Source organism: Lichenostomus cassidix, chromosome 21, assembly GCF_008360975.1.
Source record: "Lichenostomus cassidix isolate B80296 chromosome 21, HeHo_3.0, whole genome shotgun sequence".
Taxonomy (NCBI): Eukaryota; Metazoa; Chordata; class Aves; order Passeriformes; family Meliphagidae; genus Lichenostomus; species Lichenostomus cassidix.
Window position 1 is genome coordinate 6,313,719 of NC_139501.1, and position 121,896 is coordinate 6,435,614.

At 53.5% G+C, this 121,896-nt stretch overlaps 1 protein-coding gene across 6 annotated transcripts; it reads left to right on the forward strand.

Moving 5' to 3' along the window:
* Nucleotides 1-13,775: 13,775 nt before the first annotated feature.
* On the forward strand, nucleotides 13,776-121,300 carry PAX7 (paired box 7). Of its 6 annotated transcripts, none has more exons than XM_085079821.1 (11): nucleotides 13,776-13,889; nucleotides 14,085-14,289; nucleotides 16,377-16,612; nucleotides 17,186-17,315; nucleotides 18,131-18,259; nucleotides 60,725-60,924; nucleotides 78,645-78,810; nucleotides 79,787-79,980; nucleotides 106,428-106,493; nucleotides 113,428-113,674; nucleotides 118,145-121,300. In XM_085079821.1, the coding sequence occupies exons 2-11, from the start codon at nucleotides 14,205-14,207 to the stop codon at nucleotides 118,258-118,260; spliced, it is 1,569 nt and encodes a 522-aa protein (XP_084935947.1). In that variant the 5' UTR covers nucleotides 13,776-13,889; nucleotides 14,085-14,204; the 3' UTR covers nucleotides 118,261-121,300. The 6 variants fall into 6 exon arrangements, with proteins under 6 accessions (XP_084935947.1, XP_084935948.1, XP_084935949.1 ...); XM_085079822.1 differs by having other exon boundaries at nucleotides 17,189-17,315; XM_085079823.1 differs by lacking the exon at nucleotides 106,428-106,493 and having other exon boundaries at nucleotides 18,125-18,259.
* Nucleotides 121,301-121,896: the final 596 nt, after the last annotated feature.

The following is a 121,896-nucleotide window of genomic DNA, read 5'->3' on the forward strand; positions in this document are numbered from 1 at the left end:
AAAGGGTGGAACAGGATGGGATTTAAAGTCTTTCCAGCCCAAATAATTCCAGGATTCTGGTGAGGAATATCCCGGATGCATTTCTCTCCCGGCTGGAAATCCATTCCCAGCTCTCCAGGAGGACACAGAGCCTTTCCCAGCTTCCCGGGGGGATCAGAGCTCCGGATGGGAATCCCTGCCGGCAATTCCCGGTTTTCCATCCCGCTGAGCCGTGCCGGGTGGGAGCAGCGGGGAGGGAGGAGGGAGGATCCGGCTGGGCTGATAAATTCCTTGGAGATGTTTTTCCAGCCGGGAGCTCCCAGATCCCAGCTCCGGAGGGGTTTGGCTTCCCGGAGCTTCGATGATTCCAGGGCTTTGTGTGTGGCAGAGATTTGGGATCGCCTGGGATGAGGGAATGGGATTGTCCGGGGTGGAGGAGTGGGATTGTCCTGATGTTCTCCAAACCCAAATCCAGCCCCACATCCCAGGGATTTGGGATCACATGGAATGAAGGCATGAGATTGTCCTGATGTTCTCCAAACCCAAATCCAGCCCTACATGCCAGGGATTTGGGATCATTGGAGTGAAAGCATGGAATTGTCCGGGATGGAGGAATGGGATTGTCCTGATGTTCTCCAACCCCAAATCCAGCCCCATATCCTGGTGAAGGCGGAGATTTGGATCACCTGGAATGAAAGGATTGTTCCAGTGTCCTCCAAAGCCACATCCAGCCCCACATCCCAAAAATTCCGGATCGCCTGGGATGAAGGAACGGGATCGTCCTGGTGTTCTCCAAACTCAGATCCAGCCCCACATCCCAAAAATTTGGGATCACCTGGAATGAGGGAATGGGATTGTCCAGGATGAAGGAATGGGATTGTCCCAATGTTCTCTAAAGCCACATCCAGCCGCACATCCCAGTGCAGGCAGGGATTTGGGATCACCTGGAATGGCAGGATTGGATTGTCCTGGTGTCCTCCAAGGCCACATCCAGCCCCACATCCCGGAGCAGATTCCCATGGATTCCAGGATCACTGACTTCTGTCCCCAAGGCCTCCATCCCTCCATGGGTCCATCCATCCATCCATCCATCCATCCATCCATCCATCCCTCCCCGTTATTCCCGGTGGAACGCAGGGATAAACGGGAAAATCAGGAATCGCTTCTCGACCCTTCCCGAGCTCATCCACGCGGGGGCAGCAGCGATCTGCGGATGGAGCGGCGGGAGTGTCCAGCTGTGTCCAGCTGTGTCCAGCCGTGTCCACTCTGTGTCCACTCTGTGTCCAGCTGTGTCCAGCTGTGTCCACTCTGTGTCCACTCTGTGTCCAGCTGTGTCCAGCTGTGTCCGTCTGTGTCCACTCTGTGTCCACTCTGTGTCCGAGCTGTGTCCGTCTGTGTCCGTCTGTGTCCAGCTATGTCCACTCTGTGTCCGAGCTGAGTCCAGCTGTGTCCACTCTGTGTCCGAGCTGAGTCCAGCTGTGTCCACTCTGTGTCCAGCTGTGTCCAGCTGTGTCCAGCTGCGTCCACTCTGTGTCCACTCTGTGTCCGAGCTGAGTCCAGCTGTGTCCACTCTGTGTCCACTCTGTGTCCAGCTGTGTCCACTCTGTGTCCAGCTGTGTCAGGCTCAGGACACGCTGACCCCACAGGAGGTCCCAGCAGGAATTCCCAGGATTTCCTCCCTCAGGTGACACCAGGGGACAGGGAATGGAGATCTCGGAATGCTCTGGGTGGGAAAGAACCTTCCATTCCATCCCATTCCATGTCCAGGGATAACTTCCCTGAGCCCAGGCTGCTCCAAGCTCCATCCAGCCTGGCCTGGGACATTCCAGGGATCCATGGATGGCCACAGCTCCCCTGGGAATTCCATCCCAGGGCCTCTCCTCCTTCCCAGGGAGGAATTTCATCCCAAAATTCTGTCCCAGGTTTCCCCTTTTCCCATCTGACCCATTCCCCCTTGTCCTGTCACTCCAATTCCCGATGAACATTCCCTCTCCAGCTTCCCTGGAATCCCTGCAGAGCCTGGAATGTTCTCCAAGGTCTCCACACAACCTTTTCCTCTCAGGGCTGAACATTCCCAGCTTTCCTTGGGCTGAACATTCCCAGCTGTCCTCAGGCTGAACATTCCCAGCTTTTCCAGCCTGGCTCCATAGGGAAGAATGTTCCAATTCCCCCAGAATCTCCTTGGCCTCCTCTGGAGTTCCTCCAGGATAATTCCAGGTGGGAATTGAGGAGAGCAGAGCAGAGGAGGAGGAAATCCTCCCTTCCCTGCTGCCCACATTCCTTGGGATGCAGCCTGGGATGTGGGGTGGGATTTGGGGAATGCTGGGGATGGAGAGGATGGGAAGGATGGTGGGAAAATCCCATCATCTCCTCTCCCGTCATCTCTTCCCATCATCTTTTCCCACCCTTCTTGGCTGAAATTCCAGTTTTGGCTCAGCCGAGGTTCACACAACCATGGGCTCCCAAAATTGTCCAGGTAACACCTCCAAAACAATTCCAAACTCCCCCAAAAAGGACCATTTTGGAGACAAAAAGATTTTGGAAAGAGAAGGAAAACAATTTTAAAAAGCAGGAATTTTTCTGTTCCAAGAAGATAAATCCATTTGGAGCCTCATTGCTTTGGTTTTCCTGGTGATGAATCCCTTGGGAAAGTTCAGTGTGAGTTTTGCAAGAGAGGATTCCTGGCCCTGCTTCATCCCTGTTCCCATTCCTGTCCTTATTCCTATTCCCATTCCATTTCTCATTCCCATCCCATTCCCATTTCTCATTCATTTCCCATTCCCATCCCATTCCCGTTCCAATTCCAATTCCCATTCCCATTCCCATTCCCATTCCCATTCCCATTCCCATTTCCCATCCCCATTCCCATTTCCCATCCCATTCCCATTTCCCATTTCCCATTTCCCATTTCCCATTTCCCATTTCCCATTTCCCATTCCCATTTCCCATTCCCATTTCCATTCCCATTCCCATTCCCATTTCCCATCCCCATTCCCATTTCCCATCCCATTCCCATTTCCCATTTCCCATTTCCCATTTCCCATTTCCCATTCCCATCCCATCCCATCCCCATTCCCATTCCCATTCCCATCCCCATTCCCAGCCTGGAGGAGCAGCTGGAATCCCCAAGATGCTCCAGATTAGAGCAAAAACCATTCCGAGATCCCAATTCTCTCCAGGTTTGTGCTGTGGAGCTCTGATCCTGACCCTGACCCTGACCTGACCCTGACCCTAATCCTGAACCTAATCCTAATCCTGACCCTGACCCTGCTCCTGACCCTGCTCCTGCTCCTGCTCCTGACCCTAATCCTGACCCTGACCCTGACCCTGACCCTGACCCTGATCCTGACCCTAATCCTGACCCTGACCCTGACCTGACCCTGACCCCGATCCTGACCCTGCTCCTGCTCCTGACCCTGACTCTGTTCCTGACCCTGACCTGACCCTGACCCTGACCCTGACCCTATCCTGCTCCTGACCCTGCTCCTGACCCTGATCCTGCTCCTGACCCTGCTCCTGACCCTGACCCTGACCTGACCCTGACCCTGACCCTGCCCCTGCTCCTGCTCCTGACCCTGCTCCTGACCCTGATCCTGCTCCTGACCCTGACCCTGACCCTGTTCCTGACCCTGCTCCTGCTCCAGGGAATCCCACATTCCCATTTCCCACATTCCCATTTCCCACATTCCCATTTCCCCCATTCCCATTTCCCACATTCCCATTTCCCACATTCCCATTTCCCACATTCCCATTTCCCAGGATGAACATTCCCGTTGGATTCACTCCTGCCAGGACAGACTTCTCTTCCAAGGAAATATTGGGAGCAAACCCCTGGAATTCCCTCTTTTCCCTATTTTCTCCCCTCTTTTTTTCAGGAAGAATCCCAAATAATCTGTAATCCCTTTAATGGAGTTCTCGTGGAAACTCTGCCTTGAATTCCCAGAAATTTCCCAAGGAAAAAACCAAATCCCAGCAGAAAAAACTCCCAACTTTTCAGTTTTAAAGGAAAAATCCTCTCCAGGTGAGATCCCAGTTGGGCTGGGATGAGATCCACAAAAACCATAATTCCCTAAATTCCCTTTTTACTCCTTGTCTACAATCCCAGGATGTGTTGTTTCTAATGGAAAATCCCTTTGTTTTGCCATTTTATTCTGTATAACCCAAAGGTTTGGGGGGCAAATTCAAATATTAATAGAATATTAATACATGTTGAATGTAAAACTATTAAAATATTGTTAAAATATTAATAAATATTCAAATAATTTATATTTTAGTCTCAATCCTATCATTAAAGGGGTTTCCAATTATTTTATTTTTACTTTTTTTATTGTTTTATCCATTTATTTGTGGGATTGAGAGTTGGCCAGTATTTTTTAATCAACATTTGGGTGAGTTCATTATTGATAATGCCTGATTTTTATCAATATTTGGGTGAGTTGATTCTTGATAATTCCTGATTTTAATCAATATTCTAATTACTTGAGTTGATCTTGAGTTTCCCCAGAATTTGGGTCCAAAAGGAGCTAATTTTGGGGTTCTGGGGCTTGCAGGTTTTATTTTATTGATATTCCCAGATTTTGATCAATACTTGGTTGGGTTTATTCTGGATATCCCCAGATTTTGATCAATATTTGGGATCACTGAGTTGTTCCCTCTGGATTTCCCTACCGAGGAGCTGATTTTGGGATCCCACGAGGTCCCAATGACCCCAAAAATCCTAAAAAAACTGGGAAAAAAACCCTTTCTGAGCTTTTTTCATCCCACCCAGGCCCTGCCGGGCTGCAAATCCCTCTTTTCCCTGAGGAAATCCATTTTCCAGCAGAAAATCAGGGATTGGGATTATCCCGGAATTCCCTCGTGATTCCCAGGATTCCTGGCGGAGCAGAACTGTGGAAATTTGGGGAAGTTTTCCCTTCAATTTCTCCTGGTTTTATTCCCTAAATTTCTCCATCCTCTTCCCGCCGGAATTCCAGCTGCTTTCCCAGATTTCCAGCTGGATTTTTCCAGGATTTCCTGGATCACCTGCTGCCGAGCCATGATATCCATCATTCCCCCATTAATTCCCTAAATCAGGGTGGAATATTCCAGCCGGGAATGCTTTTCCCGCTTTCCATCCCATTCCCCGAGCAGGGAAAGGTTTTCCCTGTTTTCCAGCCTTTCCAGGCCAGGGAATTCCGAGGGAGAAGAGAAGGAATCCACGAGATTCCCAATTTTTTACATTTTTTCTCTGCCTTAACTCGGAGAAAAAAAAATAAAAAATGGAATTAGCTGGAATCCCAGAGCCGTGATCTGGGAATTAATGGGAATGTGGAGCTCCGCCTGAATCCCAAGGAGGGAATGAATCCTTGGAATTCAAATTGAGGGAAAAATGACGAGGGAAAGGAAAGAATCCTTGAAATTCAAATATGGGAAAATGAAGAGGAAAATGATTTTCCACCCGGGAGACAGAGGTGGATAATTGGGAGCTGCTGCTCCCTCTGGGAATCGGGAATTGTGCAGCTAATCCACCCCGACAAATGGGGATTCACTCCCGGCAAAAGCCAATCCCAACCCTTTTCTCTCTTCCCGGGATGTCTCCGGCTCGGGATGGGGATGGCAGCGCCGAGTTCCCTTTTCCTGCTTTTCCCAGGGTTTTTCCAGCTCCAAAGGGTTGGTCCGGCGGGGATTGGGCTCCTGGAAAACCCCGGCGGCTCTGGGATGTGGGATGGAGCGGCGGGAAGGGGGAGAGAGGAGTTTGTGGGGTCAGGAGTGTCCTGGAGAGGGAATGGTGCGGGAGTGGGGATTGGGGTGGGAATGATGTAGGAACAGGGATTGGGAATGATGTGAGAACAGGGATTGGGAATGATGTGAGAACAGGGATTGGGAATGATGTGAGAACAGGGATTGGGAATGATGTGAGAACAGGGATTGGGAATGATGTAGGAACAGGGATTGGGAATGATGTAGGAACAGGGATTGGGAATGATGTAGGAACGGGGATTGGGAATGATGTGAGAACAGGAACTGGGATGAGAATTCAGCCTAGAGTAGGAATGTGGGATCAGGGATTGGGATGGGAATCTCTCCTGGAGTGGGAATGATGTGGAAACAGGGATTGGGATGGGAATTCCTCCTGGAGAGGGAATGATGTGGGAGCAGGAATTGGGATGGGAATTCCTCCTGGAGCGGGAATACGGGAAGTGGGATTGGGGTGGGAATTCAGCCTAGAGTAGGGATGTGGGAATAGGGATTGGGAATTCCTTCCGGTGCAGGAATGATATGAGAACGGGGATTGGGATGGGAATTCCACCTGGAGTGGGAATGACATGGGAACAGGGATTGGGATGGGAATTCCTCCTGGAGCAGGAATATGGGAAGTGGGATTGGGATGGGAATTCAGCCTAGAGTAGGAATGTGGGAATAGGGATTGGGATGAGAATCCCTTCTGGAGTGGGAATGATGTGGGAACAGGAATTGGGATGGGAATTCAGCCTGGAGTAGGAATGTGGGATCAGGGATTGGGATGGGAATTCCTCCTGGAGCAGGAATATGGGAAGTGGGATTGGGATGGGAATTCAGCCTGGAGTGGGACTGGATTGGGATTGGGATGGGAATTCCTCCTGGAGCGGGAATGATGCGGGAGCAGGGATGGGGCTGAGATTCCCGCCTGGAACGCTCGGGGGGCGCTGCTCGCTGCTCGCTGCTCGCTGCAGATCTCCAGCAGAAAAACCTCGCCAAATCCCAATCCCAACTTTCCCCCATTCCCGGTGCTCTCCCAGCTCTGTCCCTCATCGCCTCCCCCAAAATCCCGATTATTTTGGATCCCTCATTCCCGGGGGACACAAATCGGGACAATCCCTCTCCCAGCTCCCATTCCAGGAGTCATTCCAGAGGCAAATCCGGGCGGGATGAGCCTGGAAAAGCCCAGGAATGCCGGTGAGCTCCGGGAAATCCCCACTGGAGAGATCCCTGCCTTGGAATAACGAGGATTTGGGAATTCTGCTTGGGAAAAGCGAGCGGGGGAATAACGGGAATTCTGCGGGAATATCCCAGAGGGAACGAGGCCGCCGCAGCCTCGCGGTTGGGATTTGCTCCATGGAAATTCCCTGCTCGTCCCAGAGATGTCGGGCTTGGATCAGGGAATGCTCGGATCAGGGAATGCTCGGATCAGGGAATGCTCTGATCAGGGAATGCTCGGATCAGGGAATGTTTGGATCAGGGAATGTTTGGATCAGGGAATGAATGGATCAGGGAATGTTTGGATCAGGGAATGCTCGGATCGGGGAATGTTTGGATCAGGGAATATTTGGATCAGGGAATGAATGGATCAGGGAATGATTCGATCAGGGAATGTTTGGATCAGGGAATGCTCGGATCAGGGAATGTTTCCAGCCCAGGGCAGCTCCGCCTTCTGCTCCCCGTGCTGGAGTTTTATCCTGGGATTTGAAGTTTGGGGGAAAACCCCAAAAATAAATCCAGGGATCCCTGCTGGATGCGGGAATGACCCGGGTGGAGAGCTCAGCTCTTGGGAAGGTGTAGGATGAGGGGGGAAAAAAGGGAATTTTTCCCTTATAAAAAGTGCTGGAAGTGGGAATTGTTCTCTCCCCGCTTTTGGGGAAATTCCATTCCAGGGAAGTTTTTTCCTCCTTCAGCCCAGGAGTTCAGGAGATCCCTGGGGAATGGCAGAACCTTGGGAATTCCCTGAGGGAAAGGGAGGAAGGAAGGGAATTCGGGACCAACAGGGAGCCTTGGGAGCTGCGAATCCTTCAAATCCCCTTCCCGATCCCATCCCGGCTTCTCCCATCCCACCTGCGGGTTTGGGGATGAATCCCGGGAATTCGGGAATTTGGAGAAGCTGCTTTGGCCGAGGAGCTGGGGACACTGGGGACATCCTGGGGACACTGGGGACATCCTGGGGACACTGGGGACCTCCTGGGGACACTCGGGACCTCCTGGGAAACCTTAGGATCTCCTGGGAACATTCCTGGATATCCAGGATCTTCTGGGGACATCCGGGATCATCTCCTGGGGACACTCGAGACTTCCTGGGGACACTCGGGACCTCCTGGGAAACCTTAGGATCTCCTGGGGACATTCCTGGATCTTCAGGATCTCCTGGGGACACTCGGGATCTCCTGGATCTTCAGGGTTTCCTGGAGACCCTCGAGATGTCCTGGAGACCCTCGGGATCTCCTGAGGAACCTTGGGATCTCCTGGGGATATTCGGGGTCTCCTGGAGATCCTCGGGATCATTTCCTGGATCTTCAGGATTTCCTGGAGACTCTCGGGATCATTTCCTGGGAACCATCGGGCTCTCCTGGGGACATTCAGGACCTCCTGAGGACTTGGGATCTCCTGGAAATATTCCTGGATCTCCTAGATTTCCAAGACTTCCTGGAGAACCTCCGCATCTCCTGGAGACATTCGGGATCTCCTGAGGACACTTGGGATCTCCTTGGGACATTCCTGGATCTTCTGGGAACTTTCCTGGATTTCCTGGATCTCCAGGATTTCCTGGAGACTCTCCGGATCTCCTGGAGACATTCGGGATCTCCTGGGGATATTCGGGATCGTCTCCTGGGGACACTCGGGATGATCTCCTGGAACTTCAGAACCTCCTGGGGACACTTGGGATCTCCTGGAAATATTCCTGCGTCTCCTGGGAACATTCCTGGATTTCCTGGATCTCCTGGATTTCCAGGACTTTCTGGAGACTCTCCGGATCTCCTGGGGACATTCAGGATCTCCTGGGAATATTCGGGATCATCTCCTGGATCTTCCGGATTTCCTGGGAACCCTCGGGATCTCCTGGAGACATTCGGGATCTCCTGGGAACATTCCTGGATTTCCCGGATCTCCTGGATTTCAAGGATTTCCTGGAGACTCTCTGGGTCTCCTGGATATTCAGAATTTTCTGGAGACTCTCAGGATCTCCTGGATCTCCAGGATCTCCTGGGCACACTTGGGATCTCCTGGGAACATTCCTGGATTTCCTGGATTTCCAGGATTTCCTGGAGCCCCTCGGGATCTCCTGGATATTCAGAAATTTCTGGAGAGTCTCAGGATCTCCAGGATCTCCCGGGAACACTCAGGATCAGCAGGACACTCCGGGAATTTTGGGAAAGATCAGGCAGCAGAAACTCCTCCCCCAAACCAGATCTCCCTCATTTTTTGGGGAATTCAAGCCAATAATCCCAAAGGAATTTTCGGGATCGCGTCGAGCGCTGGATTCCCTGGCATTCCCTGCTTTCCCATCCCTATTTTAATCCATTTTCCCAAGGTTCCTCCTGGATTTCCTGGGCAAACAAACCCTCCAGGCTCCTCACCTTCCTCCTCCTCTCCCGATTTCCCCGCCGGTCACTGGGAAAAACGCGGAAATGCCGCAGAAATGGTTTTTTTCCCAATCCCGGGTTTTCAAGGTGGATTTATCGCCCTTTAAAGGGAGATTTATTGGATAATCGCTTAGCAAAATAATGCTGATTACTGCGGGATCTGCCCTGGAAAACCTTCCCACCTCCCTAATCTGCTTGTAATTGCAGAAAGAACCAACTTTTCATTCAATTCTTCATCCCCCGGCGCTTTTCGGGTTGGTTTTTCCTCTTTTCCCTCTTTTTTTTTTTGCATCCTCGAGGTGAAAATCGGGATCAGGTTTTCCCTGGTGAGGCTCTGATGGATTTGCGGAGATTTCTTGTCCTGCGGTGGAAATCCAGGAATGGGATGAGATCCCTAAAAAATAGAAAAATAATGCAAATTATAAAGGATTTTTTGGAGGAAAATCCTAATTAATGAAATTGGTGATCAAGGCTGGCGCTCCGCTGATTATCCAGGAGGGTTGGGTCAACCCCAGAGCGACTTTTCCATGGGAAAAACGGGATGTGGATCCCAAAATCCGGTGGAGTTCGGAAGGACGTGGCGGGGATGATCCTAAAAAAAAAAATTAAATAAAAAATCCGAAGAAAAAAGAAATTTTTAAAAAATATCAGGGAGAAAATAAAGGGAGACATTTTTAAAAATCCAAATAAAAATGAAGTAAAAAATCAGAATAAAAATGAAATTTTTAAAAATCCGACTAAAAATAAAATTGAAAAACTCCCAAATAAAACTGAAATTCGAAAATCCCAGCCGAGCCAAGCGCTCCGGAGCTGATGGATTCCCGCGGGAGGAGTGGAAGGAGCAGGAGAATCCCGCAGGATCCATGGCGATGCAGGAAAGCGGGAAGCGGCAGGAATTCCCGGCTGGCTGCTCGCGGCGCTCCCGAGGGATGTCGCGTTGGTTAATCCATCGCTCCCCGCCGAGACTCAGATCGCTCTGGGGGGGAAAAAATGGGAAAAATTAGAAAAAAAAATTCAGAAAATCGGGATTTAAACGCGAAATTCCAACCGCGCTTGGCGCAGGTGAATCCCACCGGAGAATTCCCGGGAATTGTTGGGATGAGGAGTGGAAATCGCTGTTCTGAGGGGAAAATTCCCAATTCCCTGTCAGCTCGTCACGGCCAAATCCCGGGGGTGAGGAATCCCGGAGAGCTAATAAAAATAAAGAAATTCATTTAAAAATAAAGAATAAATAAAATAAATAAATAATAAAAATTAAGAAGAAATAAATAATAAATTAAAATAAATAAATAATAATGATAATAATGATAATAATTATAATAATTATAATAATTATAATAATTATAATAATTATAATAATGATGATGCTGACAGTGACAATAATAATGATAATAGTAATAATAATAATAATAATAATAATAATAATAATAATAATAGGAATAATAAATGGAGCTTTTCGCGCCGCCACTGCCCGCAGCCAGCAGCAAGTGCTGCAGGAGAAAGTGAATTTTTCCCCTTTTTTTTTTGGCCTGAAATTGCCAAATCTCTCCCCAATTCCAGGCGAGCGGGGAGGGGGAAAGAGGGAAAACAAACTGCGATTGATGTGAAGATTTCCCTGCCGGCCAGGAAACCCAAGAGCGGCGGGAAGGAGAGCTGGGAGAGCAGAAATATTTAATTTTCAACTTTATTCCCAGGCTCTTCCCCCCCAGCCGGGGCAATAATTGAATTAGAGCGGCAGGAATGCGCCTGAGAGGTTCTCGCTCCGCTCAGCTCATCCAGGGAGTTTTTCCTGGAAAACTTGGGGAATTGGAGGTTTTTTGGGGGAAGGAGAGAAGTTTTCCCTCCGTTTGCCCCAAAGTGGGGCTGAGCTGAGCTCGGAGCTCGGGAGCGACTTGACACCTTGGGAAGGATTTAAATCGCTTTTTTTCCTTCCTTTCCATATTGTCCAGAGGGATTTTGGGTTGGTTTTTTTAGGTGTGTCTTTTTTTTGGTTTTTTTTTTAATTGTTGTTGTTGTTGCGTGTTGTTTGCTTGTTTGTTTTTTAGGTTTTCTGTTTGTTTTTAGGTTTTTTGTTTGTTTGTTTTTGGGGTTTTTTTGGGTTTTGTTGATTTTGTTAGTTTGTTTATTTGGGGTTTTTTTTTGTGGTTGTCCTTTTGGGTTTTTTTTTTTTTTGTTTCTTTCTTTCGCTTTTGGGTTTTTTGGGAGTTTTTTTCAGTGGGATTGGGGTGGATTTAGGGCACGGCAAGAGATCATCCCGAGCGGGTTTCTCTCTCTGCTTTGGGGCGAGGAACACTCCGAGGCTGCAGATACCAGCAGAACCCCAAACCGGGAATTGTCCATCCCAGCGGACGCGAGGGAAGCCCAGGAGCCATTTCGGGTCCCCATTTGGGGCCGGCAGCCCCCGCGCGCTCCCCGCCCCCTCGGGGGGGTTTTGGGGAGTTTGTGGGGCCAAAGCGCCTTTCGGAGCGGCGAACAAAAGGGAATCGCGGCGCTGGCGTCACGTCCCGCTGCGCGCCCTGCCTGTCCCAAAGCTGCCGCTTTTGGGGGAAAAAGGGCAATTCCTCATCCCCCCAGCGCCGCGGGGTGACCCCGGAGAGGAGCCCCGAGAGGAGCCCCGAGAGGAGCCCCGAGAGGAGCCCCGCGGCGGAATTAGGGTGATGGAATTAATGAGGGAGGGGGAGAGTCCCAGAGTGACCCCCGGGGGAGGAATTGTCACCCCGGGAGGGATGGGGAAGGGGAAAAGGGGAAAAAAGGGTAAAAGGGGAAAAGGGGAAAAGGGGAAAAGGGGAAAAGGGAAAAGGGGAAAAGGGGAAAAGGGGGAAAAAGGAAAGGGAAAGGGAAAGGAAAGGAAGGGAAAGAAAAAGGAAGGAAAAAAGGAAAGGAAGGGAAAAGAAGGAAAGGAAGGAAAGGAAGGAAAAGGGAAAAGGGAAAAAGGAAAAGGGAAAAGGAGGAAAGGGAAAAAGGGAAAAGGGAAAAGGGGAAAGGGGAAAGGGAAGGAAAGGGAAAAGGGAAAAGGGGAAAAAGGGGAAAAGGGAAAAAGGAAGGGAAAGGAAGGAAAGGAAGGGAAAGGGAAAAGGGAAGGGAAGGAAAGGAAGGAAAGGGAAAGGAAAGGGGAAAAGGGAAAGGAAAAGAAAAAAGGGAAAGGGGAAAAGGGGAAAATGGGGAAAAGGGGAAAAGGGAAAAAGGGGAAAAAAGGGGAAAAGGGGAAAAAAGGGGAAAAGGGGAAAAGGGGAAAAGGGGAAAAGGGAAAAGGGGGAAAAGCTGCTCTGTGGGGAGCGCAGGGCTTGGGTGGGAGCGTCAGGAGAGTAATTAACTCATTTATTTATTAATTCATGCATTTATTTGTTTGGTTTATCGCCTTGATGTCTTATTTTATTTGGTTTTTTTTTAATTCCTCACAATAGTTATTTTTCTTTTTTTTTTTCATTTTCCATTTGGATTTCTTTTAACTTTGATCCATTTTTTCCATTTTTATTCCTTTTTAATTTTTTCATTCATTTTTATAACTTTTTTTTTTCTTCTCTTTAAATTCTCATTTATCGCCGATTTTCATCATATTTTTCCTCTTGATTCTTTCTTTCCTCTTGGTTCACCCGCGGAACCCGCGTGGATGCTCAGCTTACGGGGTAGAAAAAAAAACAACCAAAAAACCTCAAAAATCCCCAAAAAATTTCCCAAAATTATAATAAAAAAAACAACCACCAAGGAAAAACTCCACAAACTCCCAATTCCTAAACTTTCCCCCTCTCTGGCTGTCCAGGAGGAGCGAGCCAAGGCTGGGGATGAATCCCGACATTCCCAAAAAGCGCTGTGGGAAGGCAGCCCGTGCGATCCCAGAGAAGCCAGGAGCCTATCAGAGCTTTCCCAACTTCCCTCTGGAACAACTTCCAGCCCCTTCCCCACCTTCACCTCCTCCTCCTCCTCCTCCTCCTCCTCCTGCTGCTGCTCCAGCCTCGCCATCCCTCCAGAGCCACAGCCGCGCCGGGAGCAGCAAAATCCGGGAGAGGAAAATCGGGAGAAGGAAAAAAGGAGAGAAATCCGGGAGGAGAGAAATCCGGGAGGAGGAAAAACCGGGAGAGGAAAAACGGGAGGAGGAGGAAAACCGGGAAGGAAAAAGCAGGAGGAAAGAAAACCGGGAGGAAGAAAACCCGGGAGAAGAGGAAAAACTAGGAGGAGGAGAGAAAAATCGGGAGAGGAAAAGCGGGAGGAGGAAAAAAGGGAGGAGAGAAAAGCGGGAGGAGAGAAAAACCGGGAGGAGTGAAAAACCGGGAGAAGAGGAAAACTAGGAGGAGAGGAAAACCGGGAGGAGAAAAAATCAGGAGGAGAGAAAACCGGGAGGAGTGAAAAACCGGGAGGAGGAGGAGGAGGAGGAGGAGGAGGCAAAGCCGGGAGGAGGAAGAGGCGCCCCGAGCAGGACAAACCGGGGGGCTCCCCCTCTCCCTCTCTCCCCCTCTCCCCCTCTCTCCCTCTCCCCGCTCCCCCGCCCGCCCTAAGCCCAGCCCAGCTCGCAGCAACTTTGGCCGAGGCTGCCTTTGCCGGGTGACATTCCAGCGGAGCTGCCGCTCGGGACACAGCCCCAAACTTTGCCGGGAGCCTCTGGTGGGTGATCCTCCCCTCTCGCCGCCCTTTGCAATCCCAGCCTCGCCGCATCTCGATTATTATTTTTTTTTGGTTATTTTTTAAAACCATTCTCCTCGCTGTTATTATTATTATTATTATTATCATCACCATCATCATCATCATCATTTCTTTCGGTCCGCGGAGCCAACATTTCTCCCCTTGCTTTTCCCGCAGCCGCGGCTCTCGCGGACCGGCAGCCCCGCCGCTCTCCCCGGCTGTCCCCCGGCTGTCCCCCGGCTGTCCCGGGGTGTCACCCCCGCCCCGCTTCGCTCTCGGCCGCCGCGACCCGCGACCATGGCAGCGCTGCCCGGCACGGTGCCGCGCATGATGCGCCCGGCGCCGGGCCAGAACTACCCGCGCACCGGCTTCCCGCTGGAAGGTAGGTCTGGGGCTGGAAAAGGCTCTCCGTGCCTCTGGAGTCACCGGGAAGGGGAAAAGAGCTTCTCCATCCCTCTGGAGTCACCGGGAAGGGGAAAAGAGCTTCTCCATCCCTCTGAAATCGCCCGGGAAGGGAAAGGAGCTTCTCCATCCCTCTGGAATCACCGGGAAGGGAAAGGAGCTTCTCCATCCCTCTGGAGTCACCCGGGAAGGGGAAAAGCGCGGCTGAGCTGCGCTCTTTGGGGATCCAACTTCTCACCCCTTTCCCAACCCCTTCCAACTGCGAATTCCGCGCTCTTTCCCCCTATTTCAGTCATCCCGCAGGAGTTTTGGGGTGGCTTTTCCCTCTTTGGGGTTTTTTGGGGTTTTTTTTTTGGAAGGGTTGGGTTTTGAACGTCGCGACAATTTCACCTCCGCGCCGAAAGCAAGCGAACGGATCGGGGTTGGAACTTTTCGGGAGGGGAAAACAGGAATAAAAACCTTGAGCCGGTGGCCTCCTGGAGCAGCCGGGATGTCCTTGGCCGGGGCTGGCGGCAGGGGAAGAGCGGAGCTGTCACCTCGCCGAGTGTCACCCGCGCTTCTCCCCCTCCGATCCTCCCTCCGCCGTGCCTTTGGCGCCAGGGGGGCGATTATTTCCAGGCGGGGGAAAAAAAAATTTAAAAAAAAAAAAGAAAAAAAGGCAAATTTCGAGCGGGACCCCTCTGGCCGCATTTATTAAAGCGGGGAAAATTGGAAAATTTCATCCCGCCCGTGCTCAAGTGGCGAAAGGCAAAGCTGCGGCAAACCACGCAGGCTGCAAAACACACAGGGCGCGGGGATTTGCTGAAGTGCTTCTCTGTAGCAAATGAAGTAAAACAGACGGCGAGGGAAAGGATCAAAGGATTACAACAATATTTGCACAACATGACTGGGAATAATGAAAGGAGAGAGCGGCCGGCGCTTTTAGCGGCTCTTGAATGTAAAATTGGCCACTCGAGTGTTATCTGGCGATAATGATACATCCAGGGAGCGCCGGCCAAAGTGACTCGGAATTAGCGGTGCATGATTCTCGCTAAATCGCCAGGCGATGGCTGGAATCGACTTGCCTTTGTGGAGAGAGTGGGGAGAAAAAAAAAATTAAAAAATAATAAAAAAGTAAATTCGTGTCCCCCCTCCCCGTTTCTCTCTCGCCTCCTCCAGCCTGCCGCAAATTACCCAGCTGAGTTCTGCCCCCTCCCTGCCTCCCTCCCTCCTTTTTTGCTGCAATTTCCAGCCTGTGAAATCGTATTAATCTGGAGATCTGCGGCCGAGCTGTTCGATACAGCGGGGAGGGGGCGAGGGAGCCTCAGCTACCCCCGCGCCGCCCCGACCTCACTAAAGAACCCCAAAATTACCCCAAAATAACCCCGAGGGTGTTTGGGAGGTGATTTCCCAAAGTTTGTTAGAGAGCGAAGCTCCGCGAATCGAGAGGAGAAGCGGAGGGAGATGTTTTGGGGGAGAAACGGGAAGTTTTGGGAGGTTTTGCTGAGCGGTTTGGGATCTCCTGGCGTTTCAAACGCCCGGGTGGGATTTAAACAAAGGTGCGAAATCCCGAAAATGGACAAATTTAGCGGGATGGACGCGCTGGGATGTTTCGGGATGGGCGAGCGGCTGGGGGGTTTTATCAGATTGGATCAAATTTTTATTTTCCTCACTTTCCGTGGGGAAAAGTCTCCCGCGTGGTGTCGGGATTAATACCCGGGATAAACACCCGGGATAAATAAATACCGGGTTAAACACCCGAGATAAACACCCGGGATAAAAACCACGCGGAATAAATAAATACCGGGATAAACACCCGGGATAAACACCCGGGATAAATACCGGGATAAATAAATACCGGGATAAATAAATACCAGGATAAACACCCGGGATGAACACCCGGGATAAACAAACACCGGGATGAGCACCAAACCCACATCTCTCCCCTCCTTTCACACCTCCAGCTCCCGGCAGAGCAGCGCGATCCGGGGCGAATCTCCCTCCGCATTCTCCCCACTCTTTTAACTTTCCCCCCATTTTATTTTCCCCCATTTTTGGGCTCATCTCTCTCTCCCTCTCTCCCCGCAGTGTCCACCCCGCTGGGCCAGGGCCGGGTGAACCAGCTCGGAGGGGTTTTCATCAACGGCCGCCCGCTGCCCAACCACATCCGCCACAAGATCGTGGAGATGGCTCACCACGGCATTCGGCCCTGCGTCATCTCCCGCCAGCTGCGGGTCTCGCACGGCTGCGTTTCCAAAATCCTGTGTCGCTACCAGGAGACAGGATCCATCCGGCCCGGGGCCATCGGCGGCAGCAAGCCCAGGGTGAGTGCGCTGCGAGATTCCCCCCGAAATCCCGCTTTTTCCGCGAGTTTTCCTCACAATTTTGGGGGTTTTAAAATTTTTTTTCGAGAAAATGGAAGGGGTTTTGGTAAAGCTGCGGTTTTGGGGCTCCGGCGGGGAGAAAGCGTGGCCGGGTTGGAGGTTGGGAGGGAATTAAATGGATTTTTTTGTTGTTGATTCCACGTGCAACAAGTGGCGCGAGTTGGAGAGATTCCGTCGGGCTCGGGGCGTGGGGAGCAGGGCAGTCAGGATGGTTTGGGGAATTTGGAAATCCCATAAAAAATTGTCCCCCGCGCCCCAGTCCTGCCTCCTTCCCCCAAAACTCCGCTTTTAGGACGGAGGGCCAACATTTGGGATAGCAGCACCTTCTCCCAGCTTCACTTCCCTCCCCAAATCCCAATTTTCCACCCCAAACCCAACAGCCGGGCCGGGTTTGAGCCGGATTTCTCCGCACTTCTTTTGAATTAAAAGCGCTTTTTTCTTTCCCTCCCCCCTCCTCTCCTCTCCTCTCTCCGCACCCGCGGGGCCAAACCGGCCACCCCTTGGTCCCAAAAGCAGGTCGCGACTCCCGACGTGGAGAAGAAAATCGAGGAGTACAAGCGGGAGAACCCCGGCATGTTCAGCTGGGAGATCCGCGACCGGCTGCTCAAGGACGGCCACTGTGACCGCAGCACGGTGCCCTCAGGTGAGAAGGCAGCCTGGCCGCGCGGAATTCCCGCGGGAATGGCTTTTCCGGAGGTTCCGAAACTCCCTGCCCGCCTTGGCTTGGGTGGAGGGGGAGAAATCACCCCGAGGGGAATAATCACCCCGAAAATCAGCCCAGGCTAGAGGGGGTTGGAGAGCAGGGTGATGGAAGGTGAACCCAAAGAAATCCCCTTTTCCCCAACTTTTCCCAGCTCCCTGGAAAGGCTGAGGCTCCCCGGAGGTTCCCAATTTAGGGATTTAGCCAAAATCACCCCAAAATCCCGAGGGAAAGGGGAGCTCGGCTGGTCCCGCTGGCATTTCCCCGGTGGGGCTGCACGGCGAAAATCCCGATTTTCCACGGGCAGCGAGGCTGGATCCCAAACTTTGGCCTGCAGGGATGTGTTTGGGGTCAGGGAGGCTCTGCAGGGCTCGGCTGTGGGGTTCCTGTGGGGTTTGGGGCGGCTGAGCCTTCCCTGTAGGGCCGGAAGAGCCTCAGTCTCCGGGAGCTGGGGGGAAAGTTGGGAATTGGGGAAAAAGTTGGGAATTAGGGGAAAAGCTGGAAACTGGGGGAAATTTCCCTGCCACAGAGCAGGTGGTGACCTCCGGCAATGCGCCATCCCGGGATTTTGGGGATGGTGAGCAGCGGGATGGGAATTTGGGAATTCTTGGGGAATTCAGGAATTCGGGGGCGCACGGAGAGCCCGGCAGGTGCATTCCCACGGGAAAAGCAGCGCCGAGGCCTCCCGGCGGCGGCAATTCCCACTTTTCCCAGGCAGCTTATACTCGCCTTTCTGCCTTTGACTGTGCGAGGTTTAGTGAGTTCGATTAGCCGCGTGCTCCGCATCAAATTCGGGAAGAAAGAGGAAGAGGAGGACTGCGACAAGAAGGAGGAGGACGGCGACAAGAAGGCCAAGCACAGCATCGATGGCATCCTGGGCGACAAAGGTACGGCGCGCCGCCAGCCCGGGCCGGGGGACAGCGGGGGACAGCGGGGGACAGCGGGGCCACGAATTATTTGGGAATTTGGTTGAGCCGCTGTTGGAATTTTGGGGGGTTCGTGGCGCCGCCGGTGTGGCGTGAGCGAGGTTTCTTCACCCCAATCCCCAGGTGGGAATTCCCAGTGGTTCCCATATTTCCCCCAGTTTGGGATGATGGTGAGGTTTGTGGGAATTTTGGGGTTCCGCCGTGCTCCCATCAGCCTCTGCCGGGAGGAGGAATTTGGGGAAATCGGGAAGCTCCGTGATTCGCTTTCCCCCCAAAAAAACCCCCAAAAACCAGGGAAAAGGTGGAATTTTGAGAGATCCTGCGGAGCGTTGGTTCTTTCCCAAAACTTCCCCGCCGGGAGGGGCAGGCGGCGCTCCCAGGAGGAGGAAGAGTTGTCGGCGCTTTGCTAGGGATCAATTATCCATAAAAAAAAAAAAATCCGGGAGATGGCTGGAGGGGGGAAAAGGCACCTCGGAGGCCTAAATGGATTTGTTAAACAGATTTCTCTAAGTGGTCCCCTGGAACTGGGGCTGACAGGTGACCGATGGCGCCGATCAATATCAATTAGGGACGCCAGCCGGGGGGGAAAAGCGGCTGCACCCCCGGAAAATCCCGGGAAAATCCTCCTGGAAATGCTGCTGGGAAGATCCCAACTGGCTGCTGGCGAGGCTGAGTTGTCACCTCCCAAATTCTGGGGAAAATCCGGTTTTTTTCCCAGCTGGGAATGTGAGGTTTGGGGTGAGGTGGGAGGTTGGGAATTGGGGAAGCTCTGTGATTTCCCTTCCCAAAAAAACCCCCAAAAATAAAAGAGGGAAGGTTGAATCCTTCCTGGAATTTCAAGGGAGATTTGCCAGGGCAGGAGGCTGGAAAAAGGGGAATTGGGAGCAGCTCGGTTTGGCACGGGATGAGCTCCTCGTGGCTGAGCTCGGCGCCTTTTCGGGGGCAAAACGGCGATTTTGGGGCACCTCGGGAATTTGGGATTTGCCGGTTTTCTCCCAAACCGAGGCCGGGCTGGGCCTGGCGGGGTTGGGCCGCAGCTGGAATTTTGGGGGATTTGCGGTGTTGAGGTGAAAGGGATTTTCCCTCTGGAGCAAATCCCCAATCGCGGGTGGGAATCTCTTCCCAAGTTTCCCAAGTTTCCCCCAGTTTGGGATAATTCGGGTATTGGTGAAGTGGTGGAGATTTTGGGGTTCCCCAGTGCCCTCCTCAGCCTCTCCTGGAAATTCAGGTGCACAAAAGGATTTGGGGGTTTTTTTAGGGTTTGTTGGTTTTTTAGGTTTTTTTTTAAGGATCCGATCCTTTTTTTTTTCTTTCTTTCCCTTTTTTTTCCCCTCTTTTCCCAACCTTGAAGATGAACTTCACTTACAAAGACCTTCGAGTCTATTGAAGCTTTATAAGGAAAAGATTTCTGCCCACAAAAGCAAACAGCGGAGAAAAAAAAAAAAAGAGAGAAAGAAAAAAAAAAGAAAGAAAAAAGAAAAAAAAAAGAGAAAGAAAGGGGGAGAAAAAGGGGGAAAAACCCGAGGCTGCCTTAAAAAATGGAGTAAAGGGTGGGGGAGGGAGGGCGCGTCCATTCTCATTCAAAATTCCGCGAGGAGGAGAAAAACTTTTGGACAAAGGGCCGAGCACGGGAAGAAAGGGAGATAAATTATTCAAAACTCCCTGCTGTTAGATAGTTTTGTAATATTATCGGAGCGGCTGCTGCAGAAAGGCCGAGCCGTTGGACGCTGCAAAATGTTGCTGTGATTCGGAGAGCGAGCGATGCTCATTTGCAAATCGGGGCCATTGTGTCCCCGCCGAGCTCCCCCCGCTCCATTTCGGGGTGTTTTTCATTTTATTAAAGGGGGAAAAAGGAGATTTGGGGGTTTTTAAAGTTGCGTTTGGAGCCAGCCTCGCCGCTCGGGAAAATATCTTTATTTTTTCCAAGCGCTGAGTTGGGTTTGGGTTTGTTTTTCTTCCCCTCCGAGCGCGTTTTCCCCATCGCCACCCCTAAAAGAACACACACACAAAAAAAAAATTAAAAAAAAAAAAAAAGAATGAAGGAGCTGAGGGCTTTTTATCCCTGATTAGCACGCGGAATTGCGTGTCAAGAGGCAAAACAAAACGCTCCCTTCTCCCTTCATGGGTGAGGCGGCGGACAAATCAAACACGAGCCCCCGTTCCTGGATGAAAGGGGGCTAATTTGGGCAAATTCCCGCGGCCGGAGCCTGTGGAGCGCCGCGCTCCCTCCTTGCGCCGCGATCCGCTGCCTCTCCCCTCTCAGAAATCCCCATTTATCGCCATCCCCGTGTTCGAAATTGTTTTTATTGCCGCCCCCGCCATGGCGAGAGCGGAGAAATCCCACCGCAAAAAAATAACCAACAAACCCTGGAGGAATGGGGGATTTGGGGTTCGGGCCCTGCGCACCTCCCGAGCGCTCCGCTCCCAAAAGCAGCGCCCGAAATTCCGAATTTCCCGCCGCCCGGGCGGGTTTTTAACGCCTGGGAAAGTTCTAATGGCCCAATTAAGATAATTGATGAGCCAGCCTGTCAAACACTCCCGGGCGGCGGCAGCGCGCTGCAAAACTCCGCAATTCCTACCGGCAAAAAAAAACCCAAAACCCGCAATTTTCGCTGGGAAAACAAGGCGATTTCACATCCCGCAGCTCACATCCCTTCTAGCCGCCGTGCCCTCCGCTCTGCTTTTATTCCCAGCGCTAAAACAAAGCGGATTTGAGGCTGGGGAGGCGATTTTGAACCAACCTCCGAGTCCCAACTCCACTTTCTCCCTCCGAGGGAGAGAGACGAGGGGGAGAAAAAAACCTCAAACTTTGTTTTGGCTTTTTTTTTTTTTTTCCTTTTTTTTTTTTTCCTTTTTTTTTCCTTCCCCCGCTGCTGCCAAACGCTTCGTGGCGGGTTCTCCTCGCGGGGAGCCGGGGGAAGACAGCCCTAAATGCTCTCTCTTTTTAAGTGGGAAAGAAAGCTTCCACCCTGCGCCTGTTTCTTTCTATCGTCTGCTTGGCATTTAATAATGTTAAGACTTATTAGAGCTGGTAATGAAAACTGTGGCTGTTGAATAGGGAGCTGTGTTGGAGAAGGGTGTAATAGCTCCAAGGCATGCTAAGAAATGTATTTATCCCCAATCAGTACTCACTCTCTGAGTTCCCAGCACAAACGTTAAGTTGAAGGGTTTTAAGGCAGATTAAATTGAGCCTTTATTTCTTTGCACTTTCATCTTTAAACGGCTCACTCCAGCTAGCCCTGGGCGGATATTCATGAGGCTTCACTTTGGGGTTTTTTTTTTTCTTTTTTTAATATATATTTATTTTTTATATATATCTCCTTGTTAAGAGCGAGTTGTTGTTATTATTTATTACGATGATCAGGGTTTGTTGTTATTTATTATTGCGTTGTTATTCATTAGGCCCGGGGCTGGTGTTGTTTATCGGGGTGGGGATGCTCCGCTCGCTCCCTCGCTGGGGGGGCAATTTGGGTTCCCCCAAATTTCGGGGGGCGCCGCTGGGGGGGTCGATGGGGAGGGGGAGGGGAAGCCTCGTCACGGGGGGGTTGGGGGGAGAGGAATTAATTGCGACCGCGCAATTAACGGGGAGAGGTCTGGGGGTCACCCTGGGGACAAAACGGGGACAGGCTGCCCTGCCCCCCCTTCCCAGGGACCCCCCGGGTTTGGGATTTGGGGTGGAAAAGCGGTTTTGGGGGGATTTTCCATCCTCCTCACTCCGCTTGGTGCCCCCCCAGTTTGTGTCCCCAAATTTGAGCCCCAGGCCGGATTTGGGGCAGGGAGAGCAGGGCGGGAGAGAGGAGGGATCCCCCAAAAGTGGGAACAGCGCGGGAGGGGGACAATGCCACCTGGGGGGGACAGGAGCACAGTGCCATCTCCCGCCGGGATTTCGGGGGGCTGGGGGATTTGGGGGAGGAATTCCCCAATTCCACAAACCCCAGCCGGGAGAACGGGGATCCCCCAATCCCCCAAACTCCCCAATCCCACAGACCCCGGCAGGCAGAACGGGGATCCCCCAAGGCCCCAAACTCCCAAATTCCACAAACCCCTGCAGAACGGGGATCCCCCAAGGCCCCAAATTCCCCAATCCCGCAAACCCCTGCAGAACGGGGATCCCCCAGCCCCCCGAACTCCCCAATCCCGCAAACCCCTGCAGAACGGGGATCCCCCAACGCCCCAAATTCCCCAATCCCGCAAACCCCTGCAGAACGGGGATCCCCAGCCCCCCGAACCCGCCCGCCGCTTTGTTCCCCGGCCGGCAGCGCGCAGAGAGAGATCTGATTTATCAGCAAACAATCGGCGGCGGCTGAAAACCAACAAGCGCCTCCTCTGTAAATGTGTGTTTAGAAGCGCGGGGGGGCGAGAGCAGACACTTCATCAAATCAAGGGATTACCAAAGGTTGGCAATCTAATCAAACAGAGCCCAGGCGGGATTTGTGAGTGTTGCGAGCGGGATCAGCTCGAATAATGGGGGGCAGGAAAGAGATAGGGAGGTGTCAAGCAATTCATTGGCTTTAGGCTGAGTTATTCCGTGCATATTTCAGGCCGAGAGGAGAGGGGAGGAAAAAAGGGGGGAAAAAGGGAAAAAAAAAAAGCGAGGAGGGAGAGGGAGGAGGGGGGCTGGGCGCGGAGCGCACACGGAGCTTACATGTCACCAAAAAAGCTGAGACAAATGAGGTACAACAATAAACACAGATAACAATTACAAAGGCAAACAGTGGCTTTCGGGAACGCGGCGCTGCAGAACCTGCGCTACATAAACAAAGTCGGCGAATGTTCGCAAGATAAACTCCCGCCGAAATCGAGTGTGACGGCGAGGAGAGAAGAGAGGAGGAGAGATAAGGCTGGAGAGGGGAATAAACGAGAATAATCGAACACGAGGCGTTGGGGGAAAAAACAAACTTGAAGACAAGGATGCGGCGGGAGAGGTGCAGCTGGAGCGGCAGGGAGGAAAGGCTGGCAGGGAGATGTTTGTGATCCAGCGGGGGTTGGTTTTTGGGGTTTTTTCCCCGATTTCCTGACATCTCTTCCCCTCCCCACTCCCTCTTTCGGGGGAGAAGGAAAGGGGAGAGGGAGGTGGGAATGGGAAGGGAATCTCGGGCTCAAGGGCTCGGGTTGGCCTGGGAGGGCAGAGGAAATGCAGTGGAGAGGTTTGAACGCGGAATTTGGAGGTGATTGCGCTCGCCGAGCGGGGAGGAAGCGGCTTTGGGGCGAGATGGAGCCGCGATAGGGCGGCGCAGGAAGGAAGAGGGCAGGTCTCGTCCTAATCCCAAATTTGGGCCCTAATTGGGCCGCGAGGGAAGGGCAGAGATTGAATTAAGGCAGGAAAGGCTGAGGGGGAAATGCGTGACCCAGGTGAGCTGGGAACAAACAGATCCCCAAAAAATCTGCTTTGAACCCCAAATCACTGGGGATTGCTGGAAACAAACAGATCGGCCCCAAAACACTGCTTTTAACCCTAAATCATCTGGAACTGCTGGAAACAGATCGTCCCCCCAAAAAACATCGCTTTGAACCCCAAATCATTGGGAGCTGGTGGGAAAAACCGGATCTCCAAAACAAACCTCGCTTTTAATCCCAAATTGTTGGGGATTGCTGGAAACAATCAAATCCTCACCAAAAAACCCCTTGAACCCCAAATCATTGAGGGATGCTGGAAACAAACAAATCCCCTCCAAAAAACCAAAATAATCCAATTTGAACCCCAAATCACTGGGGATGCTGGAAACAAACAGATCCCCCAAAAACCTGCTTTTAACCCCTGAATCACTGGTGGATACCAGAAACAAGCAGCTCCTCCCAAAACAAGCCAAACCTCGCTTTCAACCCCAAACCATTGAGGGATGCTGGGAACAAACAAATCCCCTCCCAAAATCCCCTATTTGCACTCGGAACCATCGGGGACTGCTGGAAACAAACAGACCCCCCAAAAACCCTGCTTTGAACCCCAAACCATCGGGGACAGCTGGAAACAAACAGTTTTCCCCCCAAAAACCACCCGAAATCCTCTCCAGGCCGCTCCGGGTCTCGTTCTCCCGCGGAGCAGGAATTCCAAGCGGGAATTGCGCGCCGGAGAGAGGGGAGAGGGGAGAGGGACGTGTCTGCAGCGTGGTTAAAGGAATTAGATATTTACCAGTTCGAAATAAGCCTGGTTCTAAAAAAAAAAAAAAATAGGGAAAAAAAAAACCGGGGGGAGAGAGAGAGAGAGGGAGAGACAGAGAGGAGATGAGACGGGAGAACACTTCAAACGAATTCATCATCTGGAGTGGCGAAGGGGAGATTTAGAGACAGTATTGGGAAGTTATTTAGATATTAATAACATATTTTCCTGAGGCGTCAGGAGTGCCTCCATACGCACTTTTTTCCCGCAGCTATTTGGCTGGGTGAAATATGGGAGACCCAAATGTTGGGGAGAGATAACGCAATCAGCCGAGCCCCGGTCCTGTGACTGCATCGCGGCGTTAAACCCGGATTAACCTCCCCTTCCTCGCCCTCCCTCCCTCCCTCCCCCCTCCGCCCGTTCGCCCCCCAAATTCCCCACCCCCACCCCGCCAAGGAGCTTCTCCAAATTTTTTTTTTTTTTATTATTATTTTTTATTTTTTTTTAAAATTTTCTTTCCCGGGGAATTTCCACGGCGGGGTTTTAAAGCACATCTGTAACAGCGGCCTTAAAGCGGCGAGGGACTCGATTCGAGCATTAGAGGTGGCGGCTGGGGGGGCTGGAAAAGGGATCTTTGGGAAAATTACGTTTTGCCACAAAAGAAAGAAGCGAATCAGAGCCCCTCTGCAGACCTGGGCTTTGCGGATATTCTGTATTTACCGAGACTCTTCTGAAAAAGAAGGCAGGGAGGAAAAAAAAAAAAAAAAAAAGCCCATTTCAATCACTTTTCTCTCCTGTTCGCCACGGGGTTTTATTCGCCTTTTTATTATATTTTTTTATTATTTTCTTTTCTTTTTTTAAATAATTTAATCGGAACTTCACTCCGGTTTGGGCTGGGGGGTTTTGGGGAGGGTGAGGAGGTGCTGAGAAGGTCTCAGGCCAGGAAGGGGAGATCCGAGCGAGGTGGGAGCTGCTGAGGGGGCAGTGGAGGAGCCAAACCCCCCAAATTTGGGCTCTGAGGGTCTCCCCGCCCCCTCCTGCCCTCCATCGCGGCCCAAAGAAGGAATGATGGGGTTGGGACGCGCAGGTGCAGCTCCGGGAGGAGCAGAGCTCGGCTCGCTGTACCCCGATCCCAAAAATCCCTCCTCCTCCCCATCCCGGCCCATCCCGAGGCGGGGGAAGGCCCCGGGCTGGCACCCGGCGGGATCGCGCCACAAAAGCGCCTCGGTGTCACTAATGCCGCCTTATAAAGACATTTGTCACCCGCAGCTGGGGACGGCAGGGGAAGGAAGGGCCGGGAGGGATCGGAGCGGGGCGGGAGAGACACGGCGGGAGGTGCGGGGATGGGGGGCAGGAGGATGAGGATGATGAGGATGGAGATGGTTTGGAGCTCCTTGGAGTGGCTCGGAGGGGTTTGGAGCTCCTCGGAGGGGTTTGGAGCTCCTCAGGGGGGATTTGGAGCTTTATGAGCTCTTTGGAGGGGTTTGGAGCTCCTCGGAGGGGTTTGGAGCTCCTCGGAGGGGTTTGGACTTCCTCGGAGGGTTTTGGAGCTCCTCAAGGCTGTTTGGGGCTTTTGGAGCTCCTCGGAGGGGTTTGGAGCTTTTGGACCTTCTCGGGGGTGTTTGGAGCTCCTTGGAGGTGTTTGGAGTTCCTCGGGGGGGTTCGGAGCTTTTGGAGCTCCTTGGAGAGGTTTGGAGCTTTTGGAGCTCCTTGAAGGGGTTTGGAGCTCCTCGGGGAGGGCTGGAACTCCTCGGGGGAGTTTGGAGCTTTTTGGAGGAGTTTGGAGCTCCTTGGAGGGGTTTGGAGCTTTTGGAGCTCCTCGGGGGGTTTTCAGCTCGCCAGGGAGGGCTGGAGCTCCCCGGGGGCTCTGCATCCCCTCGGAGGGTCGGGAGGGGGAGAGGGAAGAGCGAAGTGAAGAAAAAACAAACAGAAAACCGCAAGGGGAAGAACAAGTAGGTGCGGACAAGGGGAGGCAGCTCGAGGAAATGGAGCAGCGCGCAGCCTTTGATCCCGGGATGCTTCTCCTTATCGCAGCATTGCCGGGCCGCGGCCTCGGAGCTAGGGCAGCCAATTAGCCAGAGAGGGCTGCTAATGAGCGGGGATCAGTAATGAGCGGGGATCGGTAATGAGCAGGGATCAGTAATGAGCGGGGATCACTAATGAGCAGGGATCGGTAATGAGCGGGGATCAGTAATGAGCAGGGATCGGTAATGAGCGGGGATCGGTAATGAGTGTGGCTGCTGATGAGCAGAGATCGATGATGAGCAGGGATCGATAATGAGTGGGGATCACTAATGAGCAGGGATCGGTGATGAGTGGGGCTGCTAATGAGCGGGGATCGGTAATGAGAGGGGATCGGGGACCAGTGATGAGCAGGGATCGATAATGAATGGGGATCGATAATGAGTGGGGATCGTTAATGAGCGTGAATTAGTGATGAGTGGGGATCAGTAGTAAGTAGGGATCACTAATGAGTGGGGATCGGTAATGCGTGGGGATCGGTAATGAACGGGGATCGATGATGAGCAGGGATCAATAATGAGTGGGGATCACTAATGAGCAGGGATCGGTAATGAATAGGGATCGGTAATGAGTGGGGATCAGTAATGAACAGAAATCGGTAATGAACGGGGATCGATAATGAGTAGGGATCCCTAATGAGCAGGGATCGGTAATGAATGGGGATCGATAATGAGTGGGGATCAGTAGTAAGTGGGGATTGGTGATGAGTGGGGCTGCTAATGACCAGGGATCGATAATGAGTGGGGATCACTAATGAGCAGGGATCACTAATGAGCAGAGATCACTAATGAGCAGGGATCGGTAATGAGCAGGGATCGGTAATGAGCGGGGATCGGTAATGAGCAGGGATCGGTAATGAGCAGGGATCGGTAATGAGCGGGGATCGGTAATGAGCAGGGATCAGTAATGAGTGGGGCTGTTAATGACCGGGATCAGAGCAGCACATTCCCAGCTTGGATGGCTCTGGATCCTGGGATAATCCCGGGATAATCGTGGGATGGATCCTGGGATGAGTTCCCAGATGGATCCTGGGATGATCCTGGGATGATCCTGGGATGGATCTCAGGGTGGATACTGGGACAGATCCTGGGATGGATCTGGGGGTGGATCTCAGGATGGATTTTGGGATTATCCTGGGATGAATCCTGGGATGAGTTCCCGGATGGATCCTGAGACGATTCCCGAGATGGATCCTGGGATGGATCCCAAGATAGATCCTGAGATGGGCCAGGGGGAGGCAAGCAGGACCTGCATGCATCCCTTGGGAATATCCACATCCCTGGATCTGTGTGACAGGACGGGCAGGGCTGGGGAAGGGTTGCTCATTCACAGAACTCAGGATATTTTGGTTCATCCATCAGGAATATCCACATCCCTGGATCTCCGTGTCTCCGCTTGGGAAGAGGTCACTCGTTCAGAAAATCTGGGATATTTTAGCATATCCCTCAGAAATATCCCTATCCCTGGGCCGGGGAAGGGATCACTCATTCCCGGAATCCAGGATATTTTGGCTCTCTGGGTTCGTGGGGAATCCGGGAGGTTTTGGGAGCACGGCTTGAACAAATGGAAAATTTGGGAATGAGCTCCCGAAACTGAGCAGCCAAGGCTTCCTGGGGAAAGGGGAAAGGAGGAGAAGGGTTTGGCTCATCCCGAAATATCCAACCCAGGGGTGATCCCTTGGACTCAGGTGTCCTCTGCCCCACAGGGAGGTGTCCCCAGAGAGGTGTCCCCAGAGAGGTGTCCCCACAGAGGTGTCCCCTGCCCCATGGAGGACACAGGGGGTGTCTCCTGCCCCACAGAGAGCTGTCCTGCTGTCCCACAGAAAGATAATTCCTTTGCCCCCCCAAAGGATCCCCTCTGACCCCAAGGATGCTCCTTGGCCCTCAATTATTCTCTCCAGCCTCAAAGGACACTTCCTGACCCCAAAAGACACTCCCTGACCCCAAAGGACACTCCCCGGGCCTAAAAGATTTTCCCTTCTCCCAAAAGGACACTCCCTGACCCCAAAGGACACTCCCTGGCTCCAAAGGACACTCGCTGGCCCTAAAGAACTCTCCCTGATCCCGAAGGATCCCGGTTGCCCCAGGGATGTTCTGTAGGGTCTCGGAGCTATTTTCCCCCTTCCCGCCGCCCCACCCCGCCCGGGGAACAAACCCCTCTGGGCTTTTCCCTTCCCTTGGGGGTTTTGCCGTGGCTAAAACCGGAACGCAGCCCTGCCTGGCCCTGGGGATGCTGGGGATCGGGATTGGGATCGGGATTGGGAAAACCCCCCAGCCGCGACCCCCCAGCGCCCCTTTGTCCCCAAAAGCGATCTAAGCGACCCCGTGGGGACATCTCCCGGAACTGGGGCAGTGCTGGATCCCAAACCCCAGGGGAATGAGGGAAAAACCCGATTTTCCCCAATCTCCGAGGGAATGGGGTCAGCCGGCCCTGCCCGCTGCCTTTCCCAGCTCCCGATCCCGTCAGTTCCTTAATTTATTTCTAATTCCCGCCTCGATTGGCGTTTTTATCCGGAATTACGGGCAAGGAGGAGGAGGGGGGAAAGTTGACTCGCCGACTTTTTTTTGGAGCCAAAACTCCTTTCAGAGAAAACCCGAGCGGGTGAGAAAACTCCTCAAACCACCCGGGAAAACTTCCCGCAAAAACCGGGATTGATTTTTATTTTTCCTGGGGAAAAATAAAAAAAAAAATCCTCCCTCGCGTTTTGCTTCAGCCGAGAGCCGCCGGGGTTATTTGGAATGTCTCAGTGCCTCGGGAAGGGCAGGCTGGGGGACAGAGGGACACCGCGGTGACACTCAGGGGACATCCAGGGGACAGCGGCGATTGGAATTCGCCGCGATTGGGGGCAGATGGGGGAAAAGAAAGCGGCGCTGCCATCGGTGGGGCCGCGCTGGGTGACCCCACAGCTCTGCAGGGCAGGGCGGGCGGCGGGGCTGCTGGAAAGGGATATTTACTGCGATATTCCAAAGGATATTTTATTTCAAGGAATATATTTCTATTGATTTCCGCGCCTCTCCCCCTGTTTATCTCGCGCTCGGCGCCAGGCCGCTGTTTTCCAGAGGGATCCGTGATTTTTTTTTTGCCCGTTGAATTATTTTTAAACTCCATCCCCGCTCCTGAGGAAGATGCCGTTTGATGCTAAATAGCAGCAAATTGAGCTATTTGAAGCTTTTTTTTCCTCCCCGTTCTCCTTCCTTCCCTGAGAATGCGAATATTTGGGTTGGACCTTGTTGCTCCGTCGGTTTTTTATTTATTTTTTTTCCCGGAGTTTTTCCCCTTAATCTCCTTCCAGCCACAAACCTCCCTCGGCGCGCTCGCCGCGGGGAAACGGCGATTTCCACTGCCGAAAGTTCGGGAAAAAGGAGAGGGAAAGTTTGCGGGGTCTGACAAACGGCTTGTTTGTTGTTTATTTGGGTTTTTTTTAAATCAACAAACAGAATCCGGAGGAGTTTCCATCCCAAATTCACCCCAGGGGGGTTGAAAAGAGGGAAGGGACGGCGCGGCCTGGGATGGGGAGGAGGGGAGGGAGTGAGTGAGAGATGAGGGATTTTGGGAGGAAATTATTTTAAAAAATATTTTAAAAAAGATACAAAATGATATAAAACCAGTGGCAGGATGGCCGCGATTCCCAAGGGGAGAAACTGGCAGGTTCCTGGAGCAGAGAGGGAGAATTCCCCAATTTCTGGGGAGCTCTGCCAGGGAATCCAACAATTCCCGGGGGATCCAGCAGTCCCTGCTCCGAGCTGCGCTCAGCGCTCAGCGCCACGAGTCAAGTGATCCCCGCCGAGCAAAACCCATCCTGCCTCCCCGAACCAGCAGGGAACCCCAAATATTAGGATTTTTCCCCCTGCCGGGCCGGGAAGGCAAAAAGCGAAGCCGAAGCCCCTCTCTGCTCTCTCCTCCGGCGGCTGCCGGCGCTGCGCGGCTTTGCTCGGCGCTTTTCAACTTTCCCCGGCCGAATTTGATCTTTTTAACTCTTTTTTGCCTTCCCCCTCCTCTCTCTCCCCCCTTCCTTTTTTTTTTTTTTTTTTCCGCGGGTATTTTCTCCTTTTTTTTTCCCCTCTGTTTTCTCCCCTTAACCTCTTCCCTTTTTTTTCCCCCTTTTTTTTTTCCCTTTTTTTTTTTTTTGCGCGCCCGCCTTTCATTTGAAGCGAGCCCCTTTACAGCTTGCTACACTTTCTAAGTGCCTCAATGGCCACTTTAGAAATACAAACAACTTTTAGAGATAAAATAACCAAACCAGAATGGGACTTTCAATGGGGGAATAGTTGTTGTCCTTTACCATGGAGTGTGCAGCCGCCTCTGCCTAATCCAGCTTTCATTTTCACCGACAAATGCCAAGAATCTATATCTGTCTCCCAACCCCTCGGGAGCTTGATTACACGACAAAAGGCTGCCATTATCCGCCGCAGAAAACAGGGAGGGGACACGGGGGGCTCGGGCCTCTGAGGATGAGGGCATCTCCAAACTATTGACTTAGTGGATGAAGTCAAGAGCAAACACGCTGAGATCTGAGCGGGGGGAAGGCGCTGCGGGCGCGGGGGGGATGCTCGGGAAAGCGGCGGAGGGGAAAAAAAAATAAAAAAAAAAAAAGCGGAGGAAAGTGGCTGAAAGTACCGCGGGAGAGCTTGGGGAGGGATGGATCCAGCTGGGGAGGTTTTTATTCCTCGTCACCCCCAGGTGGGGGAAGATCCCGCTCGCTCTCCCACCCCCAGTTCCTATTTTTTCCCCTTATCGTGCGATTTAATTTTTTTTAAGATCTCCGCCGTCCCCTTAATGGGGAATTTGGTGCTCTTCTCCCGTCGGGAAAGGGGAAAAATGGGGGAAAAGGAGGGAAAAGGAGGGAAAAGGAGGGAAAAGCCCCAGATGGGAGCGCGGGGATGGTGAGGGAGTTCTCCCCGCGCCGTCCTGTGACCCCAAAAGCTCCTCGCCCCGCAGCTGGGCGATCCGGGGGAGATCTCTGCCTCCCGAGGGGATCAGGCCGGGCTCTGGTTTTGTCCCCAAAGCGGGAAGGAACGAGCCGGTCAAGGTCTCTGCCGCGGATCCGCGCTGGCTGCCGCCGCAGGAATTTGGGATTTGAGGGGTGAGGAGTTGCTAAACCCCCTGGAGGAGAAGCCACCCTAAAAATGGCTGTTTTCGGGCCGAACCGGCGCGCTGAGCTCCTCTCGGCCCCTAGCCATCCCAGCGCCGCTGTCACCTCTCGGTCACCTGCGGAGAAATGGCTCCGGAGGAATCCCAGCGCCCTTCAGTAGTGTTTCATCACCAGCGCAGAGCCGCTCTCGGGGCAGAAGCTGCGGTTCGGCTGCTCGCGGCCCCAAACTGCTCCCTAAATCCTGCAGGGGTTTATCGGAAGGTGCGGAGCCGGGCCGGGCCGGGCCCGAGAGCAGCAGAGCTCAGACAAAGGGAGAGGTGGGGACAACCTGGAGGATGCGATTTAAAACTACAAAGGAGCCTAAATTCGGCTTTTTAAGCGAAATCCGTCCTGGCGGGGAGGAGGCTGAGTTTGCAGAGCGGATTTTCCTCCTTGTTATAAACGCAGCCGGAGAGCTGAGATCCTATTTTATTCATTTTTAAAATATTAATTGCCTTTCTTGATGTGAGGGAAAGGGTGGCGAACCTGCTGTTGGCCGGGCTGGGATGGGGATGAGGATTTTGGGCAAAGCCATCCCGGCTCGGCGGTCCTGCGGACAGCTCGGTGCCTGGCAGGGAAAGAGCAGCTGCTGCGAGACAGAAGAAGTGGGAAAAGAAAAGGGGAAAAAAAAAATCCTTGTAATCTTGGGACGTGTTTAATCTGCGTCTCCCCGAATCCCAAAAGGCAGCGGGCCCCGTCTCTCTGATTTATTTTTACGCTCGCCTCGTTTGCATCCCAAAGAAGTAAACTGCTATTTTTAACCGCCGGTTTAAAGCTTAATTAAAAGCCCCTAAACTGATTGTTTTGAAAATTGATTTAGAGGAATGGCCCCAGGGCTGAGACGCTATCGCAGCCAAGGCGCGCAGCTCGCCGCGGCTTTAACCCCGGCGCGGCCGGAGCCGCGGGCTGCGGGGGACACTGGGGGCCGCCGGGCTCCCCACGCCCTCCGCCATCAAAAGTCCTTTGTTCGCGCGGCTCCCGGCTCGCCCGGGTGCATCTCCGGCGGTTTCCTGGGGTGACGGGGTTTAATTGAATTAAGGGCAGCTCGGGGATGCGCTGACACCGCGCCGGGAGGGAGCTGGAGAGCCCCGCGCTGCTTCCAGAGCGGCTCTGGGGTGTTCTGGGGTGTCCGAACCCCTTCCCGCCTCGCTGCTCCCAGCCCCCCGAGCGGGATTCTCCTTCCAGAGGGGCTTTACCTGCTGGGAAGGGTGGGAAGGGAAGTGGCGTTTCGGGTCCGTAATTAGATGTAAACAAGAATAGAGACGGCGCTCGGCGCTCAGACAACCCGATTGTGAGCGGATTAACACCTCGGTAAACCAACACAGCCCCCGAGAGCTCCCAGAGGCCGCGGGCCAGGCAGGACCAGCGGGACTGAGGGGCTCCCCCCGGCCAGGAACCCCAAAAACGGCCCCACCCCAACTGGAGACTGGGGCAGTCCGGGGTTGGAGGTTCTGGGCGAAGCTTTGGGTCGCTGTGGGGTTTCTGCCGGTCGGGGGTGATTGCAGGCTGGGCACCCGTCACTCCTGGAGCCCAGGATGGTTTCCCTGCACCCCTGGCCGCGTTAATTAGGGCGATAATTGAGTTAACGAGGATCTCGCGCCGCCCGAGCGGGGCAGAGCTCTCCCACCTCCCCACGTGCCGCTGCGATGCTTCCTCTGGCACGAGGTTCCTCCAGCCCTCCAATTTCTCCATCCCCTCTTAATAACAGCTTAAAAATAATGAAATCCTCCCGAGCCGGCTCGAGCCAAACCCTCCCGGGCGAGGCTCCCCACGTTCGCCCCCAGCCGGGCTTTTGTGGCCTCTCCTTCCCCTCCCAGCTCGCCCCCGCTCGGCTCTTCCCTCCACGCTCGGAGCGGATGGAGGAGTTTAACCTCCGGCAAGAATCACAAAACCCCGCAGGTCCGGCTCGGAGGGACGCGGCGCTACCTGCGAGCCCGATTTGCCCGGCTTTGGGCTTTGGGCTGCCTCGGGAGCCGAAGGGCTCTGAGTCCAGCCGAGTTCAATCGCCCGGCCGGGTTTTGTTCCCTCCCGCTCTCCCCGGGCTCGGTGGCAGCGCCAATCTCGGCGCGCTCCGGGGCGCGGGCATTTCTTCCTCCCGATGGCAAATAAGCGCAAGATTAGCACCAGCAGCTGTTTGGAATTGGAACAATGGGAGAGACCTAGGAAGTGGCGAAATTGAAAAAGGAGAGCCCCCCCTCCCCTAATCGCCCGGCTCAAAGTTCACCGAGTCAGACTGCCTGACTCGCCGTGACCTCCGCCGCGCCTTCTCGGGGCTGTTTGCGCTCGGGGGGAGCCGAAAACACCGGCAGAGGGGGGAAGGGGGGCGGGGGGCGCAGCGGGCACTTTAATGAAATTTCCTGCAGAAAGGCGAGGGCTGGACCATCCCCTTCGGCCCGCGGGGTCAGCCCGGCTCTGGGGTTCCGTGGGCTCGGAGGGTTTTCCCTTTCCCTCCTGTCCGGGGGTTCGGCGATCCCCCAAAGCGGGACGGATTTGGGGGCGATCCCCGATTTGGGGCTGTGCCTGCGAGCGGCAGGGCCGGCGGGAGGGTTTTCAATGGGATCCCCTAATGGATTTGACTCGGAAATCTCGACTTGACCAGTTTTTTCCTCTTTAAAACAAACTCATTAAACTTGTCAACACTCATTAGGGCCTTCAAGCGCTGAGCTCGGCCGCTGGGGGCTGCCCGGGGAGGCAGAGCCGGGGAGGGGGCGAGCGGAGCTCCGCGGGGAGGGAGAAGGAGCTGCCAGGAAAATCAGAGCCTTAAAAGAGAAATCAAGGGAGGAGAGAGGGAAATGGGGGAAACTCCGAGCCCCCCTGGCCCGGGCTGCGCCACAAAGGAGGCGCCGGGAGAGGGGAGGGAGCTGGGCTGGGCTGGGGAGTCGGGGTTTGGGATGTTCCCGGGATTTGAAACGTTCCCGGGATTTGGGATATTCCGCGGGGATTTGGGGTTTGGGATGTTCCCGGGGTTTGGGATGTTCCAGGGGAATCGGGGTTTGGGATATTCCCGGGGATTTGGAATCCGGGGATCGCAGCAACCCGCCGGGGAAGGGAGACTAGAGGGGGAAAAGGTTCGAGGCAACTCTCGGCCCTAAATCCCCTGGAAATGAGCGCGCTGGCCGAAATTCCTTCCCAATCCCCCATCCCGCAATATCTGCAGAGCTGTGAAATCACTCGGAGATCGTCTCAATTCCGCCGGCAGCACCGGAATTGCTGTGGGGTGGGTTTGGGGGCAATTCAGTGTCGCGCATTTCCCCCTCCGTGTTCAGCAGAGGGTTTGCTTGGGGTGGATTCCGATTCTCTTTTTTGGTGATGTTTTGGGGTGGATTCTGATTTTTTTGGGGTGCTGTTTGAGGTGCGATCGGATTATCTTTTTGGTGGTGTTTGGGGTGGATTCCGATTATTTTTGTGATGGTGTGGGGTTTTTTGCTGGTTTTTTTTAAGGGTTTATCCCGACGCTTTTCAAGCCTCGCTTCTCCTTTAAGGGGCAAAACCCTCGCCACCCCCACCCCTGTCAAAAACCAAAAAAAAAACAAAGAAAAAAAAACCCCGAGCCCTTCTGTTCTTCCCCTCCCTGAGAATGAGAACATCAGCTATTCAAGCGTATTGATGAACTCCCCCAAAAAGTTTATTAAGAGGAGCCAAAACAAAGGGACTAAAGGCCGCGGGCAACTGGAGGGACAGTTTATAAACTGAGCTGCCATTGTCCCCCCGAGGCAGATGCATGAATACCTCTGAATGGGGCCCTTCGGAGTGACAAGATCAAGCCAGACAACAGCATGTTAAAAGGAAGGAGCGCTGCTTCTCCCTCCCCGACCCCAAAGATCTGCTCCCCCTACTCCTCCCGCATTCATGGACATCTGCAGGGGGAGGAATAAATAGCTCCTTATAGGATCGGCGCCCGGGGGGGTTGCTCGGGTCCCCCCCGGTGTCGGCGCTCTGCGCCATATGCTGCTGCTGCTGCTGCTGCTGCTCGGCCCTTCTGGGCAGCGCCGGGCCTCGGGGAGCCCCAGGAACCCCAAACTTCCCTCTTCTCTCGCCCCTTTGCCTTCCCCCTGTCCCTCTGCCTTCCCCTTCTCTTCTTTCCCTTCCCCTTCTCCCTTTCCCTTCTCTCTCTCCTTTGCCTTCCACCTTTTGCCTTTGCTTTCCCCTTCTCTCCTTTCCCATCCCTTTCTCTCCCATCCCCTTCTCTCCTTTCCCATCCCTTTCTCTCCCTTTTCCTTCCCCTTCTCTCATTTTCCTTCCCTCAGGCTCCAATTGCTTCCCCCCGACCATTTTCCTTCCCCTTTTCCTTCCCCCTCTCTCTTTTCCTTCCCCCTTTTCCATTTTCCTCTCTCTCTCTCCCTTTCTTTCCATTCTGTCTCTCCCATTTCCTTCCTCCTTTCCCTTTTCCCTCCCTCAGGCTCCAATTGCTTTCCCTGCATCCCTTTTCCTTCCGCCTTCCCCCTCTTCCTTCCCCTCTCTGCCTTTTCCTTTCCTCTCTCCCTTTTCCTTCTCCCATCTCCCCTTTCCTTCCGCTTTTCCTTCCCTTCTCTCCCTCTCTTTTCCTCCTCTCCTTTTCCTTCCTCCTTTTCCCTTTTCCTCCTTCTCTACCTTTTCCTTTTCCCCTTCCCCCTCTCCCTTTTCCTTCCCCCTTTTCCTTCTCCTTCTCTCCCTTTTCCTTCTCCCCTTTTTCCTTTTTCCTTCACCCTTTTCCCTTCTCCTCCTTCTCTCCCTTTTCCTTCCCCGTTTTCCCTTTTCCTCCTCCCAGCCGCCGTTCAAATCACGATTTATGGCCCTGCCTGTCCTGGAGATCCCTCGTGGTCAATTAGGTTCGCACAGAGCAATTTCCCTTAATAGGCTTTGACGGATTTATTTTATTTTAGGATTTATTTTATTTTAGGATTTATTTTATTTTAGGATTTATTTTATTTCACTTTTCCCTCTCCTTTCCCTGGATCTTGGCCTGGCGCTGCCAGCATGAGGGAATGGGGATAAAGGCCCTGAGCATCCCACGGGATGGAAAACCTGGCCATGAGTGCCTGGAAAAATCCCCAAATCCCTTCCCAAACTTTGGCCATCCAGACCCTTCCCGGATGGAGGGAACAGGGCTGAGCAAATTTGGGTGGAACTGAGCAGCTTTGGCTTCTCCCAGAAAATCCCCAGGAGCTGTTGGAGCACCTGAGACAAAATTTAAATTACATTAACTTAATGCAGACAAAAGGAGTGTTCAAGGTGTGCTTGCGGTGGATGGAGGTTCAGCTTTGGGGTTTTGGGGGTTTTGTTGCCTGGAGAGTGAAAAAACCAAGGGAAGAGTGACTTTGTCCCTTGAAACAACTTCCAGGGCTGCGGATCCCAAAAAACCCCAGGCAGGGTGGGAATTGTGAACCTGAGGGCAGAGAATTCCCAGCGCCATTCCCAGACCTCAGTCCCTGTGTTCATCCCATTATCCCATCCCATCCCATCCCATCCCATCCCATCCCATCCCATCCCATCCCATTATCCCATCCCATCCCATCCCATTATCCCATCCCAGGGGTCCCTGCAGGCACTCGGGAGGGAATTTTTGGGATTTTCCCGGTGAATCCCGAGCCAGAGAGCTCCGAGCGCTGCGCCGGGGGGATCAAGAAATGCCCAAAATCATCAAATTCCCCTTTTCCAGCCTCACCCCAAAACGGCAGCGGCGAGGAGGAAAACACCCGGAAAAGGGAAAAAAATCCCAACCGAAGGGAAAAATTCCCAATGGAAGGGAAATGTTGGGAATTAGGGGAATTGCTGGCTGGAAGCTCGTGGGGAATGCGGGAGGAGGTTTGGGGCTCTGCCGGTCCGATCCCTGTGCCGAGGTGGGCTTTGGGAGGAATTCCCACCTCCGCTGGGTTTGGAATGTCTTCCCAAAGGTTGGATTGTCCCTGGATAGCTCCGGGATAAACCCGAGCGCGTTCCCAACCCCTCGTTAGGAGAGGAATGTGACAATCTGGTGCTGGAATTAATTAATGATTCATTAACCACCCTTCAAGGGAACGCATCCCGGATTTTGTTTGGGATCCCGCTGGCTGGACAGACCGGAGTGTCCCAGGGATTGGCGGGACAGGGGATCTTTCCCAACCCCCCCAGCGCGGGAATATTTGGATTATTCCCTTTTGGGGCTCCCAGAAGGTGCCTCTGCCCCCCAGATTTGGGGTCATTCCCACTCCCAGAGCGAAAAAAAACCCAAAAAGGGGAAAACACCAACGGCACCCCCCCCAGCGCCGGAATATTTGGATTATTCCCTTTTGGGGTCTCCAAGAGATGCCTCTGCTCCCCAGATTTGGGGTCATTCCCACTCCCAGAGCGAAAAAAACCCCAAAAAGGGGAAAACACCACCCCATGAAGCCGAGGAAGGTTGTCCAGGCCGATCCCACAATCCCGGAATCCCAGGGAGCTGCTCCAGGGATTATCACCTGTTGCTGCTCCCAGCCCAGCAGGTGTTGTCAGCTATTCCTGATCGCCTGATTTATCCAGGGATGTGCCTGGAATTTCGAGCTCCGGGGAAGAAAATTGGGGATTAAATAACCTGGGGAATGGGAAAAAATCAGGATTATTGCATTTTTTTTTATCAATATCTGGAGTTAACAGATGAAATTCCTTGTTTAGTGCGAGCTAAAGTGGATCCATCAAATTCCCCGGTCATGGCAAAATCCCGGCAGGCATGGGAAAAAAAGAGATTCCAATCCCCAAAATCATGGAATCTCCATGACTCCTGTCCCTTTTCCTTCCCTCTCTCACTTTTCCTTCTCCCATTTTTCCTTTAAATCCCGCCGCCTTCGGCTTGGAAGTTCCCGTTTTAGAGGAAAAGGAAAAGGGAAAAAATCCGTGGTTGTGCCCGGGGAGGGATGGATATTCCTGGGATTTTGGGGCTGAGGTTCGGGGTGGGCAGAGCGGGGAGGCACAGGACAAACCCGAGGGAAGAGGTTTCCCAAGGTTTCCATGGAATACCAGCGGCAAATCCCCCAATTTTCCCCTTCGCTTCCCAACCCGGCGAGTTTAGAGAAGCGAATTCCCAAATTCCCTCGGGAGTTTTTCCCAAAGGTCCAGCGCGGACCTGGAGATTTGGAATGGATTTTCCTCCGCGGGAAAATCAGCTGGCAGGGAAACGCCGGGAATGAACGCGGCGGCGAGGCTTAGGGCGGCGGGCAGCTTCGTCCCGAGGATCCCAATCCCGTCCCCTGTCCCTGAGAGGATTCCCGCTGTAAGCGGCGCTCGCAGGGATTGGGGCAGCAGCGTTCTGGAATATGGGATTGGGGCAGCATTCTGGAATATGGGATCAGCAGCATTCGGGAATATGGGATCAGCAGCATCCCGGGAATATGGGATCAGCAGCACCCCGGGAATATGGGATCAGCTCCGCCCGAGTCCCAAAGCCTCCTCCTGCCTGGCGCTGGGAAGAGCCATGATCCGGGGGAAAACCACAATCCCGGGAAAAACCACAATCTAGGGAAAAATCACAATCCTGGGAAAAAACACAATCCCGGGAAGAACCACAGTCCTGGGAAAAAATACAGTCCCGAGAAAAGCCACGATCCAGGGAAGAGCCACAATCCAGGGAAAGTCCACATTCCCGGGAAGAGCCACAGTCCCGGGAAAAACTACAGTTCCGGGAAGAGCCACAGTCCCGGGAAAAACCACATTCCTGGGAAAAATCACAATCCCAGGAAAAGCCGCAATCCCGGGAAGTGGCGGTGGGGGAAAAACCGAGGGATTCCCCCCGGAGCTGAAGGAAAATCAACCCCCAAACTCCCCGAATGGGGATGTTTGGGATGATTTAGGGGTTTCAAAGGCCTGGAGCTCATTCCGGAGTATTCCTGGCATCAAACAAGAGGCTGCTGCCCCCAGCTGGGATCCAGCGCTCCGAGCAAAGCCCGGCTCGGAATTGCCTTAATTAATTAATTAAGGACACAATCGGGGGCTCACCTCTGCTCCCGGGGAGGGGACAGAGCTCGGCCATAAAGCCATTCCCGGCTCCAGCCAGCATTCCCGGCGGGAAGGGCGAAGGGCCATTATTTACTTCTTTTCCAGGGCAATTTCTGCCGAATTTGTTTTTCCCAGCTCCCGTCGGCAGCAAAAACTCGGTCGGGGGTGCAGGGAGGAGGAGGAGGAGGGGAGTTTTATTTCCATTAAACCCCGAAATCAAAGCACATTCCCAAAAAATTTCCATTCTCAAAAACGATACTTCAGAACTTTTGGTATTTTCTTTTTATTTTTTTTTTTTTCCCGGCAAAAAATTTTAATTTACAAAAACTTTGTGAAGCTTTCCAGGTTCGGCATCACAACAGTGAGCTTTGATTGATGCTGGCAAAGAGCCCCAAAGAGCTGCCGGGCGCCATCCCAGTTATCCCAAAAAACCGGGATGGGAATGCTGGGAGCGCTGGGATCGCTCGGGAATGTTGTGGGTGAGGTGGATGTTCCCTGGTTTATTCCAGAGGGTGGATGTTCCCTGGTTTATTCCAGAGGGTGGATGTTCCCTGGTTTATTCCAGAGGGTGGATATTCCCTGGTTTATTCCAGAGGGAGGATATTCCCTGGTTTATTCCAGAGGGTGGATGTTCCCTGGTTTATTCCAGAGGGTGGATATTCCCTGGTTTATTCCACCCGGGAATGGGAAGTTTGTGGTTTGGGGCAGAAAGGAAAGGTTTTGGAAAAGGTCCCAGGGGAAATTTGGGAATGCCAGGAGTGCATCCTCAGTGGGGTTTGGCACCATGGAGGAAAGGAAAAGTACTCGGGGTTTTGGTAGGGAAGGGAATGAAAGGCTGGAGATGTCACCTCGTGTCCCACCCGGAGCTCCCAGGTGGAGGAGGAATTGCATCTCCTGGAATTTCTTCCCATTCCCAAACCAAGTCTGAGCTGAGGCTCAGGGATAAAAATAGTGAGAAATGGCTTCGTTTTGGGACTTTTGGGAGCTGAGGGGGAATTTGAAGGAATTTGGGATCTGGGATCTACGAGTTCTGCACCTCTTGGGTTTAAACACAGGATTTTGGTTCCCTGGGAAAGGATTCCCTTCCTCTCCCATCTCACAATCTCATGGGGACAGCAGAGAAATCCTGCAGGGAAAATGGGATATTTCATAGGGGATTTCTACGGGTCAGAGCTGGGATCTCTTCCTCCCCCTTCCTTCCCACATCCCAGAATTTCTAGTCTGGGTTTCATTGGGCTGCTCCATGGAAAACGGGAGCAGTTTGGGGAATTCTGGGAGCTGAGGGGGAATTTGAGGATTTGGGTGGTGGTTTGTTGGGTTTGGTTTTTGGGGTTTTTTTTTTTGGGGGTTGGGGTGGGTTTTGGGGTTTTGGTGGTGGGTTTTTTTTTGTTTTGTTGGGTTTTTGGGTGTTGGGGGGGTTGGGGTTTGGGGTAGGAGGAGTTGAAGGAATTTGGGATCTGGGATCCACAGGTTCTGCACCTCCCGGGTTTTGGTTTTTTGGGAAGGATTCCCTTCTTCTCTCATCTCAGAATCTCATGGGGACGGTGGAGAAATCCTGCAGGAAAAATGGGATATTCCATAGGGGATTTCTCTGGATCAGAGCTGGGATCTCTTCCTCCCCCTCCCTTCCCACATCCCAGAATTTCTGGTCTGGGTTTCATTGCCCGAGCCCTGGGCTGCTCCATGGAAAATGGGTTTGTGTTTTCCCGGGGCACAGGAAAGGGCTGGCGCTCCAGCGCCGCCTCTCCCGATTAATCCGTGCGCTCCTGGGGGCCAGGAATTCCCGAATGGAAACTCGCTCCCGAGTTCCTCAGCCCCAAAGCCTGCAGTTGATCAGGTCCGGGTTTAATTCCCTCCATCTGAGCAGCCCTGCGGTGGGGAAAGCGGGAGATCCTTCCATTCCCACCTCCCGGAAAACTGGGAACAGCTGGGAATCTGTGTTTCCCTGGATTTGGGATCTCCTTGGGTACTTTAGAGGAGTTTTAAAGGAGGGATTTTGCCATGATTGGGGAATTTATGGATCTGCTTCAGCTTGTGCTAAATAAGGAATTCCGTCTGTTAACGCCAGATTTGGGTTCAAAAAATCCTGATTTTTTGCTGTTCCCAGGTGATTTAATCCCGAATCCAACCTCTAACTCCAAACCCAGCCCTGCCCCCTGTATTCCCTCTATTTCCCCTAAAAAATGTGGAATTGAATCATGGCTTTGATGGCTTAAAATCTGGTTTTATATATATATATATATATATATATCCCAAATCCACCATAATCTATCCTAGATATCATTTCAGTGGTTCCATATCCCAAATCCACCATGGTTTATCCTAGATTTCATCCTCTGAGTGCTCCCATGTCCCAGATCTGCAGTGGGGTCAAACCTCATCCCAAATAGGGATATCCAGGGAAAACTCAGCTTTGGGGGATTCCACTGGCTTTGATTCCAGCAGTGCCCTCATTCCCCATTCCAGCTCTGGTCTGTACTGGGAATGGGATTTGGGCAACACATCCCAAATCTATGGGATTTGTGTGACCCATCCCAATCCTATGGGATTTGTGTGACCCATCCCAATCCTATGGGATTTGTGTGACCCATCCCAATCCTATGGGATTTGAGCAATCCATCCCAAGCCTATGGAAATTGCATGATTCATCCCAAACTTATGGAATTTGTGGAATCCAAACCTATGGGATTTGCATAATCCATCGTAAACCTTTGAGATTTGTGCAATTCATCCCAAACCTATGGGATTTGTGTGACCCATCCCAAACCTATGGGATTTGTGTGACCCATCCCAATCCTATGGGATTTGTGTGACCCATCCCAAATTTATGGGATTTGCGCAATCCATCCCAGGCCTATGGAAATTGCATGATTCATCCTAAACTTATGGAATTTGTGGGATCCAAACCTTTGGGATTTGTGCAACCCATCCCAAACCTATAGGATTTGCACAGTCCATCCCAAACCTATGGAATTCGTGCAATCCGAACTTTCGGGATTTGCGCAATCCATCCCAGGCCTATGGAAGTTGTGCAGTGCCAACCTCTGGAATTTTTGCAAACCATCCCAAACCTATGGGATTTGTGAAATCCAACCCAAATTCATGGAAGTTGTGCAATTCATCCCAAACCTATGGAAATTGTACAGTCCATCCCAAACCTCTGGAACAGGCGGAACCGAAATTCCTGTGGAATTTCCTGAATTAGGAAAGGAGGGACAAATTCCTGCCCCATTCCTTTTCCTGGATCCTCTTCCAGGCCGATCCCCCCAAACCAGGGAATTTCCATGGTTTTTCCCTATATTTCATCTTCTGAGTGTTTCCATATCCCAAATGTGCCGTGATTTTTCCTATATTCCATCTACGTAGTTCCATATCCCAAATCCACCATGATTTTTCCTGTATTTCGTCTTTCAAGTGGTTCCCTGTCCAAAATCCGCCATGATTTTTCCTAATTTCATCTTTCAAGTAGTTCCCTGTCCAAAATCCGCCATGATTTTTCCTAGCTTTCATCTTCCAAGTGATCCCATGTCCCAAATCCACTATGAGATTTCCTATATTTCATCTGAGTAGTTCCATATCCCAAATCCGCCATGATTTTTCCTGTATTTCACCTATTTCCATGTCCCAAATCCGCCATGATTTTCCCTACATTTCATCCATTTCTATGTCCCAAATCTGCCATGAATTTTCCTAGATTTCACCTATTTCCATGTCCCAAATCCACTATGATTTTCCCTAAATTTCATCCATTTCCATGTCCCAAATCCACCATGATTTTCCCTACATTTCATCCGTTTCCATGTCCCAAATCCGCCATGATTTTCCCTATATTTCATCCATTTCCATGTCCCAAATCCACCATGATTTTCCCTACATCTCATTCCAGGGAATTTCCCGCTCTCTCCCCATATTCCCAGTCCCCAAATCCCCTCGGCTCTCCCTGAGCTCCACATTTGGTGCCCAGCTCTGCCCTTCCCGGGATTCCAGCCGGGCTGGGAGCCAGGCGGGATTTTTGGGAGCAGGATTGGCTCCTCCGGGGTGCAGCCACCTGGCTCCAGCCCCAGGGCAGCTCCGCCGTGCAGTCTCTTCCAGAGGCGCTGGGAAGCCTCGGGAAGCAGAGCGCATTTGGTTGTGATTTCACCCCCAGAGCCGCCAGAGCCAAACTCCAACCCCCGCCTGGTTCCAACCTCCAGAACCCTGGAGCGAATCCAGGCCTCTGGAAGGGAATTATTCCCAAGGGTTGAAAGGGAAAGGGAAAAAAGGAGCCTGGCTTTGGTTGTTGTTGTTGTTGTTGGTTTTTTTGGCTTTTCCCTTTTCCCAAAGTTTGGAAACCAAAGTGCCCTGACTGGTTTTCCGGCGTTTTCGGGAGCGAGGTCAGCCAAGTGATTGGAATTTCCCAGTAATTCCATTTGTTCCCATTCCCAAGGAATGAAAATTCCCACTCTGAGCAGGAGCCTCGGCAAGGAACTTTTATTTTCCGTGGTTTTTTGTTGTTGTTTTTTTCCCCCAAGGAACTTTCCGCTCCCAAAAATATCAGGGAAGCACCTCGGGAGGAGCTCCCTTGTCACAATTCTGCACTTGGGGTTCATTAAATAAACCGGGAATGGGCTTTGCCTTGGGAATTCCTGCGCCTGGGAAATCCTGGTTTGGGATTGGATTTTTGTTGGAATGCAGGGAACAATCATCTCACGCAGAGCAGGAGTGACCTGGTTGTAATTCCAGGATTTGGATTTTTCCTGCCAAAATTGGAAGGTCCCGTGGAGCTGGAGGTGCTGATTAAATCAAATTAAATCCAGGGATTCTCAGGGCGCTGCTCAGCCCAGCTCTCCCAGCTCCATATTCCCAAATGTTTGGGATGTTTTCTCGAGCCAATTGTGGACTCAATTTACACCACTGCAGTGTCATTCCCTTTGCCCAGGCTCAACCGGGAAGAAAACTCCTGGAAAAGACTCTGGGATTGGTTATGGGATTTTAGCACAGGGAGTGTTTTAGGATTGCTGATTATCCTGGTGTGCTGGGTGAAGGGAAGGGAGAGGTGGATATTTTGGGAATTTTATATGGATTTAGTTTGTGGGGCTGTTCCAACAGGGAGCTGCACATCGGAGCTGCTTGCCAGGGAATTCCGGGCTGTGCTGATGGGAGAATGGGTGTGATGGGATGGGGATGGATGAATGGATCTGGGAAGGGAACAGCGGGAATGTGGGGCTGGAATATCGGGATCTATGGGGGAAATTGGATTTCCTGGATCTGCAGGGAAGGAAAGGTTGGATTTCCTGGATCTGCAGGGGAAAGAGGGATTGGAGTTCCTGGTTGGGGTGTCTTGGGGACATTCCCCGTGCCCCCCAGGAAAACCCTTCCACTCCAGCCCTGGGGACTGGGGAAATGGGGCTGATTGGGGTTTTTGGGGACATTCCCAGTGTGCCCCAATCCCAGCCCTGGGCACTGGGCAAACGGGGCAGCTCGGGTCTTTTTGGGGACATTCCCAGTGTCCCCCAGGAAAGCCCTTCCATTCCAGTCCCAGAGACTGGGCAAACTGGGCTGGTTGGGATATTTTAGGGACACTCCTGGTATCCCCCAGCAAAACCCTTCAATTCCAGCACCAGGCACTGGGAAAACTGGGCTGGTTTGGGTTTTTTTGATATTTCTGATGCCCCCAGGAAAACCCTTCAATTCCAGTCCCAGGCACTGAGCAAACTGGGCAGCTCAGAGTTTTTTGGGGACATTCCCAGTGCGCCCCAATTCCAGCCCCAGGGACTGGGCAAATGGGGCAGCTTGGGGATTTTTGGGGACATTCCTGGTTCCCCTTAGGAAAACCCTTCCATTCCAGCCCCAGGCACTGGGCAAACCGGGCAGCTCAGTTTTTTTGGGGACATTCCTGGTGCCCCTTAGGAAAACCCTTCCATTCCAGTCCCAGGCACTGGGCAAACCGGGCAGCTCAGGTTTTTTGGGGACATTCCCGGTGCCCTGGCAGTGCTGGACGCAGCAGCAATTAAGCGCCGAGCGCCTTCCGCGGCAATCGCGGCGCTAAGGAGCCACCATGGTCCAGTGCCTCAAAAATCCCCATTAGCCCACGCCACTTATGGCCATAAAATTCCTCGTTTTCTGCTTTTCATCGGCCTCACCCCGGAATCTTCGTTTTGCTTTATTTCTACATTTGCACTCCAACAATGGCAATCAGGCCGTGCCCAGAGTGTTGCAAATCAGAAATTTGTCCACATTTTTTCCACCACCTTCCTGGGCGAAGGCGCCTCTTTCCCTGGGAACGGCTGGCCGGGGCGGGGGAAGGGGCTGGGGATGGATCGGTGCCCTGGGAAGTGCGGGGAAAACGGGAATTCCGCGGGAATGAGCCAAGAAAAGCGGGAATGGGAATTCCTTCGGGAGGATTGGAGCTGACCCGAGGCGAGGCGGTGCCTTTGGGGAATTTTACCTGAAATTTTTCACCCAGAGGGGTTGGATTGGGTTTTTTTTTTGGGATTTGTTTTGGTTTCAAGTGGCCTGTAGTGGTTAAACTGGGAGAAAGAACCATGGAGTTCAGGGGGTTTTCCTGAACTTTCCCAATTTTTTGGGTTTTATTTGGGTCTAAAGTGGCCTGTACTGGTAAAACTGGGAGACAGAACCATGAGGTTCAGGGAGTTTTCCCAAATTTTTCCCCTTTCTGGGGTTTTATTTGGGTTTGAAGCAGCCTGCACTGGTTAAACTGGGAGAAAGAACCACTGGGAGTTTTCCCAAACTTTTTTCCCCTCACCCCAAGGTTTTGGATCTGGGATTTTTTTTGGGATTTATTTGGGTTTAAATTGGCCTGTACTGGTTAAACTGGGAGAAAGATCCATGAGGTTCAGGGAGTTTTCCTGAACTTTTCCCCATTTTTTGGCATTTTTTTGGGTCTAAATTGGCCTGTACTGGTTAAACTGGGAGAAAGAACCACAAAGTTCAGGCAGTTTTCCCAAACTTTTCAATTTTTGGGGCAATTTTGGGGTTTTGGGGCTGTTCTAACCCAGCCTAGTGCTCCTTCCCAAGGATTTGGGAATCAACCCCATAAATCAGGGTTTGGGATTCTCCCAGGTCCTGCTGCACTCCTGGACACCAATTTTGGGGCAATTTCAGGGAAATTTTGTGCTAATTTCCTGGCAATTTTGGGGAAATGTTGGGGCAACTTTGAGGCAATTTTGAGCCAATTCCAGGCTGATTGTGGGGCAATTTTGGGGCAATTTTGGGCCAATTTCAGAGCAGTGTCAGGACAACTTCAAGGCAATTTTGGGGCAACTTTTGGGCAATTTCAGACCAAGTTTGGGGCCAAGTTTGGGGCAAGTTTGGGACAATTTCTGGCAAGTCCAGGGCACTTTTGGGCCAAGATTGGGCTGATTTCGGGCCAATTTAAGTTTCAGGGAAATTTCAAGGCAATTTTGGGCCAAGTTTGGGGCAATTTTTGGTCAAGTTTGGGGCAATTTCAGGCCAAGTTTGGGGCAATTTTTGGCCAAGTTTGGGGCAATTTTGGGCCAACTTTGGGGCAATTTCGGGTCAAGTTTGGGGCAATTTTTGGCCAACTTTGAGGTAATTCCAGGGCAAGTTTGGGGCAATTTTGGGCCAAGTTTGGGGCAATTTTGTGTCAAGTTTGGGGCAATTTTTGGCCAAGTTTGGGGCAATTTTGGGGCAAGTTTGGGGCAATTTTGGGCCAACTTTGGGGTAATTCCTGGGCAAGTTTGGGGCAATTTTGGGGCAAGTTTGGGGCAATTTTGTGTCAAGTTTGGGGCAATTTTAGGCCAAGTTTGGGGCAATTTTAGGCCAAGTTTGGGGCAATTTTGGGTCAAGTTTGGGGCAATTTTAGGCCAAGTTTGGGGCAATTTTAGGCCAAGTTTGGGGCAATTTTGGGCCAAGTTTGGGGCAATTTCGGGGCACCCCTTGCCCTTCCTGGGCCTCACCGGGAGCCAAGCAGCTCCTCTGGAATTCCATCCCAGCCCCATTTCCCTCCCTGTCAGGCTCATCCCTCAGCCATTCCCAGCTTTTCCCGGAGCTCAGTAACATTCCCAGCTGGCACAGGGACTGTCACCCTGCTGACATCAGAGCAAAGCCTCGTGCTCAGGGAGTTTGTTGGATCTGAGGGAATAGGAATGGGGAAAAGGAGATGAAAAAATAAAAAAGGAGATTTTGGGGATTTAGCCATGGCCTGCCTGGATTTCCCTCTCCAGTGAAGTGTGAACAGCAGGGAAAAGCTGATTTGGAGTGGACTCGGGGAGGAATATTCCCTCTGGCAGGAGCGGCTCTGCTGGGGACAGGGGTGACCCCAAAGGGCTCTCCTTGCTCTCTGGGACAGCAGGAGCTGCTCTGCTCCAATCCACCCTCTCTGACAGATCAGCTCTTTGCAGAGGAGCTCTGGGATCATCCCTGTTATCGCTCCTGGTGCCTCTCCTGGAATGGGGCAGCGGGTTGGGTGGGAAGGGATGGAGAGCTGATCCCAGGGACACTCCCACCATCCCGGAGTGCTCCAGCGGGCAATCCCGGGATCCAGGGGCAGCCACAGCTCCTGGGAATTACAGCCCAGAGCCTCTCTGCCGTCACGGGGAAGAGCTTATCCCAAATTTATCCCGAATATCCAATCTAAACCTTTCCTCTTCCATCCCAAATCCTGTCATTCTCTGCTTTGCCCCACCCAGGGTGCCATTCCCCAAATTTCAGGGATCAACACTCAAAAATGCTGTTCCTTAAAAACCCTTTCCTTTCCTTTCCTTTCCTTTCCTTTCCTTTCCTTTCCTTTCCTTTCCTTTCCTTTCCTTTCCTTTCCTTTCCTTTCCTTTCCTTTCCTTTCCTTTCCTTTCCTTTCCTTTCCTTTCCTTTCCTTTCCTTTCCTTTCCTTCTTTCCTTTCCTTTCCTTTCCCCTTCCTGCTGCAGTTTATTAAATGTAAATATAAATATAAATACAAACATAAATATAGAAATATAGAGATATAAACAATAGAAATATTAAGAATATAAATATATAGACATATAGCTATATAGATATATAAATATATAGATATATAGATATATAGATATATAAACAACAGAAATAGTAAGAATAAATATAAAAACAAACAAAAATATGTAAATATATAAATATCAATATCAATATCGATATCAATAAATACTGTGCCCCACCCCAAAATTTGGCAGGTAACAAACGAACTCCTGGGAGGCTGATGAGCAATGCATCCAACAAAATCCAAGATTTTTCCTCTCCAACAGAAATAAAAAAAGGAGAGCACCTGGATTGTCGAGCTTGGGAATAACAACTTGGGAATAGAACCATTCCCTGCTCACCCCATTGTCCCTGGAAAGGCAGGAGGGCTCAGGGTTGGATCCAGAGAGATCCATGGAGCAGGGCAGGCTCAGCCCTTGAAACATTCCAGGGAATTATCGATTATGGATTGATTGATCTCCCCCAGCTCTGCTGCCCCTCGGCATGATCCCATCCCTGTGCACTTCCAGACTCTTTATTTCCTCCCTTTTTCTGCTTTTCTCCCTTTACCCCATGCTTTTCCCCTTTTCCCACCTACTTCTCTCTTTCCCCCTTTTTCCTCCTCTTCTTTCCACTTTTTCCCCCTTTTTTACCTTCCCCCCTCTTTCCTTTTTCCCCCCTTTTCCCTCTTTTTCCTTCTTTTTCCCCCTTTCCCTCCTCTTTTTCCCCCTTTTCCTCCTCTTTTTCCCCATTTTCCTCCTTTTTCCCTTTTTTCCCTCCCCCCCCTTTCTTCCCCCTTTCCCCCCTCTTTTCCCCTCTTTCCCTTTTTTCCCCTTTCCCACAGTTCCACTCTCAGGGCTGTAATTTGGATTTAATAATTTCCATTTCCATAACCTGTATTTATATTTAATAATCAATATCGATCCTTGCATGAATTAACTGATATTTATCCCATTGTTTTCTCCCTCTGTTCCCCTCCCTCCCCACAACTGAGGCATCCCACAGAGTTTTAGGAACACATAAATCCCATTTATTATTTTTATAGGATTATTTGTCTTTCTTGGCCTTCTCCCCACCTGTGTTTGGGTGTAAAACTTGCCAACAACTCACCTGGATTTCAATTTATTCCCATTTATTCCCAATTAATTCCAAATATTTCCAATTATTTCCATTCCCCTGCCCTTTTGGACCCAATAAATCCCAGCTGGAAGCATTGGAGCCTCAATTCCACCCCAAAAGCTCCAGGAAAGGCTCAGAAAGAGCTAAATCCAGGCTTTTTAAGGAGGGTTTTCTGGAGTTTTCCCAGCCCAGCTCTGCCACTTCCACCTGCCCCAAATCCCAGTTTGTTCAGCAAAAGTTGTCCTTTTGGCTTGTTTGGAAAACATCCATGAAACCAAAGGAATTCCCAGTTTTTCCAGGAGCACCTGGGGTGTCCAAGCTGTTGGATTGGGCAGGTGACTCCAGAGTGCTTCCCGTGCTGCCTGCCACAGGATTTGGGATTACTGCCTGGCTCAGGGATTTGGGATCTCTGCCTGGCACAGGATTTGGGATTACTGCCTGGCTCAGGGATTTGGGATCTCTGCCCTACACAGGGATTTGGGATCTCTGCCTGGCACAGGATTTGGGATCTCTGCCTGGCTCAGGGATTCGGGATCTCTGCCTGGCACAGGATTTGGGATTACTGACTGGCACAGGGATTTGGGATCTCTCTCTGGCACAGGGATTTGGGATCTCTGCCTGGCACAGGGATCTCTGCCTGGCACAGGATTTGGGATCTCTGCCTGGCACAGGATTTGGGATTACTGACTGGCACAGGATTTGGGATCTCTGCCTGGCACAGGGATTTGGGATCTCTGCCTGGCACAGGGATTTGGGATCTCTGCCTGGCACAGGATTTGGGATCTCTGCCTGGCACAGGGATTTGGGATTACTGACTGGCACAGGATTTGGGATCTCTGCCTGGCTCAGGATTTGGGATCTCTGCCTGGCACAGGGATTTGGGATTACTGACTGGCACAGGATTTGGGATCTCTGCCTGGCACAGGGATTTGGGATTACTGACTGGCACAGGATTTGGGATCTCTGCCTGGCACAGGGATTTGGGATCTCTCTCTGGCACAGGATTTGGGATCTCTGCCTGGCACAGGGATTTGGGATCACTGACTGGCACAGGATTTGGGATCTCTGCCTGGCACAGGGATTTGGGATCTCTCTCTGGCACAGGGATCTGTGGATCGTGTGCCCCCAGAGGGTAAATTTGGGGAATTTCCTGCAGAAATGGAAGCACAGGCTGGGCCCTCGGTGGGCTCAGCACACCTCAGTTCCCGTGGAATTCCCGTGGAACATTCCCGGTGGAGCTGAGCGCTGGGAAGGGTGGCACAGGGAACATTCCGTGCCAACCAGCAGGGAAATTCCGCAGTGCCTCCCTCGCGGCGCCAGGCTGCTCCTCTGCCCGAGAGCCTCGGTGAGAATTCCCTGCTGGAATTCCTCAGGGATCCCTCAGCAGGAGGGATTTGGGGTTCCAGCCTTGTCCCGCAGGCCTGGCAGCACCGTGCTGGGCAGAGCAGGGCGGGAGGGAGTCAGTGCGAGTGGGGTGGGATTGCAGGGCTGGTGTGGGGAGTTCCGGGGGAGAGGATGTGATTCCAGGGCAGGATGTGATTCCAGGGCAGGATGTGATTCCAGGGCTGGTGCTGGGATTCATCGGGAGCAGGGTGTGATTCCAGGGCTGGTGTTGGGATTCATCGGGAGCAGGGTGAGATTCCAGGGTTGTTGTGAGTCCAGGATTGGTGTGGGGGGTTCAGTGGGAAAAGGATGAGATTCCAGGTTTGCTGTTGGGGATCATTGGGAGGAGGATGTGATTCCAGGCTGGTTTTTGGGAGTTCCATGGGAGCAGGATGTGATTCCAGGTTTGCTGTTGGGGGTTCGTTGGGATCTGGATGTCATTCCAGGGTGGTTGTTGAGGATTTATTGGGAGCAGGTTGTGATTCCAGGGTTGGTGTTGGAATTCGCTGGGAGCAGGCTGTGATTCCAGGTTGGTGTTGGGGGTTCCCTGGGAGCAGGATGTGATTCCAGGGTTGGTGTTGGAATTCGCTGGGAGCAGGTTGTGATTCCAGGTTGGTGTTGGGGGTTCCCTGGGAGCAAGATGTGATTCCAGAGCAGGATGTGATTCCAGGGTTGGTGTCAGGAGTTCCTCAGGAGCAGGATGTGATTCCTGGTTTGCTGTTGGGGGATCATTGGGAGCAGGATGTCGCTCCAGAGCAGGATGTGATTCCAGGGTGGCTGTTGGGCTCCTGGAGGAGAATCCCAAATCCAGCTCCCGTAGGAGAGGCTTCCACCCCATCCCACCCCATCCCATCCCATCCCATCCTATCCCACCCCATCCCACCCCATCCCATCCCATCCCACCCCATCCCATCCCATCCTATCCCATCCCATCCCATCCCATCCCACCCCACCCCACCCCATCCCATCCCATTCCTGCCCCACCGCTGTCCCCAGCCCCGGGCAGCCGCAGCCCGGCAGGAGGAGCAGCTCTGTCCTGGTTCCACTGCCCAGCCCGGAGCCCCTTGCTGCTCCCCTGCCCATCCCGGGGCTGTTAGCGTTCCTGTCGCACCTTCCCCGTGAGCTGCGCTGAAGGGCTGGGTGTGGGGTTATTGATATCCCCGGGCCGGGTGTTGATGTCCCCCAGGATTATTGATGTCCCCCGGGGTTACTGATGTCCCCCGGGGTTACTGATGATGTCCCCCGGGGTTATTGATGTCCCCCTGGGCTGTCAGCTGCGCATTCAGCCTCCCGCGACCCCCTAAGGTGCAGGTCCTGGCAGCTCCAAAGGAATCGGCACCAAAAAATCTGCTTTTTTGTTCAGCCCAAGGTGAGACAATGCAGGCAGAGCCCTGCTGCAGATGCCAGCGCTGATAAAGGAGCGGCAGCGGGGATTTGTTCTTTTCTTTTCCTTTCTTTCTCTCCTTCTCTCCCTTCCTTCCTTCCTTCCTTCCTTCCTTCCTTCCTTCCTTCCTTCCTTCCTTCCTTCCTTCCTTCCTTCCTTCCTTCCTTCCTTCCTTCCTTCCATAGAGGAAAATAGGGAAAAGTAGGGGAAATAGAAGAAAATAGGGAAAAATATGGAAAGGTATGGAGCATGAGGAGGAGCAGCCTGGCCCAGGCCACAGAGCTGCTCTGGGCTCTGCCAGGACCCACAGCCCCAACCCCAGCATGCTAGGATGAACATGGACAGGGAATTTTGCCCTGTGCTCCATCATTCCCTGATTTCCAAACCCCAGGATAAACATGGACAGGGAATTCTGCCCTCTGCTCCATCAATCCCTGTTTTTCCAGCCCCAGGTGTCACATCCACACTGGTCCCTGCAGGCCAGAGGATGCAGGCTGGGCTTCCCTGCTGCCCTATCCTGGAAATGCAGGGGTTCTCTGGGAGCAGATCTCCCATCCCTGCTGGAAATCCATGGATTCTCTGGGATCAGATCTCCCATCCCTGCTGGAAACCCAGGAGTTCTCCTGGATTTCCCATTCCCAATTCCAGCAGGCTCCCCATGCCCATCCCTCCCCAACCTCCCCACCAGGACTCCTCAGGAAGGACCAGCTGGGCTGGACCTGGAAAGAGAGGAAACCCAAACAAAAACCCCCAAAAAGGGGGAAAACACCAGAGAAAGCGAGGACAGTGTGCAGAACTTTCCTTCCCACCACCCCATTGTCCCTCCAGATCCCAGCTTCACCCCAATTTTGGGATGGCTGTTGGATCCCATGGGATCCGAGGAACCAGGACACCCTCCAGCCTCCCTCCTTCCCAGCTCCGCGCCTGCCGCAGGCACGAGGCCATCCATGAATATCCAAGTGCCAGAGGGGCCTTTTATGGACTTCCCAGATGTGCCGGAGCCGGGCGGCCCCATTACCTCGGGCCGCCTGAAAGGACCCAACAAAAGCCAGAAGAAAGGGGCGGAGGGGGCAGGGAGGCGAGGAGCAGGAAAAAGTTGAAAGGGAAGAAAAGAGGGCCGAGGTTGATGGATATTCCATCTGTTTGCGCTCAGGGAATTCACAAAGGCTGCCAGGACGTGGCTCCTGTTTGCCCTCCCTCCCTCCCTCCCTGCTTTCCCCCCAAATGTTCGGCATGGGTTGGTTTTGTTCGCCTCTGGAAGGAGCAGAAAGCTTTGGGATTTTGTGTCGTGTGTAGGACAGATCCTGCTGCCAGACCGGCCTGATTTTTCCATATTTTTCTCTATTTTCCTCTATTTCCCCCCATTTTCCCCTCTATTTTCCCATATTTCCCCCATTTCCCCAAATTTTTCCATATTTTTCTCTATTTTCCCCATTTTTCCCTCTGTTTTTCCCTATTTCCCCCATTTTCCCCCATATTTTTCCATATTTTTTCTCTGTTTTTCTCTCTTTGTCTGTTTTTCTAGATTTCCCCGTATTTTCCACTATTTTTGCCCTACTTTTGCATATTTTCCCCTATTTTCCTCTATTTTTCCATATTTTCCTCTATTTCTCTCATTTTCTCTATTCCCCCCTCATTTTTCCTATTTTTCCTATCTTTCCCTATCTTTCCATATTTTTCTGTATTTTTCTCCATTTTCCTCTCTTTTTCCATACTTTTTCCTATTTTTCTCTATTTTCCTCGATTTTTCCTCTACTTTTCCTCTATTTAATGAGCCTCAGGATCAGCCTCATGGCTCCTGCTATTCCCACATGGAGACTCTGGGATCAGATCTGGGATGGGATCAGGGATCAGAACTGGGATTGGATCTGGGATCAGAACTGGGATTGGATCTGGGATCAGAACTGGGATTGGATCTGGGATCAGATCCCTCCCCCGATAAAGGAGGACAAGTTTTTGGCTCTTCCCAGAGTTTTCTCAGGCTTTGGGAGAGGGCAGCTGGTCAGGGATGGAATTCCATCTGCTCCAGGGGTTTGGAAAATCCCTCCTGGAGCTCAGCTTCCAGGCAAAGGTGTATTCCATGCCCGGAATTACCTGGAATGGCTGAGGGAGGAATGTTGGGAGAGTTCTTGGGTTTGTCACACTCAGAGCGAGTCCTGCTGTCGGCCAGAGGCTTCTGGGGATGGATTTTCCAAGGAAAACAGGGTCTCTCCAGGTTTTCCTTCCCAGAATCCAGAGCTGCCCCACTCACAGCAAGGGATGAAGGGATTTGTCCAAAAGGTGGGCAGTGGAAAATGGAGGGGAATTTCAGAGCTCCATGGATCCCAAATGGACCCTTTATCCAAAGGAAAATCTTGTCTGGAATCTCGTTTGGATTCCATGGCTGAGTGTGAGAGGGAATGGACTGGGAAAGGAGCTCAGGGATCAGCTGCTTCCGAGCCCAGCTGTTCCCAGGAAAGGGTTTTCCTAAAATCCCCAATCCCGGAACTGGGAGGGGAATTCCTGCCCTGTCCAGCCTGGCCTTGGGCACTTCCAGGGATGGATCAGCCACATCTCCTCTGGAAAAGCTGTGCCAGAGCCTCTCCACTCTCCCAGGGAAGGATTCCTTCCCAAAATCTTGTTTAAACTTCCTTTTTGCCAGTTTAAAGCCATTTCCCCTTGTCCTGTCACTCCATCCCTAGGGAATTCTCTCTCCATCTTTCCTGTGGCTCCTCCAGGCACTGCAAGGCTGCAGGGAGGTCATTCGAGAGCTTTCTCTTCACCAGGCTGAGCAACCCCAATTTCTTCAGCCTTTCCTCCAGGAGAGCTGCTCCATCCCTCCCCGATCCCACTCCATCCCCAATCCCACTCCTTCCCCAATCCCACTCCATCCCCAATCCTGCTCCCTCTCTGATCCCACTCCATCCCTGATCCCATTCCCTCCCCAATCCCGCTCCACCCCAATCCCACTCCTGTCCCTGTTGAGCTGCTAGCAGAGTAGAAATCCCGGATTCTCAGCGTAGCATAGAAAAAAAAACTTTATTATTTTGATTTCAACTTATATAGACTTTTCAGAGGTCACCCAGATTGGTCAGTCAGAAACCTCCCCCTAGGCCTGACTGGCCAGGCCTGAACTGTCCAAATCTCGAGACACTGTTTTTAATAAAACATCCAAACTTTATCTTTGTTTATAAAACGCAGGAGAAAACTCTCATGGGAAAAACCTGTGCTAGCCACACACTCCCTCCCAATCCTGCTCCCTCCCCGATCCTCTCCCTCCCCGATCCTCTGCATCCCCAATCCCTCTCCACCCCAATCCCTCTCCCTCCCCGATCCTCTGCATCCCCAATCCCTCTCCACCCCAATCCCTCTCCCTCCCCGATCCTCTGCATCCCCAATCCCTCTCCACCCCAATCCCTCTCCCTCCCCGATCCTCTGCATCCCCAATCCCTCTCCACCCCAATCCCTCTCCCTCCCCGATCCTCTCCCTCCCCTCGCCGTCTCTCCCGGTGAATTTTTGGGCTGGCGCAGCTGGCCGGGAGGTGGGAAGGGCAGGGACTAGCCGAGGGAGCTGAGCTGCCCTCACCCCCCAAACCCCATAATGAATGCATCCCCACTGCCGGCAGCGCTGCCCAGCCCGCGGGAGCCTCCCGGGGCTCCTTGAGGAGCATCCCGGGAGCAGGATGAGCCTGGAGAGCCTCCCCGGGGCCAGTCCCTCCTAATCCTGGGCTTTCTTGGAACTCCAGGGCCACGAGCAGGGATGGGGATGGGGGGGGACACGGCCAGGCCCTGATTCCAGACTGATTTTCCCGGTTCTTTCCCCAGTTCCAGTTTCATCCTGCTCCTTGTTCCCCAACCCAAACCAGCAGCTTTGCTCAGGAATGGGAATTTGGGGCTGGAATTGCATTTCCTAGTGCTGGGATGAGCCCTGGGACAAGGCCAGGCTTCCCTTTGTCACCTCTCCCTGCACTGCTCTGCTTCCCTCTCCACTGGAATTCTGATTTATTCCTAAAAGCAAAGGGATTGGGGCAGTTGGAGCAGTTACACTGGAAAAGGAATAAAAAACAATGGGATTGCTCCTGAAAAACCCAAATACAGGGGGATGAGCACACATCCTGTAATTCACATGCTTCTCTGCTGATTTTTCCTTCTCTCCCGATTTTCATTCTCTCCTGGTTTTCCCTTCTCTCCTGGTTTTTCCTCCTCCCCTGGTTTTTCCATTCTCTCCTGATTTTCCCTTCTGATTTTTCCATTCTCTCCTGGTTTTTCCATCTCCCCTGGTTTTTCCTTCTCTCTTGATTTTTCCTTCTCTCCCAATTTTCCCTTCTCTCCTCATTTTCCCTTCTCTCCTGATTTCTCTTCTCTCCTGATTTTCCTTTTCTCCTGACTTTCCCTTCTCTCCTGATTTTTCCCTTCTCTCCTGGTTTTCCATTCTCTCCTGGTTTTTGCTTCTCTCCCGATTTTTCCTTTTCTGTTGCTTTTTTCCTTCTCTCCTGGTTTTTCCATCTTTCCTCATTTTTCATTCTCTCCTGATTTTTCCTTCACTCCTGTTTTCCCCTTCTCTCCTGATTCTCCTTCTCTCCTGGTTTTTCCTTCTCTCACCTCAACACCACTGGGATCGGGAAGCCTCCTGGGAAGGAGAGGAAATTCCTCTCCTGGAAATTTCCACACCTTCCACTTTTCAGGCTGCAAGTGCAAAACACCACCAGGTCATTCCTACGGCAAAAATCCCTGGAATAAAAATCCCAGGGATCTCCCCCTGATCCCACTGCTGGCAGCCACTGCTCACACGGGGATAGGCTGGAGAAAATGAAGGGTTTGAGTTTGGGATGAATCCCTTCGGAAAACCCATGGCACAGGAACTCCAGGGAGATAGTGGGGATGGATTGTCCAGGATATTCCAGCTGGTTGGGAATGGGAAAGAGAGAAAGATAGAGGGGAAAAATAGGAAAAAATAGTGGAAAATAGGGGGAAATGCAGCAAAAGAGAAAAAAGGAGAAAAATAGATGAAAATGATGAAAATTAGAGAAAAATATGGGAAACTGGGGGGAAAATATGGAAAAATAGGGGGGAAATATGGAAAAACAGAGGAAAAAATGGATAAATAGAGAAAAATAGAGACCCCAGAGCTCAGAGGGATGAAGGGATTTGTTCAAATGCACTGATTCTGATGGTGGAAAACAGAGGGGAATTTTGGACCTCTGTGGATCCCAAATCTACCCTTTAGCCAAAAGAAAACTTTGCCTGGAATCTCGTTTGGATTCCCTGGAATGGATCAGGAAAGGACCTCAAGGATCCTCTCCAAGCCCAGCTATTCCCGGGTGAGAGTTTCCCTCAGACTCCTCGGGGGCTGTGTGTGGGGCAGGCTGTGGGCTGTGTGGGATGACAGCTCCATCCCAGCTGGAAAACATTCCCAACCCTTCCCTGTTCCCTGCCTGACAGCAGCAGCTGCTCCGGGTGGCACCAGCTGCTCCCAGGCATTCCCTGGGAGTTTTCCTGCTCCCTCCGTTCCGGCTTTGGAGTTGGGATTTGGGAGCTGGCGCTTGGCACTGGCTAACATTCCCAGCCTTGCCCGGCTCCCAGGGTCACCGGAGGAGGGTGGGTGACTTCCGCTGGAAAATCGGGATAACGCCTGGCGGGAGCTGCTGGGAAGCTTGGGAATGGTGGTGTTTATCCCCCAACTTCTGCTGGAAAATCGGGATAACTCTGGGAATGGCAGTGTTTATCCCCCAACTTCTGCTGGAAAATCGGGATAACGCCGGGAATGACGGTGTTTATCCCGATATTGTTCGTATTGATTTTCACGACCCTTTTCACCCTGGAATTGGAGCCATGGTGGGGAGAGATGGTGACAATCCCTGCCAAAAGTTCCTGGAGAAATCAGGGAGCCTTTGGCGGGAGCTGGGGAAGGAGGGTTGAGTGTTTTCCCTTCCCAAGGGGAGGTCGTGGGGATGGATTTTCCGGGATATTCCAGCCAGTTGGGAATGGGAAAGGCCTGTGGGGTTGTGTGTCACATAAATCCTTTCCTGGCTGGTTTTCCTTCCACCTGGGGAGCAAATCCTCGAGTTTCCCCTCCACCTGGGGAGGTGTGGATCCCGGGATGGGAGGAGCAGAGGAGCTCATTGATAATGGAGCAACTCCAGGAGGAGCTTTTGGGAATTTTCTGGAGCTCTCCAGATGTGCCTTTGCCCAGCAGAAGCTCCTCCATGGCCCAGATGTGCTCCTGCCTGCCCCGATCATCTGGGGCCCAGATGTGGAGCTTCACTGCTCTCCAGCACAGATGTTCCTTCTCCTGGAGCCTCCAGGCCTTCCCTGGAAGCAGAATGGTCCCAAATCCTCCCCAAAAAAATCCCCCAAAAAAATGGTTCAGAAACAAATTCAGGCTGTGTGCAGGAGAACTTGGAAATATTTTAGGATTTTTTTTAGGATCTTTCAGATGTGGGGCAGGTGCTGCTCCTCTGGAGCCATCAGGGCATTTCTCACTGATTTGGGGGAGGAATTCAGAAATAAAAGGGTTTGGATTTAAGAGCTGAATGTGTAAGGCATTTATTGGGAAGCCAGAGCCCCAAGGAGGGAAAACCTTTCCAAGGGATGTTTTTTCCCCCAAAACAACCCCTGGAGCAGAGCTCCCCTGACTCCAGAACCTTCCCCAAAACCCCCAGGACGTGAAGGGAATTTTGTTTGGAATGCAGAGGCTTTTTGTGGTGATCTCAGCCCGAAGGAGGCGACTCCAGGGGGATCTCTGCTCCGGCAGCTGTCGGGAATTCACAGCTGCAGCTCCCGGCGCTGCCAAGGGGAAAGGCAGATTTTTGGGTGATGATAATATGGGAGCCGAACAAAAAAAGGGGGAAAAAAAAAGCTGGAAAATGTTGTTAGGGACTTCAGGGAACTTTATGGTCAAGCTGAGCTTGTGTTAACCTCGCTGTAATCCGAAATTAGCAAAGGTTCAGCCGAGAGAAAAAGGACTTTGGTTTGGTTCTGGCTCTCAGCGGGGCTGGGCGGTTCCTGTGGAAAACAACAGGGGGAAAAATCGATTAATCCAGTGAATCCCTTGTTTTCTTGGGAAAGGGAAGATGTGGCAGGGCTGGAGCTGTCCCCACCTCGAGGTTTTGTGTCCCTTGTCTGCTCCCCACAAAATACAGGAACACATTTTGGGTCAGCCATGGAGGTGAGCCTGCCTGAAACCCCAAATCAACCTCTGCACCCCACAGGGAACCCAAAACCTGCCCATGGAACACCTCTGGAATTCGGGATTGCTCCGGGAGAGCCAACTTTGGACTCCCAGCTCCTCCAAAACCCATGTGGGGCCCTCGGCTTGGTGTCCAGCGAAACCACGGAGCAAAGCCGTGGTTATGGATTCCAGCTGAGCTCCTTCGGGGTCACAAGAGCCTCAGGAGGCAACACCTGGCGCTGGGATGGAGGCAGGGAGAGGGGAGAGGGAAAAACCCAGGGGAAAGGCAGGAGGAGGAATGAGGGACTGATTTGATATTGGGAAAGGACTCGATGGTGTCTGAATTCCGTCGGAAATTTGGGAATTGAGGAGCTGAGCTGTCTGCTGTGGCAGCCCAGCCTCCAGCTGAAACTGAGCTGGGAAGGTATTTCCCATCGGTAAAAATTCCCAGTTGATCCTTTTTTTCCCTTTTCTTCCTAAGTTTTAAAAACTGAAATCTTCAACCCCAAAACTTGATAAAACTTTGGGCAGCAAAAGTTAAAATGTCATTTGTTGGCAACATTTCGGTTCCTCTCTTTTTCGCGGCAGCTCTGAAACAGGAATTTCGGCTAAAAAATGGAAATTCCTCTAAATAAGCCAAGGACTGGAAGTTCTTTTTCTGGAGCAATAGGAATTAGGGACTATGAGCTCCCCTTTTCCTGCAAGAATTTTGATTTTCCAAGGTTTTCTTTGCAATGTGGGAAAAAATAATAGTAAGAAATGCCATGAAAGTGGTAGATGTTTTGCCCACGGGTAGTTTTTCCTCATGAGGGTGGTGGGGCTCAGTTTGTGCAGAGAAACTGTGGATTCTCATCCCTGGCAGTGCCCCAGGCTGGGCTGGACAGCCTCGGAGCAGCCTGGCACAGTGGAAGGTGTCCCTCCATGGAGTGGGATGACATTTAATGTCCTCCCAAACCAAACCAGGCTGGCATTCCAGCATTCCCATGACTGTATGACTTGAGGGACAACAACTTTTCTGACATATTGGGAAGGAATTCCTCGCTGGAGTGTGGGAGATCCCTGGAAAGGAAACCCCAGATGGCTGTACTGCCCCTGGATCCCTTGGCAGTGCACAAGTTGGAGCACCTTGTGCTGGAGGAATTATGAGGTTTTTCCAACCCAAACTGAACTATTCATGATTCAGCACTCTGAGCTCACCTCTCCAGGCTCTTTAACCCTTCCAATATTGTTCCGCCTGGGACCAAACCCTCCATGCTGACACCCCTCTTGTCCCGTTTCCCAGGGAATCGCCTGGACGAGGGCTCGGATGTGGAATCAGAGCCCGACCTGCCGCTGAAGCGCAAGCAGCGCCGCAGCCGCACCACCTTCACGGCGGAGCAGCTGGAGGAGCTGGAGAAAGCCTTCGAGAGGACGCACTACCCCGACATCTACACCCGCGAGGAGCTGGCCCAGCGCACCAAGCTCACCGAGGCCCGCGTGCAGGTAAGGCCCGGCCTAACCGCGGCCTGGCTGTGAGCTGAGCCTGCGCACCGCGGCCTAGCCCCGGCCTAACCCCAGCTGAACCCTGCACATCCTGGCCTAACCCTGGCCTACTCCTGTGCACCCCAGCCTAACCACAGCCTAATCCCAGCCTAATCCCACACATCCCGGCCTAACCACGGCCTAACCCTGCACATCCCGGCCTAACCACGGCCTAATCCTGCGCATCCCAGCTTAATCCTGCACACCCTAGCCTAACCCGCACATTCTGGCCTAACCTTGCACATCCCAGCTTAATCCTGCACATCCCGGCTTAACTCCGCATAACCCTGCACATCCTGGCCTAACTTCACACACCCTGGCCTAACTCTACACACCCAGGCCTAACCCTGGCCTAACCCTCCTCACTCTAGCTATCCTGGACTAACTCTGTGCACCCCGGGCTAACCCTGCACATCCTGGCATAACCATGTGAGCCCTGGCCTAACCCCGTCCATCCTGGCCTAACTCCACACATCCCAGCCTAACCCCAGCCTAACCCTGCACACCCTGGCCCAAACCTGTGCACCCCAGCGTAACCCAGTCCATCCTGGCCTAACTCTGCACATCCCAGCCTAACCCTAGCCTAATCCTGCCCACCCCAGACTAACCCACACACCCTGGCCTAACCTGCACACCCACCCTGGCCTAACCTGCACACCCAGCCAATGCTGCACACCCCTGGCCTAACCCCAGCATCTTGGCCAGAACTGTTGTCTCTTCACAACGGAGAAAATCCTTTGCAAAAGTGTTCAGATAATCGAATTAGAAGCAGACCTTGATCAGGAAGCTTCCAGGTGTCCCCGTGGTCATGGGCACACCCAGTGGTGGTATTTCTTCATTTGATACAGTTGATTAATTGGGATAACTGACAGGTACATCCCATAGGAGGTTGAGCTGTCCCAGGACCTCACCCCTGGTCAACCCCAAGGTCTTCTTGGCCCGATCTTCTTGTTTTATCATCTTGGATTGTGGTTGGAAAACAGAATCTTCTTGGCAATAAGGCTAAACAGCCTTTCAGGGATGTGTGAGAAGGGGAATTATGGCTGTGAACTCTGGGATGAAGGGTAGGAAAAACACCAGGAGCTCCAGAACTCTGGGATGGTATTCCCAGAGCAATGGATTTGGGAGAAATACAGCAAAAGCAAAACTCTTTGGGCATCACTCGCCCTTGGAGAGGAGCTGGGAACGAGGCTGCTCCAAGGTGGGAGCTGAGGTCAAACCAGCTCCACATCTCAGCTATGGGTCCTGTCCAACTCACCACATTCCCATGGATTTAAGGCCCTTTGGATTTGGCGCCTGCAGAGGTGCCAGCTGCAGGGTTTGCATCCAGAGTGGGACTTGGAGCCAAAGTTCCCCTTGGTGAGACAATTTCTCTTGAAGATGATCCCTCTGTTCCTCCGGGTGTTTATTCCTGGCTGGAGCAATCCCACATTTCCCAGGGGAGCGGATCAGATTCTGCAAAGCTTGCAAGTTCCGCGGGGGAATTTTCAGAGAAGTTTTGGGGATTTTTTTTCCTCTTGGATCTCCGGAGAGCACGAAAAGGGGGCAGGAGAGGGGAGGAGAGGGAAGGGAGGGTTTGGAATTCTGACATCCACTGATGGGACACAGCAGGGAAATGGAGAACCCTGCAGTCTGTGCTCCCAGTTGGGCTCCCAGGAGGAGCTCTGGGAATTCCAGGCACTGGGAGAGCAGGAAAAGGCCCTCCAAGCTCTCTCCTGCTCCCTGAATTAACTTTCCCAAAGGAAACCAGGCTGGCTTTGCCTGTGGGTCTCGGAATAAGGATGTGATCCCTCAGGAGCTAGAACTGCCAAGGAATTTTGGGGTTTTCCCCTCAGATATCTGGGAATGGGGGTGTCCCCCACTCTTGGTTAAGGATTTTTCCCAAAGAGTTGTCCAGCACTCCCAGCACCATGGCAGGTGCTGTCACCTCCCTCCAGCTTCCTCCTGGGAAATCCTGGGTTTCCCCAGACTCGCCATGGCTGTGGAGACTGGAAAAGGGAATCCAGCAAAATTTAGGCTGGTTCTGGCTTTGATCTCGGCCCAGGGAGTTCAAAAGTGTGAATTTGGTGGCCTTGTGGGATGAGGGATATTTGGAGCCTGGGAATGTGGTTCATTAAGGGAATGGAATGTGTGGATTCTCCCGTTACTGTTTTGGGTATTTTGCCCTAATTCCTCGTGTAGGTGGACACGAGTTGTTGAGCTGTCCATGAAAAATGGACGTTCCTGTGGAAAATAAGCTTGGAAAAAACTGAGCTGGGAGGGAGAGCAGAGTCTAGGGAACACCTCGGGATGGGGTGAGGAGGAAGGGAAGAATCCCCCAGTGCCAGGGCAGCACAAACCCGAGGCAGATCCTTTTCCAAGGTGCTGTGGCGAGGCTGGGAGAAAGGAGGGAGGCAGGGAAAGCCGAACATGTAAATGACTAAATAATAACAAAAAAGAATTAAACTAAAAACTAACAAATAACAAAAAAGCAGCTTTCCCTCACCCCAGGCTGGGATCTCCCAATCCCTCCCCTCTCCCAGGCACTCGGGCTGTGCAGCAGCTGCTCTCCCAGGCACATTCCTGCTGCCTTGCTCATTCCAGCAGCCTGGCACAGGCAGCCTCTTCCCACCACTTGGGAGGCTGCCGGCCCTTGTGGGATTTTCTGGATATCAGGGCAGATCTGCCGCTGGCCCTTGGGATCTGTGAACATCGCTCCGCCGAGTTCTGGTGGAAAAAAATAGCCACACACAGAGACAATTCCACATGGATGCATCCAGCAGGGAATCTTCCCCTAGCTCAGGGTGTCTGTTGTGTCTCTATGGGGTTCGTAAGGTGAGAGATGAGTTTGGGTTAAAAACAGCCCCAAAGCTGCAGGGCCAGCTCAGCTCAGGGGGCCTGGGGGTCTTTGCTAGGCAGGGAGGGACAGGACGAGGGGGAATTTAAGGGTTTAAACCAAAAGAGGGAGAGTTTAGATGGGGTTTTGGGAGAAATTCCTCCCTGTGAAGGTGGGAGTCCCTGGCACAGGGTGCCCAGAGAAGCTGTGGCTGCCCCTGGATCCCTGGAAGTGTCCAAGGCCAGGCTGGACAGGGCTTGGAGCAACCTGGGATAGTGGAAGGTGTCCCTGCCACGGCAGGGGTGGAGCTGGATGGGATTTAAGGTCCTTCCCGCCCAAACCAGTCCGGGATCCATTCCCTGATTCCTTGAAGGGCCTCTCCACCATCTCCTGGTGTTCCATGTCCAGGAGCTCAGGGGCTGAGGTGGGGCAGAGCTGAGGAGGGGTTGGTGACCCCAGACAGGGCTGGGAGAGAGCAGCTGCCCCACATCTGCTCCATGGCCTACCTATCGCTGGATCATGCTTAGGGCTTGCTTTCTTCCTGCATCCTATTCCTATTCCTATTCCTATTCCTATTCCTATTCCTGCATCCTATTTCTATTTCTACTCCTATTCCTATTCCTATTCCTATTCCTATTCCTATTCCTATTCCTGCATCTTCTTCCTATTCCTGTATCCTACTCCTGCATCCTATTCTTATTCCCATTCCCATTCCCATTCCCATTCCCATTCCCATTCCCATTCCCATTCCCATTCCCTTTCCTATACCCATCCTTATTCCTATTCCTTATCCCTGTTCCTATTCCCATTCCCGTTCCCATTCCCATCCCCATTCCCATTCCCATCCCCATTCCCATTCCCATCCCCATTCCCATTCCCATTCCCATCCCCATTCCCATTCCCATTCCCATTCCCATTCCCATTCCCATTCCCGTGCTGGAATCCCACTTGGACCCTCCCTGGCCAACTCCAGGTGGGTTTCTCCATCTCTCCTTCTCCCCACTGCAGCCAAACCCCCCTGGCCGCTGCCCCTCTCCCCTCCCCGGAGGCTCCCATTCCACACCCTCCTCCCCTGGGGAATCTCAGCCCTTCCTGGCAGAGCCCGAGCCTGGCTGAGCCCGCAGCTGTCGGGATAACGGGAATTCTGACACGTTGACAGCTCATAAACCCCACGAGCTGAGCCAGCAGCCGGGCTCTGGCGGGGAGCAGCTCCCGGCTCTGGTTTCTCGGAATATCCCAGGAGTTTTGGGATCTTGCACGGAGCGGGGTTTTGGCTGGGCAGTGTTTGGGTGCTCAGGATGTGGCATTCCAGCCCGGAATTCCAAAGGGAGGAGCTGTTAACGTAATCCCAAACTGAGCAGGGATGAGCCAGGGATGAGCAGGCCGTGGATTTCCGGGGGAATCGGGATGGGAGTGGGAATTCCCGGGATTTGTCCTCACGCGAGGCAATGTCCTGAGTCAGGGGCCCAAACCAGAGGAGTTCTCACCCATCCCCTTCCCACCCTCCAGGAAACAAGCTGTGGGATGGCAAGCAGTCATGGATTCGGGAATTAACGGGAATTCACTCCGTTAATTCAGTGGGAGCTTTGATTTTGATCTTGGATGTTTTCTGGGATTTTCCGCCCGTTTTTGTAATTATCTCGCGGATGATGTCACAGTTTTGATGTGGTAAAAAAAAAACAAACCCTGGAATGGGATCCTGTGACAGCTTTGAAGCTTTTCTCCCTGGCATTCCTGGCGGAGGGACTTTTTCCCAGAACAACTCATTTCCCATAAAAAATTGGGGAATTCGTGTGTGCTGTGGTTTCCAGCGGGAAAATCCTTTTTTCCATGAGATTCTTCCATAGATGTAGAAATGACCTCTCCGAGCAGTGCTGATGTCACAAAAGCCACCAGGTCCAGCAGCCACAGGGCTGGGGACTCGGAATTAATCCTTGTCCTGGACAATCCCAGTTGTGGACTGGTTTTCCTAAAGCTGTTCCCTGTTTGGGGCAGGTCACCACCAACCCTCGGCAGAAAGAAAGAAAAAGCAAAACAAACCACTCTGAATTACCCGTTTTGACCTCAAATTGCTCGGAAATTCCTCCCTTAGGAATGTTTTCCATAAATATTCCCTGCTGCAGAGGTGCTCCCTTTTTCCTGGTGCTGGGATGAGTCAGGTGTGGGAGGCTCCAAGGTTTTACATCCAAAAATTGGCCAAAATTGCTCTCAAAGAAACCGCAGAGGGAGTTTTTGTCTCCTGGGGGTGACTCAGGTGGGAACAGCAGGTTTGGGATGCTCACTCCCACGGGATGGGCACTGTGGGATTCCTGGGAATACACAACGAGATTGGATCCCATTGTCATGCTGATTTTTTGATATCAACCCCTGGCAAATTCCCTGCTCCGAGAAACTCCCATTTCCATCCCCAAATTAAAGCAGGCAGCAGGAGTGGTGAGCCGGCGCTTTATTGATCCTTGTCCTGATGGATCCCCTGGTGATCCCAGAAAAAGCCTCTGCTGTTCCATAAAAAGCAATTCTGGGAGCAATTCTGACATCCAGGAGCATCCCAAGGTTGCTCCCATAAATGGGGATTTTCTGGGGCATTTTTCTGCATGGGGCTGCAGCACCTCAGCCAAATGGAGCCCCAAAGAAATTCCATTCCGATTCACTCGGGATTTTTCACCGAGAAATTCCCTTTTCCATGGGAAGGAGCTGCCAGCCAGCATTCCCCCGCAGCCCCTGCCATTCAGCTCCCAGAAAAAACATGGATAAAATCATGGATTTTTGTGCCAGGATGGAAAACTTGGGGCTGATGGGATAGAGGGGAATGGGATAGAGGGGAATGGGATGGAGAAGGAGTAGGATAGAGGGAATGGGATAGAGAGGAATGGATAGAGGGGAATGGGATAGAGGGAATGGGATGGAGGGGAATGGGATGGAGGGAATGGGATAGAGGGGAATGGGATAGAGGGAATGGGACGAAGAGGAATGGGATGGAGGGGGCTGATTGGCACTGATTTATGGCAGCCCCAGGCCCTGTCCCATCATTCCAAAACCAGACAGGGCCTCTTGGAGCTTTTAGGAGCAGAAATTTTATCCTGATATTCCCAATCTGAGCAGGGCACAGACCACAACCTTTGTTTGCACTCCCAATCCCAAACCTCTGCTCCCAACCCAGCACAGCCCAGTAAAGGCTCTGGTTGCCCAGGCTGCACTGGGACACCAATTCCATACAATTTCTGGGGAATTTTTACACCAATCAGGAGGGTGTTTGGATCTTGGAGCCACCAGAGCTTTTCCCAAAAGCTTTTCTTGGCAGAGGAAATCCCTGCTGCTAAAGCCCAGCCTGGCTGAGCCACAGCCCGGCAGGAAATCTGCTCCCAAAATCTCCCAGGGGTGGGAAAATCCAACCTTGGCCCAAAATGTTCCAGTGCAGCTCTTAAAACATCGCGGTTTGGCTGCAAGGAGCAAAATATTTATGAAATATTGCAGGGAAATATTTATAAAATATTGTAAAACATGAAATAAAAATAAAATATAAAATATAAAATATAAAATATAAAATATTAAACATTAAATATAAAACATAAAATAGGATCCATGAAATATGAAATAGGAAATATAAAATATAAAATACAAAATATAAAATATAGAATACAAAATGTGGAATATAGAATATAGAATATAGAATATAGAATATAGAATATAGAATATAGAATAGAAAATATTCTCCCAGCACCGAGCCCATTCCTATATTTGTCACCTTCCTGCAGTCCCAGCTGTGCTCAGAGCCAGGGTTAGGAAGAGATAAACAGGTGAGCAAAACGACAGGGTTGGGTTTCAATTTGATATTTGACTTTAGCAGCATCTCCTCCAACAGCTGAAATCAGACCTGGGAAAGAGAATTTGTACAATGCTGAGCTGGAAAAGCCAACATTTCCAAACAGTGTCCAAAAGCTGGGTTATTCCATGGGAATGCTATTGCATTTGTCAATATTATTCACTTCTGTGCTGAGGGGTGAAGGAGTAAATCACAGGGCAGGGCTGGGCTTGGAGCGTGAGTTCCACCTGGATTTGGGATGTTCTATGGGGGAGTGGAGACCTCTGTCTCATTCCCCCTCCATCCCACTCCTCTATCCCATTCCTTCTCCATCCCATTCTTCCTCTATCCCATTCCTCCTCTATCCAATTCCCTCTCTACTCTATTCCCCCTCCATCCCATTCCCCCCGTATCCCATTTCCCTCTATCCCACTCCCCCTCCGTACCTTTCCTCCTCCATCCCATTCCCCTCTATCCCATTCCCTCTCCATCCCATTCCCTCTCCATCACATTCCCTCTCCATCACATTCCCTCTCCATCACATTCCCTCTCCATCACATTCCCCTCTACCCCATTCCCCTCCATCCCATTCCCCTCCATCCCATTCCCCTCCTGCCTCGCTGTCTGGAATATGAAATCCATCCCTGACCACAGAACGTTCCCAGTGCAAGGAGCTTTTGCAGGGAGGATGTCCTTGTCTTGAGGGATTGTTTGTAGGAATACTGCAGGAGTGAGGCAATCCATGTCCCAATGAAAGATTTCCCTGCTAACGAGGGTCTGTTCAACAAAAACCGGCTGGTTTGCCAAAAACTCCCCACTCACCTGTTTTCTGAAATCCTATAAATAGCTGCCACCTCCAGGAAGTGGGAGATGCTGGGAGAAATTTCAGCTGAATTGGTTGGATAATCTCATCTGTGAGGAGCCATTTGTTCTGCTCCACTGACCTGGTTTGGTATTCCATATTTAAATTTATCTCCACCACATCACCGCAGTAGGGACAGCGGGAAAAAACCCCACAGGCCCAAAATCTCCGTGCTGTCTTGGGATCTTGTTTCCCATTCTGTAAGGAATTCTCTCCATGGCCTCAGGGATGCTCTGACGTCCCTGATGTCCCACTCAGCACGGGAAACAGCCCTAAAGGGCTGTGGTGGGTTTGTGGGATCCCACCAGCAAATCCCATGGAATGTTGGGGGTGTGCTGAGCCCTCGGCTGACCCTACGGAATGTTGGGGGTGTTCTCAGCTGACCCTATGGAATGTTTGGGGTGTGCCGTGCCCTCAGATTACCCCATGGAATGTTTGGGGTGTTTGGGGCCCTCAGCTGACCCTATGGAATGTTTGGGGTGCACTGAGCCCTCAGCTGACCCCATAGAATGTTTGGGATGTGCTGAGCCCACAGATTACCCTATGGAATGTTTGGGGTGCACTGAGCCCTCAGCTGACCCCATAGAATGTTTGGGATGTGCTGAGCCCACAGATTACCCTATGGAATGTTTGGGGTGCACTGAGCCCTCAGCTGACCCCATAGAATGTTTGGGATGTGCTGAGCCCACAGATTACCCTATGGAATGTTTGGGGTGCACTGAGCCCTCAGCTGACCCCATAGAATGTTTGGGATGTGCTGAGCCCACAGATTACCCTATGGAATGTTTGGGGTGCGCTGAGCCCTCAGCTGACCCCATGGAATGTTTGGGGTGTGCTGAGCCCTCAGCTTACCCTATGGAATGTTTGGGGTGCCCTCAGCTGACCCCATGGAATGTTTGGGGTGCACTGAGCCCTCAGCTGACCCCATGGAATGTTTGGGGTGCCCTCAGCTGACCCTATGGAATGTTTGGGGTGCCCTCAGCTGACCCTATGGAATGTTTGGGGTGCCCTCAGCTGACCCTATAGAATGTTTGGGGTGTTTGGGGTGCCCTCAGCTGACCCTATGGAATGTTTGGGGTGTTTGGGGTGCCCTCAGCGGACCCCATGGAATGTTTGGGGTGCCCTCAGCTGGCCCCATGGAATGTTTGGGGTGCCCTCAGCTGACCCCATGGAATGTTTGGGATGCACTGAGGCCATAAAGGCACTGTTCCCAGCCGGATCCCACAGCCCCGAGCACAAGCAGGTGCTGCAGCCCCTCCATCCCACCCAGGGCTTTCCCAGCCCTGTTTCCATTTATTTTCCCATCCATCCCATCCATCTTGCTCCACATCGAGTCCTGATTAGGCTGAGCAGCAGCACAACGGGGTTGGTATTTTTCCCTCCCACAGGAGGCTCTCCTTGACCTTCCTTTCCTCTCCTTGTCTGACAAATTGTGGGAGCTGACCCAGAGCTGGGATAATTCGCTCCAGCCCCATCCTGGCAGGCAGCTGCTCCTGCAGGGATGAGCTGGGGAGATTTCCCAGCCCCGTGGATCCTCCTTCTCCGATCCATGGCGGGATATTCGGGATATTCGGGATATTCAGGATATTCGGGATATTCGGGATATTTGGGATATCCAGGACTGAGCAAGGTGCAGTGAGGGATCTGTCTGACCTGAGCCCTGGGTGGGACCAGGACATGAGGAATTCCTTGGAAATCTCCTTCCTGGCTGTTCTCCATGAGGGAATTCCCTCTGTGAGGGAATTTCCCCTATTTCCAAGGCTATTCCTCTCTTCAAGAGCTCTTCTCAGTGGGAACATTTTGAGTCCAATGATGGATTTTATGCTCCAGGCAGGGAGGGTTGGGATGGAAGGGAATGGGATAGAGGAATGGGATGGAGGGGGAATGGGATAGAGGGGAAATGGGATAGAGGGAATGGGATAGAGGGGAATGGGATGGAGGAATGGGATAGAGGAGGAATGAGATCGAGAGGGAATGGGATAGAGGGGAAATGGGATAGAGAGGGAATGGGATGGAGATGGAATGGGTTGGAGGGATAGAGGGATAGAGGGATAGAGGGACAGAGGGATAGAGGGAGAGAGGGAGAGAGGGATAGAGGGATAGAGGGACAGAGGGATAGAGGGAGAGAGGGAGAGAGGTTTCTGGGATAGAGGTCTCTGCTTCCTGTCAGCAATGCCGAGCAGGTTTTCTCACACCTCTCTGTTTAAGACACCATTCAGAAGCTGATCCTCGGGGAAAAGCCCCAAACCCAGCAGGTACAAAGTGCCATTCCCTGTCCAGCTGTGTTCCCATTCCCATGGAATTCCCACAGACACATCCCAGGGCTCTGCTCTGCACAGACAAATCACCCAAAAACTGCTCTTTTCCGACACGAGCAGGCGTTGTCTTGTTCAGCCTAGAAATGGAACTCGAGATCATTTGAGTTGAGGAGCTCATAGAAAAGTGGATCTTTCTTGCAACTCCAGGGGCACTTCTGGAAGGATATCCACAAAAGCCAAACCCCACAGGGGTGAACCCAGTTTGACAGGTTTGAGGGAATTAGCAGAATTGATAAAAAGCACTAATTCAGAGGACAAGTGGTGATGTGATTTCCCCCCATGTCAAGCCCCTTTTTTTGAGTTTTCCACCCTTGGTGCCAGCTGGACTTGTTGATGACAAAGTGTCTTGAAGGTTCTGTTCTCAGCCTTGGTTCCCAGGCAGAGCCAAGACAGGAGAGGAGCCTCGTGCCCTCCGTGGAGCCTCAACCAGGCTCACCTGAAACACAGGCCAGACAGGGCTGGGAGAATGAAAAACAAATGAATTTATTAAAGGCCTTAGGCACATCCAGGGCAGACAAAGCCCACTGGTGAGGCTACACCCAAACATGGATCCTGAGTCAAGAGGTCTTCACATTTGATAAGTTCTGTCTTATTAGCATATTGGGCCTTAATTCTCCAATCACACCCTCAGGAGATGATGTCATTACCCCCACCCTGCTCCCCCAGTTCACTGCTGTTTCCATATTTTGGGGCTCTGAGGCAGCAAAGTGTCCTTGGATTTCCACTCAGAGGAATTGTTTTGGCTAAAGGTGCTGGGAACAGAGGTTTTTAGCATTTTATATGAAGCCCAGAACTACACCAAAGCTACAGATACATGAAGAATAGACACTAAAACTTCTCAAGGCATCACCCAGGGCTTGGAACTCTGGAATATCTTTGGGTTTTCCAGCTGAGGAATATCTTTAGTCTTTCCATTGTCATCAACACATCTTTCCAGCTCAGGAATATCTTTGGTCTTTCTTTTTTCTATTTGGCGAGGTTACAAATAGAAAACAGAAAAAGGCAAAACCTGCTGTGGTGCTGATTTTCCTACAGCTCTTTCCCCGAGTGCCCCAAACTGTGACAGCACAACCCAGCCTGGAGAAAACCTCTCCAGCATCTCCCAAACTTCCTCCTGCTCCTCCTCCCCGTCGGTGTGAGCAGCCCAGGCTGCCGGCAGCTCGCCATGCTGTAACAGGATCGCGGGGAATCTTTGGGGCGATAAAGCGGCGCGGTCGGGAACTGAAGGCAGGTTCCCTTTGAAGTGCACCTCGCATTACCGCGAGCTGCTGCGGCTCATTCCATCCCAGCCACCCGTAAAATGATTTACGGGCATAAAAGGCCCGAGCCACCTTCCAGGCGGGGGCAGGGAGGAATCGCCAACGTCATTAGCGCCAAAGGCTCCGGTTTTGCTGGGAATGAGGGGTGGAATTGACCTGGCTGGGCCGTGAAACGTCCAGGGGAGATAAATCCCATCAGCTGCTCCGGTGCCGTGGGGCTGCAGCCTCTGGCCAGGCTCTGCTTCCAGCCCCTGGGAATCTTCTGGTGCTCGGGGATTTTTTGGTGTTATCGTTTATGATTTGTTTTATTGTTTGATGTTCTTTGGCTGGGCTGGGAATCTCTTCTGGGGCACAGGGATTTTTTAGTGTTCTCATTTATTATCAGTTTCATTATTTTATGTTGTTTGGCTGGGCTGCTCCCACAAATGCTGAAATCTCCGGCACCTTCCGGAGGGAAAGAGCCTCAATCTCAGCTGGCCGAGTGTGAAAATCACCCAAAATGTAGGAAAATCAGGTTTATCCTCACTCGTTGCAGGAGTGAAGGAATCAGCATCCCGATCAAATATCTCCCTGCTAACAAGGGTTTGTTCAACAAAAATCAGGTTAAATCTCTTTCTGGTGCTCGGGGATGTTTTAGTGTTATAGTTTACAATTTGTTTTATTATTTCATATTGTCTGGCTGGGCTGGAAATCTCTTCTGGGGCACAGGGATTTTTAGGGTTATCATTTATTATTTGTTGGGCTGGGCTGCCCCAAAAAACAGCGAGATCTCCGGCGCCGCAGAGGTTTATTTCTCTCTTTTTCTTCTGCAAAGAAAAGGTTTATTTTTCTCTTTTTCCTCTGCAAAGACAAGGTTTCCTCCTCTCCTTTTCCTCTGCAAAACAAGGTTTATTTCTCTCTTTTTCCTCTGCAAATAGAAGGTTTCTTCCTCTCTTTTTCCTCTGCAGAACGGGATTTATTTATCTCATTTTCCCCTGCAAAGACAAGGTTTGTTTATCTTATTTTTCTCTTCAAAGAGAAGGTTGATTTCTCTCCTTTTCCTCTGCAAAGTGGAAAGGAGTGACAGAGCCTCAATCTCAGCTGGGGGAGTGTGGAAATCACCCAAAATGTAGGAAAATCAGGTTTATCCTCACTCACTGCAGGAGTGGATGAATCAGCATCCCAATTAAATATTTCCCTGCTAATGAGGGTTTATTCAACAAAAACAGGTGGTTTGCCAAAAAACCCCATTCACCTGTTCGTTAAAATCCTGTCAATCGCTGCCACCTCCATGCGGGGTTTATCCTCACTTTAACCCCACACACGGGGTGTGTGAGGAGTAAAATTACTCATAAAATTTTGGGATTGACTTCAATCCCAAAAAAGCAACAGTTTTCCCGGAGTCATGGCAGGAGTGTAATTAGGAGCTGGATTTCCTTGCCGATAATCCTCTCCCTTGGAATTTATCTTCCCTTTCTTCTCAAACACTGCAGACTGGAATGGTTCATCCCCGGGATTTTTTGGTTGGCTCTACCTGGTTGTAAAAGGATCCAAAGTATCCTTTTATCTCCATATAAAATAAAGGAATTACACTGGATGTGGGAAGCAGGACGGGACTTGGATTTTAACACACAGGTGGATTTTAATCCTGAACAGACTGGAGGTGTAAATGAGACAAAAATCACCTCCCGTGGGGCACAAATCAGCACAAATCTGTTCTGAGTTGTGTTTTGATCCCACAATCCACACATCAGACAGACCCCAGAGCAGCCAAGTCCTCCTGGGGGAGGTTTAGAGGTACCTAACCCCCTCTGTCCCACCCTAGAACAGCTCAGAGCACATCTTCTCTCACAGCATCTCATCCCGAGCGCGTTTGCAGCATCTGCCTCTTGGCTGGGAAAAAAACGGGATTTTCCCACCCTTGGGAAAGTCAGAAATCCCCAGAGGTGTTCTTGCACTCCTGGGGTTCAGTTGCTCTCAGTCCCTGGATTCAGATCTTGGTGATTGGTTTGCTTCAGGTGTTGGACTTTCCTGTGCTGTTCTGTGCACTGGGATCTGGATTGTTTTGGAGTGGGAGCTCTTCCAGCCCCAGCCCTTTCCTCTGCAAGGAGAAGGTTTATTTATTTCCTTTTCCTCTGCAAGGAGAAGGTTTCTTCCTCTCCTTTTCCTCTGCAAAGAGCAGGTTTATTTGTCTCATTTTTCTCTGCAAAAGGAAAGTTTCTTTCTCCCCTTTCCCTCTGCTAGCAGGTTTGCTTCTCTCCTTTGCAAGGAGAAGGTTTATTTATTTCCTCTTCTTCTGCAAAGAGAAGATTTCTTTCCTTATGTACCAGAAATACTCAACATGTGGCAGTGGAAACGAATTACATGACAGGATAATTTGGGGTTGTTTCTGCAGTATTTGGGGAAGGAGTTTGGGGTTGGTTCTTCCAGATTTGGGGAAGGGAATTTGGGGTTGGTTCTGCAGCATTTGGGGAAGGAGTTTGGATAGGGGAATTTGGGGCTGGTTCTGCAATGTCTGGGGAAGGAGTTTGAGGTTGGTTCTGCAGGATTTGGGGAAGGAGATTGAGGTTGGTTCTGCAGTGTCTGGAGAAGGGAGTTTGGGGTTGGTTCTGCAGCATTTGGGGTTGGTTCTGCAGTATTTGGGGTTGGTTCTGCAGCCTTTGGGGTTGGTTCTGCAGTATTTGGGGCTGGTTCTGCAGCCTTTGGGGTTGGTTCTGCAGCCTTTGGGGTTGGTTCTGCAGCCTTTGGGGTTGGTTCTGCAGTATTTGGGGTTGGTTCTGCAGTATTTGGGGTTGGTTCTGCAGCATTTGGGGTTGGTTCTGCAGTATTTGGGGTTGGTTCTGCAGCAGGCCCATGTCCCTAATTCCAAAGGGAACTTTGCACACGTGCAGGATAAAAAGAGGCACAGGGAACCCTCTCTGCACAATCAGGGCAAACAAAAGATTCCTTTTTATTCCTTCCTGCTGCTCCCAGAACCTTCCCTGGCCCGGCTGGATGACAGAGCTCCGCAGTGCCCCAGGGTTCATTCAGCGCTGTCCCCTCACCCTGTCCCAGATTTCGGTGATTTGGGTGCCAGCAGCGTCCCCACGGCCCTCGGATGTGAGGTGACCCATTTCTGTCAGCAGCCCGGAGCAGGGACAGCCCCGGGGAGCGAGGGTTTGGGTGCCAAGGAGCTGCCAGAGCCCCACAAGCCGTCATTGACACCACAGCCTCCAAGGGAACTGGGGGTTCTTGTTCTCCTTGGCGCCAGCAGGAACAACAGCGGGAAATCGGGGCTGGGAAAGATCCCAGCTCTGCCAGGGGGGCTGGATCCAAGTGTGCCCACAGCACCCCAGAAACCGGGAACAGAGAGATCCAGGGAAACCCAAAAACCCCAGAAACCGGGAACAGAGATCCAGGGAACCCCACAGCACCCCTGAAACTGGGAACAGAGAGATCCAGGGAATCCAAAAACCCCCAGAAACGGGGAACAGAGATCCAGGGAATCTAAAAACCCCAGAAACTGGGAACAGAGAGATCCAGGGAACCCAAAAACCCCAGAACCTGGGAACAGAGAGATCCAGGGAACCCTGCAGCACCCCAGAAAATGGGAACAGAGAGATCCAGGGAACCAAAAAACCCAGGAATTGGGAACGGAGAGATGCAGGGAACTCAAAAACCCCAGAAACTGGGAACAGAGAGATCCAGGGAATTCCACAGCACCCCAGGAATGAGGAACAGAAATCCAGGGAAACCCACAGCACCCCAGAAATTGGGAACAGAGAGATCCAGGGAACCCAAACCCCCCAGAAATTCGCAACAGAAATCCAGGGAGTCCCACAGCACCCCAGGAATGAGGAACACAGATCCAGGGACCCCCACAACAATCCCAGAGGAAGCTCAGGGGACACCTGCACCAAACACAAACAGGAGCCAGAGCTGTGTGGCTGAAATTTGCCTTTTCCATGGAGAAAAACACCCAGGAACAAGGAACCATTTATAGGGACCTCTATAGGAAGGTGCCAACTTTGGGATTTGGATCCTGTTTGGGGCTGGTGGGACCAAGGTTGTGCAGTGTCTTAGGTAGGGAGTTTGGGGTTGGTTCTGCAGGATTTGGGAAAGGAATTTAGGGTTGGTTCTGCAGGATTTGTGGAAGGAGTTTGGAATAGGGGAATTTGGGGTTAGTTCTGCAGTGTGTGGAGAAGGAGTTTGGGGCTGGTTTTGCAGTGTCTGGGGAAGGAGTTTGGGATTGGTTCTGCAGCATTTGGGGAAGGAGTTTCAATAAGGGAGTTTGGGGTTGGTTTTGCAGGATTTGGGAAAGGAATTTGGGGTTGGTTCTGCAGGATTTGCAGAAGTAGTTTGGATAAGGGAATTTGGGGTTGGTTTTGCAGTGTCTGGGGAAGGAGTTTGGGGTTGGTTTTGCAGGATTTGGGAAAGGAATTTAGGGTTGGTTCTGCAGGATTTGGGAAAGGAGTTAAGGGTTGGTTCTGCAGTGCCTGGGGAAGGAGTTTGGGGTTTTTACCCAAGCTGTGGGAACCCATTTGCAACCCCAGCTCCTGATCTGAGGCCGAGCAGCTTGGGAACCCGATGGAGGGGGGTTTTCCCCCCACTCTTGATTTTTGCTCTGTTTCTCCTCGTTGCTGTGAAATCTAATCGTGTTTTGCAGCCTCTAGGCCTCCCAAAGCCCAGCAGCTGCGTTCTCATCTGGCTGTTTGAAAGCTTATCCTTGTGAACCCCAAACACAGCCAGGCCTGGGAGCCTTCTCTGGTTAAAAGCAGCGAACCCAGCCCAGGAGAGAGCTGGGGAGCCCTTTTTGCTCTGCTGCAGGGAGATTGGCTCCGAAAAAACCCTCTGGGGCGGCCAAATGCATGAGGAAAAATCTCTGGGGTCTTGCAGGTGAAGCAGTGCTGCAGCAAAGCTGAGCCTGGCTTGGGCCTGGAGTTAAGGCCAGGTTTGATTTAACACAGGGAGGCTGCAGAACAATTCTGGGCTCAATTCAGATCAATTCTGGGCTCCATTCAGACCAATTCTGGGCTCCATTCAGACCAATTCTGGGCTCCATTCAGAGCAGTTCTGGACTCCATTCAGAGCAGTTCTGGGCTCAGTTCACATCAGTTCTGGGCTTGATCCAGAATAATTCTGGGCTCCATTCAGACCAATTCTGGGCTCTGTGCAGAACAATCCTGGGCTATATTCAAAACAATCCTGAGCTCTCTGCAGATCAGTCCTGAGCTCGAGTCAGGACAATTCTTGGCTCAGCACAGACCAATCCTGGGCTCTGGGCAGAACAATGCTGGGCTAGATTCAGAGCAATCCCAGGTTCTGTTCAGACCAGTCCTGGGTTCAGCACAGAACAATCCTGGGTTCAGCACAGACCAATCCTGGGTTCAGCACAGACCAATCTAGGCTCCCTTCAGAACAATCCTGGGCTATATTCAAAACTACCCTGGGCTCTCTGCAGATCAGTCCTGGGCACCATTCAGAACAATCCAGCTCCCTGCAGGCTGGGCAGGGCTCAGCACAGAGCCAGCATCAATTTACTGCAGTCAGAGGAGCTGAACGCCCCGAATTCCCCGCGGGGTGGTTCTATCTCTTTAGCTTGTCTAACACCGCGAGCACGATGCTAATCTGGCTATTTATCCCTCCTAACAGTGCCGCTATTATGGCACTTAATCCTGCGGCAGAATTCGCAGCCTCGGCAGATAACGAGCGGGGATGGCCAGGTGGTAGCAGAGCATCTCTCTGGGATGGACTCCCCGGAATACACAAACCCAATTGTCCCTCTCCATTTCTGCAGATCCTCGGTGTTCCCCCCGGCCATGGGATTGGGGTTTGGGGTGCTGTGGGAGAAGGGAATTAAGGAATGGAGGTGAGGATTCACCACCACACACCTGAGGCTGTGTCCAGAAGAACGTGAGCTTGGGTTTGGTGTGTCCATCAGGTGGGGTGGGACAGAGCTCAGGTGTCACCTGTGGGCTCTTTCCTCTCCTCCCCAGCTGTGGTTCAGCCACAGAAATGATATTAAGGTCTGGAGGTGAAAATTCACAAATCTGTGTCCAGCAGCAACCTGGTTTTGGCCAGAAGGTGTTTCTGCAATCAGCCCAGGTGGGATGGGCAGAACTCAGGTGTCACCTGCAAGGTCTTTCCTCTCCTGTGGTTCAGCCACTGAAAGGAAATTAAGCAATGGAGGTGGAAATTCCCAAACTTGAGTCCAGCAGTGACTTTCACCCATTTTTCCCCAGTTCTGTGGGATGTTTGTCCACGAGCAGCCCAGGAGGGCAGGACAGAACTCAGGTGTCACCTGTGGGTGCTTTCTCTCCCCCAGGTGTGATTCAGCCACATAAAGAAAATTAAGGAATGGAGGTGACAATTCCCAAATTCAACTCTGGCAGTGACTTTCACCCATTTTTCCCAGTTCTGTGGGATGTTTGACCGTGACCGGCCCAGGAGGGCAGGAGAGAGCTCAGGTGTCACCGTGGGGTGTTTTTTCTCTCCCCCAGCTGTGGTTCAGCCACATAAAGAAAATTAAGGAATGGAGGTGACAATTCCCAAATTCGAGTCTGGCAGTGACTTTCACCCATTTTCCCCAGTTCTTTGTCCACGAGCAGCCCAGGAGAGGCAGCTCAGAGCTCAGGGGTGACCCGTGGGGTGTTCTCTCTCTCCCCAGGTGTGGTTCAGCAACCGCAGGGCGCGCTGGCGCAAGCAGGCAGGAGCCAACCAGCTGGCAGCCTTCAACCACCTGCTGCCGGGGGGATTCCCACCCACGGGCATGCCGGCGCTGCCCCCCTACCAGCTGCCCGACTCCTCCTACCCCACCACCACCATCTCCCAAGGTGAGCTCTGCTCCTCTCCCCTTCCCCTTCCCTGCCTCTCATCCCTCGGGTTGGGCTGGGCTGGGCTGGGCTGGGAGAATCCCGGGATAGTGGGAGGCTTCCTGATGGAATGGGATGGGATTGGAGGGCCATTCCAAGTATTCCATGATTTTCTCATTGGTTCTTTCTGATCTATGACGTCCTGCCCACGGATGGGACAACTGTGAGGCTCTCGAGGTTTTCCTTTAGTTGGGAAAACCAGGTTTTTCCTCAGAAATTCCTCATTTTTCTCCCCTATCCCACATCCTTCCTGCTGTGTCCCTGTGTCCCACGGATGGAGTTTTGGACAAGGAGCACATCCCTGTAAACTGGGGGTTGTGTGGGTGATCCCTCATTCTGGAGAAATCTCCATCCTGGGGTTCAGTGGTGGGAATATTCCACGGGAAGGAGTATTGGAAATTCCAGTGGAAGGAATATTGGTGATTTAATTCCAGTGGAAAGAATACTGGTAATCTCAGTGGAAAGAATACTGGTAACTCCAGTGCAAGGACTACTGTTAATTGCAGTGGAAGGAATATTGTTAATCCCAGCAGAAGGAATATTGGCAATTCCAATGGAAGGAATATTGGCAATTCAATTCTAATTGAAGGAATATTGGTAATTCCAATGGAAGGAATTTTGTTATTCCCAGTGGAAAAAATACTGGTAATTCCAATGGAAGGAACACTGTTCATTCCAGTGGAAGGAATATTGTTAATCCTAGTGGAAGGCATATTGTTAATCCCAGTTGCCTTTGGCCTTTACAAAGGAATTCATGGCTTCTCCTGGGGCAGAATCCAAGGTGCAAATCCCCACATTTCCCCCATCTTTGCCATCCCGTGCTGTCTCCCGGGCTCTGGGGTGTCCCAGGACGGCCAACCCACCATTGCCCGCATTCCCTGGATCCCCACGCTGTCCCGGTGGGATGCCAGCCCGTTCCCTGTCCGTGTCCCCGCAGATGGCAGCAGCACCGTGCACCGGCCGCAGCCCCTGCCGCCCTCCACCATGCACCAGGGCGGGCTGGCAGCCGCCGCCGACTCCAGCTCGGCCTACGGCGCCCGGCACGGCTTCTCCAGCTACTCGGAGAGCTTCATGAACGCCGCCGCGCCCGCCAACCACATGAACCCCGTCAGCAACGGCCTGTCCCCGCAGGTACGTGAGCCATTCCTGCTTTCCCGGGGCCGGGAGCGGGGACAGACTGGGGACAGCGCGGAACTGGGAGTTGGTGCTCTTGTGGTGGTGGTTGTGGTCAGGAATTCCTGCGGGCAGCCCAGGGAGAGCAGGTAATTAGTGCAGGTGTTAATCAGCTCCGTGTCCTGGTCATTGCCACAGCCGGGTCCGAGGTTGGTGATGCGATGGGATCACAAACACCTGGAGCACCTCCAGGAACGTTCCAGAGCTGGGCTGGCTGCTCTGGGGGGGATTTGGGCCCAAGGACAGAGCAAACGAGGATTTATCACCCCAGAGTCAATCCTGGGTTCAGGCTGAGTTGGTCACAGCTTGTCCGAGTCTGGCTGGACCACAGAGCTGAACTCCCACAAAACTCAGGGATGGAGATGTGGGGTGGAGAGCTAGGATTTAGTTTCGGGAAACTCAAGCAGACAAGGAGGAAAGGAGTTTCCGAGCTCCCCTTTGTTTTCAGGTGGAACTGAAAACGAGCAGCAAGGATTTGTCCTTATCCCGAGGGACACCAAATCCCTTTTTTTCCACTCAGTCACTCGTGGCATATGGAGATGTGTGAAGTGCAGAGGTTGTTTGGCAGGGATTGGTTTATTTAGGATCAGTTTATTTAGGACAGGAAACGCAAAATAATTTGGAACTGGGAGGGCGAATGAGGTGGGCACCTGAAATGGAGAAGCTGCCGTGGTTTGGAGAGGAGTCCAACAAACAGGGACACCGCAGGGGATGTGGATTTTAAGGTCCAACAGTTTGGGTCTCCCGAGTGTGAAAACAAACACAGAGTGTCAGTGGAAAGAGGGAAATTTCACAGCTTCTCTGGAATGGTACAAACCCCCCTTTTCTGGCTTTTAATGGGAAAACATTAAAATGTGACAGGCGTGAGGCTGAATGGGAAAATATGGAATGTGAGTGGCACAGGGCTGGATGGGAAAATAGCAAAATGTGACTGGTATGGGGCTGGATGGGAAAATAGCAAAATGTGACTGGCACGGGGCTGGATGGGAAAATATCAAAATGTGACTGGTATGGGGCTGGATGGGAAAATAGCAAAATGTGACTGGTATGGGGCTGGATGGGAAAATATCAAAATGTGACTGGCACGGGGCTGGATATTGCTCCAAACAGGGAATTCTTGGAGGGGAATGGGCAGATATCCCTCTGACAAGGGATTTCTAGGAGCAGCAGGCTCGGGAGAGGAGGACACGGCCTGGGATTCAAAGGCAGGCTGGGGTGAGCTGGGCCAGGCCCGGGATTAGCTCAGATGATCCCGAGTGCAATTTATCCCACGGAATAAAGCGGGGATGAGATGGCCAGGATGAGCCCCAGGCACAAAGTCCATCCTGCAATTTCCATTTCCCTTCATCCTCTCCTTCCCAGCCCCGCCGAATCAGGGCTCAGTGAAAGGACCAGACCGTGGCTTTCCCTGCGCTTATCCCAATCCCAAATTCCCCTGCCCCAGGCTCAGGCTGGGCACAGATATCCCTGAGCCCATAAGCCCTTTGTATGGGAAAGAGAGGATCCTTTATCTGGCAGGCCGGGAGAAAGGAGAGCTTTGCACCCCCGGGAAGGGGAGATTCCCATTTTCCCGATGCTTTTAATCATGTGAGGGCTGAGATATCAGCATGGAAATTCTTCTGTTCCTTTTGTGCGCCGAGAGCCTAACCCGGGTTATTCCCTGGCTGCTTTCTATTCCCTGATCAAAACATTCCTGCCTTTCCAAGCCCTCTGCTGTTCCTAGTGGAAGGAGACAAGAAATGCTCCTGGCGGGATGAAGGAGAACTCCTGGAGAGGAGAACTCCCCCTTTTTAGCTGGGGAGGTTTTGGGATTTCTATTTAATTTATTAATTGTGGTGAGCACAGTCCAGCTCGGCATTCCAGGGAAAACCCAGCACAGCTCCAGCCTCCCGGGCAGTGTGAGGTTGGTGTCTGCTGGGGGAAGGATCATCCAGGGGGAAAAGATCATCCAGAGGGAAAGAGGGAGTTCAGCAGGCAGGTGGTGCCTTGATGGGCTTACCTGAAACAGAGGCTGGACAAAGTGAGGAGGATAAAAAGTTAGATTTATTAAAGGCCTTCAAGGTGCATTTAGGACAGACAGAGCCTACCAGAGGGGCTACACCCAAATTGGACAGCATGTCATGAGTTTTTAATATTTTATAAATTCTGTCTATTAACATGTCGAGCTTTAACCCTCCAATCACACCTTCAGGTGATGATGTCATTACTCCAAGTTTGCTCCCCCCAATCAATTCACTGCTGCTTACATATCCTGGAGCTCTGAGGCAGCAAAGTGTCCTTGGATTTAGAGGAATTGTGAGCGTTAGAGGAGTTGTTTTGCCTAAAGATGCTGGGAACAGAGGTTTTAGCACTTTATATGGAGTCCAGAGCCACACATTAAAATTACAGATACAGGAAAAATACAGAAGCTAAAATCCTAGGCATCAATGGAAAAACGAAGCTGGGAGGTGAGAACGATGGGATTTGTGTCTGGCCAGGTCTCTGCTTTGCCCCTGGGCAGTAGCAGCAGCAGGAGACTTATTGGAAATTTAGACAGGGAGAAGGGCAGGATTGAGATCCCAGCTTTTCCTCCCGATGTGGTTACCCCGGATTGGGTGTCCTGGCTGGGATCCACAGGGTTTATTTTGGGATTTCAGTGGGATCTGAGGGGCACAGCTCTTTAAAGGTGGAACACGCCAAGATGCACACCCTGTATAATGAGTGTGATCTTTATGGACTTTGCAAATTAGCGTATCTGTCTGGGATTTTTCAATAAGAAGTGAAATAAATGAAGTAATTTTTTTTTTAATATTCTAAGAATCTTTTCTCCAAGTGAGGGTAGAGTTCAGTTTACAAAATATGTTTTAGAGAGAAAGTTTGGGAATGGATTTGGGGATGGAGCAGTGATTTGGGATGGAGCAGAATTTGGGATGAAGCAATGATTTGGGATGGAGCAGAATTTGGGATGGAGTAGAGTTTTGGGATGGAGCAGGGATTTTATATGGAGCAGGGATTTGGGATGGAGCAACAATTTGGGATGGAGCAGGGTTTGGGATGGAGCAGGGTTTGGGATGGAGCAGGGATTGGGATGGAGCAGGGATTGGGATGGAGCAGGGATTGGGATGGAGCAGGGATTTGCAACCCTGAGGTTCAGACCCAGATCAACCTAGGCCAGGCCTGGAACTGTCTCTCACTGAGCTTGGATGGGGTTTGGGACAAACCAAATCCTGATAAATGCTGGAATCATCCCACAGAGGAATTATTTCCCAGTTCTTTGGGAACTCTTCCCAAGCTCAAGGAGAACAAGGCCAGGCTTTGCCTCACCCTGGCAGCCAAACAAACCCTGAGCTTCAGGCCCAGCTCAGCCTGGGCCAGGCCTGGAATTGTCCCTCCCTGAGCTGGGATGAGGCTTGGGACAAACCAAATCCTGATAAATCTGAGCATCATCCCACAGAATTTGGCTTGGGAGGGACCTGAAAGCTCATCTGACTCCTTCCAGCAGCCCAGCTCAGCCCAAACCCCATCCAGCCTGGCCCTAAACTCAGTTTTAAGGGCAGTTTTGCCCCAGTCAGGATCTGCCAGCTCTCCAGGCTGCCTGGGCTGTCCTGAGGGGCAGGAAAGGAGGGAATTCTGCTGGGAATTCCAGGACAAAACTGGGGCTGTTTTGGCTGCTGATGGGATCTCCCCTGGCTGCTTCTCCAACAACACAGAAATTGGGGTTTTTCTGTATTTCTTGCTGCTTTTCATCTCCAGTCTCTCCTGCCACATCCCTTCTGCCTTTTCCAATGTCACCATGTGGTTTTAGGAGGGTTTTTGTTCTGCTGCTGTTTCAGAGCCAGGCCTGTGCCCTAAACCCATGTGATCATTCCCTGCAGCATTCTGGGGTCTCTTGAGGAGTTGTCCGAAGCCCAAAGACCCTCATGCGGGGCAGGTGGAGCTGGGGAAGAACTTAAAATCCAGTTAAAAAATCCAGTTGGAAGGCAGGAGTTCCATGAATTTCCAGACCTTGTTATTCCTGAGACCTCAGAATCTCCAACAACCCCGCAGGATCACCGGGGATTAAGACAATTCCAGAAACACGAAGAGCCAAGAGAAACTTGTTCACCTCCTCGGAGTTGTTGCTTTAATTTTCTCAGGGCTTTCAGTGGCTTTATTTCCTGCTCCCTGAGCAAATCCATTCCCAGGGTCTGCAGGTTGCAGTGGGATTCCCAATCCCTGGTTTGTCCCTGGGGTTTGGGATGTTCCTGCAGGGACACTTGAGGCACAGCTCGGGTTGAACACAGCTCTGAACTCACAGCCAGAGCTGGGTTTGGTTTTCCTGACCTCATCCCATGGCTCCTTCCTCTCCCTGCAGCCAGGCTGGGATTAGGGATCATCCCAGTCCCTGTCAGGAGGAGGAGAGGAGCCAGCTGAGCCTGTCTGGGGGGGAAAAGCTGGGAATTGGGAAGGAGAGGATGTTTGCTGCCTCTGGAGAGGTGACACTGCTTCCTGGAATGCCATGGATCCTCCTGGCTCTGGAGAAACCATTCCCTCATTCCCATGGATCCTCCTGGCTCTGGAGAGATCATTCCCTCATTTCTCTGGATCCTTCTGGCTCTGGAGAGCTCCATCCCTCATTTCCATGGATTCTCCTGGCTCTGGAGAGCTCCATCCCATATTTCCATGGATTCTCCTGGCTCTGGAGAGCTCCATCCCTCGTTTCCATGGGTGTCTCCTGGCTCCGGAGAGCTCCATCCATTTCCATGGATTCTCCTGGCTCTGGGAATTCCTCCCCTCATTTCCACGGATCCCTCCTGGCTCCAGAGAGGCCACGCCGCCTCCCTTCCCTCAGTGCCACGGATCCTCTCCGTCTGGTGCCTTTTTTTCCCCGTTTTTTTCTTTTTTTGTCGGAGACACTGTGCCCGTAATAAGCATTCCAAATGAGTCTTGCTGGGCCAGGAGAAAGGGGAGGGGAAGAAAGAAGGGGAGGAGAGGATGAGATTTGGGGGGGGGGGGAGGGGGAAAGGGAGGAGGGGGTTTAAATAGCAAAGAATTAGGGAAAAAAAAAAAATCTGATGCAAATCACTGGTAGAGAGAAAATTATGTGCAATTACCCGAGCGATACTGGGCAGCCGTGCCCACCCCAACCAACAAGATCTCATTAACAAGCAGAAAATAAGATTGAAATGGTGTGTAAAAGAGCTGAAAAATGAATTTGAATGCTGCATTTGTCCACAATTACCCCCTCGTTCACACATATTTTATTGCAATTTTTTTATTATTCTTAATCTTTCCATCCCTCAAAGCAGATTGGGAACATCCTGGCATTACAGTTGCTGAGGGAGGAAGCATTAAGGATTCCCCGTTTCCCTGAAAGGAGACCCTTCTCTCGCGCGAATTTTCCAGGGTTGGTTTTGGGCGGATAAGGATTCATTTCCCGGCTTATCTGGGTGTGAGGACATGTTCCTCTCTCATCCCTCAACCTCCGCCGCTCCCGGGTGCCACCCCACCCCGAAGCCTTCCTCCTCCTCCCCTCCCCATCGCTCCTTCCCCTCTCCCCTTCTCCCTGCAGCCTTTTCCCTGTTTTCCCTCTGCCTCCCGCACATCCCCCAGCATTCCCATTTCTCCAGAGGATCCTCATCCCTCCGCCGTGCCCTTCACGGCGTCCCTTTCCTTCCCCTCCTCGGCCTTTCTCTCCTTCCCCTCCTCGGATTTCTGCAAAATCCACGTCCTTTCCTCGCCAGGGGTTGGGAAAAGGGCATGGAAAGCCCAGGTTTCTCTGGGAAAAGCAGCTCCGCCTTGGCGTTTTTCCCTCTCGCGGTGTCGAATGCAGCTCCTCGCCTCCCTAAACTTTTAACCTGCCCATCCCAGCAAAGCTGCCCGCTTTTCCACTAGAGTTTCTGGCATTTTTTGGGGATATGTTTCACCAAACAAAGCCCATCTGCTCTTGTCAATTTGACGCCTCCGCTGGCGGCACCGGGAGAAGGGGAGAAGGGAACATTCTTCCCGTGTGAAAACAGATCCGTCTTTATTTGCTGATTCCCGGTGACTCCGGCTCCGAGGAGGGTGGGAAGGGGGGAATTCATATCTGAGGGGCCTCTTCGCCCCCTGGCCCGAGGTTTGGAGGGTTCCCTCGGTAGATTGGGATGCTCTGATCCCAGTGAAAGCTGCTTGGGAGCAAACGAGGCAGGATTTTATTCCCTTAACTCAGATTGTAACGCCGCCTGCGTTTATCCCTGTGTGATTCCCACTCCTTGTTCCCTGCGTGTGTTGCCGAGATAGGAAAATGCCAGGAACACGGGAGGGTTTTGGAGCAAACGGTGGATTCCTGAGCCGTGAATCCGATGGGAATTTCGGCATTACCTTCGGTGGGTCCAGGGTCGGCCCTGTGGCTCTGCACCGTCTGCAGACTCAGGGAGCAGCAGGACACGACCCGGGGAGAGAGGGAGGAATCAGGGAGAATTGGAGAAGAAATACCGAGAAAAAACCTGAGGAGAGAGACAGGAGGAATGACAAGCACAGGGAGGTGTGGAAGTGCCTGATAAACCCCCAGGTGTCAGAGCAGGGAAGGCGAATCTGAGGCACCCAGGGCTAAGACATGGAAATCTATCCCCAAAATCGTCAATCTCCCTTCCCACCCAGACCCTGCTCCCCACGGCGGTGCTGGGAGCAAAGCCGAGGCAGGGCGGGTGGAATTCCTAAATTCCTGAATTCCTGCTGCAATCCAGCCTTGCAGAACGGGTGGGATTTTTCCAGCTCTCCTCTGGGTCCTGTCTGTTCCCAGCTCCGGGGAGGGAAGAGGGACTTGGCCGGGATTGGCAGCCGGGAGGATTCGAATGCAGAATTCCTGAGGGAGCTCGGGACGAGGCGGGCAGGGAAAAGGAGGGATTAGGAATTAATGCCGCAGCCGGAGCCTGTGCCCGGCATTCCCAACGACCTCTGGCACGGCGAGCTGCAATATCCCAGGGACTCGGGATCGGGGAGAGGCAGGCCTGGAAGGAGGGAAGCGAGATAGAGGGGAAGCTTAAAAGCGAGGAATGCAATCAGAGGAATAATTAGGATCGGGAGGCACAAGGGCAGGCGTGCACATTCCCGGGGTGAGTGTTCATTCCCGGGGTGAGCATTCCGGCTGTGCCCGTGCCTTGGGTGTGCCTGTTAAATCCAGCTGTGCTCCAGCTGTGCCCTGCCTGGGGAAAGCCATCCAGATAGGAAAAATCCGCGTTCTGCCACGGACGGGGATCTCACCGCGACGGTGTTTGCCCCAGAAGGGGTTGTGGGAAGGGCGGTAATTCCAGAGGTGCCGTGCTGGGAGAGGAGCTGGGATGTGCAGGTGCACTGGGCTCTGCTGGTGACATTCCAGCCTCTCCCAGCTCGGGAATCAGCGCCCGGGGAAGCTGGAGAGGGACTGGGAGTGAGAAAAGCTCCCTGAGCGCGGCGCTCCCGCAGCTCCGGGTGCATCTCAGAGGGGTCATTGCTCAGTGGGGTTGATTTTCCCTTCGCTTCGCCATCCCTGTGTGCTGAGGGAGAGGGAAACTCCCATTCACTCCCATCCCAACGCCCCCGGCTGCTGGGAATGCCGGTGGAGAGATGAGGGAGGACTTTGGGGGCTGCAGCCACCTCTGGAGCATCCCGGGAGCTGCTCAGCAGGGCTGTGTGGTCCCAAAGCCTCGAGAGAGGTTTGTGGGATGAGATGAATCCTAAAAGGCTGCTGGGCTGGGCTTTTGTTGGAGCTGAGACAGAGTTTGGGGTCACATCAGCTTCCAGAGGGGAAAATCTGGAAGTTCTTGCTGATCCCCCTGCTGTCCTGGGAGTGGAGAGAGGAGCAGGGAATGGCTCTAGAATGAGTGCTTGGACAGTCTGGGATCCCGGTTTTGGAACAGGGAATGGCTCTGGAATGTGCTCCTGGACAATCTGGGATCGCAGCTTTGGAGCAGGGAATGGCTCTGGAATGTGCTCCTGGACAATCTGGGATCGCAGGGCCGAGCAGGATCTGTCCAGGGAAGCGCAAGTAGAGATCCAAGTGTTACAGGTGTAGACAATTTTTTATAACTTTGCAAATGAGCATATCTGTGTAGAATTTCCCAATAAGGAACTCAATAAATAAGTAATGTTCCCTTCTTCCAAGGAAAACTCCCTTCCAAATGAGGCTAGAGCTCAGTTCATAAAATATGTCCCAGAGAGGTTTCAACCAAGGTTGGAACCTCGAGTTTTCGATAGCATGAGGGCTCTCTGGCCTCTTATTGTGAATGTTTGGGGTTTTGCCTTGCAGAACTTCAAAACTAAGCTGGAATATCAGACTACAGAAATCACAAGCATGTAGGCTGAGGGTATAGAGGATAGAGGATATATAAAAGGTATAAAAAATGTACAAAAGGGTACATTAAAAAGGCAAAAATCACCAGGCATCGCAGGAGCTCCAGGGAAGGCACGGGTGGCTCCCGGGCTGTGGGGTTCCCATCTCGCGTGGGGCTGGATTTGGGGGAAATCTCTGGGTGCTGCGGGGCTTCCTGCTGCCCAAAGCCGCTGCGACAGCCGTGCCGGGGATCGATTTCAGCGGGGCTGGAGATCACAAATCCCGGCGGGCTCGGCGAGGCAGCGGAGCTGGGATCAAAGTGCGCGGGGTCTGAGCTCGCCGCGCTCGGCTCCAGGCAGCCCTTAACCCATCCAGTTCGGGGATGAGGAGGATCTGATTTCAGGGAATCAACACCTGGAAGGCGATCGGGAGCCTCGCGGGGCACAGCGCGGCCAGGCAGATCCAGGGAAATCACAGGGCTGGCTGTGGGACTGCGGGGAAATAGGGAATACAGGCACGGAGGGGCTGTTTTGGGGAATCACAGGGAATTGGGGAAATTGCCCTGGTTGTGGGATTGAGGGGAAACAGGGAATAAAGGCATGGAGAGGTTGTTTTGGGGAATTGCAAGGAATGGTTTGCAGGATCGAGGGGAAAGAGGCCAAACTGACATGGAGAGGTTGTTTTGGGGAATGGCAAGGAGTGGTTTGTGGGATTGAGGGGAAAGAGGGAATACCAGCATGGAAGGGTTGTTTTGGGGAATCACAGGGAATTTGGGAAATTATCCTGGCTGTGGGATTGAGGGAAAACAGGGAATACAGACATGGAGGGGTTGTTTTGAGGAATCCTAAGGAGTGGTTTGCAGGATTGAGGGAAAGATGCAAAACTGCCATGGAGGGGTTGTTTTGGGGAATGGCAAGGAGTGGTTTGTGGGATTGAGGGAAAGATGCGAAACTGCCATGGAGGGGTTGTTTTGGGGAATGGCAAGGAGTGGTTTGTGGGATTGAGGGGAAAGAGGCCAAACGGGTGAGTTTTGGGGCAGGAATTCCCCCCCAGGCCAGCCCGGAGGTGACACCAGCATGTCCCCGCGGGTCACGGCTCACACCGCCGCTCCGGCCCGGATCTCTGGCTCGGGGCCACCCTGGGGCTCTGCGCTGTCCCTCGGGAGGGACACGGGGACGATGCTCCGACGGGGACACGGCAGAGGCCACGCTGTCCCTGCCTTCCCGAGCTCCGCCGCGGCGCACAGAGCCCCTCGCCTCTCCTCTCTCTCTCGCCGAGCCTCTCCCGGCTTTTCCTCTCCCTCTCCCTTCCCTCCTGCTCCCTCTCCTCTCCTCTCCTCCATTTGATGTGGCGAGGAGCTGTCTGCCACTCGCGCGTCTGTTCCGAGAAGGGATCAGAAGTTTCAGCGAGCGCTCGGCGCCTCTCCTTTGATCCATGTCCTGAGGCCTGCTTGACAGCGAAAAAAAGCATGGAGACAAAACGACTCAGTCAAAGTGATTCCTGACAACTGTCTCCATGAGATAAGGAAGCTCTCTGTGTCTTGGTGGGTTTTTTTTTCCCCTAATACCGCCTCTCCGTTTCCATAAGAAGCGGAGTCACTTTAAACCAGAGAAGCAGCAGAGAAGAGCCGAGCACAGAGCTGAGCTTTATCGTTCTTCCTGTCTCCTTTTCCACTCCCTTTTAAATTTTTTTCCCCCTACAAACCCCCTCTTTCCCCCATTTTTCCTGCCCTCCTTCCCACACGCCGCGTTCCGCCGATGCCGCCTGCAAGCGCTGCTGCTCCAGCGCGATCCCGGCGCGGCCGCGGCTGCCAGGACATTATTCCAAGAGCAGGGAGATGCCAGCTGTCCCCGCGAGGGGCTGCGGGGGACACGGAGAGCCATTATGTGACAATAGGCAGCCCTTCCAGGGAAGGGAGATGGCCTCATTACCAGCCGGGCTTTGCCCACCGCTGGCCGCTAAAGCGCTCCTCGGAGCTGCTCCCGCTGCTGAGCCCCGCCAGTTTTTTAGGATTGTTCCGTTTGCCTCGGCAGACCCACGTCTCGCAGGGCAGTGTCCCCCCTTGGCCGGGTGGCGCTGGCAGGGGGAGTTCTCAAGGCTCAGCCACGCCGCAGGGTGCAGGGCCGGGGAAGGGGCTGTGGGAGCAGGGAATGGGATTGTGCTTGGGACAGGAGACACAGCGAGCCCTCTGCGACAAACGGCACAGCGAGGGGACAGCGAGGTGGCCTCGGGAACCGCGGTGCTGAGAGAAAGGTGGGGATAGAGCCACTGCAGCCGGCTGTGGGAATGTGGGATGGATCCAGGGAACACGAGGACAAGGTCATTCCAGAGGGTGGAGGAGCTGTGGGAACGCAGGATGGATCCCGGGGCTGCTCCATCCCCAGCTCCCAAAAGCTGCAGGGGGGCTGAGGGGACAAAGCCTGGCTTGGGGCCTAGGGATGAGGAGGTGGCTTGGGCAGGACAAGGGAGCAGAGCTACACTGAGGGTTGGGGACAGGGATTGGGGAATCACGGAATGGCAGGACAAGGGAGCAGAGCTACACTTAGGGATGGAGACAGGGATTGGGGAATCATGGAATGGGTTGCGCTGGAAGGGACCTTGAAGCTCCCCTCGTTCCAACCCTTTCCGTGGGCAGTGAGCCCTTGGTGGGCAGGAGCCCTTCCGCTATCCCAAGCTGCCTCGGGCACTTCCAGGCCGGGAAATCCAGGCTCAGGGTCCATGCCGGGAAATCCAGGCTCAGGGTCCATCCCGGGAAATCCAGGCTCAGGGTCCAGCGCAGCAATTCCAGGCTCAGGGTCCAGCCCAGCCCCGCAGACGCTCCGGCCGGGCAGCTCCTCTCCCCCCGGCTCACCGTAATTAGGCTTTTGTGGCAGGTTGGCTCCGGAGTGGAACTCCATTAGCGCGGGGCTGGGGGGACCCGCGGAGGGGGAGGTCCCTTCCCCCCAGAACCGCGCTGTGCCGCGCTGATAAACACCAAATATCGGGGAACAGGATTTCCACATTATCTGAGCGCGGCAGAAAATCAAAATTTCAGTCTAAATCCGAGGAGACGAAGCTCATAAGCTCCTCCAGCTGATACAGACGCCGAGCCCAGCCGGCGAAGGCTCAGGAGGCACAAAATAACGTTTTTCGTTTAAAAAAAAAGAAAGAAAAAGAAAGAAAGAAAAAAATAAAAAGAAGTAGAAGAAGAAAAGAAAAGAAAGCAAAAAAGAATGAACGAGAAGGGAGAAGCAAGAAATCTTTGGGGGCTGCCTGCAGGGAGGGAGGGAGGAGGAGAGGTGGTGGGAGAGAATTGTGTGGTGCTGCAGCTCTGCCTGGGGAGGGGAGAAACAGCCGGCAGGGCTGGGGAGGGGCTGGGGGGGCTGGGGATGGGGCTGGGCAGTGCTGGGAGTGCTGGGCAGTTCTGGGCAGTGTTGGGCAGTGCTGGGGATGGAGCTGGAGATGGAGCTGGGCAGTTCTGGGCAGTGCTGGGCAGTGCTGGGGACAGAGCTGGGCAGTGCTGGGCAGTACTGAGAAGTGTTGGGCAGTTCTGGGCAGTGCTGGGCAGTGCTGAGAAGTGTTGGGCAGTTCTGGGCAGTGCTGGGCAGTTCTGGGCAGTGCTGGGCAGTGCTGGGGGCAGAACTGGACAGTGCTGGGCAGTTCTGGGCAGTGTTGGGGACAGCGCTGGGCAGTGCTGGGGACAGAGCTGGACAGTGCTGGGGACAAGGCTGGCGCTGCCCACCCCAGGAAGTTCCCCAGGACAGCTCCAGCTCCACGGAGCAGCTTCGGGATGGAGCTGTAGGGGCACAGCAGCTGCTGGGGTGATTGCAGCTCTTTAATGAGAGACCCCAGAGCCAGCCGAGCCCAGGCCAGCCCCGAACCAGCAGCCACACGGGCTCTTCCCGACCCCAAAAGCCCAGCGCGGCACAGGGGGCAGGAGCAGGGATGTGATGCCAAGGACAGCTGGGAATGCTCCTGGAGAGGGATGGAGCTCCCAAAAACCGGCAGCGGGGAGCGGGGCAGGGCGGTGGGAACGCCCGGCTGGCCGTGCTCGGTGACCCCGCAAAGGGCGAAGGGACTCGGCTCTGCCCGTCCTGGGGGAATTGGCTCCATCCTGGAATGCTCCCTCAGCACCTCCCTGGTTGTTCCAGGGCCTGCTGGAGTGGGAATTCCTGGAACATGCGGTTCCTTGCGCTCCCGGCGCTCTGTTTCCCCATCTCCCCTACACGAGTGACCCACAAAGGCACAGCTTCCCGCAGGATCTGCAGCTCCAGGGTTTTTCCCGAGGGAATGCTGTCCAGCCGTGTCTCTGCGCAGCCCCAGAGGCTCTGAGCTCTCCCAGGGGCTTTTCCTCAGCGCTGCTTGGAGAGAGGGAGGAAGGGAAGCAGGAACGAGTTGCGGGAAATGTTTTCTCGGTTCCTGCAGCAGCCAATTCCTCCTCCCGCTCCATCCCGCTCCTTTTAACTCAGAAAACAAAGAAATTCCTCCCTCTGAGCTGCTTCCTCAGCTCCCGGGAATGTCCATTCTCCTTTCCCACCCCATTCCTACTCCAGCTCTGAAGTGGCATCTTTCAGACAGGGAATTTGGGCTCTGTGCTCCAGCTGGGCAGGTTTGTGGGATCATCTCAGTCCATCCATGCAGATCCAGGTGGAACCAAACCCCGACATTTCGGGTTTTCCCAGGCAAGATTTAAGGCTCTGAGTAACTCGGAGTTCTGCTGCCGAGGAAAGGAGGGGATTTATTTGGGATGAGGAGGAGGAAGGTGGAACAGATGCCTTTGGAAACATTAGGGCTGTGCTGGCAAAGCTGATTCCACCAGCTAAAATTCGGGAATTTCTGGGATGCAGCTGCTGGTGTAGGATTGTCCCAACCCCTCTGCACTGCTGACCCTGCCCTGTGCTGTCTCTGCTCATGGGGCTGTTGTCCCCAGAGGATTTGTGCTTTCCCTTTTCCCAGGTGTTCAAATGAGAGTCCTAAAACTGAAAATCCGGGATTGGGGACAGGGAGGGGTCTCTGTGCTCCCACCAGAGCTGTTTCACACCAGTTTAGAGCTGGTTTGAAAGAGCAGGTGCCCCATATCTCAGCAAGGATGAAGATCTTCATCCCATCCTTTAGGATTGGGGTTTGGGAATCCCTTGGTGTTCAGGCTGGGCTCTCCCAGCCATGCTTTCCCATCCCATCCATGGGGTCATTCCAGCTCTCCTGCTTTCCCATCCCATCCCATCCCATCCCATCCCATCCCATCCCATCCCATCCCATCCCCATTCCATGGTAACTCACTGCCATCCCATCCCATCCCACCTTCATATCCTATCCCATCTCCCCTCATCCTACCCCACTCCATCCTGCTCTCTCCAAATCCCATCCCATCCCATCCCTAGTGTCACTCCAGCTCTCCTGTTTTCCCATCCATCCATGGTTCCTGCAGCTCTCCAATTCCTTCTTTCCCATCCCATCCCATCCCATCCCCTGTGTCACTCCTGCTTTCCCACCCCATCCATGGTGTCACTCCAGCTCTCCCATCCCATTCCATCCCATCCCACCCCATCCCATCCCATCCCATCCCATTATCCCACCCCACCCCTCCCAGCCCCACAGCCTCTCCCTCCTTCCCCTCCTCTCCTCCCAGCCCCTGTGGCTCCGTTCCAGCGGCTCTGGGATCCGCAGAGGTTTCCCAAACCCGGCTGGGGCAGGAGGTCAAACCCCGCGAGTGTTTCCGTTTAGTTCCAGATACCAGCCTGACAGGCGGGTGCCTCTTGATTAATTCCCAGCTCCCCTAAAAGCTCCTGGGCTCTGGCAAAGTTAGGGGGAAACAGGACAATGTGGGAATGGGGAGGATTCTCCTCACCTCCTGCACTTGCTGTGCTGACAGCACTTCCCAGGGAGGTGTTTGCCTGGGAAGCACAGCCAGTGCTCCCAGAGCTCCCAGAGCTCCCAGTGCTCCCAGAGCTCCCAGTGCTCCCAGTGCTCCCAGTGCTCCCAGAGCTCCCAGAGCTCCCAGTCTGGCCGCTGAGGTGCATTCTGACCTCACCACGTCCTCCTGCTGATCCGCAGGGATGGCAGTGTCCGGCTGAGCTGCAGGAAAATCAGGATTTGGGATCTGGGAGCATCATCCTCCTGTGAGGGAGGTTGAGAGGGTTGGTGTGGGGTCTGGCTGCTGTCAGGGGCACCCCTCAGCCCGGACTGGCACCTCAGTGGGGTTTGGTGCTCAGAGACCCCCAGAGACCCCCAGGAATGAGCCCAGGAAAGCTGAATCCCTCTGGTGCTGCCTCAGCCCATGGGGAGATTTGTTCTGTTGGACACATTTTTGGGGTTCAGGCCTCAGGAGTTCTCTCAGCCTCTCTCTCACCCCGTTTCACGCACCCCAAGTGTCCAGAAATGCCAGAAATGCACACTCTGGTTTATAACTCCATCCAAAAATTCCGGATTTCTCCCCAAAACATCTCCACTTATCCACAATGGAGAAATTCCTGAGGTTTGCAGAGCTGAGTGAGTTTTGGGGGAAGGGAAATCCCATTTACCCCAAGGTGCTGCTGGAGGTTGCAGGGAGCTCAGGACAGGGAGGGAAGATTTCACACCCAGGTCACTCCTGTGCCAACTCCTGACCCCAATCATGGCAAACTCCGCTGGATTCACCCCATTTATTCATTAGCTTGAATCCTCCCTGCAGGAATATGGAGACTAAAAGCCCCAAAGGGTTCCAGGACACCCCGGGGAGCAGGGAAGGACAAATCCACAATCCTCAGAGGAGCAGCACAGCAGTGCCGAGGTTGGAGGGAAGCAGCCAATGCCTGAATATTATTACATTTTTTTTTAATGTAGAAAAAAAATCAACTTATTAAAATTTTGCCTGGCTGCATCTCCTGCTTATTCAAACAGTGCCAATTTCCGTGGATCTCATATCAGCTCCCAGCATCTCCCAGCCTCAGTGCTCGGGTTAGATGGGAAGGGAGAGAGAGGCGGGGGGGAAAAACTGCGAGCAAAATAAAAGCTGCTATCTGACAGAATCTCTCCTGGGGATCTCAGTTATTTAAAAAAAAAAAAAAAGGAAAAAAAAAAGAGGAATCATTTTTCTCTTGGCTGCTGTTTGTTCAATGTGCAGGAGCCATAGGCAAATTTTTGCTAATTTTGTGCATGCTTTTATCATCGTGGTGATTCACTGGCAGCTTTATCCTCCGATAAGTGGATTAGTTGTTGAGCTAAACAAAAAGGTGTTTGACAAGCAGGAAGCTCCAAAGAACATATTTGTTTTCCGAAGAATGGAGCTGTGTTTGTTGCTCGGTGCAGCGCGGGGCGTTGAGGAGAATTCCATTAGCCCAAAGGAAAGGCCTGCGAGCTTTCCTGCCTTCCGCAGGGCTGGGGTGCAGCAGGAGCCTCTGCCTCCCATCAGGGCTGGGGTTCTGGTGTCTTGGGCTCCAGGCTGGGGTTGGGATTTTGGTTTGCTGGGCTCCAGGTTGGGGTTTAGATGTTGATTTGCTGGGCTCTGGGATTAGGGTTTGGACTTTTATTTGTTGGGCTCCAGAGTTGGGGTTTAGATGTTGATTTGCTGGGCTCTGGGGTTAGGGTTTGGATTTTGGTTTGCTGGGCTCCAGGTTGGGGTTGGGATTTTGATTTGCTGGGCTCCAGGTTGGGGTTGGGATTTTGATTTGCTGCCCTCTGGGGTTGAGGTTTGGATTTTTATTTTTTGGGCTCCAGTGTTGGGGTTTAAATTTTGATTTGCTGGGCTGCAGGTTGGGGTTGGGATTTTTATTTGCTGGACTCCAGGTTGGGGTTTAGATGTTGATTTGCTGGGCTCCAGGGTTGGGGTTTGGATTTTGATTTGCTGCACTCTGGGGTCAGGATTTGGTTTGAGGAAGGGCTTTGGGAGGAGCTCAGTTCCACAGCATCTCTGGGCAGCCCAGATTTATTTGGGAATGACCCCCAGCTCTGAGGGATGTCAGCAGAATCCCACAAATCCCAGTCGGACCTGTAGGGCTGGGATTGAGGCCACAGAGGCAGAAATTGTCCTAAAGGGGCCGAATGGGGCTAAAATGCAATCTGAACTATCCAAACCATTCACTGTGGCATCGAGCATCTCATCCTGCTGGGATGTTCCTCCTGGTGGTACCACAGGGAAAGGTTGTTATCCCGAGGCCCAGCATGGAGGAACAGGGATTTTATCCCTTTTAAATGTGAGGTTGGAACCCTGAGGCTTTGCCAAGGCCCTTTGCTGGCCCCAAAGCCCTTCTGTGTAGAGGAGCTTTAATTCCATATTTACGCAGTTGTGCGTTTGTTTTCAGTCCTTCGGAGCTCTCCCTCTCTCTCTCCCCATCCAGGCACCCACACTGGGCCTGTTAGCCAAATCCTTGGGAATAATGGGAATTTTCTGCTGCTGGGAGCCTGGGGACAATGCCAGTGACTGTCCCTCACCAGGAGCAGGGTGCTCTCCTGGCCTTTCACTGTCCAGCTCAGGGCATTTCCCAAACAGAGGTGGTTTCCCTGCTCTAAACCCTCCCTGGGCTGCTCTCCCAAGCTCTTATCCCATCTCCATGGATTCACACATCCATCACCTCCCGAGGCAGGCACTCCACAGGTTGTGGAGACATGGCTTTGTTCGCTCCTGGTTCCACCCTGCCTCCACCCCGGGGCTCCTTCTGGCACCGCCGGTGACCAGCCGGTCAATATTCCAATCCATAATCCCCTCCCCTCGTCATTCCCGCTCTCCCCAGGCTGCCGGCGAGCCGGGAATGGGGCTGGCTGAGCCCGGGGAGGTGGCTTTGTCTCAGTGACCTCTTGGCAGGGACAATGGGGACCGTGGAGGTGCTTTGGGGTTCGGCCAAGGCCTGGAGACCCCAGCTCGGGCGGATAAATCCCTGTGGATGCCTCTGGGTTGCACATCCCTGGGAAATGAGACATCTTTCTGAACGCTCTCGGGTGTCCTTCGGAAACAGAGCGATGAGAGGAGCACAGTCCCCGCGCTGGCATCGCTCCGTCCTTCGGGACAATTCTGGGAGCACACGGGCAGGGAAGGATGGGCAGCCAGGCCATGCCCACCCTGACCTTTCCCCAGCCATGGCCGGCGGGGCAGCAAAGCCTCCTTTCCCTGGAAGGGGCTGGAGCAGCGTCCTTTTCCGGGATACAGCAAAGCCTGTTTTCCCCGGGAAGGAGCTGGAGCAGCATCTTTTCCCCGGGATACAGCAAAGGCTCTTTTCCCTGGAAGGGGCTGCAGCAGCATCCTTTTGCCGGGACTGGGGCAGGGAAGGAGCCCTGGGAACGGGGGGAGGGCTGAGCTCGGAGCTCTCGCGGCTCTGGCGAGGATGAAACCGGGGAGGGAGGGAGAGAAGGAGGGAGGGAGGGAAGGAGGGAGGGAAGGAGGGGGACGCGGCCGCGGAGGAGCGAAAGGTCCCCAGCTGGCTGTGAGTGGCATCTGCCCGCGGAGCGCAGCCTCCAGCTGAGAGCTATTTCACTATTTATTTACATGTAATTATTGCTATGAGGTGCAGATATTAACACTGTCAAGAGCAATTTGCCCTGACATTTTTCACTCGCTCTGTTCCCTGACGGTCGGGGCTGGGTGGGATTTTCTCGCCGCCTCTCTGCGCCTCTCCCTCCTCCCGGCCCCGCTCCGCTGCGGGCTCCGCGCCGCTTTAATCCCGCGCCCTTCGCAACCCATTAAACTTTGAGATTTAATTTCGGCCGGGGCGCGGGGAGCCTCTCCCGCCCCCGCCCGGCCCCCGGTGCCGCCCGTGCCCAGCAGTCCAAGCATTTGCAGGGCAAACAAACCGAATTTACCGCTGGCCGCGTTTTCAATCGCCAGGCAATCTCGGCCTCGACCCTCGCTGCATCTCAAACACCCCAAAGGTGCCCAAGCGTTCATGGCGAGCACCCGCGGAAAGCAAAGCAAATGCTCAACACAGATTTTTCCAACCCGAGAGGCATAAAAATCACCTCCCGCCCCAAAGGGTGGGTGCGAATCAGCGGCCGCTTCAGACCTTTTCATCCCCGTTTTCCCCCTTCTCTCTCCTCCTGCCCGCACCGCCTGATTTCAGCGCTTGGTGACACTTTGAATTAAGACTTCCGGCCAGCGCCGGAGCGCTGATTTAACGAGGCAGTTGTTGGATGTCATTTAATAAATCCAATCGCTCATCAGGACTGTTTGTGAGCAGCAGGGATGTGCAGGGCGCAGCTCAGCTTTCCCCCTCAGCCCAGAGGGGGTTTGGGATCCTTTAGCAGCTCCTTCGTGCACAATAAACCTCCTTCCTCCTCCCTCCAGGATTCTCACTCCTGGTTTGTGGATTGTTCCCACTCGTGGTTCAGGGATGAGGAGGGAAAATTTGGGTGTGGGTGGCAGTGCCAGGGATGTTTAGGGAAGGAGTAAATTCCATAAATTCGGGGTATTCCTCAGAGCCTGCACCTGCTGAATTTTTGGACAGGGTTTTAGCAATCCCTCCGTTTTATCTACAGCACTTTTGGGGTTTTTTTGTCACTCAGGGTCAGACCAGACTTGGCTTCTGCTCTCTCGGCTTTGCAGGGATAAAGGTTCAGCAATCTGGATCTTTCCCTGTCGTCCCTTTTCTTCTGGATTCTCTTTCTCGGGAAGGGCCCAGGCAGGGCGCCAGGCCCGAGGGGAGAAGGTCAGACCCCAGATGTGGAATCTGCGGTGTTTTGGGAGGTTTTGTTCCTCTTTGTGTGCAGGTGGCACAGATAAAGGGCGATGGGAATGGCCTCGTTGGGAACAGCCCATCCTGCTGTGCACCTGTAACCTCATCCCGGAGGAAAAAGGGATCGCTGGGATCACTGGATGAAGGGACGTTCTGGAGAGAGCAAAATGGTGTCATTGCACTCAGTGCTCCCCGAGAGCTTGTTTTTCTCTCTTTGTCAGCAGAAGGACAAAACCGATCACGAGTGGATCTGTAATTTCGTTCTGCTTTGTCACAAATGGCAGCGTTTTGCTTCCTTCTGCCCTTTCCCTCACAAGGTTGGGTTTGCACTCTCATCCCTCTCATCCCTCTCATCCCTCTCACCCCTCTCATCCCTCACCCCTCTCCATTCCCATCCATGCCTTTCGAAAGGCTGATTTTCCTCTCAAAGAAAATGTTGTTTATCTTTCCCATTGTGTTTATCCATCACCTGCTGACCCTTTGTAAACTTTTTCTGGGAGGAGCTGGGATTTAACGCAGGAGCTTCTATTGCTGTGTGGGTTTAAACCTGGTTGGAGCCCAGCGTGGAAATTCCACATTTTCTGTTCTCACCTCCTCCTCCCCATCCCATTTCTGTGCGTGGCGCTGGAGAAAAGCTGATAAAACCTTATCAAACCTTATCAAACTCCCTGATATCTCCCTGGGAAGGGCCTCGAGATGCCCCAAACCACCCTGTGCTCTGAAGTTCTCATTGCTGTGCTGAACTTATCCCACAGCTGGCTGGAACAAGCCCCTCAGCATTTGGGATGCTGCAATTCCTGCTCCCCAATAAACCCCAGCACCAGCTCGAGTCTTGGCCTTTATTTGGCTAGAGGTTTGGCCTTTACTGGACTCAAGTTTTGGCCTTTATTGGCCTTGAGGTTTGGCCTTTGTTGGGTTTGAGTTTTGTTCTTTCTTGGGCTCGAGGTTTGGCCTTTCCTGGGCTCAAGGTTTGACCTCTTTTGGATTTGAGTTTTCACCTTTATTGGGTTTGAATTTTGGCCTTTCTTGGGCTCAAGGTTTAGCCTTCTTTGGGTTCAAGTTTTAGCCTTTATTGGGCTCAAGGTTTGGCCTTTATCAGTCTCGAGTTTTCACCCTTCTTGGCCTGGAGTTTTAGCCTTCCTTGGGTTCAAGTTTTGGCCTTTCTTGGGCTTGAGGTTTGGCCTTTCCTGGGCCGAGGTTCAGCCTCTATCAGTCCTGAGTTTTGGCCTTTATCAGTCTCAAGTTTTGGCCTTTCCTGGGCTCGAGGTTTGGCCTTTCTTAGGCTCAAGCTTCAGCCTTTCTTGGGCTCATTTTTCCCAGGACAGCAGCAGAGGTGATCCCTGCCCTGCCTGCTGCCAGTGATGAACACAACAATCAGCTCCCAGATCCCTCAGAAAAGGGAAGAATATTGCAGGAATGAGGCAATTCCTGCTCTTTACGGGACTTTGGACCACACGTGCTTCATCCTGCACCTCTGGGGTCATTGGGAGTTTCGGGATGCTCTGCTCCCACTGGGATTCCGGGCTTGCTCCCTGCTCCAGAAGCTCCAGATTGCCATTTTTGGTGTGTGTGAGGACAGGAGGTTTCTCTCCTGCCCAGAATGAGCAGGGCAGGAGGAGTCAGGCAGAGCCTTTATGGCTGCTGACCCACAGACCCCGCAGAGCCCCGGCAGCAGCTGCTGCACACATTAACATCAACATTAACATCAACGCTGCTCTGCCCCATCCCGCCGGGCTGGAGGGAGGCAGCGATGGGGACAGACAGGACACGGAGGTGTGCCCAGCATCCCTCAGGTGCCAGCGCTGCCAGGGCTCAGGGCAGGTGAAACCAGGCTGGGCTCTGGTTTGGGGGTCAGGTGAAAAACATGTAAAACCCAAGCTGGGCTCTGGTTTTAGGCTGGGCTCTGGTTTTTGGGATTAGGTAAAACCAGGCTGGGCTCTGGTTCATCAGGGCAGGTGAAACCAGGCTGGGCTCTGGTTTAGGGGTGAAGGTGAAACCCAGCCTGGGCTCTGGTTTTTGGCTGGGCAGGTAAAAAACAGGTAAAACGCAGGCTGAGCTCTGGATTTTGGGTCAGGTGAAAGCCAGGCTGGGCGCTGGTTTGGGGGTGCAGGTGAAACCCAAGCTGGGCTCTGGTTTTTGGCTGGGCTCTGGTTTATCAGGGCAGGTAAAACCCAGGCTGGGCTCTGGTTTTGGGGTGCAGGTTAAACCCAGCTTGGGCTCTGGTTTTTGGCTGGGCTCTGGTTTTGGGGTCAAGTGAAAAACAGGTAAAACCCAGGCTGGGCTCAGGTTTTTGGGGTTCAGCTCTTCCCCCGCGTCCCAAACTCGGTGCCAAGGTCCCTCTCCGGGCCGGGGCGGGAGCGGAGCTGCGATCCCATCCCGATCTCTCTGGCCGCGGGGGGAGCACGCTGGGCTCTCGGGCATTGTCACCTCCGCGGGGATCGAGGCGCGGTGACATCTGCCAGCTGTGCGCGCGGGTGTCCCCTGCTTGTCACTGCCCAGCGCCTGCCACAGCCGATCTGCGTCCTAATCGGCAGCGATTAACGAGGAACACTGTCGCCCCTCTCTGCAGCCCCCCCCCGCGCGGACACCCACCCCGGAGCTCGGGATAAAGAGGGAAAAACCCCCCCAGCCCCGACCCTCTCCCCCTTCACTTCGCACTAACTCAGCGCAACCAATTAGGCATCTGACACCCGCGCTGGCTGACAAATTGTTTCTGTCATCTGCTCTCTGTCTTTCATTAAACGGGAGGCGGAGGGGGGGCTCGGGAGGGGAGGGGGCGGGAGATGTGATCTCCCATGCTTAGCGAGGCCAGATACATTAATTACAAAACGGCCATTTGCAGCATGAAAATGCATTAATTAAATTTATGCAATCATTATCTTTAAATAGTCATATCTCTGAAATGATCAGCCCTTCCTGAGTCTTCCCTCTCCTCCGCTAAGTATCTCTAATCCCTTTTCCACCATTTATCTCGGGATCAGCCGTGCCTTGTGTGCTTTTTAAACTTCTGCGGCAGGAGATGCCTCAAAAACTCTGCTCGAGCCGTGGAGGGTGTGGCACCCTCGGCAGCGCAGCCAGGATGGGCACAAAGGGAGGATTTGCCGTTTTTTTGGAGGTTTTGGATCGAGAAATTCTCATTAAAATCTCGTAGCTCAGCCGGCAGTTGTGGGGTTAAGGAATAAAGTTGTCGCGTCTGTCCGGCAGGGCTAGGGATGTGCGGGATCAGGGATCACATCCCGCTCGGTGGAGGTTTGCCTCAGGAAAAGGTTGGATTTTAACCAGGCAGCGCCTTGGCACAGGCGCAGCTCTGCCAGCAGGCAGCCACCTTTCATCAGGGTGGCTTTTTCGCCTCAAAAAGGAAAAAAAAAAAAAAAGCAAAAAAAAAAACCGAAAAAATCGCTTCGTTCGAGGCAATCGATGGCGCCCGTGAGAAAAAAAATTACGTTTTTAAAAAGAGGCGTTTTGTCGCTCTGATGCTCCAGATCGCTTCGTGGTGGCTTTGCTTTGTGATTCTAAAAGATTAATTTTTTTTTTAATTTTTATTTTAATTTAATTTTATTTTGGGGCGCCTTCAGAGGCGGCAAAAGCTCGAATCGTGCCGGGCAAACACGCAGTGCTAACCCAGGAGCTCCTGCTTTTCTCCCTCCGTGTTCAGAGGCTTCCCCAGTTTGTGATGAGCACACAAATAAATAATCGCCGCCAGTTCAGCGAGGCTGCCGCTGCTGCCCCAGGTGCGGCAGAGCCGAAATACCCAGGGAGGGATTAATCCCAGCCCCTGCTTAAGTAAGCACCTCGATCTCGGCAGGAAAACTCCATCCGGGCGGCTTTTGGAGAGCTGCAGGACTCGGGGAGGGATAGGATCTAAACCCCGATCCTCCGGGGCTTTCTTATCGCTGCGGGGGAAAGGTTTGGTTGTGCTCTTTGTGCGCCGCAATGGGTTTGAGTCAGTCCTGGAGGGTTTTATTCGCACTGCCCGCGATTCCCGGCGGGGCAGTTCCCGATCAGAGCGGGCACGGGGTTTGGATCCGAACCGAGTCGGAGTCAGGAATTTGGGATCAGGAGCGGGATTTGGGGAGAGGGAGTGACTCCTGCCAGGTTTGTCCCACCGGAGGGGCAGGAATGAGCTCTGGGATGTAAGGAATGCACTCGGGCCCTGCCTGTCCTGCCCAGAAAGTCCCCTTGGCCACCCAGGTGTCCCCAGGCTCCTCTTTGGGTGGCGCAGGATGGAGCTGGAGCTGCTGGGATCCAGCAGGGCGGGAGCTGTGCGGAGGTGTGACAAGCAGGGGACACAAAGGGCTCCTTTCCCCGGAGCAGCTCCGGGAATGGCTCTTCCCGCAGAGAAGGGAAAAGCCTGGCCGCGGAGCAGAGCAGGGAAGAGCTGAACATCTGAACCGGGGGGACAAGGCTCTTTCATCCTGGTTTTCAGCACGGATCCCGCTTCCCTCCCCGCTTTATTCCCACTGTTCGTTTACACCGCTGCCTCCGCACCAGATTCCGTGTCTTTAATCCCTGATTTTCTGGGGAGGTTTGGAGGGTCCTGTTTGATGCTGAAACACCGCAGTGCTCCCCAGCAGCAGGGAGCGGTGCCACAGGAGAGCACACGGCAGGGCTGGGAAAGGCATTTCCTTGGGCTCGGGAGCTGTGGTTTTCCTTTGGGTGAAGGAAAAAGAGGTCCTGGTTTAAAATTTCCCCCCTGTGGCAGCCTGAGGAAACCCAAACGGAGCCGAGGCGCTCCCAGGATCCCCCGAGATCCTGCTGGGTCTTTGGGGCGAGCTGGGTGAGAAACCCTCACCCTGAAAACCGCCGGGAACGGGGAAAGCGAGCGAGCAGGGAGCTGGCGATGGGAAGCGCCTCTGATTCCCCTTCCTCCCGTTCTTTGGCCAGCTCGGGTTATTCCGAGCTCGGTGCTGAGCTCATCAGCGCTGTTTCATCTCTCCCTGACCTCTCCCGATGGGCTCGGGAGCCCCGAGGCTCCGGCCGGCCTTAGCGGGTGTCCTACAGCGCGCTGGAGCTGCGCCTGAGCTGAGTGATTGATCAGCCCCGATTGATCAGCGGCACGGGGGTTCGGGGCTATCAGCCCACCGAGCAGCCTCGCCCGGGGCAGCGCTGGGCCCAGGGGGGTCTTTGTGCTGCGGCTCCTTCCGAACCGACAGAGGCTGCACCGCGACCCCCGCACCGCCCGGGAGCAGCGAGCGGGGGGATGGAGAGGGCTGAGAGCATCCCGGGGAATCGGGCTGGGGAGTGCCGGGCAGCACCGAGGGGCTGCGGGGACAGCGGGGACAGCGGGGCTGCGGGGGCTGCGGGGACAGCGGGGCTGCGGGGACTGCGGGGCTGCGGGGGCTGCAGGGTCTGAGGGGACAGTGGGAACAGTGAGGGGTGAGGGAATAGTTGGGACAGCAGGGACAGAGGAGCCAGAGGGGCGGAGGGGACAGTGGGCACAATGGGGACAGCAGGGACAGCGGGGCCAGTGGGGCTGCGGGTATAGCAAGGACAGCAGGGACAGTGGGGACAGCAGGGCTGTGTGGATAGCAGGGACAGTGGGGACAGCGAGGGGTACGGGGACAGTGGGGGTAGTGGGGACAGCAGGGACAGTGGGGACAACGGGAACAGGACAGCGGGGACAGTGGGAGCTTCAGGGCCTGTGGGGACATTGGGGACAGCGGGGATAGTGGGGACAGTGTGGGCAGCAGGGGCTGCAGGAACAGCGGGGACAGAGGGGACAGAGGGGACAGAGTGGACAGAGGGGACAGAGGGGACAGAGGGGGCTGCAGGCACTGCTGGGAACAGGGAATGGGAATGAAATGAGAGAGAGGAAGGAAAAGGGGTGAGAGGAAGAGGAGCCCAAGCGGTGGATTTGGGCCTGGCTCTGTCAGTCTGGCTCTGTCAGCCTGGCTCTGTCGGCCTGGCTCTGTCAGTCTGTGCTGCCGAGGGGAATTAAAAGAGTTCCCAAAGCAGCTGGGATTCACCCTGGTGCTGCTGGTGTCCCCTCGCTGCTGCTCTCACAGATCCAGGGCTGGTTTATCAGGAACCTTGGCATGGGTTTGGTCCTTCCTTGGCATTTTTTATCCCTCACCAAGCCCCTGAAGTTTTTCCTTCCCCACCTGCCCCCAGCAGGTCTGAGTTTACCCCAAAATGGAAGTGCAGAACAAAAGCCACAAGCCCAGCCCATTTCCAACTCCAAATCTACCCTGAGTCCTTCCATTTGTTTGGAACTGTTTAGGAATTCCAGTTTTCCACGGTTCTGCCTTCCTGCTTTCTCCTTCCAGGTGACTTTTCCCCAAAACTGCATGAGTAAGGATTCATATTCCTGCCATGGATACTTGGGGTAAACCATCCCAGAGCCACTTCACATTTCACGAGGGATTTTCCCATGGAGACTCTCCCTTCCAATATATTCATGGGGAAATGTAGGATTAAATCCATGAAGGATGGGAGCAGCACCAGGATGGAGTTTGCTTGCAGTGACTGAAAAGTCAGGAGGATGGGGCAGCTCTGCTGAGCAGCACTGGGGCAGCCCAGGCCTTGTCCCAGTTATTCCTTATAAAATGTCTCTGCAATCCCAATGAAATCAGGGAAAACAGCACAAACTGCCAGGGGAGCTGCCCAGCAGTGCCTGGGAATCAGAGCCCTTGGAGAGTCTGGGACATCGAGGTGCTCATTGGCCTTTTTGGCTCAAGTCTCTCCTGTTTCTGGGAGGAAGGAGTTCATCTCCTCTGGTGTTTCCTGCTTAGTGAAATCGATGTCCACAGGCCTGGGACCTCACTGGCCTCCCCCAGCCCCTGCTCCACAAAACATCGTGGTGATTCCTCCCTGGCTATCCGGCCTGGCCAAGCCTTTGCCACCCACTTTTCTCTGGAGGACAGCAGAGTTTGGTGTCCCCAAGCAGAGTTTGGTGTCCCCAGCCCAGGGACAGTGGCTCGTGTTTCTGGACCAGGCAGTTTTTCATGTAACTCCCATTCCGAGCAGAGTTTCCGAGCAGAGTTTGGTGTCCCCAGCCCAGGGACCATGGCTCATGTTTCCAGAACAGGCAGTTTTTAATACAATTCCCACTCCAAACAGGTGTCCCAAAGCTGTGGGGACACCAGGAACCAGGGCTTGTGTTTCCAGCCAGAGTTTGGTGTCCCCAAGCCAGGGACAGTGGCTCGTGTTTCCAAGCAGAGTTTGGTGTCCCAAAGTTGTTTGGCATCCCCAAGCAGAGTTTGGTGTCCCCAGGCAGAGTTTGGTGTCCCCAGGCAGAGTTTGGTGTCCCCAGCCCAAGGACCATGGCTCATGTCTCTCGACCAGGCAGTTTTTAATGCAATTCCCACTCCTCCTCCCCAAACGGTGTTTCTCCCACGGGATTCCTCAGGGCCCTCAGTGGATGTCTGACCCCGCGGTGTTTCCGATTCCCGTGTGGGATTCCCGCTGCTCCTTCCCAGAGCATTCTCACTGAAGCTGCTCCTCCTCCCCTCGGGCCGAGCCCTTCCCTTCCCGCGCCGTGTGTGTAGCGCAGAGCCTTTCCTCAGACCTTGTCTGTGATTTGTACATCCCTACAGAAGCAGGGTGCCCAAAACGAGATGCAGTGCTCCCGGTGGAACCTCACCATAGCCCTGAACAATCAGGTAACAACCTCCCACTGCCTCCTCCCCGCTCCTCCTCCTCCTCCTCCCTCGTGCAGCTCCGCTTTGCCGCAGCTCCATCGCATTCCCGGCTCCATCCCACCCCCGGCACCCCGAGCCTCTCCATCGTCGGTGTGGCAGCTTCCCATCCATCGGGCCCAGCAGGGCCATTGCAGGACACGACGCTCATCCCATGTCACCCGCCGTGTCCCAGACCTTCCCTCGGGCGCTGAAACCTCCCTGGGATGTTTGACGGCGCCGATGGCATTCCCGGGTTTGTTGTTTGCTGACTGGGAGCAGTCCGGAGGGGTCTGGAGCCATCTGTGCCGGGGGTGCAGGGAGTGAAGGATTCACACACATTGCGTTCCCAGATTCCCTCCCGTTTTCCAGAGGAGGTTTGGGGTTGGAACCTGGAATATGGCAGCCCTGGAGCCCTCCTGGAGCAGGAGGAGTTGTGAGGTTGTGGGAGCTCCTCCACCGCTCTCCTCAGCTCCTGGAGTGGGATGAACTCCCTGCCCAGGAATCACCTGGGATCTCGGGAACCTGCCAGGGCAGGGAGGGAGCTGTGAGCACTCCAGGGAATCACCTGGAGATCTCAGGAAGCTCCAAGGGCAGGGAGGGAGCTGTGGGCACTCCAGGGAATCACCTGGGGATCTCAGGAAGCTCCCAGGATAAACTCTCGTGATCAACAAACCAACCCCCAGGTGGGCGAGGCCAGGGAGCAGCCCAGGTTTGTTGAATTCAAATCCCCCAAAATCAAAGTGGAGGCTTTGATCACAGCCTCGTTCGTGCCAGAGGGAGCCAGGGCTGTGTCTGAGGTCAGCGAGGTGACTCTGCAGGGAATCACCAAGCTTGGGAATCACAGAGCTTGGAAAAGCCCTCCAAGACCCTCAGGAACATCCCCACACCCACCAAACCCCACCACACTGCTCCAGTTTCCTCCAAAATCCAGCTGGAAGTGCCACTGGGAGGAAGGAGCTGCAGTGACCCAGATCAGACGTTTTCCAGGCACAGGGAGTGTGAGGCACCCTCTGGATCCTTGGCTGCAGAGCGACTTTAATGGGTGCTGGGTTTGGAATGTTGGGATCCAGCTCAGCTGGCTCTGGTGATTTAGAAAATATTCGAAATTAATTGCTTGGTTTTGTGAGTGCAGTGTTAGTGATTGCTACACAAGTCATTTTAGTCCTACCTAGGGGCATATTTGCATATATTTATCCTCCTTTCAAGTGGAGATCTTTGGGGAAAGTGTATTTATCTCCTCCTAACTCTTTCTTCGGCTTTCAGTCGTCCTACAGTCACCTCTTCATTTTGTTCCCATTTAATGTATGTATGGAATAATCGACTCTTCCTCTCCCCACCAAGTGGAAATGAATCCACGGAGATCAAAAAGCGTTCATGTGGGGAATTTCCTTCTGCCGGGGAGAGGGAGAGGATGAATGAAGCAAGCTGTGAAAAAAAGATGGGGAAGGTTGAGCTGAGTCCACACCCAAAACTCTCCAGGAGGGCAGGGCGTGACCTGGAGCAGCCGCGGGTGGCAGGGACTGAGATCCTCCCGGGAGGAACTGGGAGAGCTCAGTCCTTGTCCTCCCTAAATCCCTGGGATCCAGCAGGTTTCCCAGCAGGCAAGTGGGAAGGGAAGTGGGAAGGGAAGTGAGAACAGCCCAGGAGCTGAAACCCAGAGAGATTTGAGAAATTCACCGAATTTCCAGGTGCTTCTTGCCCGTTGCAGCACCAAAGAGTCCAGCTGATCCCATTCCCAGGGAGGAAGGATTTCTTCCCATTCCCAGCCTTTTTCCCAGAGAGATTTGTCCCCATTCCCAGGAAAGCAGCACCACAGCCTCAGGCAGGGCACTGCCAGGAGCTCCTTCCTCGGGTTTTCCCTGCCTGCCTTGTGCCTGGGATGCGGGCTCGTTCCCTGGGTGTGTCCCTAGGTGTGTTCCTGGATGGTCCCTTGGTGTGTCTGTTGGATGTGTCTGTCCCTCAAAGGTCCCTGGATGGTCCCTGGATGGTCCCTGGATGGTCACTTGATGTGTCCCTGGATATGTCCATGGATGCTCCCTGGTTGTGTCCCTGGATATGTCCCTGGGTGGCCCCTGGATGCTCCCTGGATGTTTCCTTGGGTGTGTCCCTGGATGGCCCCTGGATGTGTCCCTGCATGTGTCCCTGGATGCTCCCTGGGTGTGTCCATGGATGTGTCCATGGATGGTCCCTTGATGTGTCCCTCAATGCCTGCCATGTCCCTGCTGTGTGCCAGAGCTGCTGGGGATGCCCTGGGGATCTCGGGAAGCTGCCAGGGCAGGGACAGAGCCGTGGGCACTCCAGGGAATCACCTGGGGATCTCAGGAAGCTCCGAGGGCAGGGAAGGAGCCGTGGGCACTCCAGGGATGTCCCATGGATCTCGGGATGGTCCCCAGGCAGGGAAGGAGCCGTGGGCACTCCAGGGATGTCCCTTGGATCTCAGGAAGCCCCGAGGAGCAGCACCAGCTCTGCTGGGGCAAGGCCTGACCACCAACCCCCAGTGCCACCCTCCCCTTGTCCATCTCTCATCTCTGCCCATCCCCGGGTGTCCCTCCAGCCCCCCCGGACACCCCTGACCCCCTCCCCCCAAAACCCGAGCCTGATTGCCCAGCTGGAAGGTCCTAATTGCGCTTCCCTTCCCAAAGCCGCCTCCGTTTATCATAAAGGGTGCACATTTCCCCCGCTGCAGCTTCCACGGCCAGAGGCCCTGAGGGCCAGCTCAGAAATGGAGGGAATTAATTACATTTTTTTAACTCCCCTTCTTTTAAAGTAGGGGAGAGAGCGATGAAACGTCCCGGGGGGGAACGGGGGGAGCTGCCGAGGAGGGTGGGGAGGGAGGGAGCAGCAGCGGGAGGTGAGCGGGAGCTGTGCTTTCATCCAGGAGGGTCTTTGTGCATCAACCAGCACATGGGGACCTCTGCCTGCTCCTCCCCACCGCAAAGGTGACCTCGGGAAAGGGAAGGGACGAGGCTGGTGGCCCCGTGGCTGGCATCGACTCTGCCCACGGGGTGGATTTGGGACAGGAGAAGCCACGGGAAAGGGAGAGGACAGGGATGAGAGGGAGGGAAGGCGATGGCTGTCAGTCCCGGTGATGGACAGGGAGCAGATTTCCCTGCAGATAAACCCTCACAGATGTGCAGTGGGTATTGATTTTTCGTTAGCGATGATAATGCACCAAGAAGTAATAAATTAGAAGCCAGCAAGGTCAGAAAGGAAAGGTAGAAGGACTTTGCATTCTTCAGGAGGGGATCCAAAGTTCAAGAGTTGCCTGGCAAATGAGTTTCTGCAGCTGAAAGGAGAAGCCAGGGAACGTGGGGCTGCAGGGCTCTGTGGAGTTATCCGTGCTGGTGGCAAAGGGGGAATGGGAATCTCTGGTTCGCTCGTTATTCCAAACACCTTCGTGTCCCAGGGTGGGGAAAGCTGGATCTGCCCTGGGATAAACCCGTGCAGAGTCTCAGGGAGTTCAGCTGCAAATCCCTTTTAGCCTGGGAAAGGCAAGTTCTTCCCGTGGTCAGCACTGTGGGGAAAGGGGCTGGAGATTCTGGGGCTCAGCTGAGCCATCAATGTCCCCTCGGCCACCCCAAATCCATGGGAACATCCAGCTGGGATGGGCATCCCCACTGGGATGGGCTCAGCTCAGCCTGGAAGGGTTGGGAGGGAATTCCAGCATCCTGCTGTTCCCCCATGGATTCCCAGAGGGAAATTCAGCCCGTCCTTTCCAGAGAGAGGCCTTGGGCAGGCTGAGCTCCTTCAGCAGGGTCGGGGCTGTGCAGAGGGATCCTGGAGGATGAGCAGGGCTGGGAACTGCCCAGCCTGGGGCTGCTGGAGCTCAGTCCTGCCTGGAGTGACTTCCACCAGCCCTGGTGGGTCCATGGCCGAGCTGGGATTGGGAACAGCTCCCCATTCCCGCTGATTGCAGCCATTGACTGGTTTTAGCAGCATCTCTGGAAGCATCTCCTCCTCTCCCTGAGCTCCGAGTGTGAGTCTGGGTTTCATTTGCCGGCGTTGCTTTACATCCCCCTGTTTTCCTAAAAGGAAGTGTTAATGTGACTCTTGCTGGCTCGGGGAAGGAGCCTTTTCTTCTCTCGGGGTAATCAAAAGCAGCTGAGGGACTCTGTGGAGGGAGAGCACTGCAAACCCTCTGAGCCATTCCAGAAAAATCCTCTCTGCACCTGCAGGGCTTGGCTCACCTCTGAGCCAGGCAGCACTTCCAGACCTGGACAGCTCAGGAACGGCCAGGAAAAAGGGCAGAGCTTCCCCAAAATAACTCCTAATCCCCACGTCTGTATTTTCTGCACATGTTTATTGTTTTAAACGCCTGGTCTGCTCGTGGATCAGCTCCAGCCGTGTCTGGGGGTCCTGGGTGTCCCGAGGGACAGAGATCCAGCACCTCCAGCCCAGGGATGCTCCAGCCCCAGGGGTGCTCCAGCCCCAGGGATGCTCCAGCCCCAGGGATACTCCAGCCCCAGGGATACTCCAGCCCCAGGGATACTCCAGCCCCAGGGATACTCCAGCCCCAGGGATACTCCAGCCCCAGGGATGCTCCAGCCCAGGGATGCTCCAGCCCCAGGGATACTCCAGCCCCAGGGATGCTCCAGCCCCGAGCTCTCCCCCCAGCCAAGGGCATTCGGGGCTGAGCCAGAGCAGAGTTCCTGACCCCACTTTAGGGACAGCCTACAAATAACTCTGCAGCTGGGAAAGCCACCCTTCCATGATTTCCCCGCTCCTGCAGGAGCCTGGAGGCAGCAGGTCTGTGTTCTGCCCATCCTTGGATTAATCCACTCTCCTGAATATTTAAATTCACTTCCCTCTCTTCACCCCCCGTCCTTGGGCTGTCACGGGCCAGGGAGCTCCATGGGCACAATTTGGGTCCGAGTTGGGGCTGAACATCTTCATCGAGGCAGCTCGGGGCTTAATCCTTGCCCTGAGCTGTGCCTGGAGGCTCGGCAGAGCTGATTTAGGCTCCGGCTGAGCCTCAGTGTGGGAACAGCTGAGCCTGGCTTAACTTCTGGGGAGCAGCAGCAAAGTCTGAGCTCGGTGCAGAGTGGGAAGCCTGGAGGAGGAGGAGGGGGGAATGAGACCTGGTTGGGGTGGAGGAGCCCTGGCTGGGGTGCATGAGCCATTCTTGGGGTGAATGAGACCTGGTTGGGGGTGAAGGAGCTCTGATTGGGGTGGAGGAGCCCTAGTTGGGGTGGAGGAGCTCTGGTTGGGGTGGAGGGTTCATTCTTGGGGTGAATGAACCGTTCTTGGGGTGAATGAACCATTCTTGGGGTGAACGAGCCCCTCCTTGGCTGCAGGAGCTCTGTTGGGGTGAATAACCCATGGTTGGGGTGACCAAGCCCTTCCAGGGCCAAAGGAACCCTTCCCTGGCTCACACCCCACTCCCATTCCCCCATCCCACACCCCAGACAAGCCCCGTGCTCGGGGTTGCATGGATTCCCCAGGATTTCCATTCTCCAGGATTTATCCAACCCCTCCCCAGCACCTCCCCCTCCAGGGGGTCCCAGGCGCCCCCAAATTCCCCCCAGCCCAACACCCGCGCAGGATTCGAGCCGGGAGGGGATTTTCATCAAGGCAAAGCATCTTTGCAGGACTCCCGGAGCCTTCCGGGGGAGGAGGAGGAGGAAAAAAAGCTTTTTCTTTGGGAAGCAGAGCTCGGCTCGTGGCTGGGCATTCATCCTGGGGCTGCTCGGGTACCGAGGTGAGGGAGGAGGGGCCGGGAAGGTGTCGGGGTGAGCAGGAAGGGGAGCCCCGGCCCCACCAACCCCCCCGGAGCCCTTCCCCAGAATGCATCCCCGGCACAAAAGCTCACCAGGCCGCTGCTGGGGGATAAAGGGCTCATTTTACCACTTGCCAGGCTCCAAATATTTCCAATTTGCCACTTTAATTGATGTCAATAAGGTTATGCTAAATTCGGAGGTTTGGAGCCGCTCGGCATCTGAGCACCGGCCGGGCCCCCCGAGGTGAGCATTCCCTCTGCCCCTCCGCAGCCTCCCACAGCACCGAGGGCAGCAGCAATCGCCCATTCCCTTCCCCGGCCGCCAACTCTTTCCACCCTGGGCTCGGAATTACCCCGGGGGAGTTCTGCTGATCCCTGGCTTCCCCCGTGTGAAGGGCAGAGCCTCACCCCGAGCTCAGCCCCGGGAACAAATCTGGCATTTTTGCTGCGAAAATTAAAAAAAGGGAAAAAAACAAAACCCAGTTAGTTCATCTGGTTCAGCTCTCAAAGCAGGAAGGTTTCTTGTGTGCAAATTGAATTACATTTTCCAGCCGAGTGCTGAAACGAGCCGGACCAGGACCTGTTAGCCTTTAACATTTGGGGGCAAAGAGAACTCGGACAGTTCAGTCCCTAAAGCTGCATCAAAGCCAGCGAGGGTTTGATCTGCTTCGCTTGGGGACCTCTGCAAACCAGGCCCTGCTCTGACTTCCCAAAACAGGGGCTGTCCCCTCTCCCTTCAGGAAAATCGGGGTTTTTCTCCCTCTTTTCCTGGTTCCCGTGCTCACCCCGGCAGTGGGTGATGAGCAGATTTGTCCCAGGGTTGTTCCTTTCCCGGTGCTCCAGCACAGCCCAGGCTGTAGGCAGGGCAGTGAAACATCCCCAGAAACTGAGTGGGATGAGGAGGAACTTCTCCGTGATCCCTGCTCAGGGTTTCCAGCCCAAAAACTGAGTGGGCTGAGGAGAAACTTCTCCATGATTCCTGGTCAGGGTTTCCAGCCCAAAGGTGGAGTGGGATGAGGAGGAACTTCTCCACGATCCCTGGTCAGAACTTCCAAGGAGATCCCCGGGGCTGCCCGGGGGTCTGGCGGGAGCAGAGCTCGTCTCTCCAGCCCCGTTTGGACGTTGTACACCACAAAGTACCATTTTCGGGGCTGTTTCCCTTCCCCCCCAGCCCTGACGGTCCCTCCCGTGTCTCCGCAGGTGATGAGCATCCTGAGCAACCCCAGCGGCGTTCCGCCCCAGCCCCAGGCTGATTTCTCCATCTCTCCCCTCCACGGCGGCCTGGACACCTCCAACTCCATCTCGGCCAGCTGCAGCCAGCGCAGCGACTCCATCAAGTCCGTGGAGAGCCTCCCGGCGTCCCAGTCCTACTGTCCCCCCACCTACAGCACCACCAGCTACAGCGTGGACCCCGTGGCCGGCTACCAGTACGGCCAGTACGGCCAGAGTGAGTGCTGGGGTCACTGCCCCCTTCCGGGAGCGGCGGGACAGAGGGAGGGAGTGGGGCGAGGGGTGGAAATGCCGATTTGACCATCCGGATCCCACATTTTGGGTGGGATACTCGTGGAGGTTTGTCCTTCCGGAGGTAAAAAGGGAATCTGCTCGTCAGGCGTGGATTGCTCCTCCCCTTGCAATCCTAAAGCCCTGGTGAAATATTGTAGGTAAAACCTTTCTGCCAGCAAAGGGCAATTCCCAGCTCCTTCTCCTTCTGCAATTCTAACTTCTCCACAAGCCCTGCAGCTCCGGACACACTCACCCTGCTCAGCCAGGGCAAAGCTGGGATTGTAAAGCCGAGCTGAGTGTGTCACTCCCTGCCCTGCCCTCCCCAGGCCAGGCCTTGGAGCTTTTCCTGCAGAACGTATTCATCAGCTGGGCTGGGGCTCGGGGTGGGCTGGAATTGCACTGTAGAGCCGAACCCTGGGAGCTGAGGGGCAGAGGGAGCCGGGCTGGGGGTGCTCTCCGGGCTGGTGACAGGGACAGCCTGGCCCGGGGTGGTGGTGACAGGGGCAGCACGGCCAGGGGTGTTGGTTGGTGACGGACAGCACGGCCGGGGGTGTTGGTGACAGGGCCAGTCCGGTTGGGGGTGGTGGCTGTCCCGGTGGGTCACAGACCCAGCCCAGCAGGGGTGTTGGTGACAGGGACAGCCCGGCCAGGGTTGTTGTCCTGGCTGGTGACAGGGACAGCCCAGCCAGGAGTGTTGGTGACAGGGCCAGCCCGGTCGGGGGTGGTGGCTGTCCCGGTGGGTCACAGACCCAGCCCGGTTGGGTGTTGGTGACAGGGACAGCCCGGCTGTTGGCTGTCCTGATGGGTGACAAATCCAGCCCAGCAGGGCTGTTGGTGACAGGGACAGCCCGGCCAGGCTCACCTGCCGCGCTAACCCTGCCGCTCCACTCTGCTCCTCTGCACTCTGCCGTGACCCGGCGAGGGTTAAAGGTGCATCCTCTTCCTGCGGGAGCTGCCCCGCTGCCCACTGCGTGTCCTCGGTGACCTTCGGTGCATTCGGCCGCGGCTCTTTGCTCCCTCCCCTAAAGTCACAGCCCTTTAATGTCCTCAGCTCCTCGGGCTCAATGAGAACCGGCTGTGGCGGCAGACGGGATCAATAGCGGCCCCCCCGCCCCTCCTCTTTTTGTTTGTCGGGAGTTTGATCTGTGACCCCTTGACCTTCCCCTCGCTTCTGGATGTGGGGCTGGACACACGTGCTATTGATAAAAATCTTAAACAAATTCCGATACCATGTATTTCCAATAAAGATTCCCTTGGGCGAGGCGTTAGTCACACCCATGTGTGTAAAAAATAAAATAAGGGGACGAGCTGCGTTTGAGAGAGAGAGGGAGAGGGAAGGAAGGAAGGAAAGAGAAAGGAGGTTTTGTCTGGGTTTGCTGCGGGGATTTTCACTCGAGCTGCTCACACAGCCCTGTCTGTGTTGTTTCTGGGCCTCCTTTCCTGGTTTCTGTTGTTTTCTGGCCCCCCTGTCCCGGTTTGTCACTCCCTTGGTGACGAGCTCCCCGCAGTTTGCCTTGCTAATTAGTCCTGCTGCAGCTCCCCTCACGTGCAGTTGACCTTGCTGGAACAACATTTTTTCCTGCCTTTCCCAGTGCATGTTTTGCTCAGCAGATAATTCCAATTCCTCCTCCTTTTGGATTCTTCACTCCCTCCCAAATTCTGTTTCAATTCTGCCCGTCGGTGCCAGGGCACCTCCACGAGGTCATTTATCCGTGTTCAGCTCAATCCGAGGTTTCTTCCTCCTCTGATGCAGTGTGAAAGTATCAAAACTCTTTTTAGGTGATACAATGTATTAATTAGATAACACAGTGTGTGATTTCAATAATAGAGTAGAATGTATAATATCGATGGGGGTTCTGGCGCTGGGACAGGCTCGGTGTGACAAGGGACAGGCTCAGTGTGACAAGGGACAGGCTCGGTGTGACAAGGGACAAACCCAGGGTTTGGGGATCAGAGCTCTGTGGCTTTCATGGCCTGCAGAGAATCCCTCTCTCCCAAATTCTCCTTATTCCCTGCTTTATAAAAACAAACCCAGCCTCACTTTCTCACACAAATAGATTAACAAACGCCAGGAGCACCTTCCCTAAATTCCTGGTTTTGTTTTGGCTCTCGCCCCATTAAACCAACAAACCTCATCCCTGACTCCTGGCTGGGACACCCCAGTGCCTTCGGACTCTTCCCGCTGGCACAGAAAGGAATATTCGGAGTTTTCCAGAAGGATGGGTTTGCCATTGGACTCCCAACTCCCCCCTGGCAGGAGGCTGGAGCTGGGGGATGTCGGCTCTGCTCCTGGGAACAGGGACAGGACAAGAGGAAATGACCTCAGATGGCACCAGGGGAGGTTTGTGTTGGAGATTGGGGAATATTCCTGCAGGGAAGAGTGGTCAGGCACTGGCACAGCTGCCCAGGGGGACACCATCCCTGGAATTGTTCCCAAAAGTGTGGATACAGTGCCTGGGGATGGGCTGGGCAGTGCTGGGGTAAGGGCTGCACTCCATGACCCCAGAGGGCTTTTCCAGCCTCAGTGATTCCATGATTTTCTGGGCTCCAGCTGCTCACCTCCCTCCTTCCCCCAGTGCCACCCGACGCCACCCAGAGTGGGTGACAGCAGGGACAGAGCCACCACCACCGCAGTGTCCCGGGAGTGAAATCCCTCTTTCCCTGCAGCCTCCCAGAGCCACCACTTGATGTGATTCCCTGAAATATCAGGAGTCCCAGCTGGAAAGCTCTGGAGGAGAGCCGGAGCTGGGGGTGGAACCCTGTGGGCACCTCCTGGAAGGTGGAGAAACCACAACCAGCATTCCCCAGCTCTGCTGCTCCAGCTGGGTCATCCCAGGATCCTGGGAACTCCACCATGGACATTCCCTGGAAGGTGGAGAAACCACAACCAGCATTCCCCAGCCCGGGGCTGCTCCAGCTGGGTCATCTCAGGATCCCGGGAACTCCAGTTGGACACCTCCTGGAAGGTGGAGAAACCACAACCAGCATTCCCCAGTCCGGGGCTGCTCCAGCTGGGTCATCCCAGGATCCTGGGAGCTCCACCGTGGACATTCCCTGGAAGGTGGAGAAACCACAACCAACATTCCCGAGTCCAGAGCTGCTGGGTCATCCCAGGATCCCGGAGCTCCACCGGGCTGGCTCCGCTCCCTCCCTGTCCCGGAGCCGCTCCATCCCAGCGGGAAGGCAGCGGGAATGGCGGATCCATGCCGCTCCCGTGTTAATGATGCCGGTGATGGAACGCGGGAGCGTGAAGGGAATTCTAATGGATCTGCCAAGTCTAATCAGGATTGGTGCGCGGAAGGAGCTCCTCTGGGGCCCGCGCTGACAGGACGCTGATGGCTGAGATTTGTTTACTCCTTGGCACCGCTGGGGCAGCTCCTGCCAGCTCCTGATTAATCTAATTGGGGCCATTAGCGGCAGGGAGGGGGCTTTGAGTGAAGCCCGGCTAATGAGCGGTGTCACCGCCCTGTGCCGCTGCTGTCCCTCACCCCGGGCCGGCCGCGGGACCTCCAGCCGCTCCTCCATCCGCTCCCTTCCCAGATCCCTTTTCCATGCGGGGAAGGAAGGCAGAGCTCGCAGCCGTGGGTCAGCAGCGGCGAGGCAGAGCAGAGCCCAGACCCGGCGAGCTCTGCGGAAATCTCTGGAATCACTTCCAGCAGCATCGCCGGCAGCAGGAGCTGGCTGTGCCCGCAGGGAGGGAGCCTGGAAGGTTTAGCCCAAACCATCAGCTCAGGCTCGGCCTCAGGCCGCTCCCGCGGAACTCCTTTTTCCATGGCGGAATTCAGCTCCCTCTGCACCCCCTTTTGCTATGGTTGAATTTCAGCTCTTTTCAGGCAGCTCCTTGTGAACCCCCTTTCTCCCTGGCGGAATTTGAGCTCTTTGCAGGCAGATCCCTCGGAACCCCCTTATCCCTTGGCGGAATTTCAGCTCTTTCCAGGAAGAACCCCCTTTCTCCATGGAGGAATTTTAGCTCTTTTCTGGCATTTCCTTCCTAACCCCCTTTTCCACGGTGTAATTTTTCAGGCGTTTCCCTCTGAACCCCCTTTTCTATAGTGGAATTCTGCCTCTTTTCAGGCATTTCCCTCCGAACCCCTTTTTCCATGGCAGAATTTTCCAGGTGTTTCCCTCAGCACCCCCTTTTCCACGGTGGGATTTTAGCTCTTTTCAGGAGAGAGCTGCGTTCCCTCCCCTCCCCTGGGCTGCACCGATCCCCAGCAGTACTTGTCCCTCTCCTGGCAGTGCCATCCCAGCTCTGAGCTCTCCCGGGACAGCAGCATGTCCCCGGTGGGTGTGACCAGCCCCGGGCTGTCCCCTCAGTCTCTGCTGGTCACCCCTCGGCGGGGCTGAAGTTCTGACCCCTAAATGACCGTTTCGGTGCCGTTTGCTCACCATCGCTGTTTTCCCTCCTCTCCAGCCGCCGTGGATTACCTGGCCAAGAACGTCAGCCTGTCCACGCAGCGCCGCATGAAGCTGGGCGAGCACTCGGCCGTGCTGGGGCTGCTGCCGGTGGAGACGGGCCAGGCCTACTGAGAGCCCCGGGGCAGCCCTGGAGAGAGAGAGACAACATCCGGCCTGCCTGCCTGCCTGCCAGGGATCCTGCTCCTTCCCCACCCGTCCCGCCCCGCTGGGAGCCGCGGGCTCTCCAAGGATCGGCTCCTCCAGAGCATTCCCGAGGCAACTCCTGCCTCTGGGGCTTGACTCCTCGTGTGGCCAGAGACAACGGCTTGGGGGCAATTATTAGCCCCAGTCCAAGGCCTCCCTCCAAACCCCCTGGCCACGGCATTCCCACACTTCTGGACTTTCCGTTCCCTAGGTAGCTGGCATAGTCGAAGCCAAATTGAGCGCTTTTTTTCTTTCTTTGTAAAGGGGAAAAAAAATGTTTCGTTTTGTTTCCTTTTCTTTCCGTTGCTGTAAATTTGGTGAATGTTGTATAGGAAGGAATAACCAGGCTGAGCATTAAGGGTGATGTAAATCGGGACCACAGAAGAACCTACGGACCAAATGGAAGGACTTGTTGAAAAGACAAACAAACCAACCAACCACAAGGACGAACAGAACCAGGAAAACATTGATTCAAGGGACAGCAGATTTCCCCAGCCCAGCCTACCCTCCCTCCTCGCTGGTGGCTTCCCAAAGCAGGGTCAGATTGCTGCTAAGCAGGGGCAGGAGGGAATTCCAGCCAGCCTGGGACCTTTGGAAAACGCGAATGGCTGCAGGAGGAGCAGAGCTGAAGGGCACGGGCAACGTTTGCTGCTCTGAGGGACCAATTCCGAGCTGATTGTCACCAATGCCACAGCAGCAGAGCAGCAGGACAGGGGACAGCGCTGACCTGGCACGAGGAAAGGCTGAGGATACACCAGACACGCCCAGGGGACACGGCGAGGGCTCTTGGTGGCCCTTCTGTCCCCGAGCTGGCCACGGGAGCACAGAGCAGAGGGCAGGGGCACAGCTCCGAGTGCAGAGCTGGGTTCTGCCCCGGGAGTCACCCGGCAGGGGACAGAGCTGGGGCTGGAGGCTCTGCCCCTGCCTGGGATGGACACAGAGCCAGGGGGAGGAGCTGAGGGCTTTGTGCCAGCAGCCAGGAGGGGAAGGAGATCCCAGCTGCTCCTCCTTGCACCGCAGGGACAATTTCACCTTCCCAAGGCATTCCCTCTTTTCTCGTTCCTGGGGGAATGTTTGCCAAATCCATCTATCCACCATCCATCCATGGATCCATCCATCCTTCCATCCATCCATCTATCCCTCCATCCCTCCATCTGTCCGTCCATCCATCCACCCCTCCATCCATCTGTCCATCCCCAGCTCCCACCCCTCTGCACAGTCCAGTCCCACAGCCCCTTCCCTCTGCTGCTGCATCCTCTCTCTCTCCCCCTCTCAGCCAGATCTTTTTTGGTCTTTTCCCCTGGATTTATCCCCCTGCTTTTCTCCTCTCCTTCTCCTGCATCACCTCCTGTCCCTGCTTGGACCAACCCAGCCACCACCACTGAGGCACTGCCCTCCTGGCCGTGAAATATTTCTTTTCCTTTGCCGGTGGGGATGATCCTCGGTGATTCGTGGGCAGATATCCCGTGGTGCTGAGGCTTTCCCTCACCTCCCTGCGCTGCTCCAGGAGGTTTGGCATGGAGAGGGCCAGGAAAGCTGCCCTGGGATGGAGCAGGAGCTGAGTGGCCACAGGCAGAGGTCAGTGTCCCCCAGGGGCTGTGGGGGTTTGGGATGCACCGAGCCGCTTTAGATCTCTGCTTTGGGACAGCAAAATCTGCTCTTGTCCCCTGAGGGACCACGTGGTGGGAGGAGTTCTGCTCCAGTTTTTCCAAAGGAGACAATTCCCTCATCTCTCTTCTGCCTCTTCCACCCTTCCTGAGCCATCCGAGGCTGTTTTGGAACATCTCCTGGGCTGTTCCCTGCCTTGTCCCCTTCATCCATCCTGAGCCACCAGGCCACTGTCCCTGGAGCCACCTGGACATGCTCACCTGTCCTGACCAAAGCAGGGCTTGGATCCCCAGCATCCCACCAGCTTTGCTTCCCAACTCCGGCAGAGCCGGCTCGACATTCCCAGGAGGATTTTCCTGCTCCACTGTGGTCTCTCTCGTGCAGGAGCTCTGGGCAGGGGTGGCTGCTGCATCCAGAGGCTCCAGAAATCCCAGTTCTGCTCGTGCAGCTGGATCACACAGAGAGCCAGAGCATTCCCTGGATCACAGAGCTCGGGAAGCACTTCCATCCCCACATCCCTCCCAGGGCAGAGTGTGGCACCTGCAGCTGGAGAGGCCAAAGGGACACAATTCCCAGAGGGACAGAGGAGCCCCAACGCCCTGGACTGGTCAGGCCATCCCGAGGTGTGATCCCAAAGCCTCTCCCTGCTCTGCTCCGGAGATCTGGGAGAGCAGAGAAGCCACTGCTGGGTCATGGTGCTGGTGATCCAGAGCCGATCCCAGAGCTCTGAAAGAACAGGGAAACTCCTGGCAATTCCAGTCCTGGCTGAAATGTCATTCCCAACAGCAGCCCCCAAGGGACCAAGGGTGTGACACGAGTGGGAGCAGTGATGGAAGCACCTGCTGGAATTCCTCTCAGCATCATTCCCAGCACTGCTGAAACAAGAGATTTTTGGATATTTAACAGCGTTTCAGAGGCCAAACGCTGCTGATCCCCAGCTGGGATCACCTCCCAACCTGAGCCCTCCTGGGTGCTGGAATTCAGAGCTGCCATCCCGTGCCAATCCCTCCTCCTTCCCGCTGGAATTCCCGACCAAACACCCTCCTGCTCGGCCGGAAGGAAAAGCTCAATTCCATGGAATCTCTCCTGTTATCTCCTCTCCAGTGGACAGCCAGTCCTGACCGCCTCCCCCCAGGGCAGGACCCCAAAAAATCCCCAAAACGAAGAGGAGGGAGCACTGCAGAAACCTCTCTGCCACCACCTTCCCCAGAAAGTCCGTGGACAGCTGTAAATAGAATTCCTAGAGGAACAAAAAAATAGCTCTTCTCTGACCTTCCCCTCGTGGTCGCACTTTGTACATTAGCTGGAAAAAATTGGTCATGTGCTGTATGTTTATAGGAAAGTTGACCTTTTTTTTTTTTTTTTACATACTAAAAAGAAAAAAACCCACAGTGAGTGCCGTGCTAGTAAAAAAAAATTTTAAAAAATTTAAAAAAAAAGAAAAAGAAAAAATAGTGGGAGGGGGGATGAACTGTAGAAATTTGCCTATTGTGTGTTTTCAAAAGACATTCCAGGATTTTGGGGTGGGTTGGGTTTGATTTTGGGCTTTTTTTTTCGTTTTTTGTTTTCTTTCTTTCTTTCGTTCATGTATGAAAGTCAAACGTAATTTTTGGTTTTGTTTTTCGTTGGTTTTGTTCTGTTTTATGGATTCATCGCCAACCTCAGCTCTGCTGACGAGAGATGAACTCGGGGTGGGTGGGACAGGGAGGGGACACGGCCAGGGAGGGACCTGGGAGAGCTGGACAGCAGGGACGGGTGGCTGTGGTCACCTCTGTGGTCACCTCTGTGGTCATCTGGGGCCACCAAACCGAGGGCACCGAGCGTGGGAGAGCTGGACAGCCCAGACGTGGGGTTGTGGTCACCTCTGTGGTCACCTGAGGCCACCAAATGGGAACTGAGCAGATCCTCAGCTGCTGGTCACTCTGGGGGACCAAAAATCACCCAGTGCCTCGGCCA

Bases quoted from the DNA above. Each gene is read 5' to 3' on its own strand.
- PAX7 (XM_085079821.1), top strand. From the start codon at position 14,205: ATGGCAGCGCTGCCCGGCACGGTGCCGCGCATGATGCGCCCGGCGCCG. The intron at 14,290-16,376 runs GTAGGTCTGGGG...CTCTCCCCGCAG, and splicing joins CACCGGCTTCCCGCTGGAAG to TGTCCACCCCGCTGGGCCAG. The intron at 113,675-118,144 runs GTGAGTGCTGGG...CCTCCTCTCCAG, and splicing joins GTACGGCCAGTACGGCCAGA to CCGCCGTGGATTACCTGGCC.